The following is a 144,179-nucleotide window of genomic DNA, read 5'->3' on the forward strand; positions in this document are numbered from 1 at the left end:
CTTTTACGATAGACGCCATAGTTTTATGACATGTGCCGTTTTTCTCAAAAATTGAGCAAACAGTTTTGCTGTTTCCATAGGCTTCCATTGCAGAATCATTAACCCCTCTGGGAACAAAATTCTTGCTTGCCACAACGTAATCACTGCATTCGGCTCATGTGGATTGTCTTCCAGAAGATATCTGGCACCTGCCTTTTTCACTGATCAACCTGCAGGTTTTGTTATTCGCGAAAAACACGATCGTTCCATAGAAATCGCGCTAGCTTCGTGCCGGGGCCGCTTGGGGCGCTAGTTTGTACGTGTCCAGAAAAGCTGGATATGGTTGCGGTGATTACAGTAAGTTATGTCGTGTGCTCCGATGCACAGTTGCTAGAATTCTACCAAAACGTATCTCAATAGCGACAAAAAGCGTGCCAATTGGGCAATCAGTCTTACGCCATTACGTTTTACAAACGTGTAATAGTTGCCTAATTATTTTCTTTTTGTGCCCCAAGAGCGCAATAGTGATTACATAGAGGGAGCACGGCAACAAATAAAGGAACCTGATGAAGTCCTCAGCTTGCGGGTACATCTGCAGATAAGCAAAATAAGTTGATGAAGGTAATGATTCTTTCACATTTACCCCGTATGTCGGTGCTCCTGTTGCAAATGAAAACAAAAATATCAGTGCTATACATTTATTATAATAACGACATATGGTCTTCTGTGTAGGAAGTTAAGGACAGTCGTCTGAATTCTGACCTTCCTATTTTCCTGAATCACGCTGCTGAAAATGTTCATTTTGTTTTTCTAGCCTGGCCTTTTAAAAGAGCATACTACATACGACGCTCGGCATCGGAAAGGGCTAAATAGTTTTCGCCAGAAGAGATCATTTTTATTCCGATCAATAAATATAACAAGAACCCCAGAGAGTACAGTTCTGTGATGTATAATATATTCTGTGAAGGTGTAACTAATGCCTGCGTTTCCATTCAAATTATAAAAGCGTATGATCATTGTTTTATCAGCAGCCGTTCATTTCATGTGTTATACCTGTTTTACCAAGAGGAAGTAAGGGTAAAAGCAGACCAATTTAGGTTAGCACTTTCAACAAAATTGCAGCCTTATAACAGAGAGATGAAGATGACATAGAGGCAATGAATGGAACCATATCGAGGCTGGCTTCAGAAGCAGTAATGGAAGCTGGACGTAATTTCTTAAGACAACAAGTAGGTAAGCTCGCCCAAGTAACAGAGGACCTAATAAAGAAACGACATAGAATGGAAGTGTCGAACTCAAGAGATCAGATAATATGCGCGGCACTGTCAGAACGAATCAACAACGAGAAAATAAGGGATATTCGAAATTATAACGTGAGAAAGACTGAGGAAGCAGCAAAAATGGACGTGACAAGGAGAACAGTGACAAGGAAACTAGGCATCGGACAAGCCAAGATGTATGCACTGAAAGATAGGCAAGGTAATATCATAAGCAATCGCGAAGACATAGTGAAATTAACGGAGGAATTCTATACTGACCTGTACAGTACCCAAAGCAGTCACGACAGCTCCATTCAAAGTAGTAATGAACAGGTTTGAGAGGCCCCTTCTATAACTAGCAATGAAGTTAGAAGGGCTTTGCAAGACATAAAATGGGGGAGAACGGAAGGAGAAGATGGACTACCAGTCGATTTAATCAGAGATGGTGGAGACATAATGGTTGAAAAACTAGCTACCCATTGTACAAACTGCCTATCGATTTGAATGGTCCCAAAGAACTGGAGGAGTGCCAAAATTACACTAATCCACGGAAAGGGTGACGTTAAAGAATTGAAAAATTATAGGTTCATTAGCTCACTTCCAATATTATATCAAATATTCGCCAAGATAATTTCCAGTAGAATAACAGCAATGTTGGACTTACGTCAAGCAAGGGAACAGGCAGGTTTCAGGAAGGGATACTGTACAATGGATCACATACATGTCGTCAATCAAGTAATCGAGAAATCCGCAGATTACAATCAACCTCTTTGTATCGCTTTCATAGATTACGAAAAAGCATTTGATTCAGTCGAGATACTAGCAGGCATAGAGGCATTACGTAATCAAGGAGTGCAGGACGCTTAAGTAACTACCTTGGGAAGTATCTACAGAGGTTCTACAGCTACCTTAATTCTCCACAGGAAGAGTAGGAAGATACCTACAAAGAAAGGGGTCAGACAAGGAGACACAATCTGTGCGATGCTATTCACAGTATGCTTGGAAGAAGTATTCATGCTAATAAACTGTAAATGCTTAAGCGTAAGGATCAACGGGTAATATCTGAGCAACCTTAGGTTTGTAGATGATATTGCCCTGCTAAGCAACACTGGGGATGAGTTACAACAAATTATGGAGGACCCGAACAGACAGAGTATAAGAATGGGGTTAAAGAATAATACGCAGAAGACAAAGATAATAATGGATAGCCGGGCAATGAAACAAGAGTTCAGAATCGCCAGTCAGCCTCTAGAGTCTGTGAAGGAGTACATTTACCTATGTCAATTAGTAACAGGGTACCCTGACCTTGAGAAGGAAATTCACGAAAGAATAAAAATGGTTTGGAGCGCATTCGACAGACATTGTCAGATCCTGATTGGAAGCTTACCATTATCATTAAAAAGAAAAATGTACAATCAATGCATTCTACCGGTGCTGACATATGGGGCAGAAAATTGGAGACTGACAAAGAAGCTCGAAAACAAGTTAAGGACCATGCAAAGAGCGATAGAACGAAGAATGTTAGGCGTATCGGTAAGAGACAGGAAGAGAGCGGTGTCGATCAGAGAGAAAACAGGGTTAGCTGATATTCTAATTAACACTAAGAGAAAGAAATTGAGCTGGGCAGGTCATGCAATGCGGAAGTTAGATAACCGGTGGACCATTACGGTTACACAATGTGTACCAAGAGAAGGGAAGTTCAGTGGAAGACGGCAGAAGATTAGGTGGGGTGATAAAGATACCAAATTCGGAGGCGCTAGTTGCAAATGGTTGGCGCAGGACGGGGGTAATTAGAGATCGCATGGAGAACCCTTCGTCCTGCAGTGGACATAAAATATGCTAAAATTGTAAGGCATACTAAAGTGAAAGCGAATATTTTAAAGATATACAATGCATTCCTCGAAATCTTTAAAAGTATACGAAATGAGTTAGGCACTGACATTTTGCCCTGCAAATATAATAAAAGTCACGGGCAATGAAGATAACGCAATAGAAATATACATACTTGTTCGTTTGACTCATAAACCTTTATAGTGGCAAAATTAATTTCCTAACCAGTATATAACAAAGAAAAAATAACGAAATAAAGAAAAAATGAGATACAGAAATGTGAGACTGAAGGTGATGTTTGCGTCCCCGCAACTCCGGCTATTTATACTAAATGCATGTAGCAGTCGACAGGAAGCCAGGCGTGACATGCGTCCCGGCGTCCCGGGACGCATGTCACGCCAGGCGTCCCGGCGTCATGGCGTCTGCTCTACTTGAGTCCACGCTTGGTGCAAACATGCTATCGTCTTGACCCTTTGGATGCAGATGCGCATAGGAGTCCAGCAAAAAATTGTGTACGCTATGGACGCCTGTGCTATGAGCTCGTTTTCTATACCCTTCGATTGACCCTACGTCGCAAACAAAGCACACTTCAACTATTTATGTAACAATATCAAGCAATAAGGCACAAGGTAGAAATTATTCCTGATAATCTAGGGCGGTGTGCGGCCGACAGATTACGTTAACTGCAGAGTATTAGTTACGTGGAACGATGACACATGCAGCCTATTTACTTTTCCTTCTTTTTATATGTTTTGCTGCCGTCCAATTTATGGAAATTTCATCTATTGATTTCTCACTTTTGTGGTCCTCATTCATACATATATTTATTCCCCGTCTGAGTCAGGAAGTGAGGCTATCACATAAGATGTCAGCAATTATGTGTGGCCACGAGCCTGATGGCATACACCTTTGCGGCACGGGTATATTAGCCACTTCTGCGCGGTGCCTTAAGGACGCGCAGGTGCTATACCAAGCTACGAAGTCCAGTGTTCCCGCTAACCATCGCCAAAATGAAAAGGGTATTTAGGGGTTATGAAAAATTCTTTACCGACGCTCGTGGCCAAAAATATTTGCTTGTATGCTACATCGTAGCCTCCCTTCCTGCGTCTGACCGAGACTAACTATATGTGTGAAAAAGGACCACAAAGGTGAGCAATACCTGGAGTGAAATTTTCATAAATTATACTGCAGCTACGGAAAAAGAAAATCAATATTTGATGCAGTGTGCCCTCATATCTGTCGAATATAAAATTTATGGAGAACATAGCAGAAAAAAAGGCAATGCCACACACTCTGGGAATCGGTTTGACTGAACTGACTGACTGTTTAGTGCTTGCTATCATTGACGCTAACGGGCTCTGATACTGACACCGCCTTTTGATGTTGTTCAGCGTTTCATGAAATATGATAGTCACATTATTCTAGATGCAGCACTTCTGCCTGTCTACATATTACACAAAAATCCCAAACCAATATCTCCAAGTAGAAATAGAGTCCTTTTACTAGCTCTTGTTCTTATTTTTCACCGACATAAAGGATTAATAAGGCTACTGCAGTCATGTAAATTTGTAGCAAGGTTTTGTCGAATTTAATTAGTACTGCAGTTTGAAATGATTATATTGGTTCAATTCCCTTCGAAAAATTTTTCATTGAATATAAAGAGATAGGGGTGTTTAACGAGTTGATAAATTTTTCATCTGTGCCTCGTGTATCTGAGATCTTGTTGTTCATAAAAAAATAAAAAATTCTAATAATTTAGTATATTTGCCATGTTTGCTCTTCTGTGTAGTAGGTGTCAAAGACCGCCATCTGAATTCTAACCTTTCTATCTTTCTGCGTGAGGCTGCTGAAAAAAGGTCGTAATTTTTTCTGCCTGACATTTTTAAAAGAGCATGAAACATAGCACGCTCTCCGTCGTAGTGGGGAAATAAATTTTAGTAAGAAAGGTCGTTGTTGCTATGATCATTTAACATCACAGGAAACACAAGCAGTACATTCTTGTGATGCATACGAAATTCGGTGAACGTATCATGGAAATTTGTGATTCCATTCAATTTATAAAAAGCGCTTGATCATTGTTTTCTCACAAACCCTCCATTTCCTGAGCTATACAAGGCCAAAATCATCAGGCAAAAGCGCATACTCTACATATAAGGCCAGTCATTCCTGGAAACCCTATAAGCTATACGAAACGCCTGAGGCACTCAGATTTCGCCCTGCTAATATAATACAAGCAGGGACAATGATTATTAGGCAATCTAAATATGCATGCGTGTTTGTTTGGTTCCTAATCCTCTATGGTAGGGAATTTAATTTTAACAAGATTATAACTCCATATTTGCCAACATACTGAAATATAAGAATGAAAGTGAAGTTTGCTTCCCCGAAATGCAGGCTACGTGCGGTATAATCTTGTAGCAGTTGACCAGAAGGAAGGACCGATGACCTTCACGGTGTCACGACGTCTGTGTGACGTGCGACTATGATAGGTGCAGAAAGGCGCCACTGGACGCGTAAATATGCTACCGTATTCAGCCCTTGGGGTCCATTTAATGAGGTTCTTTCAATGAATTAATCGTCGCTGAGGCACAGCCTCAGCGCTTGAAGTGACAAAGTCATTCGTTATCATACAACAAGCCATTCATTAAACAAAATGCAGTACAACAAGAAAAAAGAGCTCTGCAATGTAATCAAACACGCAAAAAGAATTATTTCTCCAAAGAAAGCATCAAATCCAGAAGGGACCTGCAGTTTCAAGGTCTGCAGTGCAGCTGCGAGATCAACTAGTAGTGGCGACGGACGCGGCGCTCGGAGTGGAGTAGCAGCGGCGAAGTTAGAAATCGTCGCACAAAACGCCTGGTTCCCGCCAGGCAAATACCGGGGTCCAGTGATACAGGAGAAAGTTAGGCTGCGACGCTGGGAATATGAGAATCTGGCCTTGGCCTCGTAGAGGGCTAGACGCGGGACGCCAAATCCAACGGCTTTACGTCTGCTTCCTATGCATGGCCTTCATTTGTCACACGTGTATCAGCATCTTGCTGCGTGCGAACAGAGAAACGCGCTGACTACGTCTCTGCAAGGTCGCCCTGGTCCAGTCGAAAGCACGATGCACGGGCCTGACGGCCTACGACTTACCTCCTGCGCCTGACGCACTAGCGAGCTTAATCCTTCACGCTGGATTGCTGTTCCACGTTCTCCCAGAATATTTTTCTTCTTCCTCTCTCCTTTGACACTACCCTGTAGGCAACTCATTGGCTAAACGTTTCATGTTGTTTATTCACGGAGCATGCCATATTTGTTGTTGTCTTCAAAATATTTCTTCGGCGCGCTCGTGCATCCACTGCATAGTCTCGTCGTCGTATTCTCATGGCTGACCCACTCCGATCACTGCACTAGCGCACTTGACATATCACAGCCGAGCACAATATCTCTTAATCTAGACGCCTGTGCTATCACCGCGTTTACTGCACCGCGTCTACGTTCAGCGCTGAAAATGCCGTGCAGGCGCACAGGGCATGAGGGACAAAACTATATAATTCGTGAGCGCCTTGTAATCCGAGCAGTCGAGTGTAGTCTGCTCCAAGTCTCGTGCCCAGTAACGTTCGAAGCGGAAAAAATTCATGAGCTATTCCATTGTGTGAAAGTGGACGAGCAGCGAAGCTGTTTAGCGTACGACACAGATGTTACCCAGAATGTTGAACAAAAGTACGAACATATTCATTGTCCTATTCTGTTATCATGGCCGTCTAGGTAGGCACACACATTCGTGTATCACCTCTGTTATTAAAGGTGTCCGTAACGCAGGACAATGAATGCCTCACGCCTCCTTAAACAATGACCCCATAGGCCAGGCTTCCCGGTTACGACGACCTAAGAGAAATGAAATTCTGCGCGGGGATAATGAGCGGCAGCGAAGCCAGCTGGGGAACACAGCCACGCTCGAGCCACAGAGTTACATACTATAATTACTAGAGGGAACACTGGCGCTAGTGCCTACGGGAACTGCAATGGGAGCGATTGACCCAGCATGGGATATGCGGGAAGTATATTGACTTGCCTCAGCTTTGTCCTTCTGGCTTCAAAAAGGTTCGCGACTTTGTGAGCTCGTCATATTCAACAATGTACTGCTTAATGCAGAATTAAGTAAACATTGAAATTGTTTGACGGCAGGATTTGAACAGAGGATGCCATGCTGCTAGCTTAAATGCTGGACCTTCGTTCTTCTCTCAAGGCGTCATGCTGCGAATTACCTGAAAAACAACAGTGCTGCTTTATTTTCCTATGACAGCAGTAGGATTGTACAGAGCTCAGTAAAGAACCCTAGCACAATAGTTTTTTTTGAGAAGTAACCAACTCCTCACTTTTCAGAGTAGTCGGGTAACTGAAAATAAATAGTCAGTCGCACCGTATAGATTTTAAAGCAAACATCACTCATCATGGGACAAAATGTACACGGACCTCCTCGCCACACACGCAGGCGACACACACGCATAGAACACATACACATAACAAACACACGCACAGAACCGACACCACCCTCCTACTGACTTGGTTGCGTTGTTGCTTTTTATGTAATGGATGTCATCCATTCGTGACAATATTAAGAATCTGAATGTGCATCTATGGTTGAAACATTATTTAAACCACGCAGTGAGTTAGAATGTCCTCTGAAAAATGAATATTCGCAACCTCCCATGATTTCCTTTCTTGTACCTCTTCTCAACTGTCCTGCTATTAACCTTACGGCACATGTTCAATTACGTAATTGAAGTCAATCAGTGGTTATGCTTGCTTATGAGAAATAGTAAACCTAGCAGCACTTTCCAATTGATGATTATGATCGATCAGTATTAGCGTCAACGATATCAACCTATTTATGCCTACGATAGGACGGAGGCCTCTCCCAGAGATCCAAACAAATCTTTCAGCTTCTGTTTACAAATGTCCCAGCTGGTAAGTTCCTCTTCGTGGGTCTGAAACTAGACGCGTGACGTGCCCGCGAAGTAAACTATCAAATTAGCGAGCATGATGGTCTGATCGCAGTGGTTGCTGGAGCTCACCCGCCCATATAGTTGAAGCCAGTCTTCAATATCAGTGTCGTCGGTGCCAGAAAAGGTTCCTGGGTCGCGGGGTTATGCAAGAATGACGGTGGGCGTGGGTGCCGACGGGCCCGAAGCATCCTCGCCTTGTGCTGGCATTGTAGGTGCAGTCAAGGAGCACCCGCTGCGTAAATCCGTCTTAATAATGATCCCGCAACCTCCACCAAAAGTATTACGGGGTTAAAAACAGTCAGACGTATATTTACAGGATATTTACAATAATCGTAGCGGCTGAGAAGATGCTAGACAGCGCGCCAAGTCCAGAGCGTCGTCTTCTTCCGACCAAGTTGACATCTTCGTCAGCGTGTCACAATATGATTACCCCTACGTTGCGCCAGGTGAACCAAGCTTAGGCCTTTCGAGAGTTTTGAGATATTCGGCCCTCAAGCATAAAATTATATTCATGAACATTCCAGCTTATAGGTTTCAAAATGCGTAAAATTAAATGGTCCAGGATGAGTTTAACTTTATAGCAACTGCATTTTTAGGAGATTTTGAAGACGAATGTCTCGAAAGTGGGGCGAGTGTTCCTATGCCTGCTATGAAGCAATGACCTGCCTACTTCTTGCCCTCCATTTTAGAACTGGAACTTCGGTCAACTTTAAAATTTTAGTCAACGTACACATTTATTATTTGGAATTTTCGTACACAAGTTATGAGTGTAATAGTTACACGTTATATATATTTTCCGTCTTGACAACGTTTGCAATAGAGATGTGCAAAATAATATAGAGTCCATTTCTGAACGCTTGTTGAGATTTTTACCAGATGTGAACAATTAGTAAGCCTACTGGAATCACGTAAGTTAACAATAATTTGCCGTTTGTATTAAGTACTGCGGTATTAAATGATAGTATTAGTTCACGTTTGCTTGAAAAATTACTTAGGTAATTATGAACACAAACGCGTTTTTATCAAGACAACGAATATTTCAAATTTCCCGCGTATGTCGCTGTTCATGTTGCGCATAAAAACAGGAAAAATCAATGCTCCAAATTTAGTATTATTACGATGTCAGCTCTTCTGTATTGTAAGGAAGGGACAATCGTCTCGATTGCGACTTCACGATTTTTCTGCGTCACTCTGTTTAAAATATTCATTCTTATTTCTATCGGTCTGTTTTAAAAGAGCATACTGCATATGATCCTCGGCGCAGGAAAGTGGCAAATTCTTGTCGCGGAAAAATGTCATTGTTGTTGCGATCACTAAATGTAACAAGAACCACAAGAGTACATTTCTGTAATGTATAATAAATTCTGTGGAGGTGTCACTAATGCATGCGATGCCATCAAATTTATGAAAGCTCGTTATCGCGGTATCATCAGCAACACTTCATTTCCTGTTTTCTGCTATGCTAAATTCATAACGCACAGCAAAGTGAAAGCGAATGCTTTAAAACCAGGACAATTCATTCCTCGAAATCTTAAAAAACACACCAAACGCGTTAGGTACTGACATTTCGTCTTGCAAATATAGTAAAAGTCACGGGCAATATTGATAAAGCAATAGAAATATACGTACGTGTTTCTTTGATTCATAAACCTTTACAGTGGCTAATTTAAATTTGTATCAAGATTACAGCAAAAAAATATCCAAGATACAGAAATGTCAGAGTGAAAGTGAAGTTTGCTTCCCCGCAACTCAGACAATTTGTACTAACAGCATGCAGCAGTCGACAAGAAGGCAAGCGTGACAGGCTTCCCGGCGTCACGGCGTCTGTTCGACGCGGGTCGACCAAGAAATCGCTTACCCTATGTGTGCCTGCGCTATGACCTCGTTTCCTTTACCCTTCGATTGACTGTAAGTGGCAAAGAAAGCACACTTCAAATATTTATGTAACAATATCAAGCAAAAGGCTTCCTCGCAAAAAAGGCACAATGTAGAAATTATTCCTCATAATGTAAACCAGTGTGCGGTGGATATATTAAGTTAACTGTACAGTATTAATTACATGAAATGATGACACGTTTGCTATTTCTACTTTTCAAAAGTTTTGCTGTTGTCCAATTTATGGAGATTTCATCTATTTATTTCTCACTTTTGTGGTCCTCATTCATACATACACTTATTCTCGGTCAGAGTCAGGAAGTGAGCCTGTCACATGACAAGTCAGGAATTATTTGAGGCCACGAGCCTGATGGCATACACCTTCGCGGCACGGGTACTACCCACATGTGCGCTGTGCTTTTAGAAAGCGCAGATGCTACACCAAGCCACAAAGTCCAGTGTTCCCGCTAACTGTTTCCAAAATGAAAAGAGGTATTTAGGGGCTAGGAAAAATTGTTTACCGACGCTCGTGGCCCCCAATATTTGCTGCTATGTTATGTGGTAGGCTCACTTCCTGTCTCTGACCGAGAATAATTACGTGTAAGAACAAGGGCCATGAACGCGAGAAATAAATGGATGAAATTTCCATAAATTAGACTGCAGCTAAGGAAGCAACAATATTAATACGCGATGCAATCTGCCCTCATATCTGTCGGATTTATAGTTTGTGGAGAGCACAGCAGAGAAATAAGTTAATGCCACAGACTGTGGGAATTGCTTTGGTGAATCTTCATTTATTGTTTGAGATGACTGACGCTAACGGGCTCCCATGTTGAAACCGAATTTTGAGGTTGTTCAACGTTCCATGAAATAGAATAGTCACATTATTTTGAATGCAGCACTTGTGCCTGTCTACGCATTACAGAGAAATCACAAACCGATATCTGCAAATAGAAGTAGAGCCCTTTTCCTAGCCCTTGTTCTTAATTTTCGCCGACATGAAGGAATAATAAGGCTGCTGCAGTCATGCAAATTTACTGCAACGTTTTGTAGAATTTAATAAGTGCTGCGGCTTGAAACGATTCTATTGGTTCAGTTTGCTTCGAAAAAGTTTTCGTTTATTATAAAGAGATAGGGGTGTTTAACAAGTTCATTTATTTTTCATATTTGCCTCGCGTGTCTGGGATCCTGTTGCACATAAAAAAGAAAAACAAATGCTAATAATTTAGTATATTTACTATGTCTGATCTTCTGTGTAGTATGTGTTTAAGACTCTCATCTGAATTCCAACCTTTCTAGCTTTCTGCGTGAGGCTGCTCAAAAAATGTCGTTATTTTTTTTGGCCTGACATTTTTAAGAGAGCACGAAACATATCACGCTCTCCATCGTAGAGGGCAAATCACTTTGAGTAAGAAAGGTCATTGTTGCTATGATCATTTAGGATCACAGGAAACACAAGCACTAGGAAATTCGGTGAATGTATCACGGAAGTTTGCGATTCCATTCAATTTAGAAAAGCGCTTGATCATTTTTTCATCAAAAATACTCCATTTCCAGAGCTGTACAAGGCTAAAGTCATATGGCGCATACTTTACATATAGGGCAAGTCATTGCTCGAAATCCTACAAACTATATGAAACGCGTTAGACACTGAGATTTAGCCCTGCTAGTATAATGCGAACAGGCACAATGATGATTAGGCAATCTAAATATGCACGCGTATTTGTTTTGCTCCTAATCCTTTATAGTGACTAATTTTATTTTTAACAAGTTTTTAGCAAAAAATATGCGAAGATACTGAAATATAACAGTGAAAGTGAAGTTTGTTTCCCCGGAATGCAGGCTAAGTGTACTCTAAACACGTAGCAGTCGAGTAGAAGGAAGGCATGACAGCCTTAGCGGTGTTAGGACGTCTGTGCGACGCGCGGCAACGCTGGGTGCACCAAGGTGCCACAGAGCGCATAAATATGCTACTGCGTTAAGCCCTTGGAGTCGATTTAATGAAGTTGTTTCAATGAAATAATCTTTGCTGAGTCACAGCTTGAACGCATGAAGGGACGAAGTTGTTCGTTACCACATTGCAAGCCATTCATTAAAGAAAATAAAGCACAACGAGAAAAAGAAAGTCTACAAAGTAATCAAACACACAAAAGGTAATTAGGTCTCCAAAGAAAGCATCAAATTCAGACGGGGCCTACAGCTTCATGGTCAGTAGTGCAGCTGCGAGATGAACTAGTGGCGGCGACGGAGGCGGCACTCGAAGTGGAGTAGCAGTGGCGGGGTTAGACGCCTAGGAAGGAAATTCCTGGTCGCTCCCAAGCAAATACCCCATCCAGTGATACAAAAGGAATTTTGATTGTGACGTTGCAAACATGAGTAGGTGGCATTGGAGCCGTAGAGGCCAAGACGACCGATACCAAAATCCAATGGCTTCATCTCTGCTCCGGGTAAAAAGGCTTCATTTCTCTCATGTCGATCAGCATCTTGCAGTGTGCGATCAGGAAAATGCGCTGACTCTGCCACTGTAAGGGCGCCCTGGTCCAGTAGAAAGCACGACGCATGGTCCTGACGACCTACGACTTATCTCCTGCGCCTGACGCACTAGCATGCTCCATCCTTCGCGCTGGCTTTTTGTTCCACGTCTGCCAAGATTTTATTTTTCCTCGTTCCTTTGACACTGCCCTGTTGGCCACTCATTGGCTAAATGCTTCAGGTTTTAAATTCACGTCGTCAACTCGTCGTCGTCTTCGCATGGCTTACCCATTGCGATCATGGTACTCCCGCACTCGGCACACCATAGTCGACCACAATATTTCTTACTCTATGGACGCCTGCGCTATCAGCGCGTTTACCTCACCGCGTCTAATATCCGCGCTGAAGATGCCGCGCAGGTGCACAACGCATGAGGGACAAAAATATTGACACGTGTGCTTCTTTATCTTTATCGGGCGACCACATTTCACCGCCGAACAAATGTTATTGCACAGCGCAGGACGCGCCTGCATGTATCCGAACTTTCGTGAATGTTATCGATGGTTCCATCCCCTGTCTGGGACCGAACCTTGTGTAACCTGATTGCATCTATGTGCGACGCGAATAATGTAGAAGTTTATGGAAGGCACGCGGGTCCCAGCGATTACTCTGGAACGTTTGATAACTGATGTATAAAAGCCGATGCGCTTGACTCGCTCATCTGATTTCGATGACCGCCGCTCGTGTTCGCCGCTATTGCTGTCCTTTGAGTGTAACTTGCTTTTGTAGGCAGAAATTCGCCCAATAAAACGCTAGTTTCACCATTCACCGTTTTGCCTTCGTCACCGTCACTACCATGTCACATATGGTGGAGGTGCCTGCGCGTTCATGTACCGGACGCCCCCGCAAAGCCGCGAACCAAGCCCGAAGTCCTAGGACAATATCACTGTCGCCAAGGACCAGCGAGCTAGCCGCAGGCATGAAAGACAGCCCCTGGAGCACGGCCGTTTGTCCAAACGAACAGGAAGATCATTACCAAGTCAACGACCACAATGGCAGCACCAGCGTCCCCCATCGTGCTTCAACAACCTAGAGAGCCACCCATCTTCCGTGGAGCTTCGTCGGAGGATCCAGAAACCTGGCTGGAGACTTTTGAAAGGGTCTCGGTCGTCAACAACTGCACCTCTGAGGACAAGCTGCCCCACGTGTACTTCTACTTGGAAGATGCCGCGAGAACGTGGTTTGAGAACCGGGAGTCAACCCTTACAACGTGGGAGCGGTTCCCAAGGAACTTCTTACGGACCTTCACAAGCATCGTCCGGAAAGAAAGAGCCGAGGTTTTCTTGGAAACGCGAGTGCAGCTGCGAAAAGCGAATGTTGCCATCTTTACAGAAGAAATGAGCTGCCTATTCCGCCGCGCCGACCCGGAAATGTCCGAGGACAAGAAAGTCCGCCTACTGATGCGCGGTTTAAAAGAGGAACTTTTCACCGTAATGGTACGAAGCCCACCGAAAACCGTCGACGAGTTTCTTCACGAGGCCACCAGCATCGAGAAGACATTGGAAATGTGGAACCGGCAATTCAGCCGCAGCACGAACTCGACAAACTACGCCGGAGTTCCGTCACTGGCCACCGATGACCTTCGCGAGACTATCCGAGTGGTCGTGTGGGAGGCGCTACAGAAGCTGTTTTATTCGTCACAGGCTAAAGTGACTTCGATTGCGACTTCGTACGTGAGGAGCTCCAACAACAACTCGGAGTAGCCCCTGAAGCGCCGCAGCATCAGCCGCAAGCGATGACATATGCCGGTGTAGCCCGCCGTCACGCTGCACCTCCGCGCCCACAGCAGGGCTCACTTAGGATGCCGTCCAACGCCACCCCCGCCGCCAACACGCCATCCCGTCGCCCACGCAGCATTCCAAGAAAGATTGACGTTTGGCACGCCCCCCACCACCTTCCGCTTTGCCATAACTGTGGAGAAACCGGGCACATCTACCGCCGATGCCCTTACCGCGATATGGGACTGCGAGGGTACGCCATCAACTCCCCGCACGTACGCCAAGGCGAACACCCACGTGACATCGCCGACTATCTCGCCGCCACACAGTGGCGCCCTCGACCACCGTCCCATTCGCGGTCACCAGGCCGCTGCCTGTCGCCGCAGCGCCTTACGGACGGCCCCGCCCGGGGTCCGTCCGTCAGCCCATACCAGGAAAACTAAAGGCAGCAACCGATGGAGATGCGGTTGCTGTTCGTCGGCCTGACGAAGATCCTCTGCCTCCGAAAAAAATGATCTCGACGACATAACAACGACACGCCGCCGTCCTGACGAAGTCTGGAAGCAAAAAATACGCCGACGAAAGACTACCTGACGACGCCATGTACCAGACACGGGTCAACGCGACCCAGCCGTGATCCGAAGCGAAGACGTAACTGTAACGCAATACAAAGAACTACCGACCTCGACGTGCTTTTCGGCCGCCACGCAGTCACCACCTTAGTGGACATAGGGGCCCGACTACTCCGTGATGGGTGGACATATCGCCGCCCAGTTGAAAAAAAAAATTAAGACAGCATGGAAAGGCCCTCAAATTCGGACCACTGGAGGACACCTCATTACGCCAACAGGAATCTGCACGGCAAGAATTACCGTTCATGACCGGACTTACCCTGCCAACTTCGTTATTCTCAAACAGTGTTCGCGAGACGTTATTCTCGGCATGGAATTCCTGAACAAATACGGTGGAATCATCAACCTGAAGTCGAAGTCGATAACGCTGTCCGAAGATCAAGCGATACCGCCGGAGGGCTGTCGTAGTCACCACGCCTTGAGTGTGCTCGAAAGAAAGGGGACGCCAAAGACTTGAAAAATTATAGACCGATCAGCTTACTGTCAGTTGCCTACAAATTATTTACTAAGGTAATCGCAAATAGAATCAGGAACACCTTAGACTTCTGCCAAGCAAAGGACCAGGCAGAGTTCCGTAAAGGCTACTCAACAATAGACCATATTCACACTATCAATCAGGTGATAGAGAAATGTGCGGAATATAACCAACCCTTATATGTAGCTTTCATTGATTACGAGAAAGCGTTTGATTCTGTCGAAACCTCAGCAGTCATGGAGGCATTACGGAACCAGGGTGTAGACGAGCCGTATGTAAAAATACTGAAAGATATCTATAGCGGCTCCACAGCCACGGTAATCCTTCATAAAGAAAGCAACAAAATCCCAATAAAGAAAGGCGTAAGGCAGGAAGATACGATCTCTCCAAGGCTATTCACAGCGTGTTTACAGGAGGTATTCAGAGACCTGGATTGGGAAGAATTGGGGCTAGGAGTTAATGGAAAATTCTTTAGTAACTTGCGATTCGCTGATGGTATTGCCTTGCTTAGTAACTCAAGGGACCAATTGCAATGTATGCTCACTGACCTGGAGAGGCAATGCAGAAAGGTGGGTCTAAAAATTAATCTGCAGAAAACTAAAGTAATGTTTACCAGTCTCAGAAGAGAACAGCAATTTACGAAAGGAGCGAGGCACTGGAAGGGGTAAGGGAATACATCTACTTAGGGCAGGTAGTGACCGCGGATCCGGATCATGAGACTCAAATAATCAGAAGAATAAGAACGGGCTGGGGTGCGTTTGGCAGGCATTCCCAGATCATGAAAAGCAGATTGCCATTATCCCTCAAGAGAAAAGTGTATGACAGCTTTGTTTTACCAGTACTCACGTACGGGGCAGAAACCTGGAGGCTTACGAAAAGGGTTCTGCTGAAATTGAGGACGACGCAACCAGCTATGTAAAGAAGAATGATGGGTGTAACGTTAAGGGATAAAAAAATAACAGATTGGGAGAGGGAACAAACACGAGTTAATGACATCTTAGTTAAAATCAAGAAAAAGAAATGGGCATGGGCAGGACATGTAATTAGCAGGGAAGATAACCGATCGTCATTAAGGGTTACGGACTGGATTCCAAGGGAAGGAAAGCGTAGCAGGGGTCGGCAGAAAGTTAGGTAGGTGGATGAGATTAAGAAGTTTGCAGGGACGACATGGCCACAAATAGTACATGACCGGGGTAGTCGAAGTATGGGAGAGGCCTTTGCCCTGCAGTGGGCGTAACCAGGATGATGATGATGATGATGATGATGATGATGATGATGATGATGTCATTTTTTACCACGTTTCAGCGTGCGATCACGCTTTGTGATCCGCTTGCGTTGGGGTCAGTGCTGGTGTTGCACTGATATATACTAGTCTGTGTTCTGGTGCACAGTGCGAAAAATCGCGCGCTGCGCGAGATGAGACAAATGCAACAGCGCGTGCCTAAGCTACTGCGCCGTAGAGCAAACAAAGCGGGAGAAAAAAAAGAAAGCGTGGTCCATGGCGTATGCATCACGCGATCCTTGAGGTACGGTAGCGGGTAGGCAGGGAATGAATTTTACTTGCGGAGGCTAGACGGGGCAAGTGGAGAGAGTCCTCCTGGGCGATGGCACTCGCCTTCTGAAATCATGTGTTCGAGGCACTGAAATATTTCTATCTAGGCTATTAATGAACTAATTTGGAAAAGTTATTGCGGTAGAACGCGCCATAGAGCGCACGTAACTACTTCCAGCGTATAACTAAAATTTGCTATGGGGCTTATTGAGAGGCCCTTTAAGGTATAGGCGGACGGCGTCCGTAAACTTATCCTCGAAGACACTGGAGCAGGAGTTTCTGTGAAATTTCCAATCTCTTCCGCTTGCTATGCAAAGTTACTCTTGTCACACGTTGCATTTGGCCTAGCCAGCGCATATTGAGTCAGGACTGTAGCCGCATGCACTTCTCGTCTTGTCATTGACAGCACCACTGACGAGCTCTTCCAAAAATGTTTTTATGTACCAACAAGCTCAATCTTAAACCCTTGCGGAATCGCTTACACAGTTCTAGCGCAGCATCATTATTCCCACAACTTATTGGAGGCTGCGACTTTCGTTCCGGTAATAGAGTCATCATCGAATGGTTCCCGTGCTGAAACGCAATTTTCTGTGTTTTGACGCACCTTAATCTGGATATAGTGTATTCGTTGCTGAATATATTGCGTTTGCACCAGATTCTTCTGTGCTTTCCGCACTTTCCAGAAACATTGTTGCTCACGTTAGCGTCCTTTTTACATGCTTTGGCACATTCGATAATGTATCAATGTTCGCTAATGTTCCCCGTTCCCTTTTTATCTTTTATTTGAGTCTAAAATGTTTCAGTATACTCGCTTTCAACGCTTTTCCCTGTCTCCTCATATTGCTTCGTGTCGAGCGCTATGGCCACGTTCAGCACGCCGCCCATTCTGCCATCATTGACATACCCACAGGTTCCACCACCAAATAAATAGCCGCGGTAACTTAACCTAATAAAGACCACCGTGACCATATGGTCACGTTAGTCTTCACAGTGGATTTCAATTAATTAAGATTAACAAAGCGGCACGAAAATCACCTTTGACGTGCTGCTTGATAGATTAGAGTTCCCTTTATGTATACCAAGTGGCAGCAGCTGTCAGTCGTTTTGTGGGAGCCCCTCGCAAAGGCGGGAATAAGTGTTGCTCTGCGAGTAGCGTTGCCATGCATCGCTCCAAGGGGTAAGTGTGTTTTTTTTTTCACTAATTGTTTAAGCAATAGTCAGATATCCTTACCTCCGTATTGACCTTGAAATATGTGACCTTCGATGAGCATTTGTGAAATATTAATGTTTGATGTATCCATGAACGAACGTGTTATCTTGCGCGTTGCCATATGGTCACACTGGGCCTTTAGGCTACCTAACTTTTTTTTTACCTGCATTCTCATCACTTGCACGTCAGCTGGCGCGTTCTCGCAGTGTTATTTTTTATTTTATTGCCTGAATAGGTTCATGTTGGAATAAATAGCGAAGATAGTCCTAGAGGAAGATGACGTCGTGTCAGTGATTTATATCGAGCCGCCAGAGGTTAGCACCTATTGGGATGAAGACTCGGCCGATGAAGACTGAGGTGGGCTCATTGACAATCTAAGCAGGTGGCAGCTATGAGCCAGCGCTTAAACGCGGAAAGCCTATCCGCTACGGGTATAAAGTATGGTGCCTAAATGCCAAGAACAGATACCTTGCAAACTTCAAAGTGTATCAAGGCAAGCAGGGGAGATCCCGGAACATCTGAAAAATATGAAAAGGACTTCGGAAGAGCAGTGGCGCCACTTCTTCAAATGGTGGAAGAACTCGCAGCAGAGATGCACGACCTTCCTTTCTTTTTCTATTTTGATAATTTATTCACTAGCATGAAGCTACTCAGGCATCTCAAGGCACAGGGCTACGAAGGGACGGGCACAGTGAACCAGAACCGTGTTCCCAAAGAGTGCCCTATCGCTTGACCAGAATTCGTCAAGTACCAACCTCGCGGGCACGAAGATCCCGTGCTGAGCGACAATGGGATAATTGGTGTCCGCTGGATGGACGATTCTGTAGTAACGATCGTAAGCACCATTCACTGCATAGAGCCAATGTCATCTGCAGACAGATACTCTCGTGTTGAGAAGAAGCGAATCAAGGTGGCCCGTCCAAACACTGTTGCTCAGTACAAGTTTTATAGGAGGTACGGACCAGATGGATGCAAATGTAGGCGCCTATAGGATTGCAATCCGTGGCGAAACGTGTTGGTGGCCGAGTTTCACTTGACTTTGTAATGTATCTAACAGCAACGCTTGGGCGCTAATTCGTAGCACAGGGCTCAACGTCACGCAAGTGGAATTCCGCAGGCAAATTGCACAAAGCTACTTGATGCGATGGGACAATAAGCCTAGAAGACCTGGTCAACGCAGAATCCCAAAGACTGGTGATGTCCTGAATGGTACACGGTATGACCAAGCGGCCCACTTTGTTGCAACAATACCTAATGGCAAGAGGCAGAGGTGTGCATGAGATAATTGCAACAGCGCCGTGCACACACAATGCACAAAGTATGACGTCGGCATGTGTATTCCATGATTTAAACCACATCACACTAAATAAGTGCTATTCTATGGAGTGTATTCGCTATGTATGTTTTCTGTGATGTTTCATGGCTTGAAATAAAGGTTTTTAATTTCGCGTATTTTGCTGTAACGTAAGGGCCCAGTGTGACCATTTGGTCACGGGCTATATCTCAAAAACTAATTAGGCAAGAGTAATAAATTCTTGCATGTGAATTATTAGTATAAAGGTAAGCTAATATATTAGATTTATTTCAAGATAGCAAGAAAAAAAGAAACCGGTCCCTAATGGGTTAAGAATAGTTGCCGCCCGATATATTCGATCGCTTTGTCGCCAACACCGCGACCACCTCCCAACGCGGTAAGCCTCTGAACCTCTTGATGTCATGCAGTGGCTGTGGACGCAAGATCGCCAGTGAGAAATGACAAAGTGGATTGGCCCTTGATGCTTGGCGCAGCCAGTCGCTGACAGAATGGACAGGCCGACGTTGCATGAATGGAAATAAAGTATAGCAGTCCGCAAAAGCTGTTCTTACAATTCAATTTGCACTATCAAATTGCAAAACTGCAGTTGCATGCCAAGAGCTGTAAGGAATCCGGGAAATTAAGGTGTGTCAGTCTGCATCATCGCCACCAACAACGTCTTAGCCGATCCGTCGATCTAGTAAACAGCGCTATTCTCGCCTATAAGTTTGTCGCCTGTTGCAAGGTTACTTCTGACGGTTGCCGTATAAAACCTGGTGTCTCGCTGCACTGAAAAAATGCTGCACCCTAAATTCTCCATGACCGGGGGTAGTCGTTCGGAAAGAAGTTCTGGCCATGCCCTTCTCATTACAATGACTATGGAGATCCTTCCCGCCTTTCTCAACTTATGGTATCTGGCGTGTGTGCTCTCTTCATTAGCTGTTGCTACCGGGGGGTGAACGCACGATGGCCGAGTTTTATATTTTGCCGCATTGGCACCCATCTGCTTTGTGGGCATGTCTGTCGGAGACGAAGCAGCTCAGCTGCGGTGGCCAGAAATATTCTTTCTGCACTGTGAGACCAGATGTCCGATGCGTTTGCATAAAGGACACTGAAGCTCCTGGCTTGGGGGCATTCTGTTTTCAGCCACTCACAGGCCTGTCGGCGTCATTACGGCTTTCCCGCTTTCATTTTGACAGCTTTGTGCCTCCGGATCTTCAATAAACTGGTCAACCGAATCCAAACACTCCTGAGAGGCTTTCGCTCTCCTATTTTTCTCACAGAAAACGAGATGCCGCGGTAGCAGCCCTGCTAAAATTTATTTCGGATCAGAAAGTAACGACGGGAGTGAAACTTGGTTGCGCTGCCCTTAAGTGCTATCAAATCACTGAAATATAGTGCTGAATGGGACGTGAACTCTGATGCAGACGCGCCACATTTATCTTGTCACGGACGCCGTCTTCTGTAAACTGCCCCATCTTTAGGAGATATCTTCTTTGAATAATGCACTGCATAATCCGACACCGACGAGCCACAAACGCTCAGTAAGTCTTCTCATTAGGCACATAGACAGTGCCGCTAACCACTGCCTCTGGCCACTTGTTTTATGTAGTGAACTGGAATATTCAAATATATAGCTCGGTAACATTTTTTGGTTATCAAAAGTAATTGTTAGTTTACTCGCGTTTAGTCGCCAGCTGTGATCTTCATGTGTGCACTCAGCTCCCAACTGCCCCTATTTTGCAGCTCACAGGAGCTCTACCTTGAAAGCGACAAGTTCAAGTTAGTGATCTCCTGCTTCTTTTGTGGCCTCCTGCGCCGTCTACGCTGCTTCTCGTGCAGACACTCCGTCGTGCTTCATTTCCGCAACCTCTCGGGCCAACGTTTGCTCCTCGTGGGGTCTCGTCTGCCCTTCCTGTATCCCTCTTTTCAACTGAGCGTCCGCTGTCAAGTTGCCGTCAATTGCCGTCAAGTTGTCCGTGGTCATACTCACACCTTCAAAGTAAATTAGTGTAAACGACACACAAATGCTCACGACTCTACGAGCCTATCCATGTACAATACAACTGAAGCTATGAAAGCATGTTTGTAAAACACTACCAACACTGATTCTTCATACACCACGCTCCTTCACGCATGAGACATCCAGTCGGCGATGCGACCTAATTGTCTCAAGCTCGGAGTAGGCACTAAGCTGTCAGCAAAAAATGACAAAGCATGTGAGTGTTCGATGCTTAGCGTTTGGTAGCAACTGTAACTCATCTGTCAGAGACACGTGCATATAAAAAAAAATGAGTTTATCAGTGAGGAAAACCCGTTTTAAAGAAAACCTTTTTTGCCTAGCCTCTCGGATTTCGCGTGGGCACTGGCAGCTGGTTCAGTCGCTATCGTGGCCGGCGTATGCCAACCAGCAACCCAAGCGGCCATGGCGCCAAGCTAGCGCATTTTCATGGAGCGAGCAGGTTTTCAGCTAACGATTAAAAGTGCAGGCCGATTATGAAGAAAGGAAGGTGACAGACATATTCCGAAAGACAATCCACATGACACAAATGCAGTGATTATACTGTTGAAAGTTATAATTTTGTTCCCATAGCAGTGCAAAGATTCAGTAATGGAATCCTAGGGAGATGAAAATTTGTATTTGATTATTGAAAAAAAAAAAACGTTTGCTGTGATAAACTGCAGTAGCTATTGTGATAGCCGCTACAGTGTATGTAGTCATGGGACAGTATTGAATTGATGCCTATCACTGCTCTCTGCACGTGGCGTAACACTGTTCTCAAAAGTGATTTTCGAAAAAAAAAAGGACGGTCGTGCAAATTCACATGGCATCTTTAAAAACACGAGCGTATTGTTGCGGCACCGTTCGATGCCGTGGCCGAATGATTTATTCTCTCGCACCTATCGTACCGCGACATGCTGGCAGCAATTCGATGCCGTGCTGCGTGAAATCTTTCATAGCGCCATGTAGGACTCAGTTTGACAGTCTCTTAACAAATGGCCGAAATACAAGATTTGGTTTCGTTTTTCTTTTCATTAGTGCTCATCAAATACTATATTTTTTAATTTTTACTCCCGAAACCATAGAAATGGGTTCCTTTTATTCAGCCATCGCTTTTTAATCAGATTTTATTCTTTGGGCAACATGACTACAAGCACGTTACGTAAAAAAAACTTTTGTGCCTCGCATCATGAAATGCCCCTAAGCGCAAACACGGCCCTGAAATTATAGAGGCTTCTATAATTGTGGCAGAAAAAGGGAACAAAGTTTTTCCACTAAAAAACAAAGTACTGTTGGTTTTTACTGCGTATAACATTCTTTGGCGAGTACACCAGCAAAGCCTTTTCGTGACGCAAAAAAGCAATTCATTTTATGTGCAGAAAAATGCGTAATTGGTAAAGTTAGGACATTTAAATACTATAATAGAATAAATGCAGATGATTGGTAGCATTCTAAGCACTAAGGAATAATTGAAGCAAAAGAAATGAAATTGATCAGAGCGAATACTTTAGGGATACATAGGGCTATATAGAAATATGCAAAATGGTGGCCAAACTGAAATTTGGGGGTCGGCCAATTTGAAAGTAAAGGCAGCCGAACTTGAAAGTCTGGGTTGACCCAACCTCAAAATCGGGAATGGGCAAAGTAGAATTTGTGGTTGTGCCTACTTCGAATTTGGGGGGTGGGCCAACCTAAATTTTGGGCTGGGTTAATTGAAATTTGGGGGTGGGCCCCTGAAATTTTCAGTAGTGGCAAACTTCAAATTTGGGATGGCCCAACTGAAATTTGGCGGAGGGCCAACTGAATTTTTGGGGTATGCTGGTGCATACTTAGACAACTCCAGTAGAGTGCCTGCGCACCTTTTTTGAGTCGAAACGGGGCAATGGGGTGAAGGCAAGCAACGGGCAGAAATGACAAATTAATACTGCGCATTCATTTCTCTACAGTACTCACTGTAGTTCAAAGAGGGATCGGTGTTTTAGAGGCAAAAAAAAAAGAACATTATTGTGCCTTACGGCTTAAATTGCTTCCTTTCTTTGAAAAGAAATTGCATCAAAATTACTAGCAGCAAAGTGCCCTGGCTTCAGAAAGTGTAGGCAAGTGTGAGCTTCGTGCAAAATATTACGCTTGAAATACAAAGGGGTGTGCTAGGATAAACTTGAAGAATAGACCTTATTGACACTGAAACTGACATAAACGGCACTCACTTGCCCAAATGACGTGGAATTAAGATTAAATAGAATTAGCTAGCTCAAAACATTGAGAATACGCTTGGGGCTGGCGTCATATCCCTTAACTACGGTGCGCACGCGCCTTCCTTAGGTGACACTTGCTGGCTGTTGAACACACAAAAAAGACAATTACCAGCCCTGCATGGGTGGCAATATTGCTATGACAGCATATGCCTAATTCATTTATAACGAACTTTGCCAAAGTAAAATTTAGTGGCAGTTAGATTTTATAAGGGAGGGGTTTCTGCATTTCGTTTTTAGTACTTCGAAGCGATCTCGACACCTGAGGCAGGCCGCTGTGGGACCCACAGCTGCCTAGAGACCCACACGCACTTGCAGAATTTTGCCGCAGGCACCCCGATATAGATATCCCTAAGCGGACACTGAACACTTAGCCGTGTTTCGTGGTTGCTCTCATGACTAATGAGCCCGCAAGCAGCTGCTTCAAATTTAGTATGTCGCCTAGAAGAAAAATATGGCTATTCGTATTGCGTTCTTCTGAGCCCCGTCTCCAAGACGGTCGGCTGTCCTCAATGTGCACACAGAATACTCTGTACACATAGCAGTTGACATCACGAAATATCGGCCGCCTCAGCATGCTGACAATAATATCGTGAGTGACGTCTTCGCAAGTAACTTTGACATAACGGACAAAGTAGCAGGGAGGAGCTTACAGGTTTTTGTTCTTTGTTTCGGTTACTCTGGGTACACTATGATGCTAGATGTGTAACTAGAAATCTGCGAGGCAGGGTCTCTGTCTGCGTTCACTTATGAAATCTTGCAAAAATTTCGGGAGGTATGATAGATTAAGTGGCATGGGCAGGGAAGCACCATGCCACTGCTGCCAGGCTGCCCTGCCCTGAATGCCTGATCCGAACCTTATTTTTTTTCTGAGGTGAAGATTCATCCAAATAAGGAATACATCAACAAGGCTAAGAGATACAGCGTCTGGCTTAATTATATGTGTTTGCGTGTTGCCTGCTGCTATGTAATATAAATACGTAAGTGGGGCGATAAAAAACTTATTTGAATAAATGTTCCCTGCTGCATTTTCCCGAGTTGCAATTAAGGATCAACGTACGGTGTCCCTCGCAGGGCGCATTAGTTCCCTGTTTTTTGTTTTTTTTTTGAGCCACTATGAGGTTAAGTTCTTGCGTGGTACGAGTGCTTAACAAGACTGCTGGATCTCCTGACTAGGTTCGTAACTGTGGAAATGTCTGCGAGAGATCTTCCTCCTTGTGTATACCGGGTGGACTTGCTATAGCTTAAGGCAGAATAGGAAATTCAAGGTGGTAGTAAGAAAGTTTACTGTTATTTAAAATTGGTGATCGCCCACAGGAATTGCTAGGTGGAGTATCTGGACCGCACTTCTTGTAGCGCTGCTTTTCCAGTGACATTGCTTTTCGCGCTTTTCACGTACAAGCGACGCTCCGTCCGCGTTATCAATGTGACCAGCCGTCCTTGAACGGTGGAGGGCAAGGGCAGCACAGAGTCGAGCGGAAGGCACTGTAATAAAAATTGTGTGGGCATGAGTGTACTTCTGCGCGGAGATGAGGAGGGGCGCTGATATTGCTCCACTAACGCTCGCGCTCAGTATAACGCTCCTCGCTTACACCATCATTTTTTTTTGTCGGTAGCGCGAACACCAATCACGTGCGGTGGCGGTAATAGGCATGTGATTTTTATTGCAACACTTTGTTCGCACCTTTGGAAAACGCTCCCTAGGTTGGTTCCTGTTTCGCCTGGTTCGCGGCCTCCAATAAAAAAGTTTTTCTAAGGTAAGATTAGAGCTAGTGTATTTTAGCTTATAGCCGGAAGATCTACAGATGGAATCATATACGCAGACATACGCAGAGCGAACAATTTTAAATGTTATATTTTGCGCAGCACTGACTCCCTCTGTGAAAGGAATCGGCAGAATTTTCTCGGTAGTTTTCAATGTAACGCCTACTATTATATTCGTAGCAACTATGATACAGGGAAGCGACGAATAAATGCTGTCCCTCAGTCCCTATACAATTACGTTGGGTAAAAGCAATGAAGGCGAAAGTCAAGCCTCAGCAGGAGTATTGTACCACTGGGGCTGAAGGAGGGTGAACTGTCGGCTATTTATTTTTTCTTTAAATCTAAAATTTGAAGCTCGTTAAGCAGTTGACTACTTCAGTCATTTAGACGTCATCATAATCAGCAGCAGCCTGGCTACGCCCACTGCAGCGAAAAAGGCCTCTCCAATACTTCTCCAACTATCCCGTTCAAGTGCTAATTGACACCATGTTGTCCCTGCAAGCCTCTTAAACTCATCCGCCCACCTAACTTTCTGCCGCCCCCTGCTACACTTCCATTTTCTTGGAATCCAGTCCGTAACCCTTAATGACCACTGGTAATCTTCCCTCCTCATGACATGCCTTGCCCATTTCTTTTTCTTGATTTCAACTAAGATGTCATTACCTCGCGTTTGTTCCGTCACCTAATCTGCCCTCTTCTAATCCCTTAACGTTAGAGTCATCATTCTTCTTTCCATAGCTCGTTGCGTCGTCTTCAGTTTAAGTAGAACCCTTTTCGTAAGCCTCCAGGTTTCTGCCCCGTACGTGAGTACTGCTAAGACACAGCTGTTATAGACTTTTCTCTTGAGGGATAATGGCAACCTCCTGTTCAAGATTTGAGAATGCCTGCCAAACGTACCCCAGCCTTCTTATTCCTATTCTTATTCTTCTGATTTTTTCAGTCTTATGATTAGGATCCACGGTCACTATCTGCCCTAAGTAGATGTATTCCCTTACCACTTCCAGTGTCTCGCTACCTATCATAAACTGCGGTTTTCTTCCGCGACTGCTAAACATTACTTTAATTTTCAGCAGATTAATTTTTAGACCCACCCTTCTGCTTTGCCTCTCCAGGTTAGCGAGCATCCATTGCAATTTTGTCTCCTGGGTTACGAATCGCAAGTTACTAATGTTTCCTCCATTACCTCTTATCGCCAATTCTTCACAATCCAGGCCTCTGAATACTTCCTGTAAACACGCGCTCAATAGCATTGGGGAAATCGTATTTCCCTGTCTGACGCCTTTATTTATTGGGATTTTGTTGCTTTCTTTATGCAGGACTACGGTGGCTGTGGAGCCGCTATAGATATCTTTCAGTATTTTTACATACGGCTCGTCTACACCCTGATTTCGTGAGGCTTGCATGACTGCTAAGGATTCGACTGAATCAAACGTGTTCTCGTAATTAATGAAAGCTATATATGAGGGTTGGTTACATTCCGCACATTTCTCCATCACCTAATTGATAGTGTGAATATGGTCTATTGTTCAGTAGCTTTTACGAAATCCTGCCTGGTCCTTTGGTTGACAGAAGTCTAAAGTGTTCCTGATTGTATTTGCGATTACCTTATTGAATACTTTGTAGACAACGGAAAGTAAGGTGAGCAGTCTATAATTTTTAAAGTCCTTGGCATGCACTTTCTTATGAATTACGATTGTGTTGGCGTTCTTCCAAGATTCCGGTACGCTTGAGGTCATAAGACATTGCGTATACAGGGTGGCCACGTTTTCTAGAACCATCTGCCCGCCATCCTTAAACAAGTCTGCTGTTACCTGATCCTCCCCACCTGCCTTACCCGTTTACATAGCTCCCAAGGCTTTCTTCACTTCTTCCGGCGCTGCTTATGGGATACCGAATTCCTGTAGACTATTCCCTCTTCCATTATCATCGTGGGTGCCACTGGTACTCTAAAAATCTATATAGAACTTCTCAGCCACTTAACTATCTTATCCATATTAGTAGTGATATTGCCGACTTGGTCTCTTAACGCATACGTCTGATTCTTGCCCATTCCTAGTTTCTTATTCACTGCTTTTAAGCTTCCTCCGTTCCTTAGAGCATGCTCAATTCTATCCATATCATACTTCCTTATGTCAGCTATCTTACGCTTGTGGATTAACTTGGAAAGTTCTGCCAGTTCTATTCTAACTGTAGGGTTAGCAGCTTTCATACATTGGCGTTTCTTAATCAAATCTTTCGTCTCCTGCGATTGCTTGCCATTATCCTGTCTAACGAAGTTACAACCGACTTCTATTTCACACTCCTTAATGATACCCATTAGATACTTGTTCATTGCTTCAACACTAAGGTTCCTGAGTTAAAGCTGAATACCTGTTCTTTAGCTTGATATGAAATTCCTCTATTCTCCCTCTTAACGCTAACTCATTGATCGGCTTCTTATGTACCAGTTTCTTCGTACTCTCCTCACGTCCAGGCTGATTCTAGATCTTAACATCCTATGGTCACTGCAGCGCAACTTGACCAGCACGTCCACATCTTGTTTAATGTCAGGCTTAGCGCAGAGTATGAAGTCTATTTCTTTTCTATTCTCGCCATTCGGGCTCCTCCACGTCCGCTTTTGGTTATCCCGCATGCGGAAGAAGGTATTCATTATCCGCCTATTATTCTGTTCTATAAACAACAATTATAACTCTACCCTGCTATTACTAGGACATATGCCATATTCGCCCACTGAATAGTCTCCAGCCTGCTTCTTGCCTACCCTGGCATTGAAGTCATCCATAAATATAGTGTATTTCTTTGACTTTACCCATCGCCGATTCCACATCTTCATAGAAGCTGTCGACTTGCCAGTCATCTGTACGGCCTTCAATTTGTACCTCTTAATTAGTTTCACAACAAGACCTGCCGCCCTGTCGTTAATGCTATAGAATTCCTGTAGGTTACGAGCTATATCCTTATTAATCCGGAATCGCACTCCTAGTTCTCGCCACTCCGTTAAGCCCTGGTAGGACATGACGTGTCCGCTTTTTAGCTCCGTATATGCTTCATTTGTCCTCGTAACCTCACTGAGCCTTAGTACATCCTACTTAATGCCCGCTAATTCATCCAATAGCACTGCTACACTCGCATATATAGATAACGTTCTGCCGTTAAACGTTGGCAGGTTCACATTCCAATGGCGGCCTGTTCGGACCCAGAGATTTTTAGCACCCTCTGCTGTGTCACAGATCTGACCGCCACCGTGGTCAGTTGCTTCGCAGCTGCTGGGACTGAGGGCAGGGGTTTGATTGTTGTATTCATATAGGAGGCTGTGACCAAGTACTGCACAAGGGTGGCCGATTCTGCTGTGGCTCTGCGTCTGGTTCAAGCTAAGTTGACCTTCCTAATTTGGTTTTACCTGGATTAGTATAGCCCTACTCGCTCCCGGCATCTTTTGCCGGTGTCAGGCGTCACTCCAAGCCTGCAGTTGTGCACTGGAGGAGGTGGAATTCAAGGTGACCATCGTCAGATTAAAAAGAAAGTATAGAAGGTTTCGAACTTGCGAATATGGTAACATAGCATTTGACATAGCTCAGTCTGATAATCCCATAGGCGGCGAGGTTACCTTATCGCCAACACGTACAGCCCAGAGGGCGCTACATGCATAAAAACTTTGATTTAACTGCGATGGGTAACATAATACAAAACAATTTCTAAGTGGTTCTGGTCTTGTAGTTCCGGAATTTTCGCGTGCGCAGGCGGCCGTGAACTCGGCTAGGCAAACAATACTGGTGGTCCCACGGCCTCGGACAGCACTTAAAACGAGTAGGGGGCAAAATAATGGTGGAAGTGGTTGCTTATCTCACCCGATAGACGACACGGGGTATTTACAGCTTGTGCTGTATCGGAAGCCGAGACGTCGCGAGTGGATAGCTGCATTGTCATATACACATACGTATATATACGCGGAAACATTCGCTGCTGAACGTACAGCGACCAATGTGCCTGATTTGACATGTTCAACCAATGTGCGTCTCACTGCTAAACCAGACTGCGATACGCAACAAGCGCTCCCGTTTACGGATTCCTGCCATTATTGCTATTAAAAAAATATACACATATAAATGTGCGTGTACATAACAATTTTCTGCTGTGTGTCTCCTTTTTTCTTATGGTATAAGCCATTTAGATAAAACGGGAGTGTGGAAGCTTTTGCTGCAATTGCATAGAAACATAGTCCGTTGATATAATGAGACTATGCTGCAGAGGACTTTGACCAGAGCGCAAGTAAAAAATATCGCTGCTTTCAAATCTTCTAATGTAGCTTGCGCTTTTATTTCATAGCGAAAATTCCTTACGGCATGAAAGAAATCATCAGAAACAACTTATAGCTGGGGATGCAACCATGCATCACGCGGGAAGCCCAACAAGATTTACAGCACAATGTATTTTGCACTATAGATTACATGTCTACCACGTTTCAAACACTTTCTGCTCTGTGAAAAATGAATCTGCGAACTGTACCGTCGCCAACGTTACAGAGAAAATACTGCCGTTAAAGTTGGTACACAGCACAGTGATATTTTGTGCATTTGATGCATGTCTGCATTCAGGCAACACATTTGAGCAAAATGATAGTTCTTACAAGGCAATAGGTATAGCATTATATTCGGCGTGCTAAAAGCGCAGTCTTTAGCCGGCCGCCAACGTTAACGTTTCAAATCGCAATAAAATATATTTTTTTTTTTAGATTATGATCTCTCACAAGTTCATTACATGTGAGCTGTGCTGTATACTATATTGCTTCACTATACTGAAAAAAAGTTATTGCTGCTTGGACAGGAGGCTAAATTACACTTGAATTACTTAACGGACGTGCTGTGGGTCCTGATTGCGTATCCATTTGTGGGTTTGAACGTTTGATGTCTATCTATTTTTTTTCAGTATGTTAAAGTGTGAGCGATAGAGAGGTGCTAAGCAACAGAAACATGAGGACGTTCTAGTGCGCCTTGACTCGGGCCCGGGCCGGAGGCCACAACTCGCTTCGCGTGCAGCGCTCGTCAAAGAGGAGGACGTTAGCTCCCAGACGCGCAGCGCGTGCATCGCGATATAAAAATAAAACTAAGTTTAAAACCGAACACTGCAGTAGCTGATGCGACGAAGGCCGAGCTTCGACAGCGTTAGGTTTTGTGCTGTTCTTATTTTTTTATTTTACATCGGGCGGCACGCACTGCCCGCCGGTTGCTAACTTCCTCCTCCTTAACGGGCTCTGCACGCGGAGCAAGTTTCGTCCTGCGGCGCGGGCCCGAAGCAAGGGGCGCTGCAAAGTCGTGCACTGTGTTGGTTCGAAGTAGGGTTCAACTAAGTATGGACGTCAGACTCTGGAGTGTTGCACGACGCGTAGCGCCACCTGCAGGTGCGAAGAGGCAGTAGTAATTGAGTAGTGCGAAGCCCGACTGCCTTGCTAAGTTGCCTATGCAGCTAGCGACTGCGAAACAACGATTTAACTAGATTTTGTTCCATATTGCGAGTGTTCTGCGCATGAGAGCTATGAATTTCTACGCTAGTCGGACGCGCCGCCTATCGCGCCGCCTATCACGAAGAAAGGTCGAAATCGACGCTACTGTTGTGTTGTAGATTGCCATGAACGTGAAGGACGGAATAGCAACGTTCACATTTGCCGATTTCCATCGGGATCGTATGAAGGTGAAAGGCCAGAGTGCTGGACACGGGCTGTTCAACCTGTTGGGTAATTGGATTTCTTGCATTCCCCACAACACAGCGGCTCGCATGAGAAAGTGCGACAATTTTGTTCTTCTGTAATTTTGTTGCGTAGCCCTGATGGAGGACCGTGGTGACCAAGCGAAAGCTCAAGAATCTGCAGCCGCCCCTTCGTTGGTAACAGAAAAAACAACGTTGCGAACCATCCTGCTTATGTACCATCAATACTCCACCTTTTAACAGACGTCCACCTCCGCTTGACGCAACAAGTGGAACGAAGAGATTTGGCAGGCCAGCTTAACCAAACATTTTGGTTCGTTTATGATTAAAAATCCTGTTCTAGAGCATCGTTGTATCGGGAGCTCATTTCTACTTTCGGTATTTTGTATGTCCTGTGCCGATACAACAAGTACGCTTCGCAATGTACTGAGCCTGCTCGACTGCGTTTTTCAAATGTGGGTGATAAAGTTGCTGTAGGAGCACTGGATGAGTAATTGCGAAGTAACGCACGTGTGTAATGAAAAAATGTCGCGTTTAATTACATTTATTTGTGCGCGCTTGTTGCTCGAAGCGTCTGCGAAAAGTTGAAATTGAGGTAATGAGCGATGCTGTAGCTCCTGCGAGAAACAAAGATGCAGCCCGTAGGCACTGTAGAAAGCTTACTTTCGTTATGATCACACGCTGTTTGCTGCCTTGGAAAAGGTTTTCTTTCTGTAAATAATTGCGAGACAAAACATTACGATAAAATACATAAAAATATAGGAGATACTTAAGTCTTGCGTTCCGGAGATATTCAATATGGACCAATTTGAAATGCTTAAATTTTTATGCTGATATGCCTACAGACAAACCTGATGCTCTCTGTACTGGCGAGCTGCAGCACGCCGAAATAACATTTGAGACTTTATATTGTACACGTACTTCGCCCTGCTGAGCTTCCTTTCCGAGGCGTGGATTGGGGGAAGAAGCTTTCCAGGTCCCTGATTTTTAGGAAGCCGTGCCTCAACACAAACGAAAGAGAAGGGTCCATTGTGTCCTATGTACCTTGGCTTGCGGACAGCTCTCCTTGCACTGCTCAGTTCGCGCCAAGGCTCCGATCGGGGCGCTGGTGACGGGTTTTTCCGCAGCGCCGCCAGGGCAGAGTCTGAGGTCTATAGCAAGGCGTAAGGCTCACAACACGGACGTACGTACAGTGGGGAACTGGGTCAACTGACAGGCACAGGCGCTCCTGCTGATGAGCTGGCCATCCATGTGTGGCTGCCATATAAAAATGTTTCGTCATGCTGTTAAGCCGATAAGTGGGCACAGGCGAGTTCGCTTGTGTGATCGGTCAGGCCATATCACCGCGAGCACCTAAAGTCATCTCAGCAGCTGCATCTAAAGCCGAAAATACCTTCAGAGGAGACATCCAGTATTCTGCTGTCAATAAAAAGAACAAAAGAACGTGATGACTAGCAACCGGTGTGGAGCGAGCAGTTGTATGTGAATATCACCTAAGACAGGGCCACGTTCCTATCCCGGTTATCAGCAGAAACGCACATTGACAGCATGTCAAATAGTGTGTAATTGATGCTTCATTAAAGTCATTGCGTGATTGTTTTGTCTCTAGCACGAGTGAGTAGTGTAAGCGACGAGACCGGTGGTAAGATGGATGACAGCTCTGGCAGAGTTAATACATGGGGAAGTAACAAAGCACAAAATAGTGTACAAGAACCCAAATGAATCAGCACGGCCATAATTAAGTGAAACGCCATGGTTGCCGGCCTCCAGGACATCCTGGAGCTGCGCGATGAGAGTTGACATTGGTTGCTTGAGAACAAAAAACGTGCAGATCAGAAACGTCTGAGGGAGGTTTCTGCGGTACAAGGTCACATCCAGAAAAAAGTGAGCTTGCGAATAGGCGAATCAGAAGATCAAGAACTACGGCCCTTGTGGATCTTGTGCAGGATGACGTCCGCGTGTTATTCAGCGTTTATTTCTCAGAAAATTAGTTCAAGTTACGCTTATTTGCATCACAATGGCGCGCGTGCTCAGGCAATAATTGAAAGCATTTCATTAGAGTGTGCCCTAATACTCTGTGTAGATTACGTACGTCAATCGTAGCAAGAATACAGTATTAGGGAACATAATTCGTAAACAGTTTCACTTATTATTACGGTGTTGTAAAAAGGAAATGCCTACACAGTATAGCTGCGATGAACCAAATAATGAACAGGCTAGGGAATAAACGCAGTTTTCTAGGTCTGTAATAAACTGCAGGGACAATTCGCGTCTTGGGAACCGAATAAGCTTACTCCTGAATGCAGAAAATCTACTGGGCGAGCCAGCCAGTTGACTCTCGCAGGGATGAAATTCCCCAAAGGACGCAATGACGCCACGACAACACGTGACTGTACGCCCACAAACAGATACATTTCCTTAGGGCGGAGCTTTCTTTGTCTCTTGGTTCGACGTTTCCACTGCTGCTGCTACTTGCTGCTGTTTTTCACGTCGTGTCGGGGGGTGGGGGGGGGGGGGGCGGTTTCAGCGCGTGCCTATATTTGGAAGGAAGGAGGCCGAGAAAAAAGTGGATGCGGGAAGCTCGTTTCGACCTTTCCATCGCTTCTCCTGTGCACAACTCTCTCTGGAGCTTCTTAGGCATCGTCACGCTAGCCTCTAGTCAGCTGTAATTATCCGTGACCCCCCACGAGAACATTGCAGAAACTGCAGCGCTAACCGTTCTACTAACGGGCGCGTCCTGATTGCAGGTAAATAGGATGGCGGAGAGGGGGCTTGGAGATGAGGCAGAGAATGTGTAGAGCCGGCACAATCCCGAAACGAGTGAATAAGAGTGTTCCCACTCTTCTTTAGCAATTCCTATACAGGGGAGACGGTCGGGACAGTGAAAAGGCTCCGTTCAGAAAAGAAGGATAAGGAAACGCTACTACTATAGACACAACAGTTGCGGTGCAACTGAAACCACGGTACTGTGGGCTTCTGCTATTTCTGAAAAATAAACACAATGCAAATTCGTCACCAATGACGGCACAGTGAGCCTCTACATAGACGAATCTGGAGAACCCTTTCTGATCAACATTGTGAAGAGAGTTTGTGTCTTCAGGAGTCGCCAATGTGGTTCTCGATGCATAAGTAGGCTCAGGTGGCATTAGTGGAGTCCTCATGACCATGTCCCCATTTGCCTTGCTGATCAAGGAGGAGATGAAGTAGGACCTTGTGCATGCGAAGATGTTTGTTACGCTTGCTAACATGTTGACACTAACAGGTGCAGGGTCTCAGCAGGGCAAGCTAAAAGAGGTGTGGAGTTCGATCTCTAATACTGGCGGGCAATCACCACAGGTGCAAGATACCTTCTGGCCTGGTGCTTGGTTTCTCTGGAGTGAAATACTTGGAAAATGAGTTCTTGAGCGCCCACCTCCCGCCCTGCTTGTATAAAAAGAATAACAGGGACTGTTAAGATCTCTCTTAAGAGGCGAACGGCGAAAGCCTGCTCTTCCTCCTCTTATCATTCGCCCCATTAGTTAGCATATTTAGTCATTCGTAATCAATTGTAATCGTTGCAATTCGTCGTTAGACATATTGGTAATAAGTAGTCATTACTAGTCATTAGAAGTCATTTCAGTCATCAAAACTCATTACTGCTCACTACTAAGCATTTTAGTCATTTCTAATCAATTGTAGTCGTTAAAATTCGTCGTTAGACATACTGGTCATTTCTATGTCATTAGTAGTCATCACAAATAATTTCAGTCATTATTATTCATTACTGGTCATTTCTAAGCATGTTTAATCTTTTTTAATCAATGTAGTCGTTACAAGTTGGCGTTAGACATTCGTCATTTCACAGTCATTACTAGTCATTTCAGGGACCATTAGTCATTACTGCTCACTGGTGAGCATTTTTAGTCATTTGTAATCAATTGTAGTCATTAAAAGTCGTCATTACACATATACTGGTCATTTAATAGTCATTAGTAGTCATTACAAGGTATTAGTTTTTAATTTATCGCTAATGATCAGTAGACATTTGTACTCATTTCTAATCAATTGTGGTCATCACAAGCACTCATTTGACCTATTGGTCTTTTCAGTGTCATTAGTAGTCATTACAAGTAATTATTAGTCATTATTAGTCATTACTAGTCATGATTAACCTCTATAAATCTCAATCATAACGTTATCCTTCACTAACTGTCAATCTCCATCAATTTCCATTGTTCAATGTGTCTTTAATGTGTCTTCATATGGCGTGATGACGCTTCGGCGGTCAGGTCTGCTGACATGAACTTCACCATGAGCCTAGAAAAGCTTTCGCCTTAAAAGTGCCTCAACGGGCTTTACCAGACAAGGTGGATTTCCGTCAATTCAGGCTGGATGATAAGATGGTTGATATTCTAGTGTGCTCAGAGACGTTCAGCTGTGCAACATGTAACATTAACAGAGAGAGAGAGAGATAAGCCCAAAGAAAAGACAGGGAGGTTAACCAGAGATTATCTCCGGTTGGCTACCCTGTACTGGGGGAGGGGCAAGGGGATGCGATAGGTGAGAGAGAGAAGAATTAAAAAAGAAAAAAGAAAAAAGCTACACACACACGCACGTACACACAAACTGTTTCTGTGGGCACTGTCACGCAGTCCGCAAAGGCCTTCCTAGTGTTATGCAGTGTCATCGTACAATCCTGAGTCACACAGTGCAGTCACAATCTGTCAGAAAGTTCAGTATCTTTTAAATACCGCATCCGCGCCTTCATAGCCGATCGCGATGATGTTCGCGTAGGCCAGTTTCTGCGGATCTTGTTTTCTGTCATTTCGCACTTGTCCAGTTTGCCTAGGGTGGCTGAGAGGACTGCTCTTTGCGGGTTCAAACGACAGCACTGACAAAGAAGGTGCGCGATTGTTTCATTGCACCCGCAGAAATCACAACAACAGGACAAATAGCTCTACCGACAGGGCTAAAGCCATTGCTCAAAGGTGCAGCCTGATAGAAAATGGCTATAAAACGCTGCACCAAGAGGCACAGGAGAGCATCTGGGAGTAGTCACACAATTATGGAAGGCTTGCACCAGCCACTGTGCAGTCGAGGTGAAATGTGGCAGAGGGCACAAAGGATAGCAGCGAGGACACCTTTGTAGCATTTGTCAGCCATCATGTAGTCGAGGTGAGACGTGGCAGGAGGCACAGTCAAGCAGCAGCAGTAAGGACAACTGGGAAACGTGTGTCAGCCATCGTGTAGTATGCCTGCTCATTTCAATCAATGCATGGATCAGCGCCAGCGAGCTCCGATTCAGTCATGCTGTTATCAATTCCCCAGTTGATGATGATTGACTCCATCTTGTCACTAGACTTACGAATCTCCCAGAAGTGTGTTTCGACGCCCTTCAAATGCTGCACAGCCTTGGCCCAGTTCTCTGGCGGGACTTTCGCCACTTCAGCAAGGAGAAGGTTGTGCACATCCTTGGTCTTGAATGTGGTGTTCTCGCTGCCACTCCATTGCTATTATGTGCCTAAATGAGTTCTATGCAGTTATCACAATGAAATGAAGTGAGCCGGAGGACAACAAATACAGCAACTTCAGCAGACGCCTCAACCCGGTACTTGAGAAATTTAGTGGCGCCACTGTCAAGCAGCTGCTTCTTGGTCATGGCGGCATGGCACTGGACCACCTTCGAGGCCACCCAGTCTTGGATCCCTGCCTTCCGGAGTGACAGCGTCGGGATTTCCTCCGCGCGCCTATAGTGGTAGAACGCATTGTCCATGACAATGACGCCGAGCTGAACCACGTCTCGAAACGGTCGCTGTCTATTTGCTCGTGGTAATCACCAGTTTATCCTCAGGAGCACATTCAGGCAACCATAAACGAATTCGTCGGCACTACCTAGATGAGTCACGATCAGTCGCTGTCTTTTTCCCGACGGCAGCTTGCGCCCCGTTGTGAACCCACGCAAGCACATGTCGCGTGATGACTTGTGTTATCAACCCAGACTGTGCACATTGTTTGGACAGCAGTGACCCATGTTTTTTAAATATCCAATATCTTGCGCCCTTCTTCCCTGTACTGAGCAATCTCGTAAGGATATCTGTGCTCCCACTGCAACACGTCGTCGTGCTCAATGAGAATGGTGTTCCTCCTATGTTTCTCACTCTTCAAGCTGACATCGACGAGGAGACGGCGGATAGACAACGGCTGAAGGGTCGACAGATCATCTGGGTTCGCGGATGCTTATTCTGCGGCGATCTGCTAGACGGTTGCAATATCATTGCGACGGAAACAGCGGTGAGCGCACTTTCGTAGTGCGTTCACCGCGAAGCTGTTGCAAGTATGTAGGCGTCTCTCATAGCATTCACCTCTAGGCTGCTTCCGTGAAAACGTCTGTAGTCCTCCGTTCACGTGTTTTGGCAGTGCGCCTTACATCAAAAACTTTGCGTAGCCTAACACGGTTGGTTCGCTCACCCGCTCGCAGATCTGCGTGATCGCAACATTCGGCTGCCTTTTTTCGTAGCTTAACATTCAGCAAGATTTGCCGAGTGCCACTGCAGAGGGCATTCCCACTGCTGTTTCTTCTGAAGTTCTCGTTGTCGACGCAGTAGGCTCACACGCCTGTGGCGTACCTGATGAAGGCATAGTGGATAAAGGCGAGCTTGATGAAGCAAGAATGGCACATGCATAATCGTGCTCAGCGGAAACGCTTCCGCTGGAGAGACGTCCGTGCTGGAAACCGGAGTATACCTAAGCTCCGATTCCTTTTGTGGGGATATATTTGTTTATAACGCCGTAAAGGACAACAATAATTATTGTATATAAACGTTCATTATAAAATCTAACAGTATTTACAATCTTGTAAAAAGCTGCTACATATTGTGGATTTTGCTTCTTCGGAAGCTGTGTGGCGCACACTGAGTTTTTGCGTTGCAGGTGTTTTATTTGTGTTCCATAAAGAATTAGGCTTCCACCATTCCCATGTAGTAGGCGGGTGATAACGTGTAAGTTACGATATTATTATTTTGTCGAGACGTGTTCTGGAGTAATTAAAGAAGCTTTCATAGAGTCAAACAACTCGCAGCGAGAGGTCACACAGCTCAGGGGATCCATGCTTACGGCTTCAACCAAATTTGTCGTCGTCGTCTTCCTCTAAGCAGTGCCTACTGCTTGTTTTTCTCAAGTACAACTTTAATTTTGTGGTGACCACCTAATTTAGGTACCAAGGAAAGTTTGAGGTACGACCTATAGGTAACCTCGCGGAGGAACAGTCGCAGGAGGTTATGATAGCATGGGCGGGGCTTCATTGCAGACTTAAGTTGTGTCCGCCTATATATTTCTGCATGTTCTAAGAATCTTGATTGTTCGCCTTCCAACCGTATCTTATTTTGTGGAAACTGCTCATGCGTTGCATATTCATGTCGATTACCAATGGCACCATTGATGAATCTGACATCGTAACCATTTATTGTGCGTAGTGTGAAGCTTCCACAGGCTGCTGCGATAGGTTACAAGTGAAGTGCCAATTCATAGCAGTACGAGGCCTATAGGAGATTTTCAGGCCACACACGAGCAATAAATGTGCGATGAGGAGGTAGCCACCCGAGTAGAAGGTTTCACATTTGTTTATGAGGTGTCGTTTCTCTCACAAGGCACAGGTCGCTATGGCTCAGGTAAAATCCTATCGCCCTTTTTGTCTCCCAAGAAAAAAAAAACATTCGAATACTATTGCCCTAAATGTGAAAGCAACCTTTAGAAGACCGACACGGGTAGTCTCTTAGGGTATAAAAAGCCACTGCGATATCATCGTTTTACGACAAGCGAACTTGAGTACTTGGTAAGTAACATCACTTTCTGCTCATGCCATCATATGTACACCGCGAAGTAGGAAAACGGCGACCACGGTGTGAGTGGTCTCAACGAACTTCGTCTGTCAAGCGCATTCCTATAATTCTGCTCAGGTCCTAGGGGTGCACAATATATTAAGCACTTTTCAAGTGAAGGTGTGAGTAGGAGTTCCAGACCAATTCAGTGTTGTGGTGATGAAGCCGGCGTCGTGCGGCAGCCTGTTTTCCATGAAATCTCAAAGAGCAGCAAGCAACTGAGCTACTACCCTAGCTGCAAATTATTCTGAAACATATTTGTCGGCATTTGCAAAATAAATCTTCCTTTGCGTATGTCTCACTTTAAATGGCAATCACTTCGCCTGGTTTATATTACTTGAAATTAGAATTTTATTGTCTTACATCGCAATGCACCGGCTACACGTGGTTGGCCAGCTAGGAGAAGCCCTAATTGACATTCCGCGAGTATTGCATCGGAAATTGTTAGCTCAAATCATTTATAGTAAGTGTTACATACGGGTACCATGGCATCGTGCAGTTTATTTCTGGGCATTTTAACGGAAATAGGCTGTCGTGAGAGCGATAGCAAGACTTAGCGTTTTTATTGAACTCGTCGGACCATGCTGTAACTACGGACCGTTTTCTCGACAGCGCCGGAAATTTTGTGATCACAGCGCTATGTATCGTCCGACGCCACGCTGGTATGTGGGATCGGGCTGAAGGGTCGGAATGACGAGTCGCAAGTTATCACGTTTTCTTTACATGTGTCAGAACGCTTTTTTTTTAAATTGAGAAGCTTCTTAGCGTGTCGTTACCAATGTGTGAGCTTCCACAGAGCCGCAGTATTGATTCGCGACGTGCCAGATGCACTGCCCCAGCTCTTTCCGCGATTGAAATAGCAGGCGAATCAAGGCTGAACATTGCCATTACGTTACAGATGAGCAACGTGTTATTATGAATGGCTAGCCTTGGACACTAAAATGTAGCATTCGACCTACAATAACCAGAGCTGCCTCTGTGTGCCATGAGGTGGGCCTGGCCGGCGTACATCCCAATCCAAGTAGCTAGCTGACATCCGTGGAAACAAATTTGGTAGCTTTCATGCTCCTAAAACTATTGCGGTACAATTTTTCAAGCATTGTTTACCTGGCACCAGTGCACTAAGCTTAACAAAATAAAGAACTGTAAAACACCTCGACCGGAAGGGGCATTAGCATGGAATAACCGATAATACGACCTGGTAACAGGGGCCACAAGTATACCACGACCAACAAGACGCATTTGACACCTTGAATAAATTGCGCACTTCTCGAGTGATGCCTGTGCAAGGGCACTTCGCTGATTCGAGAGAGATAAAAATTAACTACCCTCTGCAACAGCAACCATATCTTATGAAGTAATGCAGCGTGCTATGCGTTATGCACGGCGTCTGCCAGAGAATTTGTCAGCGACTTTTGGACGAACGGGAGAGCCCATATGAACTAGGGGCGGCCGGCACACGGTGGGTATGGCTTTGGGTTAGAGTACGAAAAAGAATGCACTTTCATTTTTTTTTGTCTGGATGTAATGTTTCTATAATAGGTCCTTTGTTTACTTCCACCACAGTGTTGCTTTCTAAGCATGATATCTTAGAACGCATTTGTACCTTATGACGCCGATGTGCGTGCACGAAAAAATAATTGACTTAGTTTAAACCCAATAGTTGATCGACTCAAATACGCACCTTTCGTTCTCATCACAATTTGACCACGGGCGCCCATTTCTTCGCCGTGCGCTCAGCGGAAAGAAAACCTTTCGCCGATACATGCGACGAAGCTGATGGCATTAACTTCTGTCCGTTTGTGCTGGCAAACCAACGGTGCAGTAGTCCTCAACCGCGGTGGCGGAGTTTACGGTGTCACCTCGGTTGAAGGGGCGCTTTAAATTCGCTTTGAAAGTTATTTTTACACTCGAATACGGTGCAGGTGGTAACATGTTGAGCTTCAGTAATCTGGCATCTTAAAATAACAAACAGAACACGTTAAAATCACATTATTTCGCAATCACACTGCCCCCGTTCCAAGCTGTTACTGGGACAGTGTTGCCAACCCCGGAAATCGGTTTTTCCCTGATTCGCATATAAAGTTTTCCCTACATTTCTATAGATATTTCCGAAATGTGGTTGCTGAATTTCACAATACAATCTTTACTGAAAAAGTTTCCTATCAGCCACGCAAATTGAGTGCAAATATTGTAGTATAAATTCATTTTAATTTCTACACGTAGATTAATTTTTACCCACGTTATGAAATATTCAAACAACGAAGCCACGGGGCTAAAACTGAAATGATGCCGCAGTGCAAGTTGTTATGTGGACAACATAGCCTTTTGATTGAAGCCAAATTCTCAGAAGAAGAGGTCAGCACGTATGTGCTTTGTTCTCTCCATAGTTGTTTTGCAGCAAGACCGAAGTGCCAAGTATCACCGAACTTTACTCAAATTCTAAAGGGCATTGGCAGGGGACCTCCTCAAAGCATGTAGGAGTATCAGAATAAGGCACCGCTTCACGAAACACGTGTCGAAGGTGTGCAATCTTTTTGTTTCAATGTACGGACGTAGCACCAGCATACTTACGCACTTACGCATCATTTCCACCAAAGCGTGAAGTTACGCGGCCAATTTCTCTCGTTCCTCCACAGCTAAAGCACATGACAACGGGGACTGGGTCCAAGGTAGCTCTGCATTTGGGCAGTTCCCTGTTATTCTGAGCTTACACTTGCATAGTCTACTGCTTAACAGCATGTACAACCGCAGTGTCGTGCTCGAAGTGGTATACGTGTTCGTTTGCGCCCTGATTGGCCCTTGATGTATTGTTCGGTGTGCCAGCGTACATTGTTTCGATAGTTACAAATAAATGTTTTGCACGGACATCGATAGCCCCCTTATGGCAGTACGATGGGGAAAAAAAGCAGTAGCAGTACTTCGTTATTGTTCGTACTGATATTCTCTTGGAATTTTTAATACGCGGAGAAGAAATAAAATAAAAGGGATGCGCTGGAAATTTTATTTATTACGACTTTTGTTTGTACGCTCCAATGTTAAAAAATTAGTAGGAATATGTCGAACTACAAACTAAAACCTGGTTTGAGCAACATTGGCAGTTGAATCAAGAAAATTCGCCTCCATTTCATCCTGTGAAAGTGGATGTACAGCGAAGCTGCTGTGGACGTTAGACAAGCACCACCACAATTTATGCAAGACAACTTCACACAAGCACCGCCCTCGCAAGCGATGTACGCCATGCGCGCACGCACGTGTGCGAAAGTACAGCATAAACAGCATAGGTCCTCATTCTTCTAGGACATCCACAAGCGCAAGTGCCTTATTGAATTAAGTTAATGTTCTAAGATTTCTTCTGAAAATGCATAAAGTACGACTTACACACAAGCTGCCGACAAGAACGCTTTGAATTTTTATTTGAATATACGAGAAAACAGAAATACGCTACGCGGAAACTTAAATACAAAGCCGTTTTCCTGCTGTCATTCGAGGGCTGTCTGAGTGGCCGCGGCCGCTCGGTGGTGGTGGCGTTAGCACAGCATAGATTCTCATTCTTGTTGGCCCTACGCCTAGTGCAGGTTCGCCTTGAACTAACTGAATTTATCGAGGTAAATATGTCAGAAAATGTGATGTAGGACTTACGCAGAGCCTGCAGACATGGTATCATCATACTAAAATATGAATGAATCAGAAAACGCAATTCCATTGCGCGAGAACTCAAACACAAAGCCTTCCAGCTGCCGTTTGTTCTTGGGCGCTCTGCCTGCGGAAGTGCGTTATTGAACGAATTGCATCTCTCAACGTGAAATTAAAAAAAAAAATTGTTAATGTACGATTTACGCACAACCTCCGTACATGATAGCATCGGATTGTTACTCGAATATACGAGAAAACATAATTCTCTCATAGGGAACTCAGACACTTTTCGCAGCTGCCTTTTTTTACGTGAGCATGGTACTAAAAATTGAGACGAGATACAAGCCAATAGCTTCGCTGCGAAACATAAATTCGAAAGTTTCACGTGCCAAAAGCACGATATGATTCTGAGTCACTCCATGGTGGGGGATTGCAGAATGCTATCTACCGCTTGGGGTTCTTTAAATTGCATCCAATGCACGGTACACGAACGTTCTGGCATTTCGCCCCCTATGAAAATATGGCTGTCGCGACCGGTATTCGATGGTCTGATGGTACGATCTAAGAAAACAGTAAACAATGAAACAAAGAGAGCATTATGCAGTGCCAGATATTTAATACTGTAGTTCATCTCTCAGGTAGGTAATGTAATCGCTGACTATGTGGTCGACGTTAAAAGATGAATGGCTCTTTGCTGGTTTTCAAAGGAGAAACGTTCAAGTATACAATAAGACAGAAAATAGCAAAGGTAAAGCTAACATATTATGAAATAATCTTTCGGTGAATCCTACAACAACAATATGTGCTCCTAGAGAAATGAAGGGTAAAACGTCCCAACCATTTGAGATAGATTAGGGATAATGAAATGTCACTAGTGTGGGAAGAAATATACGAATGCATGCTTCAGACGAACAAAGCACTTGCATGTGCATACAAATAAGATGCCACTTTGAGCATTAATTGGCGTTATGAGTAATCTTGAAAGTCTACTGAAGAGCAACAAGTAGGCGTTTTAGAGAGTAGCTTTTGGCCACGTTTGCCACAAATTGTTTAGCCTCGTTGAGGTCCGGTCGAACGGTATGTGTGTGGAAAGCAGTTGGCTCGTGAGTTAAGAGTATTTGAGGCATTATTTTTCATTTATTTATTTATTACACACTGCAGACCCTTGGGTCCAAACAGGTGGGTAGTTTCAAAAAAGAACAGTCATATACAAAAAAAAAAAAACGACAATACAAATTGTTTGAAGATTAGGCCAATAACCTAGATAATAAAACATACAATATCAACAATGGAATATATTTCAAGATTAGTGTAATAAGATATAATAGAATTGAGTACAAATAACAACGGAGTCTGTTTCTAGATCAGTGCAATAATAGTGCTGCAATAAGAGATGTGAAATGGTGCAACAGTGATACTTCGGTATAGTAGGAGAGACTAAGATGATGCCTGGATTAATTCGTTCCAGTCTAAGACCGTGCGTGGAAAATAGGAATACTTATAAGTGTCAGTTCTAGCAAAATAAGGTGTTAAAGAGTAGGCTGATGGTGCCTTGTGGGTCTGATTAGTAAGGGTGATAGATACGGTGATGGATCTATCGCAAGTTCGTGGTTAAGAAGCAGTGAAAGGAAGTCGATTCGGAACTGTTGTCGACGCGTTTTAAAAAGGGGAATGTCATTGGCTATCGTTATTTCGGGTGGACAGTCAGTTCGTGAGAATTCGTTATAAATAAACAGGACTGCTTTCCTCTGTATTCTTTCAAGACACTTAATGTTTGTTTAAGTATAGGGGTCCCAAAGTGCACTAGCATATTCTAATTTGGGTCTGATTGAGGAATAATACCAGAGTAGTTTAACATTGCTTGGAGTGGACTGAAGTTTATGTTTCAGGAAGCAGAGCTTTCGAAAGGCAGATGAACAAATATTGCTAACATGTATATACCGGGATAAATTAGTTGTTAATGTAACACCTAAGTATTTGTAATTCTCGACTTTTTTCAATGACGACGGGCCAAGTCTGTAAGTAAATGACAGAGGTGTGTTTTTACGTTTTATTGGGAGGAAAACAGTTCTGTCGGTGTTAACAACAATCCCCCAATCTTTCGACCACTTCAATATGTTGTTCAGTTTGTTATTTAGCTCAATTTGATCATCGGAACAAACATTTCTTTGAACAAGACGCAGTCATCTGCAAACAGCCTGATTTGCACACTAAGAGTTATTGCATTTGCAATATCGTTAATATAAGCAAAGAAGAGCAAGAGGCCCAGTACACTACCCTGTGGTACCCCTGATGTGACTGGGAGACTGTCAGAAAGTTGTTCTCCAATGTCAGTGTGTTGCTTCTTGTTAGTCAGGTATATAGAAACCCAGTTGGCAAAGATTTCCGGGGTGCCAAATGATTCTAAGATTTCAAATTCATTTATGATGCGGGAACTTATGAAAAGCTTTACTGAAGTCAGAAAATATTACGTCTATTTGGCCGTTACGATCATGAGATAAAGGGAACGAGGGAACTACCGTTATCAGTTGAATTACCGCAGAATTCCCTTTTCGAGAGCCGTGTCGGTATTTGGTTATTGCAGCATTATTTTTTGAAGATTTGTGTATACAATTAGCAATTATATGTTCTACAAGTTTGCAGCATTGGGTGGTTAGTGATATCGGTCGATAATTCTGCCTAAGTAACCGGTCACTTTTCTTAAACACAGGGACAACTCGGGCAGTCTTCCAGTCATTTGGTAATTGGGCTGTCATGAGTGAGACACCCAAAAAAATCACAAAGAAATCTGGCAAGAAGTTCAGCACATCGCTTGAGAAAAACGTTAGGAATTCCGTCCAGACCATATGAGCTCTTTGTTTTCAAGTTAAGCTGCATATTAAGTACACCAGCGTAAGATATAAAATTAACATGTGTTATATTGGGCTCTGTGACATCGCATGCGCACACCGTTGAACCAGTGAACACACTTTGAAAGTAATTGTTGACGTGCTGAGCCATGGCACTCAGATCTGTCACTGCCTTCCCGTCAACTGATATCTGCGAATTTGGTTTCTTCTTTTCTTTTACGTACTGCCAGAACGTAGCAGGATCATTTTTTATGAAGTTAGGAAGCGATATCTTGAAATAATAATCTTTCGCGGTGTGAACTGCACGTGAAAGGTTGTCTTGCATCCCTCGTAATTTGTTGCACTGCCCTGCATGCTTCTTTTTAAATATTTTTATTCGGCGTTTCAATTGAATCATATTCCGATTCATCCAAGCGTTTGTTTGTTAATTCTCTTCAGTTCGTTTGGGACCAAGTTAACTAGACAATAATGACACATTTCATTTAACTTGTTCCAAAGTAACTGAATATTGCTGCTATCGAAATCAACCAAGGAGGTGTGCATGTATTCGACAACGCCTGTGTCATTGGTATTAGAAAAATATTTAAAGTAGGGCGCAGAGGGGTGTTTATACTTATCTAGTGGTATCAGCGCTAGCGATATGTTTACGAGATGGTGATCGGAGAGCCCGTGCTCGACTTTCACATTATAACCATAAAAATCTCGACTGAGAAATACCAAGTCTAATACCGAGCTGGATGCATTTTGTACACGAGTTGGTTCATGGATCACCTGCATCAAGTTCAATCATAACATAAATTCAAACATAATGTTAACATGTTTGTTATGTTTGCTACTGGCAATAAGGCGTTCCCAATCCACTCCCGGCAGGTTAAAATGACCAAGCAGAACAATTTTGTTTCTTTCATTCATGGACATTTCTATATTCAGTCTCTCTAATATCTCTGGTGGGGCGTCCGGAGGTCTATAAAAAGCGTATAACGTCAAACTGTGACCAAAGAAAGAGGCTTTGACACGCAGGCGTTCGACGTCGATAATGTCGTCCAGCAAAACAGCCTGAACACTACCTTTAATTAAAATCGCTACGCCACCACCCCTGGCAAGCCGGTCCTTACGATAAACTTTATAACGAGGAAAAATGTCATTATCGCATATTTGCTCGTTTAGCCAGGTTTCTGTTAAAACAGTTACATGAGGATCGTACTGTAGAAGCAAAATCTCTAAGGTATCGGTTTTGTTTTTGACACTGCGAGCGTTTATATTCAACATTCGGAGACGCTTACGAGCTTTACAGGCATCGTGTCAACCGCGAGATAATATGGATGCATTATCTTGTGCACCTTCCACAGGTGCGGATGATGCGTTTTTTACCGCTTTAACACGTTCGTTAAGCGATTCATCCCAAAAGACGAATTACTTATCAATTCTTAGTCTGTCGTGGATAAGCGAGGCCCTCTTTCCCTGCTGCTTTTCATTTTTCGGACTTTCTCAGGGCAGTTTCCGTTTTCTTAACGTTGGCGCTGAATAGTCATTTTGGATAAACATTGTGCTGCCTTTTAACTTTTTGACATTGGCGAAGATTGCCTTCGTCTTATTGAAATCTTGGAGGCGAACGATTCCTGGGCGTTTGCCTTTCCGCTGTACAAGTGGATAGATTCGGCCAATGGATTTACATTTCACGCCAAATTTTTCTTCGGATATCCCTTTGAATATTTTGTGTTTAAGTGAAATTTCTGTTTCATAGGTGGATTCGGGTATTCCGTGAATTATCAGATTACACCGTCTCCTTTGGTCCTCGAGATCTGTTAGTTTTTTTTGCCTGAAAGTTTATGATATGCTCTACCGATTGTAGCGCCGCCTGCACTTTCTCAGTTTGTCCTGAAGGGAGGGAGGACTGAGGGTTGTTTTCGTACATTCTATCGTGCAGCTTCTCTACTGTCTTTTTTATGTCCGCTATTTCTGCTTTTAATTCACTTATGTCACATCGCATGGCCTTCTGCCCCCCAAGTAGCTCTTCAAGAAGTTCTTTTTGTGTAGGTCAGGAGTTTAATTCCAGATCGCCACATAAGAACAATCTTATCATCAAAAAACAATTATAGGCAATGCTATGACACCGTTTGGGGCACGGCAGGACTACAATGCCAGGATGGTTACTTCGAAATGTACAGGAATCGCAACTAACCTGCAGTACGAAAAATAGTTTCCTGCTTAGCGTCATGACGTACCTCTTTTGTATGCTCGGCTGTTGATGACGTTACGCCACGTTGTTCGATACGTGTCGCTAATAGTTCCGCACCATCATGAGATGACGCTTGCTGGTTTGCTGATGGGACCAAGTTCAAAAGCTGGTATGCATCGTTGGTGTGGCGTGCCTTGTGGTACACGTGATCAGTATTTGTTAAGCCAGCAGCAATTCCCAGCAAGCCCTGCAGTAGGAAAAACAGTTTCCTGCTTAGCGTCATGGTATTGCTAGGTCGGCCGTGCCTACTGCGCCGGGTTATATAAAATATAACCCGACGTTCTCAACTGCATTGACACGTTCTTGAGGAGTGCTTTCAGTATATTCCATAGTGTTAAATTTGTGCGGTATAGGTGCATAAAGGACGCAAGATGAACGTTTGTTTAGACATCCATTATGCTCTGTCGTCCGATGGCGTTCAGCACTGCCCATGAATTTGGCCAATGTTCACACACAACTCGTCGGCCAGATGGCGCACTTATTCAAGTGATAATGGTGGACAGTATATTCGCTTAAAATTATTTAAATGTGGCGTTTAAGCAGTTCGTATAAGTAGTTTATTTTAATGCGTAAGATTTCGTTGACGAACTTCACAGCTCGGTCATGTGAAAAGTGTAATACCTTGTATCTGCACAAAAATGCGTGCGTGCAAAGTTAATACATTTATTTGTTATGATAGTGCAAATTTATATGACTGGTAGTTTAATGTGATAAAGTTAAATTTAAAGCACAAAACAGAATAAAAAGAATATACCCCTATATATATATAGGGCTCCCTACAAAAATGGGGGGAATGCATAAGCTTCGTTTTTAAGAGTCGAACGTGATGACATTCAAAGATATCTGACAACTTCTCACGCTTCCCTGCAACTGCACCTTACGTAACCATAATGCTTACCGCGAAACGCTGGCGGCGAACGCTTCGCACGAATGCGAGCGGGTGAGCTTTCTGGTAGAAATGTGGCCTCTTGCGCGGGCCGCGTATGCGTGGAGGCGAGTGCCATCTGTCGCTGCAAGAACCAAGCGCAGCGCGCTTCTCAGTGAATGATAGAAACACTCGAAAAGAAATGTAGTTTAGCAGAATGCGTTGTTGGGCAAGTTGGTTTATTGTATTAGGAAAGATTGGATGCGTTTTGTAGACGATCGCAAGGAAGAAGGCAGGACAGGCGCCTGTCCTGTCTTCTTCCTTGTGATCGTCTAAAAAGCGCATCGAATCTTTCCTAGTACTCGAAAAGAAGTTTATGTCTGAATTTCCACTTTACAGAATTATGTCTTCTGGAATATTTACATTGCCATTCGATGCTATAACGTCTGTAGGTTCTGTTTACGTTGTAATTTTTCTGTAGCATTTTACTTCGAGAAATTGAACGAGTTAAGTAATGCTTTTGCGTCATGCGGAGGGCCTGCGTTTTTTTTTCGCCGATTTTTCGCCGAAAAGACGTCCGAAGCTAAACGATAACACCTGAAATTTTGCGAAACGGGGCCCTCAACGCTATCATGTTAAAATTCATGGGGAAGGTTACTGCCGACGGAAATTTCCTCGTGGGTCAAGTTGAACTTAGGGTTTGGTCTACTCAAAATTTGGGGCTGGGCCTACGTGAAATTTGTGGCTCGGCCAAATTGAAATGTGGGGTGGGTAAACTTAAACTAGGGGTGGGCCAACGTAAAATTTGGGGGTGGGTCAACTTCAAATTTGGGAGTGGGTGAACTAGAAATTCTCGGCTGGGTCACCTCAACATTTTCGGGTAGATCAGCATAAAATCTGGGGTTGGAACAACTTGAAATCTGAGAGTGGGCCATACTTGGGATGGTCTAAATTGAATATTGGGGGCAGGCCAAGTTGAACTGCGGGGGTTAGCCAGCCGAAATTTTTGGGTGGGCCAACTAGAAACTTTGGTGTGGACCAACATAAGATTTTGGGGTGCCCCAAGGTCCAATTGAACGCTGCTGAGCATTCTTAGAGTTATGAACACCTAGGTAGCAAGCGAGCGCGTTGAGACGATTCACGCGTTGTGGTTGGGCCTTCCCAGGCGAAATCACAACGCAGGCCACATCTTACGTGAACAAGAAACGCGCGCATAACACAGGCTTGCGAGAGCGACAGCAAGGGTGACATGGCGACGCGGCGATTCACTCTCCTACAGTGCCTCGAGTAACTCACTCCGTACAGAGTGGAGGCAGCCGTTGCGTCAACTTAGGCGTTGGGCACGCGAATGTCGGATACACATGAGTGCCAACGCGTCCTTACAGCGTCCGCCAAAGGTGCTACTATGGCGTTCGCCATTCGCGTGCCCAACGCCGTTGACAACGCCGCGGTTGTCTCCACTCTGTACGAAGCGGGAGGCGAGGATGATATCGAGGCACCCTTATTATTGAATTATGGGGTTTTACGTGCGAAAACCACTTTCTGATTATGAGGCACGCCGTAGTGGAGGACTCCGGAAATTTAGACCACCTGGGGTTCTTTAACGTGCACCTAAATCTAAGTACATGGGTGTTTTCGCATTTCGGCCCCATCGAAATGCGACCGCCGTGGCTAGGATTCAATCCCGTGACCCCGTGCTCAGCGGCCCAACACCATAGCCACTGAGCAACTACGGCGGGTGATCGATCGAGGCACCCTACACCTTTGGCTTACGCAACGCCTCACGCGCTACTGTGGCAAGTGGTGTTCCCTTTCGACAGTAGAATCAAGCGTCATTTATTCCTTCCGATCACTATCATCATCCCTTTTGACCACTCGTGTCCAGCGTTGCGGCTCAATTGGTACGCTTTCATTGAAGGGGCCGGATGAAGTGACAAAATTTGAGAATAGTCTACTAAAGCCAAATCATTCTTTGCCACCGAAAATGCCATTGGAAGACGCGCATAAGCTAGGAAAAGCAAATGCTCAAAAGTAATCAAAAACAAAGCCACAGCTGAGCCAAAAAATGCTTTGTTGCTCAAATTTCTTTGATTTATATGCCTAGTTTCATCCTTTGCCCGGCTCTCTTGTTTGGGCCATTTGTTGTACAGAAATATTGTGAGATGCATTAGTATTGCTGTTTGAAAAATTCTGCAATACTAGATGTGTTCGGTCAATGAAATCAAATGTGTTACATTAAACAATGAGCATATTGTAAATTATGCGGATATATGAATTTAGCTGCGAACGAGAGGTGCGCTGGCAGCCACAATATTTAGTAGAGAAATAAAGCAAAGTAGACCAAAGAAAACTAGCCTGTTCGAATGAAAATTCTTCAAATAACAAATGCAGCGGCAAATATTGAGTTAACCGACCTTCTCGTTAAGATCGTTAGGATTGTTAAGAACTAAGAAAAAGCTACAGAAATTGTGATAATAGTCTGACAATGCGGAAGCATTCTTTGGCTCCCCTATGACTTCGTATTTACTTAGTTTAGTTTACTTGCTTTTCGTAGCTAATGTGCGCAATCTGCAAGTGACATTCGTATTGTATACCGCTTCAAGGAAAACTGAGCGCCAAGAACGCACGGTGCGCAAAAAGCTAGGAGCCGCCGATGCACCTAGACTATGGTCCCAACGCAGATCGCTCTGAAGATACGGCCGCGAGACCGCGCGCAGGTGGCACATACGCTAAAACCCCTCAATTTTCCAAAAGTAGCGCCATTCTTAGATCTTTCCGCCACCCCGCTCTCCCCGACGTTTCCTCCTCCACGCCTCCTGGCGCCACAGCCTCCTCCACTCCCCCATTGCCGAGTCTGTGTCACGCGGAAGCAGGCGCCGCGCTTTTGTATATTTTTTTCTTTCCAGAGCGCTCCGACCGCCATTGTTGGCCCTGTGCGGCGAAAGTACGTGCAAACGGACTGATCGAGTGCGTTAGCGGAATTGAATGTGTTAGGGACGAGAACTTAATTGTGTTGCCCTGCTGCTGCGCCTTCGGTTGTGGAAACCGACACAGCGACGGCAAAAGGGTTCTTTCTTTAGGGTTGAGGATTGAGCCAGTTGGTATTGCATTCTAGAACTGGTACACTGCAACATACAAAGGAGGAAACAAGCCGAGCCGGCCAGATAAAGGAATAGAGCGCTGTTCCTTTATCTGGCCGGCTTGGCATGTTTCTTCCTTTGTATGTGGCGCTGTACCAGTTCTAGAAGCTTCTTTCTTTACTATCCGGCGAGCGAACGCACAAAGACGAAAAGTGTGGATACATAGGATCAGGCGGGCTGACTTCGAGGCAGTGGCAAAAAAATACAGGGCTTTGTGAAGTGCCACGGTTCCTCACAGCCTCTTCTTTAGGGCCTAGTTCACGCCTGCCGCTTCGAAAAAGTGCATGTGGTCATGCTGTGCGTGCTTTTAGCGTGCTTAAGTTGACTTTTTTTCGAACGTGCTCTCTTTGTTACATGTAGCTTCGTCTTGTGGCGAATGTGTACGCATCTGCAGCGGGCCTGTGGCATAAAAGCGACTTTATTCGTGCAATGTTCTGGAGCTCCGCCAGAAGTTAGCAAATTCTCGACGCTTTTGCAAGGCTCACTATATGACTTGCGGATGCAGCCGTTTAGCTTCGAATGTACGCCCGCATGTATTGATTTGGTTTTTGGTGATTAACGTTTTTAACGTCCAAAAGCAACTAAAGCTATGAGGGAGGCCGTAGTTGCTCGCTCTGGATAACTTTATTTAGGTCGCCTGGGGATGTTTAACGCGCACTTTAACCGTAGTTGTACGTGGGCCGGTAAATTCCTGATTGGCCTTTTGTAATTATCGCGCGGGCGCGGTAGCGCTGCGCCAGAAGTTGGTGCCTCGGCGTGACTCTATTTCTTTATTAGATTTTATTTACTAGTTGTAACAACGTGGCATCATTATTTCGTATTATTAACGGCGCCTCCAGGGTACCAAAGCCACAACGGGAACACTTGTAATGTCACGTGCTCTCCAGAGGCCTCTGTTAGCCGTTACATGTGCCCTCCTGGAGCAGTACTTGTAAAAAAAAATTATCGTTGCGATTACCAAACACCCCGCAACGAAAAAAGCACCCCGCGACTGGTGCAATATACCGCACCCGTGCGAGGAGAATTACCGAACACGAACGAGGAATCTTTCTACGGGCCTCTTGCATTTCGCCTCTATCGTGGCTGCTGCAGGACGCATCCTCAATATTGGAGGCATGAGCAGCGGCTACTCGCACGTTTTGTGTGCAGGATTATAATGGCCGAGGAAGGCCGCAGAGGACCGCAGGCCCGCTGAGAAGGATTAAAATTTTTACTTCTTAACGTTAACATTTTTGTGCATCCGATTAAGTAAATGGGTATCGCATGCGTCATATGCACTGCACGTGGACCTAAGAAACTACGTACACATACTTTCACGCTGTCAAAACCTGAAACTCTGGTGACTAGGCGCGTGTTTGGGCACACCACGTGCATGCGCCGTGTTTCAGTAACACGAACTCTCAGCGTGCGCGTGCTTTACGCCTCAACTAATGGTCCGTTTCTCTATTTTTTCCGCAATTCCAACACGACATTCTTAAGACAAGTTACCGACTGATGAAGCAAGCTCTCGATTGAAGAAACTGCTCCTCAGGGCTCGAACGAACTTTTCCGCACATTTCCTCCGGTAGCGTGTTAGGAGTCGTCTGCTACGGCAGGGCCAACACGGGCGGCGCTACTATCGAGGCCGCGCCGAGCGGAGGAGGAGGGAAGTGGTTGGTGCTACTTTTGGAGATTGAGGGGTTTTAATATACGGTGGTTGGCCACCGGGGTACAACTCCGCCCCCCTCCTTTCCATTCCACCGCTGCCTTGATAGTTGAGTGCCTACTATCGGAGGATTCCGCCTACTAGACGGACGACGGCGTGCTTCCTTCTCGCTCTCCTCCCTCTCGCGTGGACAAGACTGAGCCACGATCGTCGGCTCCTCTCGTATGCTTTCACTCGTACATCTGCATACGGCGGAAGCTTATGGTCATCTAATGGAGTAAGGGGAAATCAACCGTAATCAAAAATTCACGAGCTAAAACGATTGCGGCTGCAATATAATGAGGTGTTGCAGGAGTGAGTACATTCGTAGCATTCAATATAACTAACAAATTGGCATACAAAGACACAACAAGAAAAACACGCCAGAAGGATTATTGTAATTGTGGTTTTGCTTGAGCCCTGTACATAGCGCGCTATAGAATTTGTGGAGACTTGGCTTCTTTGCAGCGTTCGAGATAGCCCTCCGCAAAAAGACGCAGCTGGTGGACTTGTTGGCATTATCAAAATAATATTTGCTGCATTCCCTACAAAGCAGATTGAACTGCACCACACGAAGAAATGACGAAAAATGCTTTATAAAGGTCAGCTCTTGCTGCAGTCCCCACTACGTGCCCACCAGTCAACTTTGGTCCTCCAAATATCAGTCCACCTACTGGACTTTCTTGATAATGTCTTATGAAGACTAGGACGTACTTGCTTGGTGGCGCGCAGAACGTGGTGTGACCCAACAGTGTGAGCATCACCTGAGCGTCACGTGGCAGCGGCTGCTGCTGCATAACTTTGATAAACAAGCGGCTGCATCTAGGCCATACCAACAAAGTCGAATATCAACTACCAATCTTGACGAACTCCTGACCCTGTTTAATTAAGATATTTGCGAGTGCAGTCTACACATATAAAAAAAAAAACTTACATATTTCTGTTGCACTAGTCCTGCGGTATAAGTCACACCACTAAAAACCGCTATGGTGTAGAATACTGCAGGGAGTGCCAGTTTTATTGCGATAACATTTATATGGGCACTCCAGGCGCTTTCTGTCGTCGTGATGTTCCGTATAAATTAAAACGGTGATAACATCGTGGCCGCACGCCATACGCAGTGTGTGCTAGTGAAACCGTACGAGGGTGCGACGAGGATGGTGGCTCGATCTCACGCGCGCAAGGGAGGTAGACGTGTAGGAAGTTCGCTGTCTTCAGTCGCCCTCACGGCATCGGGATAAGGGGGCTTCTACTCTGGCGCTGGCTTCTTATGGCGCGGCTGAATGCGGCCGCGTGGGCCCTATCTTGGAAGCGATTTGCCATGGGGACAGAGTGTGCCGAGGGCTTAAAGCTTCGAGAGCGTTGCGTTCTTGCCGCTTTGTTTGCGTTGCAGCGAGAGGAAGCACAAAGGTCAATTCGCTCGCTGATGCTGGCGCGCTTCCTGACGTCACGTTTTGATGACGACTTTGGCTGTCATCTAGTGAGACGCATTCGTTTATCTGTGGGTGTCTGACACCACGCTTGTTAATTTAGTTAGGAAGCGATTGTATTCAACTTTATCGGGCCGATAAAGCAAATATATTCTTGTAGTTTTCTAATAATTTGCGATTACACTCAATTTTTCGACTTTTTAGCGAAACTGCGACTTCTTATTTCACTGACTGATTTCGTAGTTTTCTACCTTGCTGCTTGTGTGTTTAAGTAACACATGTACGTTTTATTGACTGCATTATCTATGGTGCTGCAGCTGTAGTCGCTGATGTCTGCAGCTACTTCCACACGACCAACACTGTCCACTTTCTTTTTTAAATGCTAAGTGCAGCTCGTTTATAGAATGTGGAAGCAGCGAACACTATCTGAGAGAAAAGAACACGTGATGGTACGTGGAATACATACTGTCAAAACAGAATACGACTGAGAAAAGGACATATCGCCAATATTACAACTTCCATTCACAGGTTTTATTCAGGCCATGAAGACCTTTATCTACGCCGCTGCGATAGGTTTCGCAGTTTTGGTGGCTGGCGGTAAGTTCTTCTATGTTCTATGACAGTTTCATTTTTCGCTATTACGATGATACGTATATATATATATAATAGATGCTTGCTCTTGATACAAGCTGTAAAACGTAACTTGAGCCCAACATTACAATTATGCAAATGCCACGTTGATAGACGGAACCAAGGTAATGTTATATGCTGCCGCTTGGAGATACTCAGATTATTTTCTTCATTCCGCCTAACTGGATAATTAGGCCCAATTATTTATCAACTAACATTTTATAATTAGAATATAAGTGTCAATGGGAATATTGTAGAGCAAAATGAAAAGCTCGATACAGCTTTCTGTTGCTCAATACGTACTATAAAGAAGTGTTTTCCTAGCGTGAAAGAAGCCCGCAAATACACGCAAAACTGATGCATGGCTGGCCACTCGCCGCATTTTCGTGTATTCGCAGATTGCTATCCGGCTCCGAAAAACCCTTTCGTGTGGCACGCATCGAGCAACAGAAAACTGTAGCAGAAGCTTTTCTTCTTTATCTACAATTTTCTCATTGACAATCATCAAATTATATTCGACAAGTTGATTAAGTAATAAAGAATAATTGTCTAATTAGGTGGAAACGAATAAACAAACAAATAATATGAGTATCTGCATGTTAGGGCAAACAACATTACCTTGGTTCTGTCCAGCTAAGTGGCATTTGCATATTTTTAATGTTTGGCTCAAGTTACGTGGGACACTCTTTATGTATAGATTCCGCAGGCATGATATAAAAGTGTAAAGCTCGACGAAAACCCGTCGGGCAGGTTGGCTCATTGTCAAATAAACCGACACTCGCCTCTGGTCCAAAACAAAATAAAACATATAATGACGTTTCAAGGCCGCTACAGGTCTCATGTTGATAATGAAAATGAGCGCAAGAGGGACGATTATTTATGTGTTAGGTAGCGCAGAGTGCGGATGTATACCTCGGGGAGATTGCCACGTATCCGGGTAATCGCGTTTCTAGTCGTATGAATGTGTAAAGATTAAAACAGTAGTCCTGAAGATAGGCGCTTCCTGTCGCGGTTATGCACGCAGCATCCTAATAGATTAGGTGGTTAGTAGTCATATGATGATCCGCCAAGGCGCTCGGACTTGCACTGCCTTTCCTGACATCGTTCTGGTGCAGCTATATCCTTCTTTTGAAATTCCCAGTTTTGCCTATATAGTTTGCGTCACAACTTCGCACAGGATCTTTTAGATTACCCCTGGAAACCTTGACATTTACAAAGGGTATTTCATGCGTACGAGATCCTGTCTTTGTTGGCACGGGCGCGATTTTTACACCGTATGTGCCAAAAACTCTTGGCATTGCCGTACTGATTCCTTGCGCGTAGAGGACAGCCGCACGCTTCTGCTTATCTTTTTTCTTGTACTATTGTATGGTTAGCAATTGAAGACCGCAATCCTTGAGTCCTCGTTAGCTGTGATGCGTAGCCTTTGTTGGACAGCCCCTTCCTTACCAGGGCTAGCTCTCTCTTGCGCAGTCAAGGCTGGGAGCAGATGCGCAGTGCGTAAGAGAGAACAGGCGGTCCAGTTCTTTTTTGAAGATGCGATGGCCCAATGGAGACGCTGTCGTAAACGAATATTTAAAATTTATTATGGCAGGAGTTTTGAGAGTGAAACTCTCGTCGTCTCACCAATTTGAAATTTTCTGAAACCGGAACACACGCAACGGTTTGGCGCTACATTTGAGAGTTGATTCGGAGAAAGTTGTAAAATAATAATAGTGTACAGACTAACGTTCGCAAATTGCAATAGGTGTTTTTAATCAGACGTCTTGTCGGGGTTGCAGTTTCCCAAAGATTAGTGGGCCAATTGGCCTTATGGGTCCTCGGTTAGACTACGAAAGAGGGAGGCAGTGCAGGGTCATATAGGTTGCACCTAGTTTGAAGTGAGAAAAGCGCATGACAAGATTAGTTTTGAACAGTGATTAGAAACATGGATAAATATGAATGTATGGGTAAAGAGCATATTACTTGTGCCTTAGAAGCGCTAACACGGAATGGAGGAACCGGTCAACAACGTCGACAACCAAGTACAGGTTGATATAAAGTGCACGTAGACTAACCGGAGTCATCGAAAAAAAAGAGAGAAGAGAACTGACGTTAAGTTATCTGAAAAGAATGAAAACAAAATGTTGGTGGATATGTAGAAATAAGGCAAGAAAGAAAAGAGCAGAGAAATTTTGCACTATACCAAAGGGTAAGTACCTGGTTATATGAGGCTGGAGCTGGCTTCCTGAAGAGAAAAAAAAAACATATAAGAGAAATTATTCGCAACAGGTTGAGGCATATGTATGTAATAGAAAAACTGGGGAAGAACTCAGCACCTCGCAATGGAACGTAAACATGCGGACACAATCAGGACCGGGAGGTACATTCACATTGCAGAAGCACTGGTGCTTAAAACAGATTTGAGCGCTAAATATGCTGTAGTCGAGAAGCACAGGAGACTTTGAGGGTATTGGAGAAAAAAATGAAAAGGAGAGATGGATCCACTGTACTTAAAGGCATAGTTGACGTTGCAATATAGAACAGACAGACAGACAGACAAAGAACTTTAATTACAAGATCCTGAGAAGCTTTGCCCTAGGGCAGAGCTGCGGGCCGCTCCCACGTGGGACTGGTAGGCCGAGCCTAACCGCCGCATCGTGGGCTCTCTGGACAGCCCAGGTTTGATGTGAAAGTTCTGAGCTCTGGATGGCAGAGCTCCATTCTTCTTCTGTGATGCGATTGGGTCCCTGCAACAAGGGGCATCGCCAGAGCATGTGTGCGAGATTGCTAACAGCCTCACAGTCGGGGCAAGTAGAGCTAAAAACCTCTGGAGTGATCGTGTGGAAAAGAGCCAGATTTTGATAGCACTTAGTCTGAAGCATGCGTAAAGTGGACGCCAGAGGTCTAGCCAGTTTGCTCTGAGGGGGAGGATAAGTCCTCCTACGCAGGTGATAGTGCGTAGTAATTTCGCTTAAAGTAGTGAGAGTGTCCCGAAACTCGAGAACCCCGGAGTCTGAGCTCGATCCTGCTCCCGCGCCGTGGGGTAGTGCGCGCGCTTGGGAGTGGGCCATGTCATTGAGATTGGGAAACGAGTCAAGCTGGCGGTCGAGGTGAGCCGGAGACCACGTGATGGTGTGCGGAGAGATTATCTTGTTCTTGAGAACCTTGTGAGCCTCCTCAGCGATGGATACTGAAGGGAAAGCCCTGACCGCCGATATCGAATCCGTGAAGATTTGTGATCTGCTGTTGTCTAGTAGTGCTATAGCAACTGCGACCTGCTCCGCTCGGGTTGGTGTTGAGAACTTCAGGAAAGCCGCATTCACGCATAAATTTTAATTGAGAAACGATATAACGTAGATATTAGGAAAATGCTAGGCAGCAATAGATGTAGTAAAGCGTCATTAGCTTATTTTTCGGACTATGCTGGTATTATTAATTAACATAATAATTAGAAGCGAGAAATGGAACAACTACGGGATTTAAATGTGAGCAGTGAGGAAAATGAGCATTGAAGTCCGAAGGGTTATGATACATAGAAGTAATGTATAAACGCGTTTGACATAATCTTCATTTATATTTACTCAGTCAGTTCAGCACATCTTGTCTGTACCAATGCACTTGTTTTGTCGCTTTTATATAAGTTTAACTCTGGTGAATTTTTTTCGTGTAGTAAGTTGTGTGGGAGCTATGGCGCCCGTATCACTTGTTATGCTGGTCGCATCTTCCACTCAAATTTTGTGCGTTCTTGCGCACACTAGAAAGAGGTAAGAGGCACAACTGACTTTGAAGTTTCTGAAAATACAATGGTGCAAATATTGCCACATAATAAGGCTTAGACAATGTCTGTAACATGTCTCGTATTTTACTGTACAAATGGTAGACTACAAGGCCAGGGGTTTTAATACTGACAACCGGTGAAAGTGAAAACAACAGCCACCTTTCATCTTGCCTACCCACAACTTTGAAGGCTTCCTGGAACAAATGCCTCCTGTAGGCTTCGTGGCCATAGTGATTACGCACTTAGCGTTGCACAGTGGAGGCAAATAGGCGCGATCCGTCACCAAGCGGCGGTTATGTCAATGGCGTTGGTGTGAAACGGCCGGATGGACATTGTTATCTGCTCCTGAATTCCACATTGTCCGTCCCACAGCTGTTGCAACTTTGCCCGTGCACGTTTCGCAGAACGGCGTGACTTAAATGGCCGAAGTGCTTAACGCCTTCACGTTCTTTGTCTAAGCTCTAATTATTCTTTGTCGGGTGCGCAAATGTCTTGACGCGAGTGGCAGCGTTGTAGGACCAGCCGTCCTTCCTGTCCCTTGCTTCTTCTGGCCGCGTTCAAGACAGTGTGGGATATTCAGACAGCAACGCTTGTGGGCATGATAGATTGCTGCTATTTAGCTTAATCACATCTCTGTTGTGTAGTGATTTGTCGTGAACTGGTTTAAGAGGAGCAACCAATGTATTAAAACAGAGCTCCCGACTGCTTACGAAAGATCTGGATGAAAGATGGGTGTTCTGGACCGTCGGCTCTGCCAAACTAAAGCATGAGCTCAAATGTCCATCTGAAGATAGCTCCCTGTAAATGCTTCGTATTTAAAGTCGTTGGTTCTGAAGCAGAAAGCGACTGTGGCACGCTGTCTGATGCGAAGAAGATGGCAGGCTAGTCATCACGATGTCGAAATTATAGGTTAAGAGGAAGCTTTAGCTCGGGTGCTCCTATCTAAATACATGTAAAAGGAGAATTCGTTTTTCTCGGCAACCACTGCACCAAATTTGACGGGGTTTGCTGCATTTAAAAGAAAAACCTAAAATCTAGTGACTGTTGGTTTCGAATTTTCGCTTTAGGTTGTCATTTTTTAATAAAAAATTGGCAAAAATTGCAAATTTTCAGAAAACGAAACTATCAAGTTTACAACTCCGTAACCCAGCAAGAAAAAATGATATAGCAATTCTGTGAATTGTATCTGATAGCACATCTAAAGCGGACAAAATTGATATGTTACACATGAACCTCAAAAAATGTGTCGATGCGTTATTACAACTTTTGCAAAACCCTCGTAAATAACGTAACAAATTCACGTAAATTTGTCCGCTTTGAATGGTCTAATGGATGACGTTTACAGAATCGCGATATCTGTTTTTGATGCAGAGCTATTAGTTTGTAAACTTCGTGCTTCTATTTTTTTCCCACTTCTGAATTATCGAAAATCTTTTTAACAAAATTCAAGCCCTAAATCAAAATTCCGCTTCCAACAGTCACTAGAATTCAACTTTCTTTCTCAAATGCAACAAATTTCATTAAAATCGGTCCAGGGGTTATCTCAGAAAAACGTTTTTGCGTTTTTACATGTATTTGAATAGGCCGCGTCGGAGTTGGGCCGGAGCTAAAGCTTCCTCTTAAGCGTTGCTATCTGCCTTCGCATCTGTTGTCGCCTGCTAATGTAAGATATGTTGCAATGATAAGTGTCATTTACGCATTCTCTGGAGGCGCTTTCATGGTAGGGTGATTCCACGAGAGATCAACACGGGTCAAAAATTTCATATTTTAGATTTCATTGAATATTTTATATTTTATGCGCATATCACTAGGTAGCACTAAAGTGAACGTGGCTTCTTTGCCAAATGAATATTTTAGCAGGAAAAAATAACGAGATTCTTCAGTGCGGAGGTGCCTATTGAAGAATGCACAAGGCATTTTCACAAATTCACAACGATGTGAAATACAGTATGTTACAGCTACAAAGAATACATTCTTGTGTGTAAAACCTAGACGTAAAGAAGGGTCAGCTAGCACTGTTTCAGGCTTCCGTGCAAAACGGAAGTGTTTTTAAAAAATTGCTTAATTTGCTACAATCCTAAAAAGCTGCGATATTTACGATTTTTTATCAACTAAACCAATACACGTAGCCTTTTGAAATTCGCTGGACTGCGAGACCTTAACCTATTCAACAATTGTGCTGAATATTCGTGCTGCATCACAAATAACCATTTCTACAATTCGACTCAAGTTTGAAGTTTTGACAAAAATGAACGCTATTTAAAAATGGAAATAAAAAAAAAACCCATCGTAAATTTTTCTCAGAATCTCGTAAACAACTATTCAAAGGCACGTGAAAAAGAATATTAAAAACATGTTGCATTATTTTGTTTGTAATCACAATACAGGTGGTAGAAATGAGAGCTTTGCCAGAATGCAGCAAGGTGCTGAGGAAAAGGAACATTTCAAATCAACTTTCACGGAATTGACTGGCACGTTCGCACTCCCTACGACACAGGGAATGGCTGCCCTTCCCCAGAATCTTGCACGATAACAGCGTCGTATAATATATTTCTACTTATCTCGCCATATATATGATATTGCGCATAAATTTTCATTTTGCAGAACAGGACGGTGGAGTCTCATCGGATGGTAAGTTGAGCACATTAAATATCATTTGTGGCCTACAGGCCACAAATAGAGTAATGTAAGTACACTAGGTTATGCCTGCAAGTATATATCCTCATGGTGCGCCTTCATGACACACAAGAACACAAATCCACACCTATGAAAATATATTTACGTGCGATCATTGGCTACCCGAATTTCTCACTTGAAAAAAAAAAAAAAACGTATTCCTTAAGAAAAATGCGACCCGCGAACAGACAGAATTTCTCAGTCACTATTCAGCGCACTTAGTTGCAAGAAATGCCAAACATTTATTACTGAAGCGCATCACAGGTATGGAATAACAACTCTCCACTTCGTGTGGCATGCATGACAATTTTTTATGTGGAGCGCGCCTGAAAAGACCAACAGATAAATTTTTAAATGCTAAAAATAAATATATTGGTCGGGGAAACTTGTTTTTTGGGCTACTATTGTACCTAGGAAAAACAGAGAAGAAAAAAAAAGAGAGAGTGCAGATGATACTCGTAGCTAGTATACAGTGAATGATGTACAGTACAATATCGATGTACATGCATGTTCTACACACAACATTGTTGCGCACTGCGCTCTAAATGATAAATTTTTATTCGTGACCAGGGGCGCTATAACGTAAAACTACTCCAAGCTTTTTTATTCCAATTCTGCAATCAGCCCTCCGCGATGGGTCGAAACCTTTTTGGGACTACCCCCATTTCACCTGTCTGTCACGCGACGTCACAATCTGATATGACGTGTACACAATGATTATGCATGATTTGACCGAACAACACAAAATAGTCTAATAGGCGAAAATAGTCGAAAATTTCTAAGAGGTTAACATTATAGCCAATAGAGCTTTCATTATTGAGAAATTTAGGTAACTCCCAGACGCGATAAGAGGCTCCCCAGGGAGATCTTGTACTTGCCCGGTAGTGAAGGCACTCGACAATATAACTCGGTCACTACTACTGAACCACTGGTAATAAAAATATCATGGCATTGCACTGCGAGACGAAAGTAAATGGTACCTGTTCAGTTCTATTTGATTTTTAGAACAAAATAACTCATTGACATTAACCCTGACAATGATGCAGGTTGTCGAAAGGATTCGTTTTCTCCACTCTGCTCCACCCTCGCTTTTCCGTACGAGTGTCCTCGTTTACCTTAGCGCTGCGCTGGTTTTGCTGGCTCCTGAAACACACAAACTGCGAGTAGGAGAAAATTCCGTGGCCATGTGATGTCACGGGACGCCCGAATACTACACGAGACTTGACCAGAAGCAGCTGCAGCATCGAATGCAACGCTGTGTCATGGCTCGGTTTTTCCACTGTAGTATTTTCGCGTTTCGCGCAAGAGAAAATAAATAAAAAACAGTGGCGCCGTCTGTGGGGCGTCGTTTTACTCACCGACGACAGTAAAGGGCGGTGATTGCGTATGATACGTCGCAAGTCTCTCGCTCGGGGGCCGTCGATATGAATTGCGCTAAAGGTACGGTGCCCCATAGAAAGCGGCGTTTTCATAAACTAACTCTTCGCACAAAATAAGGGCTGCGAGGCTTCTGGAATAAAATTTGTACAGTCCACGTCGACTTATTTTAGCCTTGAGTGTCCCTTTAAACATTACCGGGAATGTGTTAATGGTTGTTCTGCAATGGTTCTGGTGTGGTGAAGGTCGGCGGGCGATGGCGTGGTGGATATAGAATGTACACATCCAGGCTTTCTGAACACGTACCAACTAGCGCCCCAATATAGCGCGTTGCCAAGGGAACGAGTGGCTTTTTTCGCGAGTGATGAAAGCTGCAGGTCGATTATTGAAAAAGGAAGGTGAAAGACATGTGCATGAAGACAATACGCAGGAGCCAAATGCATTGATCACGCTGTGGCATCTAGAATTTTGTTCCCAGAGCGGTTAAACATTTAGCGATGGAAGCCCTCGGAAACAAAGAAAATTTGTAATCGATTTTCCATGTACAAACGGTAGCTGTGATGAAAGTACAGCTGCTAGCGTAAGAGCCGCTAGAGCGTATGTAGCACGGAGGCTAATCTTTCGATTGATGCCTATCTAGATTGTCTACACATGGCGTAACACTGTCCCGAAATCGGTTTTTGAAACGCAGTCGTTCAAGTTCACGTGGTGTCTATAAAATCCCAATATTATAACTCGCCGAAGCATTGGAAGCCGTGGCCGAGTAGTTTAATCGTTCACACTCATTGTTCAGCGTCACGCTGGCAGCGTTTCTATACCGTGGTTCGTGACACTCTATTTAACGCCACGTAGGACTGAGTTCGACAGCCTCCCACGAGGTGGCCCATGCACAAAACTGAAAATTTGGTTTCGTTTCCTAAGGAGTGCTATTCATATACTGTATTTGCAATTTTTACTTCCTAAAACGTAGTAGTGGGTTACTAATTTGGTAAGCCGTAGCTTTTATTATCAGATGTTGTTCCTTGGACGACATAATAAGCATACGCATGTCGTTGTGCAGCGTAAAAAAAGCTATCGTGCCTTGTAACATGGATATGCTCAGGAATTCTGGACATTGCAACCTTCATCAGTCTGTGGAACTTCACGGCAACGCATATTCGTAACCCAATCGGCAAAATTTTAGATAATTTTATTTCAACATATTGGTCGAGTATCAAGTTTCAACTGACTGTGCCGAGATGGTAGTCCCTTGTAACAACATAGCATTTCTGGCACCCTCTAGGCAGAGGGAACATTGACTTGAAGATGCGGCAATCTTAAACCGTAAAACAATTTATTACAGCTGGAGTTTGAATGGTAATTGCAGAGCGAGCGTCATTGAGTCTATCTGCACGCGCATGTTATTGTGAGGCGGACGGGCAGGAGAGGAAGTGTATATGCGTGTGCTGGCCTTGAACGTGCGTGCGTCAGTACTTGCATTTGCGTGTCCGCGCGTGTTTCTGTCCCCGTATTTTAATCTGCGTGTGCACTAGTGCGTGTATTCGTGTGCGAGCATGCGCGAGTTTGTGTGTGCGTGCGTGCGTACATTTTTGTGCGTATGTACATGCGTGGGCGCGTGAATGTGTGAATGCGGGAAATCATATGTGGTATCCTTGCGTGTATGTGTGTGTGTGTCAGCGCGCGAGCATTTTCCCGCTACAGCTATCCTCGGAGATGAATCGCGATATAGCATTTATTTAAACCCACATTTAAATGTGCAAGGCAAGAACGAAACGAACTGCATTTATAGCATGCACTCTTTCTGAAAGCAAAATGAACGAAAAGAACAAAAAAAAACAAGCCTCAGTCGTCAATATCACCGCCCCAAATATCGTCATTATGGCACCGTCACCATCGGCATGGCTCCGTGAGCAGCCACCGCGCCTGTTCACTTTCGTTATCTTCCTTTCCTCGGCGGCAGCACATTGTCTTTATGCCAGCGACAGGCTAACTCACCAACATTGCGTCATTCCCACTTCTGGGACCACGCAAGATTTCGGCGGCACACGTTCGCTGCTATATTGACCTCAAACTTCAAACCGCTTGCCTTCGAAGAAAAAAAGCGCGAATAAAATGCGAAAACGTATTTGCCATAAGGAACATGCCCACGGGGCCACACTAGTGATGACAACATCACAAAAGGCCAGGTGTGGTCCGGTTGACTTTACAGGTTTGCAAGGATTGGCTGACGGGCTAGTTATTTCATTATCACAGTAAGAAGAGCACTTCATGTTGTTAGTGAGCGAAGTCTGTGTGTTGTTGCTCCTTCCAGTCCAGTCTTGAAGCGCTGTTCCTTCTGTGACTTAACAGGTATTTTTTCTCTGCGTCAGTTACGCTTTCCGAGAGCCTCTAATCGGAAAATTTTTGTTTGCATCGCTCTTACAGAAGCATGTGTAATAAGAATTTCTGCGTTCGGCTAGATAATCTTGAGGACGAGCTCAAAACTACTCATTTTCTTTAGCCATCTCAGATCAATTATAGAAACATTAATTAACGTACCTTCGTTAATTACGCCCACTACTTGTCAACTTACTACGCATCTAGAGGTAACCAATCTGATAAAATGATGTCACGAATATTTGTATTGGTTTAGTAGTTTTGTTTTGTGGCATTAAAAGCAGCCGGCATATTAATGGTGTAGTAGGCTTCGTATACAGAAAGTGCGAAAGGTTGGACATCTTCGCGCAAATGAACTTCATGAGCTTAAACGCATGTGCCGAACCATGCACGTATGCCTTTGCAGCCGATTCTTCTAAATTATACAAGCACCTCTGCACTATGGTACATCACACAAGGTGTGCGAGAAGATTTTGCGCGCTCTCGTTTAGATTTCTGGGCGTTGGTGACATCAGGCTCGGTTTCTTAGCATCATCACGATTAAAAACAGCGGCCTGGGCGAAGTTGGATACATTTTGAGCACTTTGTAACACATAAGTAGCGCGAACATGTACACTCGGCCACAAAATATTGCGGGGCACGAAAGCGCGTGGCGAAACGGCCCTTCACGACTTCTGGCGGCACACCCCTACTGTCGAGACCAACGCTTGCGCATCCCTCCCCGACTGCAAGCGGGCATGTTTCTGCGATTCCTCCTTGCGCGCCGGCGATAACCCAGTGCAGCTGCGAGGCGGCCTTCTTGCGATTGGCGCTGTCGCGACTTTGATCGGAAAAACACAAATGAGTTCATTTTTGTCTTGCCTGTTTCCGATAGAGCCCCTTTTCTGCCACGCTCTCCTGCGGCAGAACGCCCGGATTCTGAAGAAAGAAAGAACGAAGATTGGCCACGAAGAGGAGAAACGCAGAAAAGAAGGAAATGACTTGTTGCGTTCGCGACCGGGCCCTATGCGTTCGCGCTCGTGACTCGGCAAAAAGCGGCCGCAGTGGCGCCCGCGAGCTCGCGATTGACGCAGTTTTGCCCGTCGAAGCCGCCACAGAGCCAACCGCAAGAGGGGCACCTCGCGGCTGCACTCGCATAACGCCGGCGCGCAAGGGAGAATCGCGGAAACATGCACGGTTGCAGTCATGGAGGAACGCGCATGTGCGCTAGCGTCGGTCTCGACAGTAGGGGTGCGCCGCTAGAAGGGGAGGAGGGCCGTTTCGTCACGCGTTCGCGTGCCTCGTAATATCTTGTGGGCGTGCGTACGTTAGAACTAAAAGTACTGAAGTATCAGAATGAGGTTTTTGATGCATATATTTTGGCTGTCTAATGTTACGACCTAAAGAAGAAAATACTGTGGTTTTGTGACAATAATTGCTGCATACGCATACCGTCACGTGAAACATGAGCCCCTCGACTGCAGGTCTACATTGAACCACGAAATGCTTGTTTGATAAATACCAGTAATGGGAAAGTATTTAGCCCTTCAATTTTTGGTATGTCGATGCCGCTGTACAGTATTGGGGGCCATTTTTACCACGAGCACTATGTATCAGGTAATATTTAAAGCAACTGTAGACTACATTTATATTTTATGGTTGAGCATCCATTAGCGTCCATCCACTGTTCCAAATTATCGGATAGCTCAACACCCGCGTATATGTATTTCTAATATCAGGAATGTTGTCCCGCCGCGGGATCAATTCCCGGCTACGGCGGCCGTATATTTCGATGACTGCGAAATGCAAAAACAACCGTGTACTTAGATTAAAGTGCAGGTTAAAAAAATCCCAGGTGGTCCGTAGATGCGTAGACGTGATTAAGAAGAAGCACTACTTTGCACGCAGCCATCGTTGTGCTTTGAGTGTTCTTTTCTTTTTTTGCAATGCAAGCTCGTCTTATAATGACCTAGATTCGTTACTAACTCTATTGGAACTGACTTGTTCTTTACATCACTACAACGTGACAGTGTTGACTTAATACATCTTGATTGAGTGACTACTGGCAAATGTACTAGGAATATTGTTGAGCGCGCGTTTACACATTTAACGCGCACTCAACGTATTGACAGAAGGTCCCGATACAGTTATCGACTGTGGGACCTCCTTCTGTATCTTATTTTATTTATTGCCTGTAATCTATTATAAAAAAATTAATTTCAAATCTCAACAATTTATTATTTATACGTCACTTTATTAGTTTAGGAGGCTGGGAAAGACATCATGCTTATAGTACCACGACGTCTTAAGAATAAATAAAATGTAAATGCTTCTTAGCCAGCTTTCACCTCATTGCAGAGAAGGAAATTTCAATAAAAATTATGCCGATCCCATGTACCGTTGGAATCGATGTAAGCGAATAATTCCGTGCTGAAGGCTCTGATTGACGATAATTAACGGTGATGTTGACAGTTAAAGCGTAATCTCTGCAACGTTTAGTCTACTGCGAGAGTGGTGAGTTGATGTTAAACGTTACCTTGTGGGCACCACTGCTGTTTGTCTGCGTAGTACACAGAACAGACAGGGAGAGGTCTTTGCTATAGAGGCGCTGTTGTGCGCCATATTTCATCACCTCTGGGAGGGTTGAGCGTAGTCATTGCCGGACATGGCACATCACGTTGTGGCAGAAGTATTAAATTTGAAATGGATGATGGGGCTGTACGTGCCAAAAGAACAATTGGAGTATGAGGCATGTCGTAGTGGCGGACTGCGGACTAATTTTGACACCATGCTATTCTTAAACGCGTCCCAAAATCCAAGTGTACGTGCGTTTTCTCTTTCACCCCCGCCAAAATGCGGCTGCCGCGGTTGGGATCAAATGCACGGCCTTTAGCAATGCTATAGCTGCAAAGCAAACGTGGCGGGCACTGAATTGTTAATTTGATGGTCGAACGCATCCGCACTGTCGCCTGGACCCTACCGTGCGCTTTATTTAATGCTGCTCTGCTTCTGTACGCCCTGCGTTGTTTGTCCGCCTAGCATATTTGCAGGGTGATTATTTCTCAGAAGTGGCAGCAACGTATACTGTACTGTACCTTGAACTTAAGCTTATCCAGTTTCCCCGCAACCGCCACAGTATAATAGTAGGGTTTGTTTGCCATCTCACGTCATCTCCCGCACCTGCCTTGTATGATAATTGCCTCGTCTCATCCCTCCTCCCTAAGGTTGCATCTATGTTCCCTCCGGACTTGCGTCTTAGTAGAAAATGAAGCGCTGCAGTTTCTGCAGTTTCTCTGATTGGTGACACGGATAATTACCGCTGTAAAGAGGCTAATCTGGCAAAGGCAGGAAACTCCTGAGGGCATTGTGCACACTCGACGTGGTGGGGTGAAGACGAGCTTCTCGCTTTCTTTGCCTCTCTGGCTCGCTCCTGTCACGTATGCACCTCACCCAAACTGCTCTTCTCTTATCCCTTAACGCTACACCTATCATTCTTCTTTCCATAGCTCGTTGCGTCGTCTTCAATTTAAGTAGAACCATATTCGTAAGCCTCCAGGTTTATGCCCCGTAGGTGAGTACTGGTAAGACACAACTGGTTTACACTTTTCTCTTGAGGAATAACGGCAACCTGCTGTTCATGATCTGAGAATGCCTGCCAAACGCACCCCAACCCATTCCTATTCTGATTATTTCAGTCTCATGATCCGGATCCGCGGTCACTAACTGCCCTAAGGAGATGTATTCCCTGACCATTTCCAGTGCCTAGCTACCTATCGTCAACTGCTGTTCTCTTCAGAGACTTTTAAACATTTCTTTAGTTTTCTGCAGATTAATTTTTAGACCCACCCTTCTGCTTTGCCTGTCCAGATCAGTGAGCATGCATTGCAATTGGTCCCCTGAGTTACTAAGCAAGGTAATATAATCAGCGAATCGAAAATTACTGAGGTATTATCCATTAACCCTTATTCCCAATCATTCCCAATCAAGGTTTCTGAATACCTCCTGGAGACACGCTGTGAATAATATTGGAGAGATCGTGTCTACCTGCCTGACGGCCTTCCTTACTGGGATTTTGTTGCTTTCTTTATGGAGGACTACGGTAGCTGTGGAGCCGCTATAGATATATTTCAGTATTTTTACATACGGCTCGTCTACACCCTGTTTCCGTAATGCCTGCATTACTGCTGAGGGTTCGATTGAATCAAACGCTTTCTCGTAATCAATGAAAGTTATATATATAAGGGTTGGTTATATTCCGCACATTCTCTATCACCTGATTGATAGTGTGAATATGCTCTATTTTTGAGTAGTTTTTACGAAATCCTTCCTGGTCCTTTGGTTGACAGAAGTCTAAAGCGTTCCTGATTCTATTTGCGATTACCTTAGTAAGTGGTTTGTAGAAAACGGACAGTAAGCTGATCGGTCTATAATTGTTCCAGTATTTGGCGTCACCTTTTTAATGGATTAAGATTAGGTTGGCGTTCTACCAAGATTCCGGTACCCTCCAGGTCATGAGGCATTGCGTATACAGGGTGGCCAGTGTTTCTAGAACAATCTGCCCCCCATCCATCAACAAATCTGCTGTAACCTGATCCTCCTCAGCTGCTTTCCCCCTTTGCATAGCTCCCAGGGCTTTCTTTACTTCTTCCGGCATTACTTGTGGCATGTCAAATTCCTCTAGAATATTCCCTCTTCCATTATCTTCGTGGGTGCCACTGGTACTGTATAAATCTCTATAGAATTCCCCAGCCACTTGAACTATCTTATCGAAACTAGTAATGCTATTGCCGGCTTTGTCTCTTAGTGCATACATCTGATTCTTGCCTATCCCCAGTTTCTTCTTCACTATTTTAGGCTTCCTCCGTTCCTGATAGCATGCTCAGTTCTATCCATATTATACTTCCTTATCTCAAGCTATCTTACGCTTGTTGATTCACTTCGAAAGTTCTGCCAGTTCTATTCTAGCTGTAGGGTTAGACGCTTTCATACATTGGTACTTCTTAACCAGATCTTTCGTCTCCGGCGAAAGCTTACCGGCATCCTGTCTAACGAAGTTACTACCGACTTCTATTGCACAATCCCTAATTATGCACATACGATTGTCGTTCATTGCTTCAACATTGCACTCCTCTTCCTGAGTTAAAGCCAAATACCTGTTCTGTAGCTTGATCCGGAATTCCTCTATTTTCCCTCTTACCGCTAACTCATTGATCGGCTTCTTATGTACCAGTTTCTTCCGTTATCTCCTCAAGTCTAGGCTAATTCGAGATCTTACCATCCTATGGTCACTGCAGCGTACCTTGCCGAGCACATCCACATCTTGTATGATGCCAGGGTTAGCGCAGAATATGAGGTCTAATTCATTTATAGTCTCGCCATTCGGGCTCCTCCACGTCCACTTTCGGTTATCCCGCTTGCGCAAGAAGGTGCTCATTATCCGCAAATTATTCCGTTCTGCAACTCTACTAATAACTCTCCCCAGCTATTCCTATACGCTATGCCATATTCCCCCACTGACTTCTGTCCAGCCTGCTTGATGCCTACGCTGGCATTGAAGTCGCCCATCAGTATAGTGTATTTTGTTTTGACTTTACCCATCGCCGATTCGACGACTTCATAGAAGCTTTCGACTTCTTGGTCATCATGATTTGATGTATGGGCGTACATCTGTACGACATTGAATTTGTGCCTCTTATTAAGTTTCACAACAAGACCTGCCACACTCTCCTTAGTGCTATAGAATTACTGTATGTTACCAGCTATACCCTTATTAATCAGGAATCCGACTCCTAGTTCTCGTCTCTGCGTTAAGCCCCGGTAGCACAGGATGTGCCCGCTTTTTAGCACTGTATATGCTTCTTTTGTATTTCTAACCTCACTGAGCCCTATTATATCCCGTGTACTGCCCGATAATTCCTCCAATAGTATTGCTAGACTCGCCTCACTAGATAACGTTCTAGCGTTAAACGTTGCCAGGTTCATATACCAATGGCGGTCTGTCCGGACCCAGAGATTCTTAGCACCCTCCTTTGCGTCACAGGTCTGACCACCGCCGCGGTCAGTTGCTTCGCAGCTGCTGGGAACTGAGGGCCAAGGTTTGATTGTTTTATTCATATACGAGGTCGTGACCAAGTACTGCACAAGGGCGGCCAATCCCACTTTGGTGAGGGAGTGCGTTACGGGTTCTGTTCACCGGTATCAGGCCGTAATCCAAGCCTGTTTATGCGAGTTTATCAGCACGCGGATTTTTCTTTGCGATTTTTTTTAATCCGGTGGAAAATTGCGCGGCCCCGGGCTGGGAGCCACGGTCCTCTTGCACGCGAGGACGATACTCTACCTCTACGCCACCGCACATATATATATTGTACTTTCTTGTACTTTGACAATCATAATGGCACGCATTAAAGGAAACACGGAGAGATGAGAGAAAACGGATCAAAAGAAAAAGAATGAACAGGTAGCGAGAGAGAACACTACAGTACACATAGTGCGGGCACATTGAAGATGGACAGTTGCTCTCTTGTGGCCTTGTGCATCAAATAATACTTACGCTAACCTCCCAGGATATTTTTTTCCAAGAGTGGTGTGCAGTCGAAGCGGCTAATAGTAGCTTACGGAGCAGAGCGCTGAGTGTGGAACTGGCAGAGAGGGTGCTATATACCGTCTCGTCACCCACCGACAATGGCACGCTGTGCTGCTAGCGATTCCTTGAAAATTGTGTATGCGACGACCAGCCATTTCCAACACAGCATTGTTTTGCGATGGGAGAGTCCAGGTGAAAGAGAGGGCGGTTACGGAGATGGAAACACGCAATTTTCGAAGTAATTTATGAATGAATGAATCAATCAATCAATCAGTCACTTGATTTATTGAGAAAAAGGAGGAGCGAACATCGGTGGAAGCACGTCTCAGCACATTGGGAAAAGAGTGGGGCAAAAAATTAAAAACTAGAGTGCGGGTGGCAGGCGAAGACGCAGTTTCGGGTCGAGAGAATATAAGGGACATTTGGTGAAACCGGATGAATGCCAGTGTAGATGTGAGATGTACCGAGTAAATGATTGGAGTCATTGCCCAGCATGCGTCCTTCGCAGTGGAACAGGCGCCCGCCATTCCTCGTAATAAATGTTTCCTGCATAGCGTAACTGGCAATTACTTATTCATCGACAGTACCTCGCCACTCATTCTTTGGTGGCAGGGTCTATGGATTAGAGTGGCGCTGTCACAACAACTTACGACCATACCGTGATTGTTGCGGTTACGGTAGCTATACTCGTGACTCTTGCGATTGCGCGAATACTGTAAACATAGGTTTACTGCAGCATTTAGAGAACACACCGTTTAGAATAGAGTTTATCGCATTTTATACGTCCAACGCAAGCACCTTTGCAGCCATGTTACGGTGCGCGTCCCTTCAATACAAAATTTAATCTACGCGAATGCAAGCATAGGAACGCTTTAGCGACAGGGCCTCGGCGTCGTGCCGAAGTTATCCAAGCCAACGTAATCTATTAGCAACCAAGTTGTCGTTTCTATGCAAGGAAGTCATACACTTAAACTTCCTCAGTGGCAGTCCCAGCCGCCGCCTAGGGGAACAAGTGGAGCCCCCGAGGGCCGTATTGCAAGATGAAAAACAGTGCGCGCTTCCAGCATAGGTGGCCGCGGTATATGCGCGGCGCTCACTGTGTTTGTGGTTCCGCAATGAAAATTGAAATTAAACCGCTTTAAGAAGTATGCCGGTCCGCGGATATGTCACTGATATCGAAAAAAAATGCTCCTGTGTCGATTCATTGCCGCTGGCTCTGAGAACCGTAGCGGCGGGACGCTTCGCCAACGCACTTCCTCGCTTGGTCATACTATGAACGGTCCCTCTATACAAACTAAGCTTGTCTGATGTGAGTGCTTAATGAACATTCTCCGGTGTTTACCCACTAATTTATGTGAATGATTATCAGCCATCTTGTATAAAGACTGAATACACTTCCCATCCCCCAACGTTTGACTAAGTGGTGTCACCAGAATTTCATCTTCGTGAGCGCTGTCACGTGGTTGTGGACATGTAGAGAAACTGTACTGAATATTTCGTATCTGCCGCAGATAGTTCAAAGAAGGCCTTTATGCAACAGGAGGGCTTGCTTAAATAGAAATATTATATTACCGTCCTTACGCCAATATAATGGGACATTTATTTCAACATTCCAGGCCTCAGAGCGCGCCTTGAAGTTTATTAGGATTAATAGCACAAACATAACGAGGCATTTGTTTCGTTTCTTTTTATTGTCGCCTGCTCTCTGTGTAATATGGTGGTATTACACTGCCGATGACCTAGCCTAAAGCGGAAGCCAGAAAATCGCTTATTTCAGATCTTCCAATGTAGCTCACACTTTTATTTCTTAACGTGGAAGACTGCCTTATGGCGTAGAAACTAAATTGAAAAAAAAGCAACCTATAAATACGAATGCAATCATGCAGAAAGCCCAACAAGGTTCCTAGCAAAATGTAGCTTGCGCCATAGATTCCATGTCTAACACTTTTTTCAGTTTCTTCACTGGTAAAGAGTGAATCTGGGAACGACTGCAACATTGCCAACTGACACAGGAAAGCCCGGCGTTGAAGTTCAAACAAAGCGCACTGATCTTAGGTGCCTTTGATACATGCTGGAACTCAGGCAACGAATTTGAACAATATGACGGTTCTCATAAGAGTCTAAATATAGAGTCATAATTGGCGCACATATATGAGTTATTGTTTGAAATCACAATATAATATATTAATTCTAGAACGTTGGAATAATTCCTTATAAGTTTATTGTGTATGAGCTCTATAATATTGCTTCACTATATCGAAAAATGCTATTTAATGCTATTGCGTGTTTACAGGAGGTATTCAGAGACCTGAACTGGCGAGAATTGCGAATATGAGTTAATGGAAAATACCTTAGGAACTGCCTATTAGCTGATGTTATTGCCTTGTTTGTAACTCAGGGGACCAATTGCAATGCATGCTCATTGACCTACACACACAATGCAGAAAGGTGGGTCTAAAAATGAATCTGCAGAAAACTAACGTAATGTTTAACAGTCTCGAAGAGAACAGCAGTTTACGTTAGCTAGCAAGGCACTAGAAGTGGTAAGGGAATACATCTAGTTAGGGCGGGTAGTGACGGCGGGTCCGGATCATGCGACTGAAATAATCAGAAGAATAAGAAGTGGTTGGGGTGCGTTGGCAGGCATTCTCAGTTCATGAACAGCAGGTTGCTATTATCCCTCATAAGAAAAGTGTATTACAGCTGTGCCTTACCAGTATTCCCTTACGGCACAGAAACCTGGAGGCTTACGAAAATGGTTCTACTTAAATTAAGGACGGCGCAATAAGCTATTGAGAGAAGAATGCTGTGTAACGTCAAGAGATAAGAAGAGAACTGATTGAGTGAGGGAACAAACACGAGTTAATGACATCTTAGTTGAAATCAAGAAAAAGAAATGGGCAGGGGCAGGACATGTAATGAGGAGGGAAGATAACCGATGGTCATTAAGGGTTGCGGACCGGATTCCAAGAGAATGGATGCGTAGCATGCGGCGGCAGAAAGTTGGTGGACGGATGAGATTAAGGAGTTTGCAGGAACAACATGGCAACAATTAGCACATGACCGGTGTAGTTGGAGAAGTATGGGAGAGGCCTTTGCCCTGCAGTGGGCGTAGCCAGGCTGATGACGATATTGAAAAAGTAATTGCTGCTCAGACGACAGGCTTCTGGAATACCGACGCAATCGTAAAACATCCGATAATCTATAAGTTACTCTCGAGTGATTTACAGTGATGAAAAAAACAAATAAAAAAGGAATAACAGGAGCGCTACAGGGTCCTGTAGTGCGGAACCGTTTGTACGCTTGAAAGTAGGTTGTCTATCTTTTTTTATAGCAATATCTAAAGCTGCACTTGTCAGCGATAGAAGGCTGCTAAGTGACAAAAAAGTCAGTGCCCTTCCAAACTATGAAGAAGGATGACCAGTGAAGCTATGCGTGTGGGCCCCTTAATGGAGAACTGCACCTCCGCCGCAGGTCGTCCAGGCATTGCACAATGTTCGGGATTGGCGCATGTATGGCGACTGCTTAACGCCTGCTTCACCTTTCGCCGTGAATCGGCCCGATATGGCACTATCTTCGGGATGGGTCCACGTATGGACAGTGCTTAACGCCTGCTTCACCTGCGCTGCAGGTCGCCCAGACATTGTAGTACGTTCGGGGTCGGCGCGCATATGACGAGTGCTTAACGCCTGCTTCACCTCCTCCGCGGCTCTCTCAGACATTGCACTTTGTTCGGGATCGGAGCACGTATGGCAATGGTTAACGCCTGCTTCACCTCCGTTGCGGTTCGGCCCGGTATTGCACTATCTTCGGTATGGGCACGCGTATGCGGATAGCTTCACGCCTGTTTCCACCTCCGCGGTGCGGCATGGCACAGCACGAAATTCGAGATCGGCGCACGTATGGCGAGTGCTTTACGCCTGCTTCACCTCGCCGCGGATCGGCCAGGTATTGCACCATCTTCGGGACGGGCCCCCGCAGCGAGAGTGCTTATCACCTGCTTCACTTCCGCCGCAGGTCGTCCAAGCATTGCACAACGTTGGCGAACGGTGACCATATGGCGATTGTTTAACGCGTTCATCACCTACGCCGTGGGTCGGCCCGGCATTGCACTAGCTTCGGGATCAGCCCACGTATGGGAAATGCTTAACGCCTGCGTTACCCCTGCCGTGGGCTTCCCGGTATTGCACTAACTTCGCGATCGGTTGACATATGGGGAGTGCTTAACGCCTGCTTCAACTCCATCGCGGTCCGGCCTGACATTACACTATCTTCGGGATCGGCCCACTTATGGGGAAATCTTAACGACTGCTTCACCTCGCCGCGGATCGGACCGGTATTGCACTGTCTTCGACATGGCCCCACGTATGGAGTGCTTAACGCCTGATTCACCTTCGCAGCGTGTCGCCTAGGCATTGCACTATGTTCGGGATTGGCGCTCGTATATCGAGAGCTTAACGCCTTCTCCACCTCCGCCGCGGACGGCCCGGTATCGCATTATCTTCGGGATCGGCGTTCGTATGGTGAGTGCTTAACTCCTGCTTGAGCTTCGCACGAATTGGCCCGGTATTGCGCTATCTTTGGGAGGGGTCCAAGTATGGAGAGAGCTCAACGCCTGCTTCACCTCCACCGCTGATCGGCCCAGTATTTCACCAGCTTGGGGTCGGCCCACGTATAGGGAGTGCTCAACGCATGCTTCGCCTTCTCCGTGGGTAGGCCAGGCATCGCACTATCTTTGACATCTTCGGGTTCGGCCCACGTATGGGGAATGCTTAACGCCTGCTTCCCCTCCGGCGCGGGCTGCCCGGCATTGCACTATCTTCGGGATCGGTAGCAGTACGGGGGGTGCTAAACGCCTGCCTCACCTACATCGCGGTTCGACCTGACATTGCACTATCTTTGGTATCGGCGCACGTATCGCGAGTGCTTAACGCCTTCTTCACCCCCGCAGCGGATTGGCCTGGTATGCACTATCCTCGGGATCTGCCCGCTTATTGGGACTGCTTAACGGCTGCTTCACCGCCGTCGCAGGTCGGCCCGGGATTTCACCAGCTTCGGGTCAGCCCACATACAGGGAGTGCTTAAAGCCTGCTTCACCTTCGTCGTCGGTCGGCCCGGTATTGCACTAACTTCGCGATCGGTCGAGGTATGGGGAGTACTTAACGCCTGCTTCAACTCCATCGCGATTCGGCCTGACATTGCACTATCTTCCGGATTGGCCCACGTATGCACAGTGCTTAACACCTGCTTTACGTCCATCGTGGTTCGGCCTGGCATTACAATATATTCGCGATCAGCGCACCTATGCCGAGTGCTTAACGCTTGCTTCACCTCCACAGCGGATTGGCCCGTTATTGCAATATTTTCGGGATGGGCACACATATGGACAGTGCTTAACACCTGCTTCACCTCCGGCGTGGGTTGGCCCGGTACTTAACTTCGGGATCGGCCCACGTATTTGCAGCGCTTAACGCCTGCTTCACTTCTGTCGCGGTTCGGTCTGGCATTGCACTATGTTCGGGATCGGCGCACGTACAGCGAGTGCTTAACGCCTGCTTCACCTCCGCAGCGGATTGGCCCGGTCTTGCACCATCTTTGGAATCGGGCCACTTATGGGGAGTGCTTAACGCCTGTTTCATCTCCGCCGTAGGTCAGCCCAGTATTTCAGAAGCTTCGGGTCGGCCCACGTATAGGTAGTGCTTAACGCTTGCTGCACCTTCACCGTGTGTCGGCCTGGCATTGTACTATCTTCGGGAGTGGCCCACGTAGGAGGAATGCTTAACGTCTGCGTCACTTTCGCCGCGAGCTGCCCGGCATTGCTCTATCTTCGGGATTGGCCCACGTATAGGAAGTGCTTAACTCCTGCTTCACCTCCGTCGCGGTTCGGCCTGACATTGCACCATCTTCGGTATCGGCCCACTGGGGAGTTTTTAGTCTACACACGGACACAATCCAGTGGGAACTATCCCTTAAGAGCTTCGCTGTTAAGGGATTTATTTACTGTATAACATAAGGGATTTATTTACTGTATTGGTTTGATGTAGAAGTGAAGTACGTAAGGCCTGAGGATTACGACACCAATGTAAACGCACGGCGCAACTAGGTCAACTGGCATGCACAACAGATTCTGGTGATGAGCAGACGATCGATGCCTGGCTGCCACATAAAATTTTCTTGGTCCTGCTGTTATAGCGATAAATAGGTACGAGTGAGTTGGCTTTAGTGATCAGCCAAAGTATTTCACCCCGAGCATCTAGTATTCTCAGAAGTCGCATCTATAGCCGAAAGTATATTAGGAGGAAATACAGTATCCTCTTGTCGAGACAATAGAAGTGAAGAATATAAATCAGTGTTGCAGAGTGAGGTTGTCGAATGGCGCCGAAGACAGCGCCACGTTCTTGCCTCGGGGATCAGCAGAAATATATATAGATAGCATGCTAACTAGCCTGTAACTGATACATTAAGGTGTCAGCGAGTAGCGTCAGCGATGGCATTGGTGAAGAAGGCGTGAGCTACGAGTAAATTCGCGAAAAGTACTTGAGGATCGCCATATTGAACATAAGGCCGCTCGACAGAAACCTTCCATCACTTGCTCAGGTGGCCAGGAAGGCTTAAGTGTTGCTTACCGTTTTGGGTATTTGGTAACTACAGCGACACACACACGCTTTGCGAAAGTTAACAGAGTGAAAGTAGCCAGTTAGTTGAAAATCATAGTAATGAAATAAATCGTATGATATATCAAGAGACTGAAGAAAACTGTAACGCTGGATGGACGGCTTTTCAACCTCTGGCAGAGTTAATATGGGGCGTCGTAACCAGCGCACGAAATGGTTTATGCCAATCCAAATGAATCAGGGTAGTCATACTTGTGTGGCGCGCCATTGTGGCCTGCCGCCAGGACACCGTGAAGTTGCGCATGACTGTTTATATTGTGGGCTCAGGAATAACAATTGACACATCAGATACATCAGCGGGACGTTTATGCGGTACAAGGTGGCATCCTTAAAAGAAGCAAGCTTGCGAATAGAGGCAATAGAAGATTGAGTACTATGGCTCTTGTTGACCTTGTTCAGAACGAACTAAGCGTCTAATATTGCCTTTAATCAGGAGAAAATGAGTTCAAGTTATGTTTATTTGCATACCAATGGCGGTCGTGCTCAGCCAAGAAAAAAAAACATTTGCTTTGATGGTGCCTGAGTATTCTGTGTACATTACATGCGATAATAATAGCAAGAATACGATATTAATAAACAAATAGAATTCAAAGGCAAGCTCACTTATTGGTGCAGTGTAGCAAAAGGGAAGCGTCTTCACAGTATAACTGTGGAGGACGCAAATTATGAACAGGCTGAAAAAACACCGTGTTGTATGTCTGGAGCAAACTGGGTAGACCTTTGGCATGCTGCCAAAAGGGTAAGGTTATTCCAGAAACCAGAAAACTTAGTGGCCCACTCGGCGAAGTTCGCTCACGCACTGATGAAATCCTGCAAAGCACGCGATGCCACCATAAATACCTGTAGGCCAAGAAATAAAGACAATTCTTTTAAACTGCGAATTTACATATATGTTTAAGAATCGCGCTCAATAATGGAATAGATTCTTTCCATCTGCAATTGGAACACAGTTGAAAGTGCACCATTTCTTCCAGCTGACGATACCTCAGCGTCTGTATGGTGCAGGCTATGCTTTTCAGGCGGAAACGCCCTTATTGTCGGTTCTTTCTACAGACCAGCAAATTTGAACACTGTTGAATCATTTATCAGCCTTTCAAGGTCACTCTCAGTCCTGTCATCTGAAACGGTAATTCTTGGTGGTGATTTTAACATGCCAGATGTTGAATGGCGTGACCTATGTACTGTACAGAATAATAGGTCATTGCTTCAGTCTGCATTTTCCGAGCTAAAAATGACCTATGGGCCCTTCCAGTTCGTTGATTTTCCTACTCGTTTTGGATGCACAGACGGAAATGTGTTAGACTTGGTCTTTAGTAACCAGAAAGATATCATAGACTTCATTGCACCAGTACCAGGGATTAGTGATCATGAAGTAGTTGCAGGCACTATTCGTTGCAGAAAAATAGAATTTACCAAAATGCGGCCGAGGAAGGTATTCTTTTATGAAAGGGGTAATTATGAGGCTATTTCTAATGAGTTAAATGATTTCCTGCCTATATTTGCGCATTACAGTTCATTTAGTAGCATTGACAGTCTGTGGGTCATATTCTGGGATAAACTGCTTTCAATGACCTCAGATTTTGTTCCGTCCAAGGTGGTTTCGACTAAGCGCCGCAAGGATAAACCCTGGAAATAATAAGGATTTACGTTCATCAATTCAGAAAAAATCCCGAACATATAAAATATATCGCAAAACAAAAAACCCGAGCATGTACAAAAAGCTAAGGGATATCAGCACAAAACTTAAAAGCGAATTGAAGGTTGCGAAGGATGCATATCTACAAGCCTTAGCAGATAAACTAAAAACTAATCCCAAAGAGGTCTGGCGGCATATCAAGAGCAACAACAAGGATGACACTGGCATCCCGGCCATCACAAATGATGGTAACCTAATTAAAGAAGACAAAAGAAAAGCAGAAGTATTTAACAAGTATTTTCATTCAGTTTTTACAAAGCCATGTAGCAGTGCTATTTCTTACACACCGACACGATTACCGGAAATGGAAAACATTGCCGTGAGCAAGGAAGGAGTGGAGGCTTTGTTGTTTAACCTAAACCTGCATTCCGCTCATGGACCCGATGGAATTTCTAATCATATTTTGAAACAATGTTCGAGACAGATGGCGCCTTTCTTAGTAATATTATCCAACAAGTCATCAGATAATCAAAAACTGCCCGAAGATTGGAAGACAGTCAACGTGACTCCGATATTTAAAGAGGGTTATCGTACACACGTAGGCGATTACACGCCGATATCTTTAACTTCCGTTTACTGTAAGACTCTCGAACTCCTGTACTCTAATCTGATGAAACATTTTCAAACAAATAACTTTTCACTTCGGCTCAGCATGGATTTCACTCTGGTTTTTCGTGTGTAACACAACTAGCCGAATTCACTCACGACATTGCACTCGGCCTGGACCATGGTGAACAGATAGATGCACTCTTTCTTGATCTGCGGAAAGCATTTGATGTCGTCCCGCACAATCTACTTTGCTTAAAGTTATCATTCCTAGGCATTCCTGAACATATTCTCGGCTGGATAAAGGATTATTTACACCTGCGCAAACAGCAAGTTGTTCTTAATGGGGTAAACTCGGCTCCAATGCACGTGCTATCGGGAGTGCCTCAAGGCTCTGTGCTTGGGCCTCTTTTGTTCCTTGTTTATATTAATGATTTAGTAGTAGGCCTTAAATCAACAGTTAGACTGCATGCCGACGACTGCGTCATGTATCGTACAGTGAAATGTTATGCCGATATGTCTGTCTTACAGGACGACCTTGAAAAAGTATCTATCTGGTGCAAGCGGTGGCAGATGACTCTGAATACTGGTAAATGCTACCATGTGCAGTTTACAAAGAAAAAGAAAAAAATTCCCCAGTTCCTATTGCGTAAATAATATTGCACTCAGTACCGCTAAGGATGCTAAGTACCTCGGAGTTACGTTTTCTGAAACGCTTGACGGGACTAATCATGCTAACTCAATTAGCGCGAAAGCTTACCGTCTTCTTCTCTTTTTCCGACGAAATTTTAAGCATTCTCCTTCATCACTGAAGGCAACCCTGTATTTAACAAACGTCAGGCCTATTCTAGAATATGCATGCGTTATCTGGGATCCATACACTAAATACCTCACAGAAAAAATAGAACGCGTCCAGAAGCAAGCAGCACGCTTCGTAACAGGAAATTAAAATTTTACTATCAGAGGATCCGGAATACGGGAAGGGTTGGGTTGGAAAACTCTTTCTTCACGGAGGAAAACCCTAAGATTGAAATTCCTTTATATTATATATAAAAGTAACACTGGTATTGACAAAACACTGTTCATCATGGAGCCGCATTACGTTTTATCTAGGAGGGACCACGGTAACAAAATTCGAGCTTATCAGTGCCGTACGAATGTGTTTAAGTATTCATTTTTTCCTAACACGAGTAACGATTGGAATGGGCTCCCTAATGAAGTGATGGCAGCTTCTAGTTTTGAAAATGCTATTGAAAGCCATATTCTTTGATTGTTCTGTCATTCATCTCGGCACATACGCTACTTTTTTTGTTAGTTAGTTACTTTGTTACTCACTTTGTTTTGTACTTTGTTAGTTTGTATTCCGCTTTTGCGAATTTCAGTGCTTAAACTATGTTGTATTTATTGATGTATTCTTTTGATGTTGCTGAATATGTTTCCATTGTGACCCCCTGTATTTTAACCTTCCTACGATAATGCCGTACAGGCGATGTAGGTATACCGAATAAATAAAAATAAATAAATAAACAAATAAAAATGTGGCTGCCATGTCCACGGTAATGTTGATTTATACGGCTTCAATCTCATGGCCGTTGCATCAGTGCGGACTTCCGTGGTATCGTAGACGTCAAAATGCTCTTCAGTTGATAGTGAATTCAGGAGGTGATGAACGGAAAGAAGGCAGTCGCTTGGAGAAATCCTCATGTAAATAAATAAATGAATTGACTTATTGAGCAGCATGGTCAGGTGGCGTGCTATTGTTACGACGTCTTTCGAAAATCCCCCAAAATTGGAACAGAGGCGTGCAATAAGTATTCAGTAACTCCACTGAAGATGTCTAAGTATGTCTAAGCATACCCCCAAATTTCAGTTATCAAACCCTCCAATTTCAAGTTGGCCCAGCCTCAAATTTGAAAGTACCAGTTCGCCCGCGCCTAAGTTTCAAGTTGGCCCATCTACAGATTTAAGTTGGCCCACGCACAAATTTCAAGATGGCTCACCCCCAAATTTCAAGTTGGCTTACCCCCAAAGTTCAATCTGGCCGACCCCAAAATTTAAAGTTGACCCACAGCCAACTTTCAGTTGGCCCAATCAGAAATTTTAACTTGCTGCACCCCAAAGATTAAATTGCCCTACCTGCAAATTTAAGTAGGACGACCGCCAAATGTGAAGTTGGCTCACCCCCAAATTGCTCTTGGCCGACCTCGACATTTCAGTTTGGCCCTCCCGCAAATTTCAAGTTGGCCGAGCACAAAAATTTAGTTGACCTACCCCTACTACAAGTTTTCCCATCCATTTTCTGTGCAGCCCTGTGTATGCCGAAGGATATGCACAAATCGGATCGTATGGGTATTCTCTGTGATCAATTATTTTTGTTTCTATTGTTCCTTTTCACTCATAAACTACCAATATTCTATATTCACACTATTACAATATTTAAATGTCTTAATTATGCAAATGAACAATTTTTGTGGGGATAAGAGACATTGGAAATTTCGCGTGACATATCTTGCTGGAGTATCGCCAAAAATGCTTACTGATTAAAATGCAGGCATCTTGGCAAAGGTGAAACAGCTGAAAGTGTCAGGATAGCACTCACTTAAATATTAAAGGTAATGTAAGGCGAAAAATCGTAATGTTGACAGGGTGACCAAATTTTGACACAAATAAATTGGCTGCAGGACTAGTTCAGCTGATACGTGATGGTGCGAATTAAGGTCAGAATTGTCGGCAAGTGTTGGAGAGGTGCTGTAGGCCCGATGGCCTACGTCAGCGCCCGCGTACAGTCGGGCGACTGCGCATATAAGCGAAATGCCTGGTCGCGCGGCCGTCACAGGGTGAGTCGGGTCTGAAATTTGAGACGCGGACTCCATCACATTAAATACAACGCACTCTACAGTGTCATCCTTCGAAGGCTGGTACCGATTCGCGGGCAATGATGTGCGAACGATATATTTCATTTGCCAATTGTCACCTTCCTCGAATGCCAACATTCCTTAGTGATGTCCTTGACGGTCGCACAACCCTTGAACACAAGTAAGTGTGAGGAGTTCTGCGCGAGGCGTTTGCCTATGTGGACAGGAATTTTGGCGCTCGACACCTGCTAGTTTACAATGCAGATATATTATAAAGGTGGAACGGCAACATGGTAGGCAATGTCGAGAGCAGACAAATACCTCACGCATTACTGCACAGTAATCTTAAATAGCGGTCTTCCTTCACGCAAGTGGATAACAATGACAGCACAGTACTTTGACAACTAACTCAAATCACTGTATATGGCATGCCGAAAGGTGTACCTGGCCCGGTGGCCAGTAAATGTGCCATAATATGGTGAGCAGCTTCAACCATAGCATGCTAACCGGGACTGTTTGAACAATTCTTGTGTCGTCTGTTTCCTCCAAGTGCAAAACGAATTTATCCATGTATCCATCTCAATAGTTAAGGACATCTCCATTTGCAGCTGCTGCGGGAAATGGAGAATAATATTTTGTAATGTTGTGTTCGAATGCTTCAGCGAGTTTACCAGTGCTTCCACAAACAATAAACTTTCGATATGTACTACTGCTTGTTTATGTATACCACTTTTTCTTTGTTTCAGATGATGTAGATTATAACTCTGGATGCCCATTTTTTGTTGCTGAGAATTTTACTGGATTCGTGGTTAGTATTTATTTAATATATAGAGGAATGTAATAAGGTTTCATCCTATTGCTAGAGCCAGACTTAAACTGACAGGTGGTCATAAAAATTCAAGTTGGTACGTCTCCCTTTCGCTAAAACAGTTTTGTTCACATCTTGCTGCCTATAAGCAACTAAAACCTCAAAGATTTTGCATTCTTTGGAGAGTCGAGTGACTCCTAAAAGAGGCAAGACGTGGACGTGCCTATGTTTTCTGGTAGTATTCTGCGGAAGCGGCAATGACATGAAAGCTATTAGACTCGAACATGTAATAATTGTATGAATGATTTTGTATAATATGAGGACGTCAGTATGACTGCGGGTGCAGCTAAATGATGGAGTCGTACGTTGATTATGCATACTTGAAAAGTTGTTGGTATGTGAGGTCCGAAAACGATCTTAGTAAAATATGCGATATGCTCAGTAAAATGCCATTTGAATTGGTTGTGCTATTCCACTCAACTGATGCTTGTAATGGGAACCAGATTTGACGTATGTAAACGATTTGATCAAGGGAAGCGAAATATTGCTACTACTACTAATATTACTACTACTGATACTGCAACTAATAATAATAATTATGATAAAACTATAATTTCCACTGTTGTTACAAAACAATATTATGATAACATTAGAAAGAAGGCAATAATTTTCGATTCTTTGGATACAACACATCTGGATAAAATCATCTGGTATTCTTGAAGTATCTTCCCCTTGAATGTATAGCGTTCTTCTTTTTAGCTCCTATGCAGTTACAGAAATCACCTAGAGGATGCAGTTCTATTCGAGCTGTTCAGTCCGATTTTTAAAGATGCAGCACTTAATTCCACCAGGAATCTTATTGTGCTTGTTGCTAATAACAAACATTTGCTAACTACAGTTTCATTGGGTTACTTTATATACAAATGAAATTGCAAATTTAAAACCAAGAACTAGTAATATACTGTCTCTTTAGCGTAAATCTTCAGACTAGCAGAATTTTTAGGTATGGTTATCCAAATTTCACTAAACAATGGGTTGTCGTTCAAGTTAGGATCACGTTTCACTGCTTGTGATATGTTTTCGGAGAACTGTTTGGAACAGTAATGCATTTCGTAGCACGTTTCAATTATGGATATCTGTTAAATAGTGCTAGTTTTAGCATTTGCCTTAAGGAAGAATGTTTCTACTACTAAGCGCTTCAATTTCTAAATGGCAACTTGGGCCCTCCAGTGGCTAACTAAAGGTGCTTTAATGAATATTCTTATGCTGATGCACAGGTAATGGCTCTTGTCTTCGAAGCTATGTCCGCCTCTTCGCCTAATGAAAATGAGAAGACTCAATTGTCGAATATGTGACACGTAATCTAAAAATAGATATATTGGAAAGAGATGAACAGGTGGAACAACCAACACCCTAATAGTGAACGACACATGCACAAGTTAGGTACATATAGCTTAAAAACAGAGGTTATGGCGCTAAGCAGACGAGAACAAAGCGAGACACAAAGGACAAACACGGGCGGCAACTTCCAACTGTTTAATCACCAGAATCCACGCAATTTCATGAACGAAACCGAAGTGCAAAGTAATCACACTAGAGATAAACCAAGAGGGGTGATAGCTGCTAACCTGCTCGTAAGCCAGTGATCTCAACTGAATTGTCATGGCAGGTACAGAAGAGCAAGCGTGCATTACATGCGTAATCCCAGTCTCCAATCAAACGAGGCAGCTGCTCATTCTAATCTTGGCGGCGTTTACAGGGTATCATTTATGAATGGCATTTATTTGTCACTTAATGCTATTGACGGCTTACTAACACACTTATTTTCTGTCTTTTTATTAAGAAATCCTCGATTTCCTCCTCCGATTTCCTCCGATTCCGAAATCCTCCTCCCTTTCGGTGCGCTTTCTTGCTTTCCCTAGAAATGTGATTTTGTCCAGGAGCAGGACAGGTAAATAGTTGTAGCAATTAAACAGTCGGAGGTTCACGCCCATATGTCGTTTGTGTCTCGCTTCGTCCTCGTCTGCTTAGGGCTGTGACCTCTGTTTTTAAGTTATGAACCACCTAGCTCAGCCACAAGTTTTGTATATAGCTTCTTTGATCCATACAGATGCAACTAGTACGCAGTTTCAACCGACTGGTAAATTATATTTTCTCACTGACATAGAGATTAGAAACACAATCAAGAACATTAAGCGTTGAAAATTAGCGGCGAGGCGAGAACCGTTTTATGTTGTAAGCCACATTAGTTCTCACTATTTTTTCTTCATTTACGCAGACGGTTGTTTCCTGCAGCCACCAGTGCAATAATGCTACGGAGACTCTAGACGACGACACACGCTGCTTTGTGAGTACTACAGTTTTCAAAATGGCGCATGGTTAAGCTGCTCGTGTGCTAGCAGGGTCATCACTTTTAAGAAGCATTTCCGCGTTTGTATCATTCTAGAAATCATTTGAGTTGTTCGGCGGGCATGCAATCAACTGAAGCAGATGATTCGTGCGATATACTTCTAGTCTAAACACTCAGCAGCAGGAAACTCTTCACCGTTGAATTTTGCGATAAATGCTTCTTTCCCACAGAGATGCGGCACCCGAGTTGCTCCCACTCGAGATAAAGGAAAGATTATCAGGTGCTATTTGAAAAATGGCAATGTTTTGTAAAAATGTAATGTAAGATTTAATGTGATATAAAGGAATGTGATGTAATGCATATGCTAGATGAGAGATGGACCACCAGAGTTACAGAATGGGTGCCAAGAGGAGGGAATCCTAATCGAGGACGGCAGAAAACTAGGTTGGGTTCTGAAATTACGAAAGTCGCAGGCGCAAGTTGGAATCAATTAGCCCAGGACAGAGGTAATTAGATATCGCACGGAGAACCATTCGTCCTGCAGTAGACATAAGAATAGGCCAAATAAAAATAGTTACCTGACGTGTGCGTTGCTAGCAACGACCGCTCATTTCAGCTGAAAGAAGGAACACAACATTGAAGCCTGGTGATGTAAAGCTGCATGTAGTGCACTGCCACTTGCATGACACCACTTCTTCGGAATGGAAGGCGTTGAGGGGACCGGGAACGGTTAATACTGTGCTGCTAGTATCTGCGCCCGTACTAGGTCCGCCAAATCATTTTTGGGATACATTCCGTTGAGGCACTAGTCTCATACACAGATGTTTACGAGGCTTCAAACAACCAAGGCTCAGGATATCTTTAGGCTTGGATGACTAGGGGTGTGAGCTCACCATGATTGGTGAAAAAGAGAGAACTTCCTCCCACATTCAATATATATATATATATATATATATATATATATATATATATATATATATATATATATATATATATATGTATATATGTACACACACTTTATATTAGGCCGAAGAGCGCCAATACACGAGAAAAATCTGCGGGTGCGGGCTCGCGCTGGCCCTCTAGTGGGTTACTCACTATGTCGAAGCTCGGAAGCCTGACGGTGATCTTTGGTAGATTGCAACGCGTTGATTTCGCCCCAGAATTTGTCGTAGTCGGCTTCCAGACTTAGAGATCTGACAATGTGTCTTCTGGACAAGCGAACTAATAGTGTGTCTTGGAATGTCACAGCGTGCAGTGGTCTTTTTAATTCCGTGGTTTGGCTTTTTTTAACCAATATAGAAGCGTTGCTTTCCATCCTTTGCTTTATATAGAATGGCACACTATGACCAATAGCTGCTAGAAGGTTGGATAACGCCTTCATCGAGAACCACTAGGACGTGTGTACGGATCGCTTGGTCTATTCGTGTTGACACGCGGAAGGCCTGCTGGTGTGTGGGGTCTTTTGCCTTGTGACGGAAGTCTGAGAATCTCATATTACTTTAGGACGCGCTTCCTGAATTCCATCAAGATCCTGCGAAGTGTGTTTGGTTGTACTTCGATCTAAGGAAATTGTTTCATGTGTAGACTGGTAGCGTGTCAATGATCCCCATTGCTTCATACGTGAAATTCTCCGCAGCATTTGCTAACTGTTGTGCGAATTCAGTTTAGGTACCCCAGTACAGGTGGCAATATTAGTTGATAAGTATGGCCTCAAATTCGCGCTAGCGAAAGTAAATTAGATTTTCAGTCGCAATATCACTTTCCATCAGAGTATCAGAGGGTTTGCTTTCGATGAATGTTCAAAATCGCGCAATCCACAATACGTCATTTCTAGAACGATACTTATCAGCTGGAGAAGCATGGCACAAGAAAAGTGCGTCGCGGTGTCGGCTGCCTTTACCGTGCCCGCGTATAGCTCGCTCTGCAGGAAAGCTGACTCGAGGCTCTTGAACATCAATTATGGTGCCGTGTTACTGCAGAATATCTCCCCGTATGAGGCCGCTAGAACACTAGTGCATATTATATGCTTGAGTAAGGAATCGCGTCACACTGCAGATTTTATTGATGCAGAATATGGATGGTAGGAATATGTTTTTGTATATTCTAGTGAGTGCTCCTAAATTCAAATTAAACAGATGTCTACTTAATGAAAAGTCAGCCATATCGCATTATTTCATGAATATATTCGAGTCGCCGCAACAAGCGCGCGTACAAAACTGCTACTGACTAAGGAACAAAAAACTACTGCGTTACCGCTGATAACGAAACGCGGCAGATCGGACATACTGACAATCATGATAGTGTATTTACTAAATTGATCAACTGCAGGCATGCTATCCAGTCTGTAACGAACTGGAGTAACTTGGGGTAGGTAGAGGGAGAAATTGACCCGCAGCTTGGTTTCCACGTATTTTTGCTCCTTGCCACTGGTGGGTGCAATTACCAAAATGAATTCGGTTGTACAAATGTGCACATCGGGCGTAGAAGAAATATGACAATTACAGGACTATGTGAGGGATAACTCGCTACGAACTTAAACCAGTGCATTGTAATTGAAGTCTTGCAAGTACCCAGCCAATAACAGCGTGGTATTTACTCATTTGTATCTGTGCGCCTTGCTTAGCATGATGACTGTTTTCAGGAGCATTGCTGCTTTTCCACCTAATAAAGAATAGAACGCCTGAATATCCAAGAAAACGCTAACCGCGTAGCAGCCAATCACAGCCCTTGCGCAAATCGAACACCGGGAAACTGGTCGGTGGCAGCTGACGTCGATCATGTATGCTACTACCTGTAGCGCACTACTCTGTGCCACAATAGCCCAGTCATCAGGCGGCGAGGACACGCCCAGTGCGCTGATGGTGCGCGAGCAGAGGAATCGGTGGAATCAGGCTTCCACCTGATTGGGCGGGCTCGGCTAAAACTAGAATATCTGGGCACCAGGCACCAGCGTCTGTGTGGCTTTTCTTCACCCACAACATGGTGACTCCAGAACTCACGCCTTCGCTCTCAGCACCGGGTGCGTCAGCCGCTTCGCTGGGCCCACCGCCGAAAGGAGCTCGAGTCCCACTGTCTTCGCAGTTCGCCTTCTATCCAGTTAGTTATGGCCTCGGATTCCCCCGATGAAGGAGTGCCAGCAACGCCACTACCCCGCGAGCGCGAGGTCTCCACTTTCCAACTCCCGTAGTTCTGGTCGGGGAACTCAGAACTTTGGTTCCTTACTATCCAATCCTTGTTCCGTCGCCATCGCCTCAGTTTTCAGTTGACAATGTTCGACCGCGTAGTTGGAGCGCTTCCACCAACTACTGTCGCATTTGTCCGTGATGTTCTATGCTCTCTTCCTGTCGACCGACCCTATGACCACCTTAGGGCGACGCTCATCCAGCGCTCCACTTAAACGGAGCGGCATTGATTAAAGCAACTTCTTACATTCGAGGAGCACAGCGACTGCAAAGTAACCGACTTATTGCGTCGCCGCATGGAAGCATTGGCTGGAGATTTTGCTTCTTGAACCGACAGCGCACTTCTCCGGGAACTTTTACTGCAGCACCTTGCACCACAGTCGCGCATGATCCTAACCATCTCTTTATTATAGACGCTGGAATGTCTGGCTCAGTTGGCCGACAAGATTACGGATGTCGGTTCTCCCCCTTCCCGCGGCCACAGTTCATAGCCTTCCTGACCCTCCCTCCCATGGTGCAACCGCTGGCGACCGCTATGGGCGTCTCCTCGAAGCAAACGAGAAGCTTACCGGGCATGTAACGCGATTGAAAGCTGAGGTCGACGTCATCCGAGTACGCCGGCCGCGTTCTTAGTCATGACCTCTCCGCCTTAGCTCCAGTCACTGTGGACGCCGTTCTCCTCTTCTCGTTACGCTTTGCTGTTACCGCAGCCGCTATGTCTCTTGCGCAAACCAGCGTCGCCAGCCTTGCTCCTACGTGGATAATGGTTGGGCGGAACACTGACGGCGACCGCTGTTCCCGGTGGCAGATCTAGTCGCCTTTTCAATGTCGACGACCGCGTCATAAAAGTTCGCTATCTCATCGACACTGTTGCTGAGATTTGCGTTCTTACTGGTCCTTTGTCTGAGCGCCACCATCCTCCCGACTCGCCTCTTCTTACCGCAGTCAACTGATCGACCGTCCGGGCTTGCGGCCACAAGTTGGTGACTCTTGACATGGGCCTCAGATGAACCTTTCGCTGATTTCTTGTCATTGCGACCGTGCGCAAGCCCATTATCGCAGCCGACTTTTTTTGGCAGTACATGCTTGCCGTCGACATGCGCAGAGCCGCATCTTGGACTTCTAGGCGAGCTTAACCGTCCAAGGTGATTCCTGTCACGCTCCAGGTGCATATGGCCGTTCCCGACCCTTGGTCAGCCATCCTTTCCGAGTTTCCGGACGTCTTCCAACCCCCCTCCTTTCAGTCACCGGTCGCTCAAAGCGTGACATATCATATCAACATAATTGGCCTTCCCGTGTTTTCTCGGGCTCGTCGCTCGCGCCGGATCATCTAGCTGCCGCCAAAAAGGACTTTCAACACATTCTTGACCTTGGCTTAATTCGTCTCCCCTCCAGTCCATATGATGCCCAAGAAGACCAGTGACTGGTGCCACTGCGGTGATTGCCGCGCTTTCATCAAGGCAACTGTCCCGAACCGGTACCCAATACCTCACATTCAGGATTTTATGTCGGGACTGCAGGGCTTCACCAGTTTTTGCAGCCAATCAGGTGATAGCCTACCATCATATTCGCGTGGAACCCTCAGATATGCCGAAACCCGTCGTTTGGCATACTCTAATATCTGCGCATGACTTTCGGTCTCCGTAACGCGGCCTATACCTTTCAGCGTTTCGTTGACCAGGTATTACATGGTTTGAGGTGCTGCTTTGCCTATCTTGACATCGATGTCTACAGCGCCACCACCTAACTCATGAGCTACAAGTACATGAAGTGCTCGCAAGACTGAGTAAGCTTGGTGTTGTCGTTAACGGTCCGAAGAGCGCATTCGCGTTGCGAAATTACCTTTTCTCGGCCATCGCGTCAACAGGCATGGCATTCGGCCACTCCCGACCACGTCACAGCTATCCGTGAGATTTTTTAGCCATCCATCCTCAGGCAAGCGCGTAAATTTCTTGGCCTCGCCACTCATTACCGCCGCTTCATTCCTCGCTGAGCCAATATACTACAGCTTCTCCACGACCTTCTCTTGGGCCTCAAGACACCGAATACTCCGGTGGCCCGGAACAACACCACTGACCACGCGTTCAGGGGCATCAAAGAAGCCATTGCCAGCGCGACGCTCCTCGCCAACGCCAAATGCGACGTCCCAACATCTGTTGTGGTTGACGCATCGGACACCACTGTCGGCGCAGTCTCACAGCAGTTCGTAGGTGGTGATTCGTAACCCATCGCTTTCTTTTCCAAAAAGCTTGCGTCCCCTGAGCACCACTACAGCACGTTCAGCGGAGAGCTTTCCGATATCTATTTGTTTGTGAAGCGCTTTCGACATTTTCTCGAGAGACGCTCCTTCCATGTCCTTACACACTATAAACCACTGACTTAAGCACTAGCGTCCAGCAGCACCTACGCGCCCCGCGAAATCAGGTAGCTCGCCTACATTTTACACCAGCGACATTCACGCCGTCAGCGTAAAATTCAATGCCGCTGCCGACGCAATTTTTTTTCGCTCTCTTTCATGCAGAAGGCCACGGCCGATCTGTCTTCGACTTCACGGACATGGATGCAGCCCAGAGCGTAGGCTGGGAGTTGCCGATCCTTCGCATGAGCGGTAACTCTCCGGAGTTTGCAGTTATCTTGCTTCCTCGCTGTAATACGTCCCTCGTTTGTGATATGTGCATCGGACGTCGTCGTCCTTAAGTTCCTCGCCCATACGGCCGGGCCATGTTTGATGGCCTGCATTCTTTTGCTCATCCTGGCATTCGCGCAACACAGCGACTCGCCACTTTTCACGTGTCATCCAATATTAACGTAGATGTCCGTGGCTGGTTATGCGCATGCCTCAACAGCCAACAGTCTGAAGTGCATCGCCACACTGCGAGTCCTCATGGCACATTCCTGTCCCCGGACGCCCTCTTCAGCCATTTGCACGTTTACTTTGTTGGCCCCCTACCTCGCTGTGGGAACCTTCGCTATTTGTTAACCTGCATTGACACATTCGCCAGATGGCCTGAAGCAATGCCTCTCCTGGACATAAACGCGGAGTCGATAGCTCGAGTACTGCTCACACTGTGGATTAACCGATACTGTGTCCCACCATTACAACTGACCGTGGTCGCCAATTCGACTCAACAAAGTTCGCCAATCTATCTCGGCTACTCGGCGTCCCTCACATCAAGACTACCTTTTGCCACACGATATCTAATGGGCTCACCGAACTTTTTCACCACCTTAAGGCTTCACTCACGGCTTCGACTTTTACTTCATCACAGATCGAGCGCCTTCCTTTTGTTATGCTTGGCATCTGCACCGCTCTTCGCAGTGACTCTTTCTCCAGCTTTGCCGAGTTTACCTTTGGCACCACTCTACGAGGCCCTGGCGAATTCTTCGGCAACTCGCCCACCGTACCTGCTGATGTTTCCGATTGCGCGCATACTCTACGCAGCGGTATAAGTACTGCCGATTCCCCCTCAACGACGTTCTTCCCGGCGTGTACACATCAACTCTCGCCCTGAGCGTCTCTGTTGCTCTGTGGGTAGTGGCATGCGCTGTTGAGCCAGAAAGTAATCGATCTCCCGGAGTCGTTGGCCAAGTCGAACTCGCAGCATTGATACACGCAATGGCGACACGCTGGATCAGACTCCCCACATTGGGATCAAATGGGGCGGTGGTATGGCTTGTGCTAGATGATTGAAGTGATACCAGAGGCGCGGCGAGAACTAACAGTACTGAGGGAGAAGTTTTCAATACCTCTTTATGGGTCACACAACCGAGTTGTATCTGCGAAGTAGCGGTGTCATCGTGAAATGTGTTGGCCCTGAGGGATTGGAGAACATCTTTAATTACATTTTCGACAGAGCTAGCTGCAGTGTTTTGTCTGCTACAAACCATTTGCAACTCTTCCGGAACATAGAGCGATTTAATGAAGGGCATCACGGTCGCTTCCAGTAACTGCGACGCTGTCCGTAGTACTGTTCACTTGTTGGTGATGCATGGTCGATACATGCTAGAGCATCTTTTCCCTTATAGCGGCCTGGCTCGTAAACTCAGCAACTGTCTTCAGGGGGCTTCTCTAAATACAAGATAGAATGCTTTTTTTCTCTCCATGCGACCAGTGGAAAACTTTGCTATCCCTTGTCATCCCGGAAACCGCGCGAATGATAAGGTCCGTTGTTTTCGACGTCAGTCATGGGAATTTCAGTAGTGAGATGAACGCGTGTTTGGTCATTCACGGGGACCACCGCTGGTGCGAGTATTGAGCTGTCGTTGTGATGATCCGTGATATAATGTCAGCAGCTCTTCACGGTTGTGAAACAATGTACGCACTCCGTCCTCCAAGCTGAAGTAAACGTTCCTAAGTGGCGTAGTTTCATTGATTGAAGATGACAGCGCCTTCACCTTCAGTTTTCCATTTATCTGAACATGTAGCACTAAAGAACTTGGCAACCGTGGATTAGTAAGTATGTGATTGTTTTCTAATGCGCTGTCATAAAGGTTGAAGCATTTGGGAGCGTCTTGTTTTCCAGAGTCCACCCTATGATAAGGTGGTGGTCCCAATTGACATTACTGTCAACTCATGCAGTCATGGCGTTCGTTGTCCCTCATTGAGCTTGATGCAATGGTGAGAGTCACCCAGCACGCACACCGATGTTTTAACGTAAGATATCTGTTATAAAAACGGTGGGGTTTAATGCGAGCAGCTGACTCAGTGCTCCCGATAAGCCATCGAAATCTTAGATTTTGAACAGGAGGATAACGCTTTAATATTTTTTACTCTTCGTGCGCAATTGGCTCTTCGTACAATTGTCCAAGTGGCAATACTGGTACACTTATCCAAAAGCGCCTTTTAATTCCCTGCTGTAAACCTGAACAGAAACCAGTGCACATGAAATCGACTGACGGAGGCAGCCTCAAAACTTGTCGCGGTAAATCAAGGTTCACAGAAGTGAGCTCGCTGATCAGCTGGCCGTGACTGCCACTGGCTTGTTGCAGGTGGTAGTGCCACGGCTTCAAGGTGAATGCAAGAACGTTTTCCTCTGATGAAGTCCCGGTTGGACGCCCTCATAAAAGAGACTCCCAGTCCTTTAGTCAGATGTATCGGCAGCCGTTGGGAATCACTCCACTGTGCGTTGCCTTTGATGACTCTCCACAGGCGGCTGCTTTCCAAACAGGGCGCACGAATGCGTATGAAGGCTCCTCGCTGTAACTAGTGTGACCTAGATGCCGCGCAACATTTTACTGCCTCAGTAATAGGCCGATATCACGCAATAACAGGTTGTATTGTTCCTTCACCGGAGTAGAATAATGCAGCCATTTTGCCCTAGCCCTCGCCTTCGTGCTATTGTCGAAGTCGTCTGGCGGACACAATAAAACAGCGGCTCCCGTTACGCACACAATTTTCCGCCTTGCATGCACGTGTTGATCTATCTGATAAGGTTTTGCAGAACACCAAAAGATAACACATATTCTGATAGGCACACGATGCTTTCCATAATATCCTTTGTTACAGTACGTGACACCTGCAAACTTATTCGCGAGGTCGGAAGCAAACTCTGCCTGCGTCAAACTACCTTGTATAAGCCAAGCAATGCTTCGCATGAATAACGAAGGTAGTCTATTGCCAACAGCGCCTGCAGTGATGGTTAATGAGTGGAGAGCAAACGTGGGATGTAGACGTGGAGAAGAATGCAGTTCTGACGGGCCGTTGAGAGCAGGCACCATGTCCCCACGGTTTGGAGGCCCTGTACATGTGGGGCTTTTACCTCAGCGGTCCAGAGACGGTCCAACGACTGCAGTCCGAAGACTTGGCGAGGCCACCTATGTACGCCTCATATTCATAAAGGCACTTGTTTACACCTATGAATGAAGACCAGACAAATTACAGGAGCAAAAATAGATCCCCAGAAGATCAACGGCGCAATCAGCAACACCAGCGAGCGCAGGTTGGCCCGATGTGGTGAAAATCCTTGAGTTCGGTCCCTGAACCTGACGACATCGAACTTCAGGACCCGTCCCTGAGCTCTCGTGGATATGGGGTTTCCTTGCTGGCCTCTGCTGGAATCCGCGTTAGCAAGGTTTATTGTTGTGTGTAAGCCCCTCAGATGGTATCCTGAGGATACGCTGGGGTGACGCGTCGACGCTAGGCAGAACGCGAGGCAACCGCTGCAGCAGAGCAGAAGTAGTGCACTGGTGCTTAATAGGTGACATAACGTGCTCGACTGACCAGGAATGACTACATGGGCGTTGCAGGCCTCGCACATTGATAGGGTGCAACATGCGACCGAAGGCAAACTGTCGGCGGTTGTCTGTGAAATTTGTAATAATATCATGAAGGAGCAAAGATTAAGCACTGTGACTTAAGTGTGAGTTGAATCTCAGCCCACGCTGGTGCTATCCGACTGCAGTATTTGTTCAACAGTTGTCTGGCGGCCAACAAGAGTTAGAGCCACAGCTTAAAGATCAGGTTGTGGTTCACCATCACGTGATGGTCGGACACTCCGTTCTTCGTCGTCTACGTATGTCCGACAGCGTAGACATTGTCTGCGCCATACTAAGGCGTGTTCCCACCGCTGTCAGCTGGGTATAAAGCTGCTTGGCAATGCAATGCGTCTCCTCAAGCACAGAAAGCAAGTCACTGCTTGGGCTGCAACTAACTTCCCCGATGGACGTTGGAATTTTTTTTCGTGGCCTAGCTGCGTTCCGTAGCGGTAAATAGGACAGTCTTTAAATTTCGCTGAAGGTAGGGAGACATGCGGTCACTTTGATACCTGTCATTTTTGCCTGTTCCAAATTTATGGCACCTATAAAATTAATATTATTACCATTTTGGGAACGCCCTGATGTTATTGGAGTTGCAGAAGACATTTCTTATACTTATATAATTAAAGCCAGGATTATCGGATGAATCCTGATGCGGCGAACTGAACGTGACACCGCGTTCGAGTCATGATTAAATTTCATTCCTTTATTGCGCGCACTGTCGGCGATGGTCATGCCGCTACACTTCATCATCGTTCTCTACTCGCTGCACGGCCTGTCACACACCGGGAATTGTCCTGCGCAGCATCTTGTTACTCAGGGGTTCACAGGGCCGGCAAAATAAGAACGACGCACGTGCTTGGATGCGCTGCTACTTCGTCTTGCATTAGTCCAACGTCCACAGTAATATCACGCCACATTATAACATTTCGGTTCACAAGTAGCATTTTGACAACATTCACGTGAACATCCTGGCACCACGGCCTCCATGTAATGGCAACGCCTATCTGTTTCACACGATGGCCCGAAGCGTCCATGGTACCTGGCACCTGAACTGATCCTATCACTCATGCTTTCGTTGCAGTCTGGGTGCCTTGTTATTGTGTCCCTTATAACGTAACAACCAATCACTGTCGTCAGTTCAAGTTGTCACTTTTCTCCAACCTCATGGTGCTCCTCGACTCACTGTCGTTAGTTCGAGTTGTTACTTTTCTCCAACCTCATGGTGCTCCTCGACTCATCGCGAATCCGCACGACGGTGCACCAACCCGATGCTAACGTCACGGTAGAGCAATTCTTGCGTTCCCAGATAGTGTATGTCAAGACCGAACGAAACTCCACGCATTGCACCACGTCCCCGCTTCCTAACATGTTGAGTCTTGCAGCTGCGCTCAAGCAAAATTTGCAGTGAACACCACGAGTGCTGATGTTCGGCTCGTTCCTCCTCCTACCAGGCAAATTGTGTCATTGTCACCGTCATAGAGCTGACGTCTCAGAAACGCTTGCAGCACATCAATTGCATACGACAGTTACATTAAAACGAGAAAGCTAGGGTTGGACAATGATCTGACAATAGTGCCTGCGAAATTAAAATGTTTTGATTTCCTACTTTGCCTTTTGTGTCTTTACGCTGATCCACACTAGTTTGCACGTAATGAATCTAGAAGAGAAATTTTGTATGTGTCTGAACGCTACACAAGCCAAGCGTCATTGCTAAGCAGGATTTCATTTGACATTGCTGTCACCCGCCGCTACGAAGGCTTCTCATAAGAAGCGCCAACTGTGAAATATGTATGCTTACATAGCATGTATGCTGGAAAAGCAAACACTGGACAGTTTTATATCTAGCGATAGCAGGCAACTGCTGTAGCAGGTTGACATACTCGGCCCATGGGCTGAAACTGCAACATCAATGCAGACAGCTAAAGCACTGTTAAAATTTATGCATAACACAGAACTGCGCGATCTAATTCAGTAGGGTCGCTGTTTAACGTATATGAGCCCACTCTTATCTTCTCCGTCTAATCATCCATCCAAATGCTTCTACTCCTCTTCCATTTTTCTCAGTGGAGAGTGGTCAACTAGAGAACTTCAGCTCAGGTCGACTTTTCGGGATTTCCTGTAAATAACATCTCTGCTTCTTTTTTCCAATCCGTGCGTGTATAAAGACACACTGGAAGCGTTACAATACTCTGTGGTAGCATGAGCGCAGGAGAAGGTGGAGTTGCTGGAAGGTAACTGATACGACTCGCAACATGTGGGTTCGACGTTGCAACTTTTGCGCATCACCTGTAACTGTGAACGCTGGAGACTGTAATATCATAAAACGAAAATTTCTTAAACAGACTTACTGCTTTAATTCAATAACAGCCTTGAAATAAAATGGCCTCGTTATTGAGGAACTTTCTTTATACTGAAATTTTTCAGTATTCCATGCCAAATTATCTACCGTTCTCGGTGTGTTATTAGTTATATTATGGGTAAAAAGTAGCTTATAGAGGTCCTTCTTAACTAGCCCTTCTGACAGCCGTGTTAAGATTCGTATTACATATAGTGTTACATCCATGCGCATTTTCCTCAGTAAATGGAACCCTTGCTTATTGGAACACATCTATATCATTGCTCGAAGTTGGTTCAACGAGAACGTACTGCAAACTTTTGTACTTGTCTCATGCAGATTTTAGATTCTCTTTTCGCTGAACACCTCGGATATCTAAACAACAAGGGGAGGAGCCTATAACAGCCGTCGCTGTAAAAGAAACTTTTGGACCTAGCTCAATAATAAGCCCAGCGGGAACCTTGGCTAGCCCTGTGGCTGTGGTTTAGGAATTTTCTTTTCGGTTTTATTCTAGTTGATGCTCGGAGGTGGGTATAATATGCTGGTTCTGCAACGAACTCAGCGACGCATGCGGCGGGCACCGCTCGAGTTTTCACCTGCGTACACGGTAGACTTCTTCGGAGGTAGAACCATACATCTTCGCTGTAAAAGGGAAAATATTATGTGGGTCCCACACATCATGGAAACAATTGTTAAGCGAACCATTTTTCAGGAAGCTGGCTCTACAGCATCATTTATCGGCAGCTGCTAGGCAATAAACATGTTGCCTCGGCTGGCACGGCAACGCTAATGTCATGGGAATTTATTCGTTACACTCCGCCAATGAAAAACTAGGGCACGCTTTATTACAACCTGGGTATATAAAAAACGGTATAATGTCACATAGCCTCTACGTAGCGCTAGCTCCTGAGAGGAAAAGACTGGGATGTAGTTTGCTAACGAAGGTGTGGGTGTGTGGATGGTCTCGCTCGTATATTTGTTCCTACGCTACTTGAGACAGTCGGAAGGCCGTGACATGATTGACTATTACTCGTACGTTGCATTTTTGTTCCTGTATCCTAATTGAAACAGGAGTGTGCGGGGGAGCTGCAACATTTTTAAAGCAAATTGTTGCTATTTGACGTGATGCACGCACAATTACTCTTGTTATCAACTTGTTGTTGCAGTCGTCGTCGTCACCTTGATGCTGGTGTCGAGTGCACACGGTCGTGTAGAACCTAAGTTATCGAGTTTCAGAGATAAGTTGTTCGATCTGGCAACATTTTCTAACGCACACACCATGCTGGAGGGGCAAGTTCGCGGAAAATGCTAGGCGTAACACCACTTCCCATGCAGCGGGGAATCTGCATAACGTTCTATTGTATTTAAATGTCTATAGCAATGCGAGAAAGAAACCAACCTCCAGCTATTTGGTATGAACGAAATGATGGCGAGGACAAAGACTGAAGTGCCGCATCCAATGTTACCTGGTGGCTCACGTTCTGACAGGAACTGTGGTGATGTGGTCGAGGCGAAGAATACAGTGTCGACAAGTAGTAGATCGGCGGCAGGCGCCCACAAGTTCCGAAGGATTTGAACAGGCTTTGCCTGTTAGGTGTCTATCTGCGGTCTTGTTGACATGCATAGTCATGAAACTTGGTGAGACTTCCTAGTTCGAATTCTTATTCGGGTCTCGAGGCGAGGCTATCTGGTAATGCTTTCTTCTTAGGCCCAGTGCCTATTTCCCATATAAAAGGCCAGGTAAACTCGAATAGACTCCGCAGCAAGTTAGGCTAACTTTGGCCAAGACAACTCCTCGATCTCGGGCCCGAAGCCGCACAGCATGAATCCTCAGCACCCGTCGCCGCATCCTCGTAATTTTGCTGTCTGCGCTGACCCCCTTAGAAATTAGCGAGCGCCCGCTTCCTCTTGTCTTCCGCCTTTTAGTGATCATCGTTCATTGTGAAACACTCAAATTCTCTACTTGTCCACAAGCGGTAGATCGTTGATGTCTCCTGCCGGATATGACTTTCTTGCCCTAATTTATCCCGAAAAATCACAGTTTCCAGCAGGCTTCCCAAACGTTCATCACCCCGATGCAGTTTTATAATATGGCGGAGCTATTACCATCCCCTTCAAGCCACGATGAGTTCTTCTTAACACAAAAATATAGTATCGCTCAGACGTTAAAATTCAAAGAAAAAGACGCTTATGTACAACCATATGCGAAAAACTTCGAGGAAGGTTTAGGTTCACCTGTAAGAGTGGAACGCGATAGCATTATCGGATGCTGTTGACGTCGATCCCGACAACGGATATTCTGCGACACGGGGATCGATAAGAAACAATAGTGGGCCGATCCCGGCGGCTGTGCAGGGCAGAGCAATCGCTCAAACCCGTCAAGGCAGAGGCAGAGCAGTGACTCATCAATAGTTAATACAAGACAGAGAAAGAAATAAATGGTTTGCGTTCGAGTTTACACGTGACAGAATTATGTTTTCTCTTATATTCAAATTAATTTCTAGCATATTCAAATTAGGATGTGACGGAATCGTGTCTGTTGGTTGTGTGTAAGCCGGAATTTACAAATTTGTAACGCATTTTATTTTGAGAAATTGAGTTAGTTGAGTAACGCCTTTGTCGTCTCACGGAGGGCCTGCGCGTTTGTGGATCGGGATGATTTTTTCTGGCGCACACCGCCGCTGTTCGTGCACGCTGACGCCTACACCCGATCTTCTGCGTCAGTTGGGCCCATAACGCTATTATATAAATAGGTTAACATAGTAACTGGAATTCACGGTATAGCCAAACGTTAAGAGCACTGAGCTATCGTCCAATTGTATCTGATTGGTGAATCAGAAGCTCCTGTATCAATTGACAGTGACTCAAAGCACATCAGGGTCCTCAGTAGGTTACCTGCGATTTTCACATGCAAACGACGCTGCTCTCTCCACATTGCACAAAACAGTAACCCCAAAATTGTGGTAGACCATGAAAGTAGTTTGCCTCAGAAGTGGAACTTGCGAGTCGCAGCATTTTAGAGTGCAATTCTTTGGCGCCGGTTCCCGAGTTTCGCGTCGCCATCGGCCTCGCCATCATGCCTCGCATTAACCGAGGTCATCATCCTCGCGCTGCTTTAGCTGCGCACGCTCCTGCTGCCATCTCTCACGGGCGGCGCGAGTATTGATCTCCCCTTGTCCTCCAAAGCCGGATCACGTGTTCCCGGCTAACCTCTCGCCCCCTTTCTACGAGCAGCGTCGTTGCGGTGACTCTCACTGCTACCGTCCACTTCGCCCTCGAAGTCCCATCTCCCGCTATCAGGGCACCGCCGCGGTGCCGGCGGATGGTTCTCCTTGCCGCCTCGCGCATGATCCACGGATTTCCGCTCCTCAGTCTCCGCGTCGCCTGGCTGTGCGGCTCTCAGCAATGCCTCCCGCTTCCCCTTTTGCGGAGCTCGTTCCTCAGTGGCATTGGTTGCATCTTGCAGTGCTTGCGCCTGGCTGTCCTTCTTCCGCCTCCACTCTTGCCCTATACCTCCCCTTATCTGGCGCGGTGCAGTTGTGGTGACTTGAAATACAGTTATACCGTTTCGTCTCCTTACTTCTACTTCCCACCCCAAACTTGTGCGGCCACATTGAGGCCTGTCTGTGGGTGAATGAGTGTGCGACCTAAACTCAATAACCCGCTTCTCCGCCCATTTCGTCATCCCACCTCAGAAGAAATATAAAATAATATTTGCTAATCTCCCTGCTCTCTTCGCGGTGGTGACCTACTGTAAGATGGCGCGATGGTGCGTTGCCGGAGCACCAGCTTCATAGCGGCTGATCGCGGAGTGTGCTGCCCAATCCCAAACGTAGAACCGTCTCCGTTCGGTAATGCGTGTTCTGTATGCGGTTGCGGTTGCCAAATGTTGAAATAAGGCAGCAGCTGCGCTCAACGATCGCATTTCCAAGAAGCGTAATCGTCAGCCATTTTTTTCCGGATCCATCAGGCATCCATTAGGCAAATAAAGCACAGGAAAGTAGGCACACACATTTACCATGCCCGCTTAAATTAATTCCCCAAATGTACAGAGGTAAAGAGGCAATTATACTACATGTCACAAGCTAGTTGCAGCAGCGTGGAAGCTACGAGCGCGCGGCGGTGCTGTCGAGGTGCAACGCCAAACAGTGTGCTCATTGTACGTTGTGTTACGTGGTGTAATCACTACAATATTTGTTGGTGTGCGTATTAATGTATATTACCACCAAAAGACCTTCATCTTGATTATTTTATGCTCCTTACCTATAGTTTTGCAATCTGTTCCTTTTATATTCCCCCAAGACCATTGCAAAAAGTACCTTGCACATTGGAATATTATGTTGCAATTACACCGAAAATAAATCCAAGAGTTCTGCACTGATTTGAGCCTATTGCTCAGAAAATACAGAGATTTTTTGCATGGGCTGGAAGAAACGGAAGAAAGAAATGCAAAAAAAGAGACTTCAGGCTTCGTGCGAAGTAGTACGCCATCACTAGCAAACATAACGTCCGCCGACGTAGTCACGTCTCGTGCACGCCATCCTTCCAAAATTGTAATGCTTCCAGAAAGAGGCGAAGGCGTTGGCTTTAAACGTCTTAGTATCACATCGCAGCGAGTGTGAGGAAGGAACCAGCAAACATTTTATGGTGAAGAGCGGATGTCGGAGAAAGAAAAGGCGGGCAGGGTGTTCACACCTAAGAAGCGTTCTGGTGGAAGATGTAGTGAGCGCAAAAAGAAGCTGGATGACTTCGACGTGGGGTTGTTGCGAAGGGTCGTCTACAACCTTTTTCGGAGAAACTAGATCCCCACTGTCACTAAACTGTTGTGCCCCTTGGAAGGGGCAGCGAGCTGCCTTCTGCATCGACAGCAATTGCCCCCAGGTTGTTGAAGAAACTTCCGATAGAAGAAGCAATCTCTGAACGCAGAGCTCATCAAAGCGACACACACTGTGCAATCTCGCCGCAGCTAGGTGCGTTAGATTGCGCCGTTACAACGCCAAAGTAGTCACACTTTTTACACCGCCGAAACGTGGCTCAATGCCGGCCACACGAGTAGCGAAGTGTGGGTTGACGAAATCGTAGATACCCTGCATAAGGCATGTCGACCCAAGCGGTCAACGGGCCTCCAAAAACCAAATGGGAAAATGCAGCAGGCCACTTGTGATCCACTGGGGCAATGAAAATGGCTTCGTTAAATATGCAACGGTAGTGTTTCGCGCAAAGAGCTCAAGCAAATATCATGAGGCGAATGGAGAGGACTAAGAAATGTGGCTCACTGAGAAATTGCTGCCTCTTCTGCTACATGGACAACGCACCATATCACTCCGTGAATAAGCAATAAGTGCCGCGAATAAGCAGCCTCAAGCAGGAAATACAGGACTGGCTTTCTGTGAAGGGTGTTGCTTATGGCCAGTACATGGTAATGACTAAGCTCATTAAGCTTGTCGAAAACACTAACACGGGTGGCGACTGTTACCGAGTGGACTGAATCGCTGCAGCGTCAGGCAACCTCGTTGTGCGCTTGCCACCCTCTCACTCCGACCTGAATCCGATTGAATTCGCATGGGGTGACGTCAAATGTTTTGTGGCCATGAAAAACAAGACATTTAAGGTGCAAAACGTGGAGCCCTTGGTATGGAATGGGATGCAGCAAGTGAGTGTTGAGAAGTGGTACAAGTACAGCTGCAGTCACTGCTAGAGGGAATGCGACACCCCGTGGCAGCGCTCCGCGGAGCACCACCACCGGCGCCTCGTGAAGTATTGGCAGACTACTCACCATAGGCCGGGGATTTCGCCAATCGCGTTGATTGTGCCTGCGTCACAAGACTTCATAAGGCGCTGGTGGCGGGGTGGAGAGATGCCATGGGTACCACAGTAGTACACGGGTGTAGTATTTGATTGTTTGAATGAGGGGCGTGGGCGCCACCACTCGAGAAAAAAGGGTGAAGGACGAACTGGGCTCGCACTCTGAACCTAACCGGTTAGCACTGCAACCACTGTTGTAAATTTAACCTGCAAATAGTTGCTCGTCTTACTGACTCGCCCTTCGAATAACATTGTCGTGTAGGTGGAACGTTCGCCGTCCTCGCTACGGAGCTCCGAAGCGGCCGCACCGTCGTCTTATCAGCAGTGGCTTAGGATGGAACCACCCCGTCGCCTCCTTCACCTCTGGCGCCAACCACAACGTACGTTACGGTTCCTAGTCTCCGTGATCCTGGAACATTCCCAGCCCAATATGACGTTGACGTCGATGACTGGCTCTGCATGTATGAGCGTGTTAGCCAAACCCACCACTGGGACCCTACCATCATGCTTGCCAATGTGCTCTTTTATCTGGACGGGACAACGCCTGTCTGGTTTCGCACCCATGAGATCGAGCTATCCAGGTGGGAGATTTTCAGAGAGCGGCTTCGCGACCTATTTGGCAACCCGTCATGTCATCAAAAGGTTGCGCGAAAAGAGCTTGTCACCCATGTCCAGTCATCGACCGAATCGTATGTCTCATACATACAGGAAATGCTCGCGCTATGCCGGAAAGTCGACGAGCACATGCCCGACGTTGATAAGGTGGGCCATATCCTAAATCGCAGACGACGCCTTCAATTTGCTCTTTTATAACGACGTTTCTACCAGCGACGCCATCATCAAAGAACGCCACAGCTGCGAAGCAGTCAAAAGCCGCCGCGTCTTCCCACAGTTTTCCCGGCTTCCAGACACCCCTCCCACGTCCTCTTGCTCCGCTCTTACCGCCTCACGACCATTTGAAGAGAACGTCACACGTATCGTTCGCCATGAAATTGAAGCGACGAGTCCGGCCCCCCTTTATCCACGACCCCCTGACGGTACCTTTGACCAAGCGGCTCCCACTATTTCCAATATTCAAGCAGTCGTGTGGCAAGAAAACGACAGTCTTCGCATCCCTACCGCCTGGTCTGTCTCCCGACCTGATTTGGCACCCATTCCCATGTCCACAACCTCTAATGGCTAGTGTTTCGCTCCCAGACCTTGCAATCCTGCTGAATGGCGAACCCCAGACGACAAACCGATCTGCTTCCGCTGCCACCACGTTAGTAATGTATCCCGCCACTGCCGCACCACCTGGATGCCGCCATACTGGAGCTCATTCCCTGCCCCTCGCCAATACGCCGACGCTCGCCGTTGTTCGCCGTCTGTACCCTACTTCTGATGCCCCTGACAGCCGCTCCTCCGTGCGATCGCCGTCGCCTCAACGCCGTCACTCCCCGTCACCCCAACCTCACCGCTTTTCCTCGCCAAACCGACGGAAGGAAAACTAGGCCACGCAACTCTTCGAGGTAGTGCTGCCTCACATTCATCCTGTTCAAATCCTCTGTTGACGCTCCTCACCAACACAAACCTGATTGAAGTAGACGTAGATGGTGTTCCTTTGATGGCATTAATTTATACTGGAGCCCAAGTATCCATAATAAGCGCTAAGCTATGTCGTCGCCTCAAAATGTTCTTACGCCTGCAATCACTCGAAGCGCAACGTCGCAAATGGTGCCATTGTTTCCGTCAGGGGTATGTGCACTGCTCGCATAGGAATTGCTGGCCGTCAAGTTCCTGTCCTGTTCACCGTGCTGACCAGTTGCCTCATGACCTAATCTTCAGACTCGGCTTTCTGACGACGCATTCTGCCCTCATCGACTGTTCCACCAGTACGCTGTGCCTCGAGCTGCCTCTTCTTCCAAGCGTTCGCCCCGAACAATCGAACACCCTCTGCACTACAGCGTTTGTTCGCTTACCTCGAAAAGCCCTAACCATCCCCGAATAGGCCTCGACGGCAACCTTGCCTGATGGTGACTTTGTCGTCGCACCTATTCGTGATGCCCTCCTGGCGCGCGACATTTATGTGCCACACTCCGTCGTGACTCTTGCCGCTAATCGGTCCCCGTTATCAATTTTGGCCACGCTCCGGCCAGTGACAGACGACCACATCACGGCTTTTGCAGCCGACGCGTCTCCAGAACCTCCTGATTACCCGCAGGATGCCTTGAACCTTGACGGCCCATTACGTGCCAGGGTCAATCCGGTCCTCACACCTGATCAAGCAGCCGCCATATATCGTTTTTTGCTTTCCTATCGTGACATATTTGACACTGGCAATCGACCACTTGTTTAGACGTCCCTTGTTAAGCTTCAGATGATCACTGGTGATGCTGTTCCCGTTCACCGCTGACCGTATGTCTGTCCACGGCAGAGTGGCAAGTTATTCAGCGGAAAGTATACAAGGTGCTCGCCAGAGGCATTGTTTAGCCCTTGTCGAGTCCTTGGGCGTCGCCGGTCGTGCTCTTTAAAAAGATGGCACATGGCGTTTATGCGTTGATTACCGCCACCGAAACCAAATTACCAAAAAGAACGTTTACCCTTTACCACGAATCGACTACGCTCTTGATTGCCTTCACGATGCCAAATATGTTTCGTCCATCCACCTCCGACCTGGTTATTGGCTGATTTATTTTGATGAGCAAGATCAAGAAAAGACCGCTTTCGTCACTCCTGATGACCTCTACAAACAAAAGGTTATGCCGTTCGGTTTATGCAATGCCCCTGCCACGTTCGAACGGATGATTGACCCTCTGCTTCAAGGTTTCAAATGGTCCACTCGGCTTTGTTACCTCGACGACGTCCTTGTGTTTTCTCCTAAATTTGAGACACACCTTGAACGCGTCCCAGCTATCCTTGACGTCTGCCGCAAGGCTGGGCTCCAATTAAACTCATCGAAGTGCCACTTCGGGTGCCGACAGATTGAAGTGCTAGGTCGTCTCGTCGATGCTTTCGGAGTGCAACCCGACCCGGAGAAGGTTCGAGCAGTAACGGATTTTCCTGTACCTCAGTCTGTCAAAGACACGCGGAGTGTTGTGGGGCTCTGTTACTGTTACAGCGCAACATACAACGGAAGAAACAAGCCGAGCTGGCCTGATAAAGGAACAGAGCACTCTGTTCCTTTATCTGGCCGCCTCGGCTTGTTTCTTTTTTTGTATGTTGCGCTGCACCAGTTCTAGAATGCAATACCAACTCGCCCAATCTTCAACCCTAGGGGCTTTGTTGTTATTTCCGAGAGTTTGAGAAAGATTTCGCAGCAATCGCTTGACCACTCACTGAACTTCTGAAGAAAGACGTGCCTTTAACGTGAAGTTCCCCTCAGGCTGCCGCGTTTTCACGTCTTATCACGATTCTCACCAATCCACCGGTCTTGGCCACATTAACCCATCCGCACCTACAGAGGTCCGAACCGATGCCAGTTGTTATGGGGTCGGCGCCGTCTTATCGCAACGCTAAAACGGACACCACCGCTTAATAGCCTACGCTAACCGCTTCTGACAGCTGCAGAGCGCAACTATTCGATTACTGAACGTGAATATCTTGCTCTCGTCTCGGCTGTTTCAAAGTTCCGCCCTTATTTATGTGGCAAGCCGTTCTCAGTATTCACAGACCATCATGCGCTCTGTTGGCTTTCGCCACTCAAGGATCCTACTGGCCGGCTCGGTCGTTGGGCCCTCCGACTACACGAATATGCCTACAATATGACTTATAAGTAGAGACGCCAAAACCAGGACGCAGATTGCCTCTCTCGCTACCCAGTCGAAGACGCGACCTCTACATGTGATACTGACACCGACGCCTGTGTTCTCTCTGTTTTTCCACTGCTCCATGTCGCTGACGAACAGTGCCGTGACTCGTCCTTGCGTATCATCATTTACAGCCTCAAATCGTTACTTGCCGACAGTTCCCTTCGCTTATTCACAATTCTAGATAGCCTACTCTACCGTCACAACGTTCGCCTCAACGGCCCTGCATTATTCCTTGTGATCCCTAAATACATTCGCTCGGCTGTTCACCACGAACCTCACGACCTCCCCATTGCCGGTCACCTGGATGTCTCACGTACCTATGAGCGCATCCGCCAACGCTTCCTTTGGCCAGGGCTCGCTCCGTTCGAAGATACGTAACTGCGTGTGAGAAATGCCCGCGACTCAAGATACCATCGACGCTCCCTGCTGGGTACCTTCAGCCAGTCGACATTCCCGCGGAACCATTCTTTCGGGTTGGTTTGGACTTATTTAGCCCTTGTCCTCTTTCTACTTGTGAGAACAGGTGGATTGCTGAAGCCACGTATTCCGCCACGCGCTACGTGATCACGCGAGCACTTCCTACAAGCTGCGCCGGAAATGTCGGCGATTTTCATCTGCGCGAGTTGATTTTATTACATGGAGCTCCGTGACAACTTCTCACAGACCGTGGCCGGACATTCCTACCAAACGTTTTGGTTGACATCCTGCAGTCCTGTGCCACGCGGCACAAGCTATCTATGTCATACCATCTACAAACAAATGTCCTCACTGAGCGCCTCAATCACACTCTCAAAGACATGCTCGCGAAATATTTCTCTTCAGACAACACTGACTGGGACCTCGTTCTAGCGTTTGTCACATTCCGTGTCCGACTAGCCAGCCATGGCATGTCCCACTAGCAGTGGCTGCGCCTGTACTTACAGCACGTTCTAGACCAAGAAGACTGAATGAAAAATGTGGATCACATCATTGATGATGCTGTTGTCAATCCGCGCCCAGTGGTAGTGAACCTTGGGGAGGACACGAGTAGTGATCGCGCAATTTGTGCTGATGAAGATGACCTCGGGTGTGAGCTTTTGTGAAGGCCTCCATCTAGACAGGGTATGCATTCTGTGTGTATTCGGTGTATTTTAGGTGTGTATGTTTGAAGCGTACATAACGTTTAAAATTATACCTGTCAGGTAAAGCCTTTTGTTTTGAAGAATTTTGCGATAGGTTAGGCAGTTGTACATCTGAAATACTTTTTTTACTTTTTGCTGCAGCTTTGTACTTGCTGAACTAACTTGCTTGTTAACTCAACCACGAGGAATGGCAAGGCGTTCTATGAACACATTAGGTGTGAGCCCTTTTTATAAGCGTCGTCGAACGTTTGCGTGATAAGTAGTTATGCGCAGGGCCGTCATGTGAGGTTGGAATAATGCCTTGAAGCTGCATTTCTACTTTTGGGGGTGGTTTTCTTGTTTTTCATATTTTGAGTTGCCTCTTTCAGCGCAGACTGAATTCATGTTTATTACCGAATTAACTGCAAACGTTTTAGTGCTAATCTGCAAAGACCAAAGTTAATGGTTCTGAAACAACTTTTTGTGCAATAAGTACGCCATCGTGCAGACCACATATACATAATACTGAAAAATTTCTTAAAAGAGCCTGTGTATTTTATGGGTAACTTTCTGAAGTGCACAAATGAAAACTTGTCCTTTCAGGCTATCTACATCTGTACTCATGTTAGACAACTGTCTTATTTTGTTTTGTTTATTTCTTAGTTAGCATATTTTTAAATATATTTCTTAAGTAAAATGAACAAAATCCGGCCAGCGTTCGCAGCGTTGCAATCGACTTGTGAGATGCACTATAGACCTCGACAATGTGGTATATTTCAAGTGTAAGTGAGCACTTATCAACCAAAATAATCGATATTTTGGACCGTTCAGCATTGCCTGGTTAATGAGCATCGCAGCAGGTTCCACCACACCCGTTTACTCGACGACATCGCTTTCGATGAGCCCCGGTGGCACAACTTTCTTTCACGGAGCCACACCGTCTTTTGTGACAGCTAGGGAATCCTTAAAAAAAATATCTGCCAGAACAGCATAGTTTCGTTCTATTATAAGAGGTTTCTTACATATCCAACATAGGTTAACTTCGGAGTTAAACGATTTGCAATATATGAAACAAATTTCAGAAGAACTCGCCGGTATGAGCTTCGCAGATATCGTTTTATTTTTCTTTTATTTATTTATACATGCGGCAACTAAATTTTCTAACTTGCTTTTTCTTGGAAAAAATATGCGATAAAGCAAGAACTACACAACAGTCCACTTTCATGTTTTCCTTTAAGTATGAATATTCATGCTTTTATTTTTCAGGATATTGGAGATGATGTACTTTATAGGATGACGCCAAACATTGCATACTCGTGTCCACTCGGAAAATGCAAGAACGGGACCTGCGTGAGAAACGGAAAGCATGAGACCTGCTACAGGAGAAATATGCGTGAAGAACTTGAGTAAAGCTTCGGCTCTATGTCGAGAGTTTCGCACCACCATCAGACGTTGTTATTGGTTTCTTTTTAGTTGAGTGGGTTTATCAACGTAATGTGTTCTTGCACATTATGTGTCAAAGGTGAATGTCACTTGCCTTCGAACAAATCTGCCTTTTCGAAATGGGCAGATTGGTGAGATGTATTTCACCCACCAAGCATGGTGCTCTCAAGAAGAGCTTCTGAGAACAGCGTTTTGTGCAAGAATAATAAAAAAAGAAAGCCCTTGTAGAAAAATAACATTTAATAATAAATGTACAATTAAGTAACACAAGAATTGAAACTAGGTAAGCAAAATGCCTATTTATTGTTGTATTATTATTATTTTCATAATATTGATATTTTGGGTAAAATCTTCACATCAGACCTTCTTCATCTGCACATATTATTATCGACTCATGTCATCATAGTACCTCTACATTTCACCATCAGAAGTGCGACTTCTTTCTCGTTGTGGCTCGGAATCTTCGAGAATAAGGTGCCTCATAAGTGCTGGATGGTGCTCCTTGGCCCCCAAGTCCTCTCACTGTTTCTCCTTGGAGTTGTGCTCGCGTCGTCGCATCACTCCACCGTGTGCTCCAACGTCCAGTCAATAACCATCTTGTACAACTGACGCCGCCGGCTCTGCCCAGTCTTCTTCCGTGTGGACGATCAAGAGCCGTCAGCGTGACCCCAAAGTATTCGCCGGCTTACGCGGTGAAGGCGTGGAAAACTGGTTTGATATCTAGGTCGAGTCAGTTACTACAATAAAAAAATTAAATTATGGAGTTTAACGTGCCAAAACCACTTTCTGATTATGAGGCACGCCGTAGTGGAGGACTACGGGAATATCGACCACCTGGGATTCTTTAACGTGCACCTAAATTAACTACACGGGTGTTTTCGCATTTCGCCCCCATCGAAAAGCTACCGCCGCTGCCGGGATCCGATCCCGCGACCTCGTACTCAGCAGCCCAACACCATAGGCACTGAGCAACCACGGCGGGTATGTTACTACAATAGGTGTGAGAATTCTCATAAACTTGACAACCGTCCCTTTCTACCTCTCTAGCGTCGCTAAAACTTGATTCTTGAACCATGATGCCGGCTTCCTTGACTGGAACATTGCCACGCAGAATTTGCTTGCCATTTTGGGTGTTACTGCCCTTCAGACTGAAATCACGAAAGAAAGCTCGGCCAGTGTGTTAAATTTTCCGGGCAGTCGTACACGTCTTACGTTGAAGATGTCCTCGCCCTGCGCCTGCGTGTAAACTCCACTATGTTGAAAAGCGACCAAATCCGCCACATAATCAATGCAATTAACACTACTAGCTTGAACGTCCAGGCTACACAGATCACTACTACAGTGCCAGATGTCATCGCCGTCTGCCAGCGCCTTGAGGAATCGGAATCCCTTCGCGTTTACGCAGATTCACATGACGGTCGTCTCCCTGCGGCTACGCACCTGCGCACTTTGATCCGTACCATCGTACGTGAGGAACTCCACGCGCAGTTTTTCCCCTGCCTTTTCCCTGTTTTTCTGGCACCATCGCATGATTCCAAAGGCATCACCATCGATGCCTCTGGCATCGCAGCTTGCGGGAATCATTAGAGAGCTTGCGTCTACTCCCCGTGCCATTTGTTCTGACGCTACCAGCACTCCTACTGCAACTACATATGCCGACATCACCGTAATGTCCTGATTTCCGCCCACGCCAGGGACCACATCTGAACACACATCCATGGCTTCAACATAGACCCAGATTTGTGGCGGACCTTCCTACCCTGCCTGGCGTCCTACCCATCCTCTTTGTTATTACAGCGGCTACAGAGAGCACATTTCCCTGTTCTGCCAACGGCACCAACAGGACGAGAGGCGCGGTTACGTTCCTCAAGAGCACTCCGATACCCGTCCCCCTATGCCTTACCAGCTGATGACTTTTGCAAAGGAGAGCGCAGAAGTGGAGCGAAAAAGGGAGACGTGTACAGGAAGGATGGAAGGAAAGAAGAACAGGAAGGGCTATGCAAGCTGGTAAAATCTTGCAAAGGCGACGGCATCAGGGTACTCTTTGCTGCAAAACCCCACAAACCGATATGTCCCTTCACGAGCCATAATAACCGAAATAGATAGTTGACAGCGCAACGTTAGTGTTTTTTTTTTTGTGCACTTGTGCTCAAGTATTTGAACAGTCACGTGCAGACTGAGGAAGGGTTATTTTATTCTGTACTGCATGACGAACTATTTTCACTGTCCGGGAAGCAATTGATACGATATCGTTGCCTTTCAGAACGACTGCCTTATCCCGGCAGAGGGTTTTGTTCTGCTTTTGGACTGCTACCTCGCCTGTACCATGGTTGAATTTGACACTGAGATTCACACTCAGAAAAAGGGGATATCTATTCAATCGTGTGTGGATTACATTTTGTGTAATTTTAGCCCAGTTTGACTGTTTGCTTCAGCAAAAATTGTACCAGGGCATTTTTCTTAAAGCTCATAGATATGTGGACCATATTCTTTTGATCTATTCCACATAATGACATAAGTACTGCAGCAGCTGAGTGAGTGTTACTTTGTTTTAAATAATGCTCGCTCTCGTTCTCTTCTACAATCGAAGTTCCTGACAATGACACACCCGTTTTAGATTAGCGCTCTATTTCAACTGTGACAAACGCCTTTGTAAGGAATATTTGTGGCGTTCTAAGGAGGCCATTTTATCTTTTTCCTCTCTCGTACCAAACTAGTAAAACGAGACAAAGCTTCGTTGTGCCTCAAGTCATCCCTGACAAAGTCTTGTGCACGCAGGGTCTGTCATATTTTTACCTACAAGTGTCTCATCTGAAAGCCTTGGGATTCTCTTCGCGTGTGCTAGTCCCTATGGGTTCAATTCCTTTAAAGAAGCTCCAGGCACCACCCAATGATATGGCATGCTCGAGGCCAAAGAAGTTTGTTGTGAAGCCATATGTCCACATGATTTCACACGATTTCACACAACCTAAAATAAGATCGGGCTAGAACACGGCGTTGACCTCGTCTTCACAGCTCCTCTAAAGCTTTCTCGGTTGTGCGCCCTTGCAAACGGCCATAAGTAGAACAATACCTGGGAAATAAACACACGAAACCCCTCGCCTCCTGTGCCACCGAAGTGGCATGTAGGATACCATTCGACTGTGGGAAAGTTTACATTTGACAGACAGGGTGCTGTCTAAATGAAAGGCAAAGAGAACATTCGTCATCTTTAAAGGCGCTGAGCAACAACTCCACGCACCTTCCTGCGCACTCCATGGATTGTGGCTGCAAAGCCCTTTTCGATAAGACCGAGATTATAAGCAGATCTAAAGGCAGACTCGAAAGGGAAGTCCTCGAGGCTGGCCAGATTCACGCTCATACCAACCTTTGTATCAGTGCTCCGTCAGTGCATCTGATGGACAAGGCATTTAAGCTCCTCGCCCTTGGCTGCAGTTTCTACGGCCCCTCTTCTGTCCCTCTGCCCCGAAGGTTCTTTTGGAATAATTTCTGTGAGGCCACTTGCACATGCGTTGTGGCTATCACCTACGCTGTGGCGGTCATTATTGATGTAGTGATGCAAGCTCCCTTGTTAGGCAATTTTTATATAAAAAAGTTTGACGTTTTACACAATTTTCTATGGCATTGCATGGGCAATAACGTTCCTGGTGGTTTATCTCTGAAAATATACTTAGTTGCAAGTGAACACCCTTCCTGTTAAAGTCTCCCTTTTCCGCACCGCTTGCGCGCTCTGTTTTCCAAAAATCATATCAAACCAACTAGCCCAACAGACTCTATTCTATTGTTACCGGCGAAAGACATAGCTATCTTCTACGCACCGTTCGCTGCGCCTCCTTAGACAGCCGATATGTCGTCTCCCACCTACCGTTAACCTCGGCGCCGTCACGTAACCCACGCCGTCGCTTAGTGTCCCCACTTCAGCCCGCCTCACAGGTCCCTGACCTCCACTCAGAAAACTCCACGCTGCCGTTTTACGAGGATAAACTGCGTCTATTCGACTGCCTATAATTTATCCAGAGCGCCCGTCGAATCTATTATTAGTGTTTGTGTAAAATGTTCATGCTGAAGCTCTTATTAACACTGGTGCCGCCATTTCTATCATTTGAGCTGATGCTGATTTCTGATCCCTTCTATGAAAAGTTTCCATGCCATGCTGCGGCGCTTCTTTGCATGGAGCAAATAATAGCTGAAGTCACCCGACCGCGCAATGTACAGTTCGCGTGTCTATAGATGACACCCGTCATCACATAGTATTTGCGGTGCCAGGTGAGTGCACCAACATATTTATTTTGGGTTGGGATTTCTTGTCGTCGGCCTGCGCGTTTATCAGTTGTCGCCAGAGGCTCCTTTCCTGTACGGACACCAGTAAGCAATGCCATTCTAGAGATTATCCGCATAGCCTTTGCTTAACAGCCGCAGGTTATGTGCTTCGGCTGTCTAGAGAACACATTATCGCGGTTCGCGCCGCCGAGATTGTACACGGTGACGTGTTCATTCACTTTATTGGCCGCATTCCATGTATCGGAATTGTGATCGCTCCTAGCCTTCTTTGTGTCATTGATGGGTGCACAGTGGTTAGTGCATTAAATACTACACCCTGTCTAGAATTGTTGCCCTATGGATGAACTATCACATGCGCTGTTGATATTCAACCAGTTCTCCTCCTTGCTTTGACTGGTGCACCGACGGAGTCAACTTTGCCTCCTCACGACTCTACTTGCTCTCTTCTGATAAGTACCATCAGCCTGCAAATTTTTCTCCTACTCAGACTAGAGATTACTCTATTTGTTGAAAAAACAAGGAGCCTTGTTCAACGCCCATTCTCCCGTCCTAGATAAAGCGCGTGCCGTCACTCATCGCATTCAAACCGATGGCTCCCGTATCGTTCACCGGCGTCCATATAGAGTGTCTCTTACCGAGCGCGAAAGTATCGAAAAAAATTTTGCTACATGCCTGACTGGAATATAATACGCCCTTCGTTAAGTCCCTCGTCTTCTCCAGTGGTTCCTGTACAGAAAAAGGCCGGCTCAGCACGCCTTTGCGTCGGCTACAACGCCCTCAACAAAATCTCACGCAAAGACGTTGATCCCCTGCCACGTATTGATGACCCGGCCCACATTGGCTAGTTCTTGGCGAATGACCGAATGTATGAGAGACACGAGTCGCCGAGAATCGTCAAAGCACTGCGTAACCGAGACTGAGCGACCGAGAACGCAAGCGAGCTCGCATTGCGGAAGAAACCAAAGAATAACGCGCCGCATCTAACTTTAATCTCATTCATATCAATTCTAGTAAACCAAACACTTAACTCTCGTTACTTCAACGTCTTCCAGGCGGTGGCGGCATTTTCCTCACATCAAATTGTTCTGACATGATGGCAACGCATTGTTTTCTGTGCTTCAGATATAAAATTAATAAATCAATAGGTACACCATGAAATCCGTAATGCTCTAATATTCTGAAAAAATTCGGTGATAAGTCTATCGAACAATTTAGAAAAGGAAATAAAGACACATAATTGGAATTCCTTGTTTTCAAAACTGTTTAAGTTTAAATCTTTCTGTGTTAGTAAAGCCAGTTCCATTGAGATTCCTTCACAGAAGCCTAACTGTTGTGTAAGTATGATTGAGTATTGATCACATAAAGACGTTATTCTTTTACAAATAATTTCTCCAAAACATTTTCTATAACGGGTAGCACAGACACTGGCTGATAATTGGGAAAGACATTCCTGTCACCAGCTTTGGATATAACAATAACTTTGGCACACTGCATTTCTTGGGGAAAGATTCCAGCAGATATTGAAAGTTTAAAAACGTAGGTTAGTGCAAGTGATAAAATGTAAAACCTAAAGATTATTGCTGTCATATCTAACTCGTTTATGTCACGTGCTTTGCTATCTTCCGAGGACAGAAAAGTGGATAAAACTTCATATGAAGTTGTTGGCGCAAGAAAAACTGTTTGTGGATTGCGCGGACCCAGAAATGCAGCTGCGGACACAATGTGATCGTTTCCTTCCGAACTAGTAAAGTAATCGCTAAATTTATTTGCAAGTTCGGCGCCTTTTAGGGTTCTGTTATTGTGAATTAGCTCAAGCTCATCAGTGCGGAAGATATTCCGATTTAATAACTTGTAAGATTCGCGTCACAGCCTGTCGCTGTAATTTCTCACTGGAGTGAAAAGGTTTTCGAAATGAAGTTTATTCGCATTTCTCGAGAACTTTGTTACCGGGGGGAAATATTCCTTGAACACTGTAAAATCACTTGGATTCCTTGTATATATAAACTTATCGTAAAATTAATTCTTTTTGCTTATCATGACGGCGCATTCATTAATAAGCCATTTTGCACAAAACTTGGAACATTTTTAACGGTTTAAAACTGGAAAGATTTCTCGTACACATCTTTCAAAATGCGCACAAACCAGTTATATGCAATGTCAGGATCTGGGCACTGAAACACAGCTGCCAAATCTACGTTTGCCACATGATTACGGAATATACTGAGTGTTTTGCAGTTTATTTTTTGCACAAGAAATGTCTCCGAGTGACGAGCGCCCTTAGAATCGGCACCGCACTGACAGAACACATAAATGGGTAAATGATCACCCATATCAGCCACGATAGTGCCCAATCTTGCGTCGACGTTAGTGCGGTTTGTTACATAAAGGTGAAGAAGGCTATTGGAAGTGTTTCTAAGGCGCGTGGGTGTGGTTATCGCAGATCTACACTAAAATGACTCTAGAATAAGTTGCAGACCACGTACATTCTTAGTATTTTGCAAAAGGTTATCGTTGAAGTGAACATCGGTCGCGAGACATAGGTCATTTGGGCAGACAAAACTTAGCCGTCCTTTAAAGAAAAAAAAAGGAATGCGTACAGTTTTCTAATTTGGTGGGCGGTACATCAAAGCAAAACATTTTTTGCGTCGCACGCTTAAGACTTCATGACCTGGCCTTATAAGGGAAAATTCTCATAGCTTCGCGCATGACAGTGCACCTGTTGCAACATAACCTTACCGAGACTTGTTTAAAAATAAAATTTGACAGCCGGGGACACAAAATAAGTCGTGATAATGTTTGTACCAAGTTTATGGTAACATTATAACGTCAAATTTATTAAAATAACTTAAAAAAAAAACAAATTCAACTCATCGTATTTATTCCTCGTAAGCTGCGCATTGCAATGCAAAGAATTTCAGATGGTGGCTATCGTTTGCGATTTCTATTTTACAAAACGTAGTTGTCACAAAAAAATTCGAGAAATTCTGGCACCGACATCAACTCGATGAATGAGTAGACGTTTGGTGAAACATCTTTTCTAAGTTAGCTTCGCTTGTAATCCACACAATGCGGGATGTTTCCGTTTGATGCGCGCAAACTTTGCAACCTTTAGCCCACGGGAAGCGCCAGTTGAACTGCCTTTTCATTGCTATAGTCATTCCAAGAGGTTTTTTCAGCGGCTGACGCAGGTGCTCATTTACATAGACAGGCGATTTTTTTCTGCAACCGATGTCCGATGTAGTGAGGCCACTTTTTCTTGCCCTTGTAATGATAGTATATCGCTTGGCGTGGCTGTTGAAAACGACTACAATGTTGGGGTCAGAATCCGCACCCCTCACAGCCAACCGATGGCAAATCCCAATATCATATTTTCTTATCGGCTCATCAATTACGTTGTACACTTTGTCAAGTATGCCTTCGAGGTTCTCCTTTAATTTCTGTGGAACCCCCTTGACCTAAATGTTTTTTTTGTAGAATATTGTTCCTGTACTGGGTAACACATAGAGCATTTTTTGGGCTTTCTTCTTCACGGCCTTAACTTCTTGCAGACACATTTACTGCGTTGCTCAGAGGGACGCATTTTCAATTTTTATTCCAGTGCACTCATTTTTCAGATTCGAACACTTTGTTGAAGAAGTCCATACTAGATTTCATCGCTCGTATTTCTTTACGAAAATCACGTCTGAACGCATCCAGTTCTCCAGTCTTGGTCAAGGTTGTTTAACAACACGCAACAACATTTACAATGTCCGTTGAGGCAGTAGGATACAAACTCATGTAGTGACTAAGAATCCGGAAGGTTCGAAGCTAAACAGACAAGTGGACGCTTTAAGGACCCGTTCTCCATGTTACCCCGGCTGCCAAGCGTCCGCCGCAGTGGTCGGGCGTCCTTTTATCCGTTACTAAAATGTGGCGCAATATCGACGTCGTGCTGTGCAGACTGGCCCTTTTCCCATTTCAGCCGTCAGGTAGCTTGGCCATGAACTTTCAGGCGAAAAGCCAAGCTTGCTTCGGAACATCCATATGGTACTTTGCAGGCTGGTCCTTTTCCCACTGCAGCCGTCAGGTAGCTTGGCCCCGAACATTCAAGCAAAAAGCCAAGCTTGCTTCGGAAGATCCATATGGTACTTTGCAGGCTGGCCCTATTCCAACTGCAGCCGTCAGGTAGCTTGGCCATGAACTTTCAGGCGAAAAGCCAAGCTTGCTTCGGAAGATCCATATGGTACTTTGCAGGCTGGCCCTATTCCAACTGCAGCCGTCAAGTAGCTTGGCCATGAACTTTCAGGCGAAAAGCCAAGCTTGCTTCGGAAGGTCCGTATGGTACTTTGCAGGTTGGCCCTATTCCAACTGCAGCCGTCAGGTAGCTTGGCCATGAACTTTCAGGCGAAAAGCCAAGCTTGCTTCGGAAGATCCATATGGCACTTTGCAGGCTGGCTACTCCAACTGCAGCCGTCTGGTAGCTTGCCCATGAACTTTCAGGCGAAAAGCCAAGCTTGCTCCGGAAGATCCATATGGTACTGTGCAGGCTGGCCCTTTTCCAACTGCAGCCGTCACGTAGGTTGGCCATGAACTTTCAGGCAAAAAGCAGAGCTTGCTCCGGAAGATCCACGTGGTACTGTGCAGGCTGGCTCTTTCACCGCTGCAGCCGTCAGGTAGCTTGGCCATGATATTTCAGGCAAAAAGCTGAGCCTCCTCTGAAAAATCCACGTGGTACTGTGCTGGCTGGCCCTTTTTCCACTGCGCCCGTCAGGTTGGTTGGCCACGAACTTTCAGGCGAGAAGCTGAGCTTGCTCAGGGAGATCCTGAACAGACAAGCGGAAGCGTTCATTCAATTCTCTACGCCGTCCCGACTGCCAAGTATTAATTTACTGGCATCCTTTTTTAGGCCATGTATGATGAAAAATCCTCATCTAGCCCCCATGAGTTACTCATTCTTGCTGTACTGATTTTCCTACGAGCATTTTTTTGTATGTATCTCTTTAAGCTTCTCTGTCTACCTTGTACTGCTGACTATGCATGTAATGGGTCTGGTCATATCAGTCTCTACCCTGCGTTTTTCCATCAATACTCTATATGTCTATTGCTTATATCGATAACACACCGATTGCTAATTCCGTCTACTTTAAATCCAAGTGCTTGTAGAAATTGTACCTGACGGACTGGTCGCGCTGGGTGGATCCCTTTGCATTACATTAGGATGTGCTGAGTGGTCTATGGATTTTGCTGCAGCATACGCATGCCTCATCCAATTGCGAGTATTTGCTCCGGTATGTTTTTCCTTTAGGCAACCAGCTCAAGCCTCAATTAGCACGGCAATTTCATTCTTGTTATCGTACAGATCTTATAATCGATTTTCTTTTCTCACATTCTCGTAAATGTTGAAGGCCCTGTTCGTTTCGAGTCTTTGCTTTCGATTTGCTCTCTGTTTCACTTACTTTCTTTCTGATTACTCCTGGTTGCCTATCACTAATTTCAATTACCCTGTGCTGGTTGTCTTTCTCCAATTTCAATTACCCTGTGCTTGGTTACCAACTTCCTTGACCTCTTCCTCCATTCTGTGCACACGCGTCTTAGTACAGATAAGTGTGCATTTTTGCCGTCCATTTCTTTTGGTCCATGTTGCCGAGTTATTCTTCCAAATTTATTTTCTGTCTGCTTCTCTGATTTTAAACGAGGCTGACACGATGTAACCTTGCACTGCCTCATTTGTTGTTTTGCCGTGGGCTCCGATAGCGAAGCCTCCACCGTCCTTTTCTGAACTTGCAATCACCACAATACATCCAATCTTAAACACATGCAGGCCTGTGCGAACGTCAGCGCTGCCACCATGACTCCTTTCCAGATTCCACGGACCACCTCACATTTGTTGTGGCCCAGAGTGTCGCATGCTTTATTATTGCCGCATTCCGCCTTCAGTTTGTTTTCAGAATATCTTAGTGGCTGCTTGAGTAAGTCTTTCCGTCATTTATTTCTAGGCGGAGGCATTTATAGTGTTGAATTGCCGTTGAATCGACACGACGTAGTAACTCATTTCTTGATTAAAAATTCTAATTCATGAATTCTCTGTGCCAAGTTTAAGGCTTAGATTTGTCGTTACGTTAGCACACATTTTGGCCACTCTCTATAGATCTGTTGCATCGCACTCTAGTAGTACTATGTCGTCTGCGTAATTCAGTACGGGGACCTTCTGTTGCAGCGCTTGTCCATTACGCGTGTATGACAAATCAAATACTAATTGACTGTGTTCCACTTGTCTTTCTACGCCCGTAACATAAAGCGTAAACAATGATGGAGACAGCGAGCATCCTTACTTCAGTCCTTGGTGAATTTCGACCACTTCATTACAATTTCCCCCTTCCCATACAATTTTTACGCGGTTCTCTCTATATATTTCCATGAGAAGCTTCACGAAATCGTGATCTGTGCCTTCGCGTTTGAGAATATCCCATAACGAATCATTCTCTACGTTGTCGTAGGCTCCCTTAATATCTACGAATGCTATACATAAAGGTCTATCGGGAACTGAAATCTGTATCCAATGTCTCTCAACGCAATCTCAAGAAGCGCCATTTCGCTGCGCGCAAGCTGGCGATGCTAGGAGAGGTCGTCTTCAGGGACGGTATGCTTCCCGACCCATGTAAACTCCATGCCGTTGGCGGCTTTCCTAAATCCTAAACCGGTGACACTCATGTTGTTGCGGAGCTTCTTAAGGCTTCGCCTTTTTTCACTGTTTTTTTTTCCCCGCAGCTTCGCCTCTATCATGTGACCTTTAACCCTAATCGTTAGCCGTGCCAGTGATACCTAGACTTAGTTTTTTTTGTGTCTGTGGCAAAGCCTTCTAAGTGTGTAGCCACACTCGTAGTTGCGACTTACAACGAATGACTGGACTAGCCAAGCCTAATTCCATGTTTGTATGATTTTATCCAGCATACTTCATTATAATCACAAGATAAGTTTTTTGTACCCTGGAAGACGAAGGCCTGTCCTAGCCAAATCATTCACCTCCTTACGTTGGCTGACTCAGTATTCTTGCTGTGAATGTTTTTTTTATTTTCTCACCTAATTCTCTGTTGTAGTGAACTGCGCTTCTCTTCTGTTGACACTCATTCCTTAAATAAAGAGCACGAATGTACTCACTGACTACGGAGTGCCTTCACGGGTGCTGGTATGTGGTCACGCTTGTTGTTAAGGCGCGACCACATGCACGTGATTTTCGAGTGACAGCGATCAGCGATGGCGACCAGTGAAAACTTTGCCTCGCAGAGGGTGATTCGTAGTTCTTTCTTTTCGTTTGATGCGTCACCTGTTTCTGGCCAGCCACAAAATTTTGTCAGGCGCCCTAAACCCTGTGCTGCGACTTTCACAAGAGACAGCGTGATTTCGCAACAACATTGCAGCAACCAGTCCGCACGCTTCGATCTCAACTGCCTCTTGCAACTATTTCTCTGTAGCGACAGCAAAACATAAATAAATAAATACTAAATTGAGCCAACGCTTCATTTCATGTTAAGCTGAACACGAAGTATGGGTGCTGTTATGCCCTTACAATGGTAATCTGCGTTTGACGCTCTTTGTCCTCAGACCAGAATTGACACTGTTTATTTTATCTCTGCATTCTCATACTGTAGGGCCAGTAAGCGTTTTCCTGCCAATACTGAAATGGTGTTTCGGTACATTTGACTACATACTCCTCACTACACCGGGCAGGCCGACCCGTATGGGAAACAGTGTAAACAGGGATACCACACCCGAGCTTAGAATCACCGACAATGCCATAGCCATGCGCTGGAATGTGTTAAACGGCACCCTCGGAAGCGATCACAATATAGTGGAAATAACCTACGAAACAGTTCAACTACGACGCTCGCTCGGACAAGCCAAACCCACTAACTGGACTAAGTATCGACAGCAAGAGCAAGTAGAAAATGGGCCCAAACCAAAAACAATAACTGAATGGACTCACTACATCAACAGCATCTATGATGAATACACTAAAATATATCACACTACGGCAGACACCTCCGCCATTGACCACCACTTGAGACACCTTTAGGAAACTCGGCGGAGCTTCACCAAACGGCGGCGCCGACAGAAGCTAAACAGAAAACTCAGAATTCGAATAGCGGAAATCACAAATGAAGCAAACGCATACACGAAAGAACCCTACCATAACAATTGGCGCACCTTCTGTGACTCCTTAAGAGGGACATTAAGCAAGAAAAAGACGTGGAACATCCTGCGTAGTTTCTTGGACCCCTCTACCACAAAAAATGAAACAAATGCTACACTCCAACGACTAGCAGGGGAACTTCAAGGGGACCCGGATCAGTTAATACAAGAACTTAAACAGCGGTACACGTAAGAACGAAAGGGAGGCGCAAATCCGATACCGAGTCAAGAGTACAAAGGAGAACCCAACCACGAGCTGGACGCAGCCATCATCTTTGCGGAGGTGTATGCAGTGGCACAAAGCTTCAAAAGGAATACAGCACCCGGATTGGACGGCATTTAAAACGCCATGATACGGAACCTTAGCACTGACACATTACACGCCATCACGGACCACTTCAATAAGCAAATCTAGGCACCGGGTGGAAAAATACCCACAAAATGGACACTGGCACAGATTGTACTCATACCCAAACCAGGAAAGCGGAGAAGCCTTGATCAGCTACGACCAACCTCATTGACATCCTGCATTGGCAAAATCTTTCAAAAACGTTATACTCGCTCGTCTCGAACAATACACAGAAGAAGGGAGGCTCGTACCAACATCTATGTACGGATTCAGGCGAGGGATGTCTGCTCAGGACATATTCTTATTGCTCAAAGAGAAGGTGCCTAACCCACCTCCAGGTAGCCTCAACAACCTACTCCTTGCGCTCGACATCGAGAAAGCCTTCCACAACATCGCGCATTCTACCAAAATTCTTGGCATGAGATTAATAATCTTGGTATATCATATGTCTAATGCCCCAAATAGGCAAATCAGTTATTACAATATTTAAACATGCTGATTTTTAATTGCTCGTTTATTACATAGAAAAATCCTGGACTCCCTTATATTGTTTTCGGAAGGTTATGCTATATTTTAGTTCCAGTGTTGGCTAACCTGCGCTTCCCGTACAAAGTAGCTTTCAGGTGGTAGGTTGACATTTTTGCTCAATTGTGCCTCGTGTATCGGCGTGGCATAGTGAAAAGGTACTTCGAAGGGGGATTTTGTCCGAAAGTATTCGTCAACTGAGCCCGCCGTTTTGAGTTCTCTAGCAATGAGGAACGGCATATTTTTTTTTTTTTAATACTGGCTCTGCGTGTTTCGTATAACCAGAGAATGACATGATTCGGAGCACTTCTTTAGCTTGACAACCAGATCTACGCAGCGCGAACACGTGTGCCCTCATGTATCTCTACATTAGGTCGAATGAATAGAAAAATACTAAAGTATATCAGTCGCATTGCACATGGGTAAAATGCTGACGCGCCTGATATAAAGTAAAACATGCATGAATGAGCCAGCTGCAGACATTTTCTATGTGTGCGCTTTAATGAAGTAAAATTTTATCCACACGGGTAGCTGTTTGATAGTATGGTTTCTGCTTCTGACGCTTTGTAGTTACCAATAAAAGCACTAGAAAATATTCAGATTATTCCGTGTCTACTGCACCAGTGCTAATAGCTGCAGGCTTAACATTGCGCATATTAGGAACAGTAAGCGTTGCAGAAGGTCTGGTTACACGTGTAGACGCAGAAAATAGATTCAAAACCTTGTATAATTTATATAGCGTCCGATATGGAATATTATACTGATCGATTTGGTTTCGCTTAACGTCGCCACATGTGGTTGTTTCCTTAATATTGTTGCATAAGTCATTTAGCATATGTTCTAAGGCGTGAAGGAAACAAGTGACATTAGAACTTGGCGATCGATAAATTGCGCCGATTGCGATTCCAAAGGAGACTTCAATAACTAACACCTCATTGTCCTGTGATGCCTCTGTAGTCAAAGTAGAAGAGATTTTAAATTCGTGGTTGGTTTTCATAAACAGTAAAACACATCCTGGCTTTAATTTGGTCTGTCGTGAATTGGTGACTGAAAAATAACCCGGGATGTTTATATATTCGTCACGCTTAATCCAAGTCAGTCAAAGCGATTCCGTCACAATAAAATTTGTGTTCAGGTAGAAATGACTGGAGGCTGTGAATATTTCTGTTAACGCTACGAATGTTGCAGTGCAAGAGTGACTAAAAAACTGCGGCGAAAGACTTGCTCCAAGCGAACGCAAACGTTACCTCGATACTGTCCAGCTACGTGGAAATTGCATATTTTTCAATTTTGGCAGAAGTTACGTGGGACACGTGGTATCGGGTAGAAGAACCCATACCAAAACTGACTAACTTTATAACATCATTTTTTTTCTAGATTACAGCTTCAATAATGTAACTTAAAGTGCTACCTTTAACTTCTTTTTTTTTCTGCAGACGATCCGTAGGCCGAGTAAAAATATCAGTAAGATCGCACCTAGTAAAAATATCAGCGTCGATGTTTGAAGTAAGCACCCAACTTCTGTAAGCACTCACATCTGCACAGTTTGCATCAACGCAAGAAAATCGCTCGGCGTTTCTAAACTTTTCGCCGAGGTTAAAGTCCCTATTAATGTAGCCATGGCTTTCCTACGGCATCCTATTATTCTCGGAGACTGCAGACTTAGCAGCGTTAACGCACTGCAGCATTAACACAGCTCAAAGTTGCGAAAATTGTTGGCTTTGTCATAGTGAGAAATACCCATAACGCGATGACGATGGCGCTTATGCCCTGAAAACGGCCAACGCTAAGAGTTGTTCTAATACCGTTAATGTACGCAGCACTTGAAGTGTCCTAAAGCTAGGGGACAGACAAAGGAAAGCCGCTTACGTGGGGTGATATACACCTAAGGAATATCTCCTATCGTGTAGGGTTCTCTTGTGCAAGGAGAGATAATCCATCTCGTTTATTAGCCTAAAAAGATGACCTTGCGCGGAACTCTCCAACAACTGAAGACTTGTGAAAAACATTTGTGCCTTTGTAATACGTGAGTGGTCACCAAAAAGATCTTCTGCTGAGCAGTCACGCAATCTATGTGACAGTGAGATCTAATCGTAGCAATACGCTCAAACCGCCGTAGCCATTGGCACAACATATGGTCGCCCCCGTGTCTTAATATACTGACCTTTGGCAGCTGTGTTACTTCATGGCTTGAGGCCATAGCTTCGTCCCTTTCTCCAATGCATAGGAGCAGCACCATAAGTATTGGGCAGTGTGGGCACTGCTCCGAGGAGGCTTTGCAAGAAGTGATGTCAGGACCTCTCCAGAGCTTTTTTCTTCGTTCATGTCATGTAGGAAGAAACAAAAGAGGAGGACGCACCACTGGGAGAATGTGAAGCCAGAGAAAAGCTGACCCAACACGTGATCAGTTTCAGTTTCTTTACCAACCGCGATCAGTGCACACCGAACAACGAATGTCAAAGCAACATGTGGTGGCCGCAGTCGCACGTTGAAACGAAGACGGTAAGTGTACCGATGGCAATGAAGCTCCGAACTTAGACGATATTGTCAAGCGAAATGGGTGGAGGTCACCCGAGCAAGGGCACAATTATTTGGATCTAACCCGGGACCAAGCACAGTGGACCGAGTCTGCTGAGAGCAGGGTGACGTGTTGGGGCCACATTTCTTTCCGATAGCAATTATACAGACGGCAGAGGCACGTTCACGCTGTCGGCGTCCTCGCCTTCGCGCTCACCCGCTATCGGAGCGGCGCGTGCGACCCGTGTGCACGGAGCTTAGATGGCTTCCGGATACACGTAGCGCGTGAAAGAGTAGGTGTTCATGAACCACGACTGCCCAGTCACTCACACTAGTCGCTTGTGCAGACTGACATATACTGCTGTATATTTATTTGTCCCAACAAAACATAAAATTATATCATAATATAGTCTACTTGCGATGATTACCGATAATTAATTCATAATTACGTTCGAGATCTTAAATTTTTGGCCTCCAGCACAGGTAGCGTGCCGGGCGGTTTGATTAACTTAGGATACTTTGCTCACCACTGTACGCCAACCTTCGCCGCTGCACAAAAATGGTTGCGGGACTCCCAGTCTTCGATTGCCTGTGTGGTGTGATATCGGCGCAGTTCTCTGTAATACGTGAGAGCACGAAATGTGAGCAGTGGAGACCGTGAGCGACACCCAGCGGGAAACTCTAATGCGAGGCCATTTCTTAAGGAAGGATACATTGTACTCCTTTTCTTTTAGCATTGCATGAGCGAGATGAAAAATCGTTTCAGCACTTTATTACCATCTATTTAAACGAGCAACGCCAAAGCTTTCCCTGCATTACTTACAAAAAACTATATAGAGGAGACTGTTGCCGTGGCATGTGTTAACGGTGCAACTTCCTTTTGTAAGATGCCCATCTGAATTTAAAAAAGAATACACCTCTGTTTCACCCTGTGAAAGTAGATGTGGGCACACCACCTCCACTAGCGACGTACGTCACGTGTGCAACCACGTGTCCGGAAGTGCAGCAGCCATCCTCATCCTGCTAGGCCCTCCGCCAAACACTAGTGCGCTGTTGAACTAAATGAATGTTTAAAAGTAATAGGCGTCAGCACAAATTTACCCACGACTGCGATACTCGATAATGCGAAATTTAAACTACACCTGTACACATGATTTTATTGCGTGGTACTTTGGCTAGCACGGACAATTTATCTCGTGCGGCACGTCGTAAACGGAGCTAAGTATGATGCGACTGCCTCGCTTATCGAGGGATCGCGAGAGGCAGCGCGTGGGTGACGCGTGGGCTCGATTCAAAGCAGCAGCCGCAGGCAGACCTCCGCTCAAGCAGTGCTTTGTTTCCATGTATGGTAGCGGTGGCATCATCGTGAACTAAGCATGCGCGCTGCAGAGCCCGTCTCGCATGGCCCTACGCTTTTTTTCTCCTGCTTTCGCTATACCCTCCTGCTCTGTTTTCCTCCTCGCGCACTCTTCGCCCTTGCCGTATTTCATTCACCGCAGCGCTCCGCGTTCACTCTTTTATCCTTCGCTGTGCTTGTTTGCTTGGTTACGCCGAGGGACGTCGCCGCTCGCAGCTCAAACTGCCGCCTAGGATCAGCGCTCTAAAATATGTAAAGTACCACTTGCACAGAAGTTGCACACTTGATAGCTTCGGAATGTTATTGGAATGGCTGGCGGAGCCGTTAGCACATCATACATCCTCATTTTTGTAGGACCCCAGCCTATAGCGCAAGAGCATCATGGAACTAGTTGAATTTCTCATAGTCAAATGCTTCATAAAATTCGTGAATACGACTTACCCGAAACCTGGAGACAGACAGACAGACAGACAGACAGACAGACAGACAGACAGACAGACAGACAGACAGACAGACAGACAGACAGACAGACAGACAGACAGACAGACAGACAGACAGACAGACAGACAGACAGACAGACAGACAGACAGACAGACAGACAGACAGACAGACAGACAGACAGACAGACAGACAGACAGACAGACAGACAGACAGACAGACAGACAGACAGACAGACAGACAGACAGACAGACAGACAGACAGACAGACAGACAGACAGACAGACAGACAGACAGACAGACAGACAGACAGACAGACAGACAGACAGACAGACAGACAGACAGACAGACAGACAGACAGACAGACAGACAGACAGACAGACAGACAGACAGACAGACAGACAGACAGACAGACAGACAGACAGACAGACAGACAGACAGACAGACAGACAGACAGACAGACAGACAGACAGACAGACAGACAGACAGACAGACAGACAGACAGACAGACAGACAGACACAGACAGACAGACAGACAGACAGACAGACAGACAGACAGACAGACAGAGATAAAAACCAAAAAACAAAACGTTTCTTGCAAGCGAACGCACTGCACCGTTTCCTTTCTACCCCGCCTTTTCTAATTCCAGAACATCTCTTCCACCTTTCCTCCTCCTTTTTCCGCGCTTTGTTAGCCTTGGAACGACACCAATGCTTCTTTGCAAATTCTGACATCAAGATCTGATGCCTTCTCGCACCCCTATGATTTGTCGGTGGCGGTCAAAGAGATTTTTCCTCGTGTAGCCAAAGCAATGCTATCTCATTTAATGCTATCCTATTTCTGTTGGATTTGCTATTCTGATAAGCGTAAAAAAACGTTAATTACTCCCTGCTGCAGAGAAACGTGCGGGTTCTCGAACGCCAGAGAAGCAGATTTATTCTGCGTTTATTCTTTTCCTTCTAGACGATGTACGACTAAATAATCGTAAAAGCAGTCATTTAGTTTTACCCATTTGTCAGGGTCGTAAAGTGCGTGTCGTTTCGGAGGCTCTTTAATATAAACGTGTGCATGGTGCTAATTGTCGTGGTGGTCACCTTTTGCAAACGCAGAAGCGCTCTGCAAAGCTGAGAAACGAATTGTACAAACAAAAATTGTGTGCGCTTCTCAGGGATTTTTCTGCGCCTTCGTCACACGTAGGGTTGACGCTAACCCTTTCTCGCTCATGACGTCAACAGGTTAAGAACCGTCGACTGGCCCATCTGCCAAAAAGGTCAGTTACAATCCTAATGCTAGCAAGCCTTTTTGATGCAGTTGGCGTGTGGCTTTCACATCGTGTGGCTTGCTTGTAGTGCACAGTGAATTAAAATAACCTGGATAGCACGTTTTGCAATGGGTGTGCGGCGCGGAGAGTGTGTGCCGAAAGAGCGTCTACTCTTGCCAACGAGAAGCAGATTGTATTTTCAAACGAATAGAGAGCGGCCAAGTGACCTTTGATATTGACATAAGTGTCAATGGCTCCTAGAAAAGGACGAATCCTGCAAGGGAAAGCGCCCGTGGGGAGGGTAGCGAAGCGAGTTGAGAACAGTTTAGGTTAATGGCATTTGATGAGCCAGTCACTTCATTTAAAATTGTTTACATTATAATCCCGGAATCAAATCGAAATATGCATACGTGTGTTTGCTTCATAATCCTTTATGGTGGATAACTTATATTCTAGCAAGATTATAGAAAAAACTGCCAAGGTACTGAAATATGACTTAAAGTGAAGTTTCCTTACCCGCAACGCATGCTAGGTGCGCTAAAAACGTGTAGCAGTCGAGTAGAAGGAAGGCATGACAGCCTTACCGGTGTCACGATATCTGTGCGACGTGCGACCACGCTGGGTGCACCAAGCCGCCGGACAGCGCATAAATATGCTACCGCCTTCAACCGTTGGAGTCGATTTAATGAGGTACTTTCAATGGATTAATTGTTACTGAGGCGTAACCTCAGCGCATGAAGGGACGAAGTCGTTCGTTACCACACAGCAAGCCATTCATTAAATATCACACAGCATAACGAGAAAAAGCAACTCTACAAAGTGTCGAAACACACACAAAAAAGAACAGTCTCCAAAGGAAGCATCAAATTCAGAAGGGGCCTACAGTTTCAAGGTCTACTGTGCAGCTGCGATATGAACTAGTGTTGGGGACGGAGGTGGCGCTTGGAGTGGAGTAGCACTGGCGACGTTAGAAACCATGGAATAAAATTCTTGGTCGCCCGAAGCAATTACCGGGGTGCAGTGATGCAGCAGGAAGTTCAGTAGTGACGTCGGGAACATAAGCAGGTGGCCTTGGCAAGGTAGAAGTCTAGACGTCCGACGCCAAGTACAATGGCCTTAGCTGTGCTCCCGGGTCATGGGCATCATTTCTCCCACGTCGATTGGCATCTTGCTGCGTACGATCAGGAAAAGCCGCCGACTACGCCTCTGGAAACTTGCCGTGGTCCAGTAGAAAGCACGATGCACGGGCCTGATGGCCGACGACTTTACTCCGGCGCCTGATGCACTTCTTCCTCCATTCTGGCTTGTTGTTCCACGTCTCCCGAGGCTATGTTTCTTCTTCTTCTCTCCCTTGCCACTGCTTTGTAGGCTACTCATTGGCTAAGCGCTTCATCCTTTTAATTCACGCCGCGTGCGACCTTCGTTGTCGTCTTCGAATTATTTCTTCGGCGCGCTTGTGCAGCCGCTTCATAGTCTCGTCGTCATCTTCACATGGCTGACCCACTCGGATCACGGTACTCGCGCACTTGACACATCTCAGCCGATCACAATATCTTTTACTCTATAGACGCCAGTGCTATCAAAGCGTTTTCTGCGCCGCGTACACTGTCAGCGCTGAGAAATCAGCGCAGGCGCACAGGCATGAGGGACAAGACCATATTATTCGTGAGCACCTTGTAATCCGAGCACTCGCGTGTCGTCAGCTCTAGGTCTGGTCCACGGTAACGTTGATGATCAGAAGCAGAAAAAAATCATGAGCTATTTCAATCTGTGAAGGTGGATGACCAGCGAAGCTCTTTAGCGCGCGACACTGAGGTTATCCAGAATGTTGAACATATTTATTATCCCAATCTGTTGTTATCGTGGCAATATAGGTAGGCACCCATATTCGTGTATCAGATATGTTAGTAAATTAAAAAAAAATTATTAAATTATGGGGTTTTACGTGCCAAAACCACTTTCTGATTATGAGGCACGTCGTAGTGGAGGACTCCGGAAATTTCGACCACCTGGGGTTCTTTAACGTGCACCTAAATCTAAGTACACGGGTGTTTTTGCATTTCGCCCCCATCGAAATGCGGCCGCCGTGGCCGGGATTCGATCCCGCGACCTCGTGCTCAGCAGCCCATGTTAGTAAATGTGTCCGTAACGTAAGACGATGAATAGCACATGCCACCTTAAGAAATGGCTCATGCCCCCATAAGCGCGACCTCCCGATTACGTTGACCGAAGTTCTACGCTGGAATGATGAGCGGCAGGGGAGCCAGCTGGGGAAGACGGCTACGCGGGAGGCATAGCGTTTCATGCAATAATTACTAGAGGAAACACTGGCGATAGTGCCTAGGGGAGCTGCAGTGGGAGCTGTTGACCCAGCATGGGATATATGGGAAGTATATGGATTTGCCTAAACTTCGGCCTTCTGGCTTCAAACGATTTTCTTACTTTCTGAACTCGCCAATTTGAAGAATGTACTCCGTAATTCGCATTTAGGTAAACATTGAATTTGTCCGAAGGCAGGATTCGAACACAGTGCGTATAGCATAGAAGCCTCATATCAGTCCCCCTTCCCCTCTCGGCTAGCGAAATAAAATATCGAAGAACCCTGAACCGTTCCAGTAACACGCGACCGCGCAGCCTGTAACGATGGCGGCAGCTAGCATACCGAGATGATGGCGCACGTGGAGAAGCTGGACGGCCGTGCGCGTGCGTAATGGTGACTAGACGAGCGGCCGTGGTGCTTGCTTGGGCTACGGAAATAAAATTACTGCTGATTACCAAGTAGTGTGAGTTTTGTTGAAATCAAGAGCAACAACAGCACGGCACACCGCGCTGTCATATTTTAATTTCGCCAGCCGGGAGGGGAAGGCGAATAGTTGTCGTCTTTGCCTGTGCTTCCGCCCTATTGTCAGACTAGACGCCGCTCACAACAGCCGCGTCACATCAAGGAGGAGCTTTGCGCCGATCTTCACTCTCTAGCATGCGTAATCATGGGAATGACAGTTAACATTTGGAGTCGGATATATTGGAGCACAGACACGCTAGAAGAATTCTTCCACCTGACGCTATGTAGAAACTCGACTGCCTATAACTTTTCAATAAAGACATACTAGTCAATAAAAGGTAATTATTCAATTTTAGTTGATTGGGCTGCTGACAGCGGGAATTATCATCATACTTTGTGTCCCCTGGGCCACATAACTTATTCGCACAGATGGCGTTCGCGTGCCTCCGAGAGCCTGACTTTAAGAAAACCATAAAGCTTCACTTTGGACACCCGGTTTTCCGAAGAGACGAGAATGAACGTAACACATTTGGGAAGCACAATGGCAAGCCATTACGTTTTCTATGAAAAAAAAAATGAAGCTTTGTTTAAGGCTCACACCCCTCGCTGTCTCAAAACGCAACGTACGCTGAAATGTGGGAACAAGTAGTTGTCACATTTTGTCACTGTCGGCGTGAATATTCTTTGTGGGCATTGTACTCCAGTTTGATGTCATCAGCATGCAGTAAGTATCGGGTAAAAGAATACGTCGTCCACTCTTTGTAATCTACTTGAAAAGGAAACGACTCTCTTCGTAATACTGGCGAAAGAAGAAATGGAACTCGAAGGGGAGCCACTTTTAATATGGCACGGACATCAAAACAGTACCGCAAACAGTGCGTCGTACCTCATCGATGCAAAAAACGATGTGTACAAAAAAGCCGTCTATGAAAAGTAAAAAAAAAATCTTATATGTTATTGGGTAGTTTTTTATTCAGTAGCAATAATTTAGAAGGGTTATATTGTTACGTTGGGCAAGACGAATACAAAAGCTTTGTCTGTGTTTTGTCGAGTATTGCCGGGATCCCGATGCACCCTGCACCTCCACCAAAATGTTACGTGTCGCAAGGCACAGACAAAGACACTATTTACACTGTATTTACGCTGGAGTCCAGTTACCAGGCCGACACACGCTGGCGCCATGAACGGAGACACTTCATCGTCTTTTTTGCGGCTTCTCGTCTCTTGAGCGTCAGTCGATGACATTGCAATAATATTCAAGTTTCAACTCGGTTTACAGGCTGGACATCAAGAATAGCAGAAAATTTCTGATTTTCTTTTCTTCTAAAATGATTCTCTCATAGAGCATTCACTGAAAATTTCTGTCACTTTTCTTTAAATTGAAAGCTTTTGTTTTTTTCAGTGCGGCGAGAAATAGGTGCCGGTTGGTCGATGGTGTCATTTAGTTTCGTCGCATTAACACAAATGATGCCAATAGTTTATAGGCAGTATAGCAGAACAAAAGATAATGCCACACACTCTGGGGATTGGTTTGGGTGAACCTACATTTATTTTTTTGCGTTGATTTACGCTTTACGGGCTTTGATGTTGGCACCGCCTTTAGATGTTGATCAGCGTTTCATGAAGTAGGATAGTCATATTATTTTGGATGCAGCACTTGAGCATGTCTACGCATTACACAAAAATCCCAAACCATTATGTGCAAATAGATATAGAGTCCTTTTCCTAGTACTGGTTCTGATTTTTGTCCGACATAACGGATTAATAAAGCTACTGGAGTCAAGTAAATTGACAGCAATGTTTTGCGGAATTTAATAAGTACTGCTATATGGATTGATTCTGTTGGGTGAGTTTGCTTCTAAGATTAATCGATAAATATGAAGATGGAGACGTTTTTAACAAGTTGATAAATTTTTCACATTTCTCGCGTGCGACCGTGTTCCCGCGTCACATAAAAAGAAAGAAAAACGGATGCTATAATTTAGTATATTTAATACATCTGCTCTACTGCGTAGTAGGTGTCCAGGACCAGCGATCTTGATTCTAACCTTTCCAGGTCTCTTCGTCAAGCTGCTGAAAGTTTCCATTCATTTTCCTAGCTGGCATGTTTAAAAGAGCATACAAGATATCACACTCGGCACCGCGGATGGTAAATTTTTCTTGCCAAGCAAGATCATAGTTATTATGATTATTAAATATCAGAAGCCAGAGCAGCACTATTTTTTGGGACGTGCAGGAAATTCTATGAACGTGTTACTGACGTCTGCGATTCTATCAAACTCGGAAAAGCGCTTGATCATTTTCTTCGCAACAAAAGCTTCATTTCCTGACCTACATAGCGCTAAAATCATAAGGCAAACTAAGTGAGAGCGAATACTTTTAAACAGATGAACTTATTTCTCAAAATTCTAAAGACTATACGAAACGCGTTAGGCACTGAGATGTAGCCCTGCTAATATAATAAAATAGGGACAAGGATTACTAGAAAATCGAGATTTACATAGTGTTTTATTGTTTTATAATCGTTTATGGTGTCTAATTTTAACAACTTTATAGCAAGAAATTAACCAAGATACTGAAATGTAAGACTGAAAGTAAAGTTTGCTTATCTGCAACGCCGGCTAGGTGCGCTAAAAACGTGTAGCAGTCGAGTAGATGGAAGGCATGACAGCCTTACCGGCGTCACGACATCTGTACGACGTGCGACCACGCTGGGTGTACCAAGGCACCACAGAGCGCGTAAATATGCTACCGCCTTCAGACCCTTGGAGTCGATTTAATGAGGTTCTTTCAATGAATTAATTGTTACTGAGGCGTAGCCTCAGCACATCAAAGGACAAAGTCGATAGTTACCACACAGCAAGCCATTCATTAAAGATGATACAGCAGAATGAGAAAAAAAAGTCTACAAACTATCCAAACACGCAAAAAAGTCTCCTAAGAAAGCATAAATGTCAGAAGGGTTCTACGGTTGCATAATCGGCAGTGCAGCTGCGAGATGAACTGGGGAGGGGGGGGGGGGGGGCGACGGAGGTGGCGCTCGGAGTGGAGTAGCACTGGCGGCGTTAGAAGCCGTGGAATAAAATTCCTGGTCGCCCCCAAGCAAATACCGTGGTCCAGTGATGCAGCAGGAAGTTCTGTTGTGACGTCGGGAACATAAGCAGGTGCCCTTCGCACTGTAGACGACTGGACGCCGGACCCCGAATGCAAACTGAAATGCTTTACCTCTGCTCGCGGTGCATGAGCGTCATTTCTCCCACGTCGATCGGCATGTTTTTCTGTGCGATCAGGAAAACGCGCTGACTAGGACTCTGGAATGTCGCCCTTCTCCAGAAAAAAACGCAAAGTGCGGGCCTGACACCCAACGACTTTACTCCGGCACCTTACGCCCTAGCGAACTTCTTCCTCCATGCTGGCTCGTTGTTCCACGTCTCTCAGATTATTTTTCTTTTTCCTCTGTCATTTGGCTTTGTTCCGTGTGCCACTCATCGGCTGAACGCTTCATGCTTTTAATTCACGCCACGTGCCACCTTCATTGTCACCTTCGAATTATTTCTTCGGCGAGCTTGTGCAGCCGCTGCACAGTTGATCGTCGTCTTCGCATGGCTGACCCACTCCGATCACGGTACTCGCGCACTTGACACATCTCAGCCGATCACAATATCTCTTACTCTATGGACGCCAGTGCTATCAGCGCGTTTTCTGCACCGCGTATACCACCAGCACCGAAAATGCAGCGCAGGAGCGCATGGCATGAGGGACAGAGCTATGCTATTCGTGAGCACCTTGTATTCCGAGCACTCGCGTGTCGTCAGCTCTACGTATCGTCCAGAGTAACGTTGAGGAGCAGAAGCAGAAAATATTCATGAATCATTCCATTCTGTGAATATGGATGATCAGCGAAGCTCTTTCGTGCACAACACAGAGATTACCCGGAAAGTTGAACAAAGGTACGAACATATTTATTGTAATAATCCGTTGTTACCGCGGAAATATAGGGGGCACACACGTTCGTGCATTACCTATGTTATTAAATGTGTCCTTATCGTAAGACAATGAATGGCATGTGCCAACTTAAGCAATGGATCATGCCCCTATAAGCGCGGCCTCACGTTTACGAGAACGGAAGAGAAGTTCTGCGTAGAAAGATGAGCGGTGCCGGAGCCAGCTGAGGAAGACAGCTACGCTGGAGCCTAGAGTTTCACACAATAATTTCTACAGAAAAGAGAGAGAGAAAAGGGGAGTAAGAGCAGGGAACACTGGTGCTATTGTCTACGTGAGCTTCGTACTTCTGCCTTCAAACAGCTTCGTGACTTTGTGAACTCGTCATTTTCCACAGTGAACTGCGTAATACATAATTAAGTAAACATTGAACTTGTCCGACGGTAGGATTCAAGCACAAGGTGTCTAGCACGGAAGCCTCGTTACACCAAGCACGCATACACCGACAAGCGATGTGAAACGCCTTTATGCATTTATCGCAGGCATGCCAGTGCCCTTGAGATGCTTAGCGCATTTTGATTTGCCCAGCTCGACAAGCTTAATCGTTGCAATTAGAAGCTATTGTGCGTGTTTCCAGCGTCTTCTGCACCTTGAAAAGCATACGTTGATGTGAAATTTACGACAATGCAGGCACATAATGCGCAAATAAGGAAAGCTACAAGAACGTTTGGATCAGCAAACAAGAAGTTCAGAAATATCCATAAATTTCCCATTATTGCCGTGCTTCTCAAGGACTGCGCCACTAGAGTTCATTCTAGTATATTGTAAGAAACAATGCGGCTCAAGCCATTGCTGATGATGCCATTTTTGTACAATGTAGCCTGCTGTGCAGGAATACGACGAACGCGCGTACAGTGGCACTAGTGCGTTTGCGCGGTTGGCGCGAAGTTTTCAAGGGAAGCTTGTATTGGCTCACAAGTAGCGTTGTCGCGGTCACGCAAAAAAAAAGTGCTTCCAGACTACAGAAGCGGCGGGAAAGGGTGGTTTGATGAGTCGACAGTGGCGCCGGTGCCTCACCGTGAGTCAGCAATAGATACCAGCTACATAAGCGTGCGCTGACGCCACGTGCGCAAAAAATCAGAGCTGTTTCGCTTCCACCGGGGAGGCGAATGGCAGGAAATGGACTCGCGCGCGCTGCGCCGGCTTTCTGTTCAGTTCAGTCTCGGAAAACTCATGGGACGGCACCGCCTTGTGCCTTCTCTCGAGGAACAGGCAGCCGTCGGCCCGCTGATCTAGCCGTTAGGGCCGCCATAGGCCACGTTATCCGACAGGAAGAAGGAGATCTCGGGCATAGGGAGCGGGACGCCCGAGCGACCAGGCAGATTTACGTGCGGGTTACTTAACCGTGACGAACGTCAGGTGGGCGCAAGACAAGCTTCGCTTACCCCCAATTTCCTGTAAGGGAAGGTTTCGTCATTTTTAACAGTCCTTTTTGAAGAAGTTGTACAAAACGTTTTTTTGTGAGAAACATACCTGCTTGCCCTTATCTCTGGGACTCTTTGAGTCCCATCTACATTAAGGGTCTTTCAAGGCCGCGTTGCAGGTAACCGAGCCCACAGGGGTATTTGCCATTGAGCTTAGACCTTTTCTGCACTATCACCAGGATTGGGTAACGTGATTTGTAGTTGTCAAAATTACAGGACAATTTTTCTCCAGAGCGTAGCCGTAGACAGCTGCGCTGTAAAAAAAGACAGAATTTCCTTCAGTACAAGACATTTGCAGCATTTACCATATAAAGCACTAACACTACCTTTGGATTGAGCATAAGTCTCAAACAAATCACTCTTCAAATTATTTATTAACAATATCAAGCAAAAAAGAACAAGGTAGAAATCATTTCTGATAAAGTAAAGCGGTAGACACACTAGGTGAACTATATAATATGAGATGCCGGCTGCCTAAATACTTCTTTTTACTTTTCAAACGTTTTGCGGCAGTACAATTTATGAAGATTTTCTGCATTTATTTCTAATTTTTGTTGTCCTTATTCATACATATTGTTATTCTCGGTCAGAGTTACGAAGTGAGGTTAGCACATAAAATGCCAGCAATTATTTGTGGTGAGCAGCGCGATGACATTAATCTTCGTGGCTCGGATATTAGGCACTTAGGCGCCGTGCTTACAAAAGGCGCAGATACACCAACAAGCCACGAAGTCCAGTGTTCCCGCTAACTATCTCCAATATGAAAATATATTCAGGGGCTAGAAAAAGTTGTTTGCCGACGTTAATGCTCTAAACCACTCGAGCCGTAGATAACGAAGCAGCAAAATCAATACTAGATCTGATGTTCCCTCATGTCCGACGGGTTCATAAGGCATCATCGAAACACATAAAATAAAATAAAATGTTAGAGAACAGAACAAAGTCGCAGTTTCGGGTCATTTCAAGAAACTAAACAGTTGATTGTAGAGAAACCCGAGTGAACTTTGTTGAGAAACCCACATACTTTTTTTCCTCGCATAGCCACAGCTAAACCAACATACATGGTGTTCAAAACTAGCCTTCTTGGTTTACTTAAAAGTACGCACTGAGAGGCACGTGAAGACAACCTTTGCAAATTTGTTATGGGGCCAGGGAGACACAAAGTAAGGTTATAATTTTAACTGTGAGGAGCCCAACTAACTAAAATTGAAGAAATAACTTTTTTTTACTGCAGCAAGTGGGTATGTTTGTATTGAGATGTTAGAGGTAGCCGTGTTTCTATATAGCATCAGTTGGAAGAACTTTTCAAGCGTGTCTGTGCTTTCAGGCATCCGACTCCAAATTTTAACACTCGTTAGGATGAATACGCATTCCCGAGAGTTTGGGTCGGCGCAAAGCTCATGCCGGTTATGAAACGGCTGTTGCGTGGGGCTATGGTGTTGGGCTGCTGAGGACGAGGTCGCGGGATCGAATCCCGGCCACGGTGGACACATTGAGATGGAGGCGAAATGCGAAAAAACCCGTGTATTTTGATTTGGGTGCATGTTAAAGAAAACCAGGTAATCAAAATTTCCTGAGTCCTCCACTACGGCGTGCGTCATAATCAGAAAGTAGTTGGCACCTAAAACCCCATAGTTATATTGTTGCGTGTGCCGTTTATTCCGACAACGGGGCTGAGGCATCTGCAAAGATGGTAACTGTCCCCCTTCCACTCTCGGTTGGTGGAAGGAACCCGGACCCGCTGTCGCACTCCGCGACCGTGCAGCCTGTAATGATGGCGGCAGCTGCCATACCGAGATAATGGCGTGAGTGGAGAAGCCGGAGTGCAGTGCGGGTGCGTAATGGTGACTAGACGAGTGGCCATGGTCCTTGCCTGGGCAACGGAAATAACGTTACTGCTGATTTCCAAGTAGTGTAAGTTGTATTGAAATCAAGAACAACAACAGCACGGCACACCGCGCTATCAGAATTTGATTTCGCGACAAAGCGACAAAGTGACAAAGCGCAGCGTACGCTGAAATGTCGGAACAAATAATTGGTTAAGTTTGTCACTGTCCGCGTGAATTTTCTTTGCACGCACTGTAGCCAAGCTCTATTTTATCAACTCGCAGAAAGCATAGGCTAAAAGAGTACGTCGCCCTCTTTCTAATGTACTTGAAAAGGAAACGCTCTCTTAGTAATACTGGAGAAGGAAGTTACGGAGCAGTGCAGACATGGCGTTGACTCAAAGGGCAGGCATCTCTAATATCGCACGGGGCATCAAAGCAGTACCGCAGATGTACGTCGTGCATGATCTATGCAAAAACGCCCTATACGAAAGGAAAAAAGAACTTAAATGTTTATGTGTTGTTTTTCATGTAGTTGCAATAATTTAAAACAGTTATGTATTGTTACGTTGGGCAAGAGACATACAAGAACTCTGTCTGTATTTTGTCGAGTATTGCCGGGATCCCAATGCACCCTACACCTCCACCTAAATGTTACCTGTGGCAAGGCATAGGCAAACGACACCATTTAGGAGTCGTTTGGCTGGCGCACCCTCGCGCCAAGAACCAAGACACGTCATTGTCTTTTTCTGCGGCTGCTCGGCTCTTGAGCTTCAGTTGATGGCATCGTAATATTCTGCTAGTTTCAACTCGGTTTATAGGCTGGACATCAAGAAGAACAGAACATTCCCGATTTTCTCTTCTTCTAAAACGGTTCTCTTATACAGCATTCGAAAATTTTTCTCAGTTTTCTGTAAATTTGAAGCTCTTTTTTTAGGGCAGCGAGAAATGGGTGCCTGGTTGTCATTTAGTTTCGTCGCATTAACCCAGGAGATCCCTCCAGTTTATGGAGAGCATAGCAGAACAAAAGATAATGCCACACACTGTGGGAATTGGTTTGTGTGAACCTTCATTTGTTGCTTGCTTTGATTGACGCTTTACGAGCTCTGATGTTGACACCGCATTTTGATGTTCAGCGTTTCATGAAATATGAGAGTCATCTTATTTTTGATGCAGCACCTGTGCCTGTCTACGCATTACACGGAAATGACAAACCGATATGTGCAAATAGAAATAGGGTCCTTTTCGTAGCATGTGTTCTGATTCTGATAAAGGATTTATAAGGCTACTGCAGTCATGTCAATTTACAGCAATATTTTACGGAATTTAATAAGTACTGCGATATGAATTGATTCTATTGGGTGAGTCTGCTTCTAAGAATTATTCGGTGAATATGAAGACTGACGTGGGGCTGCATAACGTAAAACTTTTCCAATATGTTTTTATTCCCATCTCCTGACGTCAAATTTGCGCAACCGCGGAAGCAAGCATCGGGCGGTCATCCGCAGGGTTGTCTGAACAGACCAATAAAACGCTCTCCACGTTCATAGGAGGTCACTTTTGTTTGCTTGAAAAACGAATAACATTGCCTACACTGAGCGGCTTGTCTTATCTAATTGGCTAAGAGGCGAGGAGCACGCTCATGTGGAGAGGGATTCGATGGGGCCGAGCCACTACAATGAAAATCGATAACCGGATTGAGAGGGTGGTGCCGGCGTCTGCGATTGGTCCGCTTTCCCTTACTTAGCTTGAGGCGGCTGGTCGGGAATCGCGGCGGCATGAAACGGAAGCCCCTAAAACGGATCCCCAGCAAAGAAGAGTTGGCAGAGCGAAGTTGTAAACGTGCTGAAAGGGCTTGAAAACGTTACACGGCCACGCAAAAAGATGTATTGCACAAAAATAAACCCATGCTCTCCGGCAGGGGCGAGTAGCCTGTGCCTAAGCGATCGTCGGCAGCCATCTTTTATTCCTTTGGGAACGGGGCAACCTGCCCCGTTCCCAAAGAAGAAAATTCACATTTGAAAGAAAATTCACTTTTGAAGAAAATTCACTTTTGTTCGGCATTTAAAATAATCTTTAACATGTACACGTCTCTTTGACGCAGTGAGTTTTTGCGGTTTAATGAAGTCGCTTGACAGGCAGGAGAAGTGGGTGCAGCCCGAAAACATTTTACCAATACCTAAGGGCTAATGGCGAAAAGACTTCGAATCAGGAATAACTATTTTTCTTTCGTTCAGTCAAATCATGCATAATCAGCGTGTACGCTTCATATCAGATGGGGAGCTTTCGCGGTTTTCGTGACGTCGCGTTATAGACAGGTGAAGTGGGGATGGTCCAAAAACGTTTTTTAACCAATCGCAGTTGGCCGATTGCAGAAATGTAATAGAAAAAGATTAGAATAGTTTTACGTTATAGCGTCCATGTTTTTAACAAGTTGATATGTTTTTCACAATTCCCGCGTGTGTCCGTGTTCCCGCGTCGCATAAAAAAAGACAATTTAATGCTATAATTTAGTGTAGTTACTATATATTCTCTTCTACGTAGTACGTGTCGAGGACCGCGATCTTGATTCCAACCTTTCTATATCTCTGCGTCAAGCTGCTGGAAGTTTTTACTCTTTTTTCTAGGTGGCATGTTTTAAAGAGCATACAACATATCACGCTCGGCATCGCAGAGGGGAAATTATTCGTATTAAGAAAGGTCATAGTTACTATGATCATTAAATATCAGAAGCAACAGAAGCAGTACATTTTTGTGACGTACAGGAAATTCAATGAACGTGTTACTGACGTCTGCAATTTCATTAAACTCCGAAATGCTCTTCATCATTTCTTTTCGTAAGAAAAACTTCCTTTCCTGACCTATACAGGGCTAAAATCATAAGGCAAACTAAGCGAAAGCGAATACTTTAAAAACAAAACAATTCATTCCTGAAAATTGTAAAAGCTATACGAAACGCGCTAGGCACTGTGATTTGGCCCTGCTAATATAATAAAAAAAGGGAAAATGATGACTAGACAATCGAAATATGCATACGTGATTGATTGGTTCATAATCGCTTATGGTGGCTAATTTATTTTAACAAGGTTGTAGCAAAAATATACCAAGATACAGAAATGTAGGACTGAAAGTGACGTTTGCTTAACCAGAACGTAGGCTAGGTGCGCTAAAAACATGTGGCTGTCGACTAGAAGGAAGGCATGACATCTTTACCGGTGTCACATGTGTACTACGTGCGACCACCGTGGTGCACCGAGACGCCACAGAGTGCTTAAATATGCTACCGTCTTCAGCCCCTTGGAGTCGATTTAATGAGGTTCTTTCTATAAATTAATTGTTACTTACTTGAATTACGCTTGAAATAAAAGAGGGTGCCTCAAAATTACCCTCATAAATAGACCTTGTCGATAACGAAACTTCCATAAACGCCACTCACTTGTTCAAATGACACGGAATACAAATGATTTAGAATTAGCTAGCTTAAAAGATTGACAATACGCTCGGTGCTGGCGTCATATCCCCTAACTAGGGTGTGCACATGCCTTCTCCTTCGGTGGTACTTGCAGGCTCTTAAAAACACAAAAAAAGACAATTATCAACCCTGCATCGGTGCCAATATTGCTATGAGAGCATATGCGTTATTCTGTCACAACGAACTTTTCCGTATTAAAATTTAGTTGCGGCTAGAGCTTATAAGGGATATAAAGCGGCATTTTGTTTTCAGTAGACTGAAGCGAACTCAACACCTCAGTCAGGAAGATGTGGGAGCCACAGCTATCTGGAGACCCACACGCACTTGCAGAACTTTTCCGCAGCCACCCCGATGTAGATATCCCTAAGCGGGAACTCAACACTGAGCTGTGTTTTGTGGTTGCTCTCATGACTAATGAGCCCGACAGGCAGCTCCTTAAAATTTAGTACGCCGCCTAAAGAAAAAAAATGGCTATTCGTATTGCGTTCTTCTGGGTGACGCGTCTAAGACATTCAGCTGTCCTGAATACCCACACAGGAGACTTAGTACACGTAGCAGTTGACTTCAACAAATATCGGCCGCTTCCGCATGCTGACAATAACATCGTGAGGGACTTCGCAAGTACCTTTGACATAACGGAACAAAGTAGCAAGGAGGCGATCACAGTTTTTTTTTCTTTGTTTCGGTTACTCTGGGTAGCCTATGATACTATATGTGCAACAAGAAATCTACGACACTGGGTCTCTGTATTCGGTCACTTTGAAATCGTGCAAAGATTTGGGAGA

General features: G+C 45.4%; 1 protein-coding gene across 1 annotated transcript; it reads left to right on the plus strand.

Moving 5' to 3' along the window:
• Positions 1-38,828: 38,828 nt before the first annotated feature.
• Positions 38,829-110,996, plus strand: LOC126538493 (evasin-1-like). The gene is made up of 6 exons (XM_050185339.2): positions 38,829-38,878; positions 55,296-55,364; positions 61,762-61,788; positions 84,666-84,727; positions 87,006-87,074; positions 110,815-110,996. Exons 2-6 carry the CDS (start codon positions 55,310-55,312, stop codon positions 110,956-110,958), a joined length of 357 nt encoding a protein of 118 aa, XP_050041296.1. The 5' UTR covers positions 38,829-38,878; positions 55,296-55,309; the 3' UTR covers positions 110,959-110,996.
• The last annotated feature ends 33,183 nt before the right edge of the window (positions 110,997-144,179 follow it).

The sequence above is a fragment of the Dermacentor andersoni genome, chromosome 3 (genome assembly GCF_023375885.2).
Source record: "Dermacentor andersoni chromosome 3, qqDerAnde1_hic_scaffold, whole genome shotgun sequence".
NCBI classification, from domain to species: Eukaryota; Metazoa; Arthropoda; class Arachnida; order Ixodida; family Ixodidae; genus Dermacentor; species Dermacentor andersoni.

Excerpts from the sequence above, each read along its gene's own strand:
- LOC126538493 (XM_050185339.2), top strand. The coding sequence starts at position 55,310 with ATGAAGACCTTTATCTACGCCGCTGCGATAGGTTTCGCAGTTTTGGTG. Across the intron at positions 61,789-84,665 it reads CGGTGGAGTCTCATCGGATG|ATGATGTAGATTATAACTCT; the intron begins GTAAGTTGAGCA and ends TCTTTGTTTCAG. Across the intron at positions 84,728-87,005 it reads AGAATTTTACTGGATTCGTG|ACGGTTGTTTCCTGCAGCCA; the intron begins GTTAGTATTTAT and ends TCATTTACGCAG.